The sequence below is a fragment of the Paramormyrops kingsleyae genome, chromosome 2 (genome assembly GCF_048594095.1).
Source record: "Paramormyrops kingsleyae isolate MSU_618 chromosome 2, PKINGS_0.4, whole genome shotgun sequence".
NCBI lineage: Eukaryota > Metazoa > Chordata > Actinopteri > Osteoglossiformes > Mormyridae > Paramormyrops > Paramormyrops kingsleyae.
The window spans coordinates 10,296,240-10,439,548 of NC_132798.1; the positions used below are offsets into that span (position 1 = coordinate 10,296,240).

At 40.1% G+C, this 143,309-nt stretch overlaps 8 protein-coding genes across 19 annotated transcripts in view; 6 read left to right on the forward strand and 2 right to left on the reverse strand.

The window, feature by feature from the left end:
* Positions 1 to 6,221, forward strand: part of tmc1 (transmembrane channel-like 1) — a 14,579-nt gene extending 8,358 nt beyond the window's left edge. Inside the window, exons 10-20 of the mRNA XM_072709230.1 lie at positions 636 to 780; positions 1,036 to 1,230; positions 1,424 to 1,603; positions 2,128 to 2,277; positions 2,558 to 2,686; positions 2,813 to 2,880; positions 3,125 to 3,364; positions 3,807 to 3,932; positions 4,137 to 4,215; positions 4,609 to 4,816; positions 5,525 to 6,221. Of these exons, the coding sequence (XP_072565331.1) occupies positions 636 to 780; positions 1,036 to 1,230; positions 1,424 to 1,603; positions 2,128 to 2,277; positions 2,558 to 2,686; positions 2,813 to 2,880; positions 3,125 to 3,364; positions 3,807 to 3,932; positions 4,137 to 4,215; positions 4,609 to 4,816; positions 5,525 to 5,748 (1,744 nt within the window). The 3' untranslated portion in view covers positions 5,749 to 6,221. The remainder of the gene's footprint in view (positions 1 to 635; positions 781 to 1,035; positions 1,231 to 1,423; positions 1,604 to 2,127; positions 2,278 to 2,557; positions 2,687 to 2,812; positions 2,881 to 3,124; positions 3,365 to 3,806; positions 3,933 to 4,136; positions 4,216 to 4,608; positions 4,817 to 5,524) is intronic.
* A 2,603-nt stretch (positions 6,222 to 8,824) lies between these two features.
* Positions 8,825 to 26,461, forward strand: tmc2b (transmembrane channel-like 2b). Its single transcript, XM_023803207.2, has 20 exons — positions 8,825 to 9,066; positions 9,400 to 9,441; positions 11,954 to 12,311; positions 12,511 to 12,663; positions 15,331 to 15,421; positions 15,501 to 15,582; positions 15,764 to 15,870; positions 16,201 to 16,299; positions 17,236 to 17,378; positions 19,504 to 19,651; positions 19,970 to 20,164; positions 21,377 to 21,556; positions 21,918 to 22,076; positions 22,391 to 22,519; positions 22,633 to 22,700; positions 23,662 to 23,895; positions 24,135 to 24,260; positions 24,723 to 24,801; positions 24,899 to 25,022; positions 25,165 to 26,461. The coding sequence occupies exons 1-20, from the start codon at positions 9,024 to 9,026 to the stop codon at positions 25,359 to 25,361; spliced, it is 2,757 nt and encodes a 918-aa protein (XP_023658975.2). The 5' UTR covers positions 8,825 to 9,023; the 3' UTR covers positions 25,362 to 26,461.
* Positions 26,462 to 26,547: 86 nt separating this feature from the next.
* LOC111839365 (aldehyde dehydrogenase 1A1) lies at positions 26,548 to 43,249 on the reverse strand. 2 transcript variants are annotated; one of them, XM_023803211.2, is made up of 16 exons: positions 43,176 to 43,234; positions 42,905 to 43,081; positions 39,428 to 39,498; positions 37,354 to 37,481; positions 36,432 to 36,536; positions 35,236 to 35,376; positions 34,865 to 34,994; positions 34,631 to 34,692; positions 34,361 to 34,489; positions 33,863 to 33,976; positions 33,437 to 33,539; positions 32,829 to 33,013; positions 32,219 to 32,383; positions 31,755 to 31,912; positions 28,044 to 28,118; positions 26,548 to 27,833 (listed from the first exon to the last, which is right to left on the reverse strand). In XM_023803211.2, the coding sequence occupies exons 2-16, from the start codon at positions 42,916 to 42,918 to the stop codon at positions 27,761 to 27,763; spliced, it is 1,653 nt and encodes a 550-aa protein (XP_023658979.1). In that variant the 5' UTR covers positions 42,919 to 43,081; positions 43,176 to 43,234; the 3' UTR covers positions 26,548 to 27,760. The 2 variants fall into 2 exon arrangements, with proteins under 2 accessions (XP_023658979.1, XP_023658977.1); XM_023803209.2 differs by lacking the exon at positions 42,905 to 43,081 and having other exon boundaries at positions 43,176 to 43,249.
* Positions 43,027 to 45,137, forward strand: cyp1d1 (cytochrome P450, family 1, subfamily D, polypeptide 1). Its single transcript, XM_023803215.2, is given in 4 exon segments — positions 43,027 to 43,320; positions 44,056 to 44,385; positions 44,388 to 44,483; positions 44,486 to 45,137. Coding segments are annotated over 3 exon segments (792 nt in total). The 5' UTR covers positions 43,027 to 43,320; positions 44,056 to 44,142; the 3' UTR covers positions 44,939 to 45,137.
* Positions 44,955 to 77,033, reverse strand: LOC111839362 (uncharacterized). 7 transcript variants are annotated; one of them, XR_002837082.2, is made up of 23 exons: positions 73,358 to 74,932; positions 70,228 to 70,419; positions 68,082 to 68,162; positions 66,202 to 66,299; positions 65,524 to 65,616; positions 65,239 to 65,361; positions 64,498 to 64,590; positions 64,059 to 64,119; positions 63,389 to 63,507; positions 62,888 to 63,112; positions 62,002 to 62,159; positions 61,804 to 61,913; positions 60,469 to 60,524; positions 60,186 to 60,251; positions 59,962 to 60,061; positions 59,429 to 59,621; positions 58,786 to 58,966; positions 58,271 to 58,481; positions 57,802 to 57,962; positions 56,803 to 57,005; positions 56,369 to 56,447; positions 55,455 to 55,552; positions 44,955 to 45,342 (listed from the first exon to the last, which is right to left on the reverse strand). XR_002837082.2 is itself a non-coding variant. In XM_023803201.1 (23 exons), exons 1-23 carry the CDS (start codon positions 76,436 to 76,438, stop codon positions 55,505 to 55,507), a joined length of 2,781 nt encoding a protein of 926 aa, XP_023658969.1. In that variant the 5' UTR covers positions 76,439 to 77,033; the 3' UTR covers positions 55,398 to 55,504. The 7 variants fall into 7 exon arrangements, 5 of the variants coding, with proteins under 5 accessions (XP_023658969.1, XP_023658967.1, XP_023658972.1 ...); XM_023803201.1 differs by lacking the exon at positions 44,955 to 45,342 and adding an exon at positions 76,428 to 77,033 and having other exon boundaries at positions 55,398 to 55,552; positions 73,358 to 73,476; XM_023803199.1 differs by lacking the exon at positions 44,955 to 45,342 and adding an exon at positions 76,428 to 77,033 and having other exon boundaries at positions 55,398 to 55,552; positions 73,358 to 73,479.
* Positions 77,034 to 81,710: 4,677 nt separating this feature from the next.
* anxa1a (annexin A1a) lies at positions 81,711 to 88,511 on the forward strand. 2 transcript variants are annotated; one of them, XM_023803214.2, is made up of 13 exons: positions 81,711 to 81,818; positions 82,469 to 82,539; positions 82,816 to 82,906; positions 83,880 to 83,974; positions 84,503 to 84,616; positions 85,438 to 85,528; positions 85,836 to 85,915; positions 86,004 to 86,060; positions 86,199 to 86,292; positions 86,578 to 86,673; positions 87,006 to 87,064; positions 87,447 to 87,569; positions 87,705 to 88,511. In XM_023803214.2, the coding sequence occupies exons 2-13, from the start codon at positions 82,483 to 82,485 to the stop codon at positions 87,762 to 87,764; spliced, it is 1,017 nt and encodes a 338-aa protein (XP_023658982.1). In that variant the 5' UTR covers positions 81,711 to 81,818; positions 82,469 to 82,482; the 3' UTR covers positions 87,765 to 88,511. The 2 variants fall into 2 exon arrangements, with proteins under 2 accessions (XP_023658982.1, XP_023658981.1); XM_023803213.2 differs by having other exon boundaries at positions 81,738 to 81,887.
* Positions 88,512 to 90,921: 2,410 nt separating this feature from the next.
* Positions 90,922 to 93,447, forward strand: LOC111839413 (serine protease inhibitor A3L-like). The gene is made up of 5 exons (XM_023803307.2): positions 90,922 to 90,933; positions 91,051 to 91,740; positions 91,986 to 92,253; positions 92,350 to 92,494; positions 93,038 to 93,447. Exons 2-5 carry the CDS (start codon positions 91,059 to 91,061, stop codon positions 93,233 to 93,235), a joined length of 1,293 nt encoding a protein of 430 aa, XP_023659075.1. The 5' UTR covers positions 90,922 to 90,933; positions 91,051 to 91,058; the 3' UTR covers positions 93,236 to 93,447.
* Positions 93,448 to 94,980: 1,533 nt separating this feature from the next.
* On the forward strand, positions 94,981 to 111,508 carry mfsd3 (major facilitator superfamily domain containing 3). 4 transcript variants are annotated; one of them, XM_023803313.2, is made up of 6 exons: positions 94,981 to 95,101; positions 96,087 to 96,803; positions 101,522 to 101,669; positions 106,028 to 106,128; positions 108,382 to 108,491; positions 111,151 to 111,508. In XM_023803313.2, exons 2-6 carry the CDS (start codon positions 96,119 to 96,121, stop codon positions 111,340 to 111,342), a joined length of 1,236 nt encoding a protein of 411 aa, XP_023659081.1. In that variant the 5' UTR covers positions 94,981 to 95,101; positions 96,087 to 96,118; the 3' UTR covers positions 111,343 to 111,508. The 4 variants fall into 4 exon arrangements, with proteins under 4 accessions (XP_023659081.1, XP_072561473.1, XP_023659082.1 ...); XM_023803314.2 differs by lacking the exon at positions 94,981 to 95,101 and adding an exon at positions 95,109 to 95,258; XM_023803315.2 differs by lacking the exon at positions 94,981 to 95,101 and adding an exon at positions 95,294 to 95,552.
* Positions 111,509 to 143,309: the final 31,801 nt, after the last annotated feature.

Genomic DNA, 143,309 nt, shown 5'->3' on the forward strand with positions numbered 1-143,309 from the left:
GTTTGCTTTGGATTTCATTCATACATCATTTCTTAATCAGAACATATTCAACAATTATCAATCCATTAAAGTAGTTATAAAGTTGTTTATTTTCCTTTTTGTGGTCTCTGTATGGAAGTGTTAAGTGTCCAAATCCTCACGCAGGCATTTAAATCCATTAACTCTCCATCATCATTTATATTTGATTACAATAGCAATTCAGTTCTATATACCCTTTTACGACTGAGACAAAATACTTATAATGTTGACCTAAGTACTTATGTTAAAAAAAATGCATTAAATTAATATGAATATATATTTTTGGATTTCCTTTTTTTTGGAGTAGTAGCATGTAGCTCAGTGGGCTAAGCCTGTGTGCTTGTAATCCCAAGGTTGCTGGTTCAAACCCAGCCTTAGCACATCTGTGGCTCCTTGAGGAAGGCCCTTAATCCGGGGCACTGCTATGGGTGGCTGCTCTTCACAGACAGCTTGCTTCCAGAAAGCAAGTTGTTGGCAGTGTAAAGACAATTTCCCCATAGGGATTAATGAAGTGATGATGATTATTGACGTTTAATTAAACTTAATTTCTTGACTGTGCAAACACAATGTGCACTTCTGGAACATTCTTTGAAACTGATTTTCTTTTACTCACACAGGATGGCGCGAAATGCCAACCGAGATGGTGGAGGAGATGACACCAGCTTTAACTTCAGTTGGAAGATGTTCACCAGTTGGGATTACCTCATTGGCAACCCAGAAACAGCTGACAACAAGTTTGCATCTATCACCACAAACTTTAAGGTCAAGTAACCACCACATAACGTCAAGTAACAATTGAATATTGGCAAGTCAAGTAACATTGACTTGAGTCTTATGTAAAAATTAGATGTCTTCTTTTGAGGTAAGCAGAGTCAGTGCTCAGATTTTGGAGTGATTAATTTACTTATAAACTGCTCTTTTACGGTGTATCAATCTCTTGGTGTCTCTTCCAAATATGCGTTTGCTTGATGGAAAGTGAATTGTAACAGACCACTTGCAAACACTCTCCCTCCACAGGAGTCTATTGTTGAGGAGCAGGAGAGTCAGAAGGATGACAATATTCATCTGACCCGCTTCCTCCGTGTTCTGGCAAACTTCCTCGTGCTCTGCTGTCTGGCAGGAAGTGGCTATCTCATCTACTTTGTGGTCAGAAGGTCCCAGAAGTTTGCTCTGGATGGTCTGGAGAACCACAGCTGGTGGGAAAGGAATGAAGTGAGTTGCATCTTGAATTTGTTCCAGGGAATTGTCACAAAATGCCTACTTTCTTGGTTTATTTCTGAGTGCGACCCATCTGAACAGGGTTAGTGGAGAATTGACTGTACTTGGGCTAATGTATGTGCATGTACTGTATCTCTAAGGAGAACAATTCAGTGTCTGTGTGAAATGTGCCTCTGTTATCGCCCAGGTCAACATGGTGATGTCGCTGCTTGGTATGTTCTGCCCAATGATGTTTGATGTGATTAGTTCCCTGGAGAACTACCACCCCCGCATTGCCCTCCAGTGGCAACTGGGCCGAATCTTTGCCCTTTTCCTGGGGAACCTCTACACCTTCATCATTGCACTCATGGATGAGATCAACCGCAAAGTAAAGCATAGGAATCCTTGACAGACCTTTTAATTAAATATCAAGACAACTCAAGTCAAAGCAGGAGTTTTATTTACCACGTGCACTACGTGGGTTATGCAGTGAAATACAACTATATGAGCAGACAATACTGTGTAATTAAAAATTACAAAGGGTAAATTTCAAATAAAAAATATGTATATACATATGCACATAAACTTCTGGTACAAAAAATATGAAATGGAAAGATATACAATATAAATATATTTAAATGTATAAGAGCATAAGGCATACAGCACAAACAGCATGCATGCATTATGGAATATACCGTATACTACAAGTACAAAAAGTTTATAGAGTATGATTCCGTAAGTACACAAAATGTATATCTGTACTAAGGCACTAGTGTTATAAGAAATATGTAGAATTCTTAGAGTGAATTTTAAATATATGATGTGCAAGAAACCAGTTCAAGTGCAGGCAGATTGTATTTCTATGCATACTTATGTAACCCCTGCAAATTCCTCTTGGGGACCCTTCTGTAGAGATCAGAGGAAGACGCAGTGAAGTTGAATATGACCGCATGGGAGGCCGGTCTGTACAATGGCACTTCTGTTGGTAATGCTTCAGGTCCTGTACCTGTGCATCCAGCGGATGTCCCCAGAGGACCCTGCTGGGAGACCATGGTGGGCCAGGTACTGCGGTAATGTCCTGCCAATACCAATTACCCCAGAGGGCTTCCAAGATAAAACACCTTTAAATAAAGCCTGTATAAAGGTTCACCATAATAATATATCACATTGCCGTCACCAAGCTTCAATTAAGCAAAGAAATGTAATGAGTTTTCTTGGTGTGTTGCTCTTCGACCTGCTGCACAAGGAGACACACAAATTGGTCTTTGTGCCAATGCAGGAATTTGGTTTTTATTAAAATGATCAAGCAGAAATTATTGTTTTGTGTTTTTTGCGTACATAGGAATTTGTTCGACTCATTATATCGGACACCATGACCACGTATATCACTCTGCTGATTGGTGATTTCCTGCGCGCCCTGTTCGTTAGATTCTTTAACTACTGCTGGTGCTGGGACCTGGAGTATGGCTTTGTAAGTATGGCAGTATAGTTCAATCACCTTGGTGATTTCAAGTATTTGGCATACAAATATAGGTGGCAATGCAGATTTGCAGAATGCTCTAATTTATTCATCCTTATTGTTTTTACTATATGAAAGCCATCATACTCTGAATTTGATGTGAGTGGAAATGTCCTGGGCCTGATATTCAATCAGGGAATGATATGGTAAATATTTTTATTTATTATTAAAATTGCTCTTTAGCTGGGAATTATTTTCTAAATGAGCGAAACATTTTCTATAATGTAAGCTGCCGTTTTCATTAGCTGTGTAAAGCACCCTAATATGTTAATCTGATAAAAGGGTGTGTGCCACCCTTCAGTATGCTGCTATGACGTCATCCCCCTTGGTCAGTCGCTATAGGCACATGGCTGAGTTCTGTCGTGTTCTGTTTTTGTGTCTGTGTGGAAGGATGGGTGCGTTCTATGCCCCCTGCCTGCCGGCGCTCAACGTGCTGCGTCTGCACGTCTCCATGTACCTGCAGTGCTGGGCCGTCATGTGCTGCAACGTCCCCCAGGAGCGAGTCTTCAAGGCCTCTGGCTCCAACAACTTCTACATGGCCATGCTTCTGGTCATCCTCTTTCTGTCCACCCTGCCGGCCATATACACCATCGTCACCATCCCTCCGTCCTTCGATTGTGGGCCTTTCAGGTCAAATCCATCTTTACGCAGACTGATCTTACATCTTACTGGCCATAGCACATGTCTACTAATTGTCCCATATCATTCAAGTGCATCATCCCCCATCATCTTGGTATATGTGTCTACCACTGCTTACACTCTTTAATTAAATACTAGCCTTCAGGGGTTCAGTAAAGGGGGGAGTTAGGACAATTCCAAGGGCCCCTGAGTGACAACAATTTGGAGCATAATTGAATTAGTCTGGGTTGGGGGGCAAAATCTCTAGCGGTACCCCTGCTAGCCTACATAAACATTATTTAAAGATTCATTATTATTATTATTATTATTCATATTATTATTATTATTATTATTATTATTAAAGAAATTGCTTCATAAATGGTCAGCTCATATTATTGCACAAAAGGTGAAATCTCTGCATAAATTCATAACGTCTACCGGCCTTCCGTTTCAGTGGTAAGAACCGCATGTTCGATGTGATTCAGGAAACCCTGGAGACCGATTTCCCTGCCTGGTTCGGAAAAGTGTTCAGCTATGCCTCCAATCCAGGGCTCGTCCTCCCATTCATACTGGTCATGATGTAAGTAAGCAGGTCACAGAGGGACTGTGTTTCATACATACTGGGAAGTCTGAACTGTAAAAAGACCACATGAGATACAATCAGGTAGTAACATCATTATGGTATTTGTAGTAAATTTTTATATTTGTCTGTGTTTATTATGTACACTAATGGAAAAGCTACGGAAAAAAAAATGCTGTTTCCTGTTTTTTTTTATTGTTCCAGTCTAGCCATCTATTATTTGCAGTCTACGTCCAAAACGTATAAGGTTGCCAACCTAGACTTAAAGAAGAAACTGCAAACTGTAAGTCTGATCGCTGCACTGAATTTCGAAATAATTATAAAGGTGTTTATATGCGAATGACATAGCGTGAAATGTAAGGAAACACAAAACTTTCAATAATACAGTATGCATCACTGTATTTCAGTAGATGGCAGTACAAAAACATTATTCCATGGTTGGTATGGAAACGTTTTCTTTTTGTGGGATTACTGTTAGATCACAATAAACACTAGATCAGGTCATTCTTACTCGTAGGTCTTTCCTCAGGGGGATCCTTGGTAATATTGCCCCAATGTCACGGTATGATTACAGCAAAGGCAGTGAGTGTACAGCTTGATGCATGTGCTCTATGTGCTTCTCATAATACTGTTTCATGAGGGCAGTGCATGGATACATCCCTCTGTTTTGAATAAGCAAAATGAGGAGAATAAGAAGAAGAACAAGAAAGCAGCCCTGAAGGCAGCAGCTGAGCTAGAGGAGGCGAAAAATGCTGCCACCTGCAGGCAGGAGACTGAATGCGGCGAGTCTGGGCAGGACAGAGACATCACCACTTCCAGGCAGGACAGAGACATCACCACTTCCAGGCAGGACAGAGATGCCCCGTCACAACAGCTCAGCCGGGGTAAGGCCTCTGTAAATCCTCTCTTTCCTGGGTTATATACGGAAATGCACCTAACTGGTAAGCAAATACGCATTCCCCATATAAAGCGATGTGCGCAGCAATTTCTTGTTGTAGTAAAGCAAATGCATATTTTATGTGCATTTGCGCTGTTATGACATATATTTTCCGTGAATTTAAGGCTTTACATGGCTAATGTGTACTTCATTCGCGGTATAACGGTCACAATACATGGTAATTTCTTGTCATAACTGCACAATGCACATAAAATAAATACATTTGCGCTGCTACGACAAGAAATTGCAACACGTTGCTTTATATGGCGAATGCGTACTAGCGTACCGGCTACGTGCATCCGTGGTTATACACCTCTACACTATTCTGCTGCTCAGTATCATCTGGATGATGCAGCTGGGTGTTGGAAAGGCATATCCCAGCAGCCAGGAACCGAATGGTCGAGGTGGAGGGGCAATATCAAGCAGGAGGGGCAATGTGCGAGGGGCTCACAACTGTTATCATCTGATACCCTAACCTCATCCCTAAGCCTAACCATAAACCCCTCCTACCCCTCGTGATAAACCCCTCCTACTCGACATTAGCCCCTCCCACTCGACAACTGGTATATTTGAGGTGTTTGTGGAAACATGGCTCTTTTTCAGCCTTGCATAAGGACTTGAGAGGAATCTCCTGCTGCTTCTCGCCATGTCACAGGGGAAAGCAGGGAAGGAAGAAGGGAAAGCAAACAGACCTACCAGCATCCCAATAGCCAGTTTTACCCGCTACATGGCAGAGATACACGACAGTCCAGACTCGCTCCCCCTGGTGGATTGGTGAGCAGGCCTCCACCACCTCGGGGCACAGAAATGGGCGGGTATTTACCTGGCAACCCACGACCGCCAGGACCCGGGTCCCAGAGGAGCCTTAACTTTCACTAAGAAAGACTCAGTCACTGATGGAGATCGACATGCTGGCCAGCACATGCTGCGGTGTCTGTTGTTCTCGGGCTTCTATTCCTTTACGTTAAATTTTAAAGGTTAGGATGTATAATTCAGGCATTCATTTTGGGCATTATGTTTGACCTTTTAGAGGTAACGCATGCTTGTTTAAATTATTAAATTAATTGCCTTCTATGAAGGTTTTCTTCTACACAAAATTAAGGCAATATTGAGGCTTTTCAAAAAAAATTAAACCACCTGTTGAAGATATGAGCTGCCTTTAAGAAGTAAATTAGAAGCATATAGTTGTTATTAAATGATTGTACTACAAATAGGTAGAACGACCCAGCCAAGCTGTGAGGACTTTAAAAGGAGGTGCTGTTATTATGAGGGGACATTGACTTCTGTGCTGCCTATTGTCCTTTACTTGATATATGTTGTTAAAGATCAGAGTTGGGTAATTCAGGTCCAGAGAGTGAAAGTCCAAACCAAGATTTTGTTTCAACCAACCAGTTGAGCATAAAGAGTCACAGTCACAGAGTACTCAACTGGTTGGTTGAAACAAAATCCCGGTTTGGATTTTTATTCTCTGGACCTCAATTACCCAACTCTGTTAAAGATATTGTGACAATATCTGCTTTAGTTATATATTTTTATTTGGCGTTATATGCTGTTTAAGATGTTTCAGTCCCCCTCTGTGACCCTGTACTGTATAAGTGGCTGGAAGATGGATCAATGGACGTTCCGTACACCCATGATTCCTGGACACAACAAAAGAACATCTGAGAAACTGGTTCCGTTGTTTATCTATACTTTTCCTTTTAAATAAAAATGTTTCCTTGTTCTCAAGACCTCTGTATGGCGCCAAGAACTCGAGCTGATTTTTGTAAAACCCTTTTTTGTAAAACTCTTTTTCTTTGCCGAATTAAATAAGAGTTAATAGATTAAACATTCATATGCAAGTAGAATATGTGTTCTAACTTGAAAAAGTAGTGTTATTGACACAAGAGTGATTTAAATAGGTTATCTGGGGTGCCGTATCAAAATGCAATTTAATCTTTTGCGATCCAAATACAATGAGATCAGATTAAATTGTTTTGACTAAATCAAATCCTTCTCGCGACCAGAACTCCCTGTGATGGTATCATATTATCGCTGTGCACTCCTGAATCTATGCTGTTTGTTATGGGATCTGATATCTTGGCAGCATTGTCTGTTTTCAGCACCGGTTCGACATTGTTCGAGTTTGTCAGCTGTACCGCGGGTCAGGAGCGGTGAAACATTTCGCCGATATGCATACAGTTAACTGTACAAGTCCTGCACTGGTTCCGTGTAGTAACTAACCATCTTGGAGTAAATTTAGTGAACTAAGTGTTAAACTAACATTGGCAGTTTCCCTGTCTGTCCGCATTGTCATGGGTGATCTTGCAGAAACTTAAAAAAAAATATCTTGCAGTATTTACTCAGTTAATTTAAAGGACAAATATAGCCAGGTGACACTATGACCTTTAATTGTTAATGTTGGCAAATAAGTTACATTAATATTTAAATGCTCATGAAAAGTTCATGTGCTGCAGTCATTAATCATTGAAAATTCTGAAAACTTAAGACAATATATGTCTTATTAGGGACAAATAACCAACCAATAGCAATGCATTTGATTGATTTACTAAAAGGTATGCAAATAGGCATGTTACAATTAGTGTAGGAATTAAGGTTAAACTTTACATTTAACATTTGCGTATTTAGCAGACATTTTTGTCCAAAGTGATGCATAAGTGAGACAAATACTGTAACACATTGCAACATGCTGTCAAGAAGTCAACTAGGCATAAGTGCAGCAGGCTGAGCTTCCAATGAATGACACTTTATTAATGATACAATGTAGCATTTTACTGAGACATTCTTATTTATTTATATGCCACTGTATGTAGGCTCAGTCCCCAGTAGGGTAGCTTCTTTCAACCTGTGTAAATATGGGGCTTCTGATTTTTTAGGAGTATGAGAAATAAAATAACCTTGCTGAAACACCCCCCCAGATAGGGTCTAGAGCCACTATGTGTAAATCTATCACAATTTTTTGTTTTCCGTCATCCCTCCATCTTATAGCTTCCTACACCAGTTCTTGCCATCCCAAGGCTGCAGTCAGTGACCTAAAAATCACTGGTTCAGTACATGTTAGAGGTTTTGTTACTTAACACACTGTATATTGAGCTGTCAAGCTGCAAATTCCAGTATTTTTATCAAAGTTGTTCCAAAAACTTATTAGAAAGAGTTCAAATGCTTCAGCAGATTTGCCCCTGTAATGTTTACCAACACAGTGGTTTTTACCAGGTCATTTAATAATTTTTGTGTGGCTTACAGGTGTTTATCACAAACAGAATTAGCTGACTTTCTGTAATTCTAAGAAGCACAATTTACGGGAAAAGCTTGACAGACTTGAAATGGTATAATGGAGTTGAATTTCTGAAGAACCCATTGTGAATGTTCATATAATTCCAGGAAGTGCAGCATAAGAATAATCGCAGTGTGCACTGGCTTCCTGTTTCTATGCATTATTCATCAGGCCAGCTCTTACAGATTGCTCTATCACTAAACATGTGTTTCTCAGCTTTACAAAACTGAGGGAAAAGTGACTGTAAATCATATGAAATCGGTGCAAATGTGTTCATGTCGTATTAGAGTATTAAATGTTTTTTTGGTAATGTAGTTCACTGGAAATTGATTTAATGGGTTGAGTAGTTTTCAAATGAAACATCAATCATTTAATGAATGCAATTTTAGTAGACATTTTTGTAGTCCCTATTGTCATGTGTGCTGTTCCTCATCACCCTTAATATGTTTTTGCATTTATGTAATGAACTTTGAGTTGAAAAATGAACTTGATTTTCTTTAGTGTTACTATTTTATAATTGTGCGTTTATTTCTATCAGCCATTGTCTGTTATCTGTGATAGTATTAATAGCAAAATAATGCTTTGGGAAATGTTACTTTTCACAGTGAACTTTTACTTTTCTGGTTGGCACATGTTTTTTTTTATTATTTGTGTAGTCACAACTGATTTCTGTACTGCACATTCAGGTGTTTTATATTTGGTTGTACGCTCTCTTTAATGTGCAGTATCATTAGCTGTTGTCATGGAGACTGCCGGTCAGTAGCTACGCAGGTACTCACTTGCACAGGCAGCTGCTTTTATAGAGCAGGTACTGCTCTCCATCACCTCCCATTCGTCATTGGCTAAGGACAGCAGAATCCAGTTGTCCTAACTGCTGAAGATGCATAGCAATAAGAGAGAAATTGTAATTAAGATGGAGGATGGTAAGTACTTTCTCTTTTGTGCTTGGGATTTTATATATATATATATATATATATATATATATATATATATATATATATATATATATATATATATATATATAAAATTTAAATACAAAACCTGTTCATTTAAATATATAGGTATTAATGGGCATGCTTTTTCGACTGCCTCAACAGAGTTAAGGTTCGTAATTAAGTTAAGGGTAAACAAAGGATAAATTTCAGTATTCAGCCTCCAAACCTCACTGTTACCTTTAGGGAAGAATATTTAAGTAACAATGTTTCATAATTAATACAATATGAAAGACTCAGTGTTGATGTTTCCTTCTGGTTCAGTTGGAGTGAAAATGAATGGACTTCTGCATGAGGAACAGGAAGGTAGGTGTGGAGGGTTAGGGTTTGTCTTCTGTTAGAATAGTGCGCTGTGATATGATATCCAGTTCATCTCTATTGTTGGTATTATAAATAAATGTAATTGAAATCAGAGATGATGTATTATTTAATTCAACGCAGGGAATACATGACAGGAAAGCAAAGAAAGAAAGAATTTATAGATGTATATGTTTACACATTTGGCCGTAAAAGAAAAGGAATCATAATTAATTTTATATTTTATGTGTAATTTTAAATAATATCATTATTGTTACATTTGAAAAATGTTAAAAGAAGCTTTGTCAATTTTTTATCACCTGGATATTATGTGTGTTTGTATAGTGGGAGTTGCTGATGTGCTTATATGCATTTGAATGCAAGGCTGTGGGATTGGTGTGTGTGGCAGGTATCTGTCCTTCTGTGTGTGTGTGTGTGTGTGTGTGGATTAAGTTTATATCAGGGCTTGTCCTTTGAAAAATGCAGGCGCACACAAATTTGTGCACCTAAAAAGTGCTAGGTGCACAATTTTTTTTGTGCACCCTAAAAGTGCTAGGTGCACAATTTTACCTTTTTTGTGCGCCTAAAATGTGGTTGGACTTTGGTGCAATGGGTCAAAATGTACTTGTATTTGTACATATTTCTGTTTTTTGTAGTCCTAGTGTTAGTTGAGAATTTTGTCCTAGTTTTAATGCTTTAACATATTTTGTAGAAACCCATTTAAAGTGAATCACTTTTTATTGGTGAATAAAATTTGCAATTCAGAATTCAGTCTTTTTTGCATCAATACTTTGGAGATTGTCCTCAATTTGCAAAACACTTGCTGCAGAAGGCTCAGAGAGGAAGAGCACCATAATATTAAGATTATATGGGCCAAAACTTAGATATGGCATCCAATAATTTGTATGAGCCAAATTCTGTTTCTCCACTGAAATTGCATTTGTTAGCCAGTGTCTTCTCTGAAAACTTCATTCTTGGATGAAGAACACATCAGCAGTCAATCCCAGCAGCAGCCAATCCTTAACATGTATACAGCTAATACTAACTAGTTATGAAGATGCCATCTCTTAAGTGCTTGAGTAGTTTTGAGTAGGTTGCCTTCCAGGATAGAATCTGCAACTAGACCACAGGGTGAGTAATGACAGTAGCCAAGGATATTGCTGTTGGACTAGGACTAGGAGTGGGGATAGCTCAATATTAAGAGTTGGACAATAGGGTTGGGTCGATAGACGATGCCATCGTCCATCGCCGATGGCAGATAGACATCACGATGCTGAGCCGACATCGCGATCCTCCGCCCCACCCCCGCCGCAGCAGCAACCAGCTCACGAAAAACACACACTTAATCACACTATATAGCCAAATTAAATGCATGCTTTCAATTTCCGCATCTTTACTTATTTTATTATTATTATTATGAGGAAATAACAAGGAAGTTGTTAGCGATCACAATACAAATTACAGTGAACTCCAAACGAATTACACGAACTAGTTCGTTTACATTAATAAATGAGGCATACAGAAACAGCAGAAAAAAAATCAAAATAATTTTAATTAAATTAGATTAAATAAACTACACCAAATATGCCTTTTTCATGGTTTTACCATAACGAACAGAACGTCTGTGCATCTTTTGCGCGGATAACTTGACCGCAAATCCTACACACCACTTCAGACGTATCTCGTGGCTGTCCTGTTTCATTCGGTCTAAAGCCAAAGTATTGCCAGAAAGGTGAATTTGCACCTTTTTTACCAACCGTTTGTCGACGCCATTATAACGACACAGATCACTGTGCCTATTCATGCCAGAGTCCCGCGGAAAAAGTGATTGACAGGTGGTAATTTGTGTGTAACTTATCTTTATTTATTTATGGTTTGGTTATGGGTAAAACAAAGACCATGCGGGTCAGGTAGTGGAAACGGTAGGCTACAATTAATTAATTCGTTCCCCAAAAACGTTGCATTCTGACACGGATGACCCTTGCTATCCATGCTTTTTTTCGACGCCATTGTTGTCATGAATAATTCCGTGGAGCGTCGATTGGTCACGTGACAAATTATGAGGCGCGTACAATTTAATTCTTTTTTATTGATAGGCGCGCATTTCTTTGCGCAGCTCTTCACCATTTTAGGCGCGTGATGGCGTGCACGCGCAATTGCGCACCTTAAAGGACAAGCCCTGTTTATATTATATTTTGGGGGACCAAATGTCACCCACAATGTAATGAAAACCTGCTATTTTGATGTTGTGGGGACCATTTTTCAGGTACCCACAAAGATCTGTGAATGCAATCAAAAAAGTAAAATTGTGTCATATTTTGTTTGGTTAAGATTAGGGCTGGGCAGTGCTTAAGGTCGTCATTGCTGGGTCTAGGGTTTTGCCCATAGCAATCAATGGATGGTCCCCACAAAGATATGGGTACTGGTCTGTGTTTGTGTGTATATGTGTATGTGTGTGCATTTTTTCATACTGCTCTAACTCTGAATAAGATATTTGTTTGGTCATTGTTAATCTCCTCAGAGAGCACAAGAGGAAATGGCACGAGGAGCTTGAGAGACCCCAGATCCTTCCCCACATGGAACAGGAGCGGCACAGCTGACCAACGGCCTTTGGCTTGCAACAGCCAGACGGAAGCCATTCGGGGCGAGAGTGAGGAAGACGAGGAGGTGGATCTAAGGGCGAGAAAAAACGCTAAAAGGACGTCTGCTAGGCTCTGCGTCGACGGAGAGGAGAATGAGGAAGCCTGGAAGGAGAAACAGAAGAATGGGACCGTCATCAGGAAGGGAGATCCCAAAGAATGTGAGAAGGGACGTTCCAAGCGCAAAACCAGTGATGTAGGATATGAAGATGATCATAAAAGTCAGATAATGAACTACAGGTGCACTACACAAATCGCCTTCCCTCACTAGACACGAAGAATTGCTCATAGGTTTTCTAAGGCTTCCTTTGGGCATTAATGGATTTACTGATGGGTTTGTGAAAGTGCCAGTTTATCAGGATTTACCCAAATAGCACTGGAAAAGAACTACAGCCTCCCCACAGGTGACCCATCCGTCATCATGGTCCTCTCTTGGCAGAACCTCCACCTCCTCGAGTGAAGAGTCAGATGAGGAGTCGGTGGCAGAAATGGAGGCGGCGAGACTGAAGGAAGAGTTGGAGGAGAAGAAAAAGTTCATCGCCAGCTTGAAGAGCAGGCCGTGGCGCATGAACAGGAAGCTGAAGTGCTTGAAGTAAGAAGAGTGTGTCTTTGACTCAGAGGTGGTACTCAGATGTGATACTCAGAGCTGGTACTCAGAGCTGGTACTCAGCCACTCTGATTTGCATGCCATTCATCTGACAGTCTGATGGCAGATGGAACCTGGTTGCTTCCTAAAGTCAGAGAGGCTTCTAGATATTAATTATTTGTGTATCTCTTTTGCATTCATTTTCATTAAAAATGACTAATTATAAAATTCCTAAGAAATTATGCCTCCACAATTAGCACAAAACATGCCATTGCAACATGCAGGGAAAGATTCTGATCTTAAGGCACAAGACAGTATGTTTAAGGTTTCAAATAAAACTACAAGGTCAGGTAAAAGCACCGGAGACGACAGTTCAAATGAATAAGATTTTGCAATTCAAAACAATGCAAAGTGCAGACGACCCTTGAAATCTGCTAAACGAAACTGAAATTATAGCCTACAAATCCAAAGTGATCTGCACACTTGGTGGGGTGTTTTTCCCATCTCTCCTCCAATACTCCTTAAATTCATCCATCTGACTTCACGGAAAGCAACACTAATCAGGGCCAATATGTTTTCAGTAACTGGGTGACCTTTTGCCTTATCAGTTACTGTGGCACTACAAATGATCCCTCAAACCATCTCTGTGCTATGGTAGTGTCTTTCGCCAAATTATATTCCTCCCCTCTTAGCTTCAGGCCCATCTGTACAACAAGAGGTGTCGCTCCAAAGAATGACCCAGCAGAAGACATAGACAGTCCAAGGCCATATGGGTGTAGGGGAGGCTGAACATTAATTCATTCTGAGGCAGGTTTCCATCCCTGTGGTCCTGAGTGGATCTAAGTTGGTCTCAAGGTCCCATCCAGGCTTGCAGACAGTGCAGATGATGGTGGCAATACCACTCTTGTCTCTGTCATGAAAGAAGTAGGTGGCCATGATGTCACCTTCCCATCGTCTGATAGGCTAGCAGTTGACAATGACAATGAGACAGCTCTTTCATAATCAGGGACAGTTATGATATGATATGAGGTCACCTTTAGTGCTTGGAGCTTGTGTGTTGCCATCTCTGTGGTTGTAAAGTAGCAAGCAAATGATTAGCCATGTCTTCGAAGGGTGATCTGGGGAGCCACCTGGGTCCACTGCCAAATCCTTCTCCTCTTTCTGTGTGGTTCGTTCCGGTTATAAAACATGAAAAGGAAAGGAGATAGAACAGGTGAATGGATCCTTTTTCAACCTCAGGCAGGACCCAGGAGGAAAAGCATAGTGGGTTTCAGACTCACACTCTTTGTCTCTTCTTAACGAAAGATGGAATGAGTTCCGCTCTTTCAAGGTCTTTTGCTGGGATGTGCAGAGGGATGTGGCAGAGGGATGTGCAGAGGGATGTGGCAGAGGAGCAAGAACCACTGTTTCTTTGCCATCGTTGGGTTCCCCTCATTTCCTCCCCTTTTTATTACTGTTCCACTAATCAAAAACAATTCCTTTGATGAAAAAAGGAACTTCTTTTGGGTTCTGCTCAAATTAATCAATGTAAATAAAAGTCTCCCAGCTAGCTGGTGTACAATGCCTCACGTCTTCAGAAACTAACAACATTTTTATGCATAGCTAACACTGAGGCAACTATTTCTTACAGCTAAGGGGTAATTTATATATCTCCAAACAGTTGTTATAAACAGACAGCTCTTCACGCTATTCATCAATGTAGCTTTTCTGTGTGACAACTAATGAATTAGATGAGCAGTTGGGATGGTGTGGACTTCACCGTGATTCATTTTATGAAGTTAAGCATTTCAAGTGCTCAACCACAGCAGTTTGGATATTACTATATTTTTAAGTAATTAACATAACCCTTATATAACGTCCAATATACACTGGCAAATATGAGCGAATTATGAGTTTATAACTTGAAAATGTAATGTGGGTTCTTCTCTGCTATTGGGAGGCAAACCTAAGCCTGGTCCAGCCAGTAACTGGGGAGATGATTGATGATGGTGGTGAGGATAGTGGTCCTTCCAGGAGGCCCAACTTTGGGCAAGGCTGGACATATCTGCTGCTGCTAGTCCTTTCTATGGATGGAGAGGCAGTGTAGAGATGTAGCACCCGCAGCTTGGGTGGAGGCCTCCCAGCTCAGGTTCAGCTTTTCACTGGCCAGAGCGTTTTTCTATACCTTGGCTTTACACATCCCCTTATATACTTTGCCATATAGCAGTGGGCATCCTGGATAGAGGTCAGCTTCCGGGACCTCTGTCCCCTGTCTCTAAATGTATCCTGGATAGAGGTCAGCTTCTGGGACCTCTGTCCCCTGTCTCTAAGCGCATCTTGGATAGAGGTCAGCTTCCGGGACCTCTGTCCCCTGTCTCTAAGTGCATCCTGGATAGAGGTCAGCTTCCGGGACCTCTGTCCCCTGTCTCTAAGCGCATCCTGGATAGAGGTCAGCTTCCGGGACCTCTGTCCCCTGTCTCTAAATGTATCCTGGATAGAGGTCAGCTTCCGGGACCTCTGTCCCCTGTTTTCTCTCAGCAATATTTCCCAGAAGCTACGTAAAAACCTTGCATTTTTTGAGCTTCTCTGGCCTGTTTGCTAATATCTCCATATGTTGAGGAATTAACTAGTAAATCACTGTGATATATGTGTTCATTTATTTTTGTTTCGCTTTGTTTTAAACATTTTTTCCAGAGATGCTCAGCAGTTTGTGGAGAAATTTGAGGGATATTTGGGAAAGGGCAAAGGTCAAACACTATATATCCTCAAAGTAACGATGTCAAAGGTAACGCTTGAGTGCTTTTGCAGAACAGTATATAATTTCCTTACTTCTCTGAATGCTTACAATTTTTTTTTCCTTTCAGAAATGGAATAAATTTAATAGAGCTTTTAAAAATATAATGACTGCTTTTATCCCTTGGGAAAAGAGAATAAAAGAAGTGGAAAGTAAGTATTCAAACATTCATTCATTTTATGAGTACATTTTGGTCAGAAAGCAGGTGTAGTTCTGTCTTTAACAATAGTATTATTTGAGACATATTATTATTTAAGTTACATGCCATGTGGTGCAATTGGAGTAAGTGTGATACTTTGTTACAAATGAATTTTTCTTCTTTTGTTTCCTCAGGTCATTTCGGCGCTTCAGTCGGCTCCTACTTTATATTTCTGAGGTGGCTATATGGGATGAATCTGATGCTTTTTGTTTTAGTGTTTGGACTGGTCGTGCTGCCTGAGGTGATGGCATTTTCATTAGAAACCACTGGGCTAAAATTGTACTCATTTATTTATCTTAATTACCTTATTTGTCTTTAACAAGTTTATCAATAAATACACATTTTTTTGGTTAGCAATCACATACATATGAATACAACCCACTAAATTATTATCTTTGTATTGTGCAAAAACAGATGGTTTAATTTCTTTTGCACACAAAATTGTCCAATAATATCCGGGATTATTTAAAGCAGACATTGCATTACTATATAGTTTTTATATGATATTTCTGGATTCTGCTGTTAACACTTAACTCTCTTCTGGTTTATTTTTTAATGCCGTGTACGATAGGTTCTGTTGGGTGCCCCATATGGGACAATTCCGAGGAAAATCGTGCCCAACTCAGAGAAAGATAAAGCAATGGATGTGGCCATTCTGCTGGAGTTTGAAGTGAGAAAGCCTTATAAATGAATTTACCTTGCTTGTATGTGCTTTGGGGTCAGAGAAATGCTTCATGTTCATGATTCATAAGTAACACTTGTCTTATTCTTGTAATACCATTTGCACAAAGTAAAAGTACCATGTCTTTTTAAATATACCTTACCATTACATTTATTTATTCATTAGACACTTTTGTCCGTAGTGACATACAAGTCAGGGAGATAATGTATCAGAAGCATACAGGCATAGAAGAGCCTTCTTAGATACAAGTGTTGCTAGACTACGTTTGCAATGGGTTACCAGTGACAAATGCAGGATAGTATTAAAGCAAAAGCTATTCAAAACACAGTTGGAACCTAATCTAGGAAATGCTATTTAAATCACACCAGAAGTCAGAATACAACCACTTGCTTAGCATAGAGAGTGAGATGGAATAGAGGTTCTGATGAACAGGCAAATGTTTTAGGACTTGAAGTTGATTTGAGCATCTATTGGCAGGCAATGGAGGGAGATAAGGTGTAACATTATTGCATTTTGTCTGATTTTATACCAGTTGTGCTGCCTCACTTTGAGTCGTCCACAGTGGATTCACAGCATTTGCTGGCAGCCCAGTCAGTAAAGAGATAGTAATCGAGTGATAAGATGACAACTATGGATAAGGAGCTGATTTGCATATTCTGTCAGATGAGGTTTGATCTTCCTGATGTTATACAAAGTAAATCAACATGATTGGGAGCAGTAATAACAAATGATAGCTGGTTATCTGGCATCGTCTTTAGGTTCTTAGCCAACAGTGATAGAGACAAAGGTCACAGATCTTGCAGGATGAGAACCAATGACCTAGTGGCATCTCTTGCAGATTGCAATGCATCCAGCCAGGGGTGCCATTTTTATGGCGTGAATCTGAACTGATAAGCATGATAATGTGCTGTTTTCTTTTTGCAGGGTTATTTCAAGTATTCTCCTCTGTTTTATGGATATTACAATAACCAGAGGACAGTTGGCTTTTTGCACTACAGGCTACCTCTGGCTTACTTTCTGGTTGGAATTGGAACATTTGTTTACAGCCTAATTGCTGTGGTTAGAAGGTATGCAAACAATTGCAAATAGATACAGTTTTGACAAAATAGAGGTATCACCCTATTTGCGAGCCTAATGTATTACAAAATATCAGCTTATAAGGTGAAATCATGGGAAAAAAATGTAAGCACTAGAAAAACTGAGATGAGATCACAGGATCAAGCTGTGGCTTGGCAGCGTGAGCTCTCAGAATTATTATTATTATTACTATTATTATTGTTAACAATAATACTACTTATATTATTATTAATAACAATACTATAATTATATTATTATTTTTATTATTATTATTTGGAACATGACTATGGTTCTTTTTATATATATTTTCATAATTAGGCTGTTGCTGATTAGTATGTCAGACGTTTAATACCATTGAATTGTATGATAGAAGCAATTAAGCAATATATTCTGCATACATGATAGTTTCACTTTCATCGCTTGGGCAGCATGACATATTCCCACTCCTATTACATTTACATTTACATTTACATCATTTGGCAGACGCCCTTAGCCAGAGCGACTTACATAAGTGCTTTAAGACTCCACAATGAATTTTTCCCGATACTAGCTCAGTAAAAACCAAGGCTATGAATACCATCGATCTAATACTCTGTTGGAAAAGTGCTTTTTTTTTTTTTTTTTTTTTTTTTTTTTTTTAAAGTAATGCAAGTATAATGCCAGAAGTGCTAATTCAGGCATTTCTGGAAAAGGTGTGTTTTAAGTCGTCTTTTGAAGACATTCAGTGACTCAGCTGTTCGGACATCTAGGGGGAGTTCATTCCACCAACTTGGTGCCAGAACAGAGAAGAGCCGGGAGGTGTGTCTTCCTTGTGCCTTGAGGGGTGGTGGGACCAGTCGAGCAGTGCTGGAGGATCGGAGAGATCGTGGTGCAGTGCGGGGTGTGATGAGGTCTTTTAGGTAGGATGGAGCCAGATCATTTTTGGCTTTGTATGCGAGCATCAGTGTTTTGAATCTGATGCGGGCAGCCACAGGAAGCCAGTGTAGGGAGCGCAGCAAAGGAGTGGTGTGGGAGAACTTGGGAAGGTTGAAAACAAGTCGAGCAGCTGCATTCTGAATCAGTTGGAGGGGACGAATGACGCTCAGTGGTAAACCCGCTAGGAGCGAGTTGCAGTAGTCAAGGCGGGAGATGACGAGGGACTGAACGAGTATCTGGGTAGCCTGTGTGGAAAGAAATGGACGTATCCTTCTGATATTAAACAGGAGAAACCGACAAGAGCGGGAAACGTTGGCGATATGAGAGGAAAAGGATAGACGATTGTCCATGGTAACCCCAAGGTTGCGAGCAGAAACCGAAGGACGGATCAGGGAGTTGTTGAGGGAGATCGCAAGGTCCAGGAGGGGGGATGAGTCAGCGGGGATGTACAGCAGTTCCGTTTTACTAGGGTTGAGTTTCAGTTGGTGAGCGGTCATCCAAGATGAGATATCAGCTAGACATGCAGACATCTTAGTGGAGACATGAGTGTCTGAAGGAGGGAAGGAGAGGATGAGTTGAGTGTCATCTGCATAGCAGTGGTAAGAGAAGCCATGAGAGGATATGACCTCACCTAGAGATTTGGTATAGAGGGAGAACAGGAGTGGGCCAAGAACCGAGCCCTGAGGGACGCCAGTGAAGAGACTACGTGGGGTAGATGTGAGTCCTTTCCATGTCACTCTGTATGATCGGCCTTCGAGGTAGGATGCAAGCCATTGCCAAGCCAAACCACCAATGCCAAGACTCCTAAGGATGGATAGGAGAGTCTTGTGGTTAACCGTGTCAAATGCTGCTGATAGGTCAAGAAGGATGAGGACAGATGACAGTTTAGCTGACCTAGCAGCATGCAGCTTCTCAGTTACTGCTAAGAGGGCAGTCTCTGTGGAGTGAGCTGCTTTGAAGCCAGACTGATTAGGATCCTGGAGGTTGTAGAGGTAAAGAGAGAGCTGGTTGTAGACTGTGCGTTCGAGGATTTTTGAAAGGAAGGAAAGAAGAGATTATTATATTGCTATTATATATATAGCAACAGAATAGACTAGGAAGAAGAACAGGGATGAATAGTTAGGAAAGATATTATATAATTGTATGTGTATTTTTTTTAATTAATGCTGGTTTCCCTGGCCTGTTTGCCTGCCTGTACAGCATAGCCACGGGCTCCAGTGTTGCAAGTGAAGAAGCAGAGGAAAGAGAGTTTGCATTTTCTTGGATCCTGTTCACTAGCTGGGATTTCCTTATAGGCAACTCTGAAGCGGCTGACAGCAAGTTTGCTGCAATCATCACAAACATTAAGGTAACCATGACAACCCAAGCATCATGAGCGGAAAATGCTTATTGTGTCATTTCAATAGTTCTTCCTTATATTCGGCATCAATACCAAACTGGCGAACAGCAACAAATTTTCTGTCCAACTCCACACAACTAAATTTTTAATGAGTTATAGAGCTTTTCCAGCTAAATGCGGACTCTTCCAAAATGGTCAAAATATTCGGCTCCTTATGAACGCTGAAGGAATGAGTCAGCAGTACTAACATAATCTATTCAAAACATTATGGATGTGGTTTTAATTGCCGTAACACTAACTGTAATATCGGACTGATAATTCTTACAGGAATCCATTGTGGATGAAGAGGATAAAAAACGTTGTGAAAACGTGCATGCAAGAAGGTGTCTTCGCGTTTTGGCCAACCTCATCACTTTTTTGTGTCTTTGTGGGAGTGGCTATCTTATTTACTATGTTGTGAAGAGATCAGTCGTATTTGCTGCCATGGACAAGGATAAAGTAACATGGATGGAGAAAAATGAGGTAATAATATTTATGGTTGTTAGCTCTACAGAACATTGTGATGGTGTTTGTATGGTGGATTCCATGTTGCACATAGATGTATTTAACCTTCCATCAAATTTCCATGACTTTATGTAGTACAGGGTTGTGGAGAAATATATTTAGTTTTTTAAAAAGAATGTTTTATTTTTTAATTGTCTTGTTGATTGTTATTACAAATAACGGAGATAAGAGCAGCATGACTTTCATAGTAACATATGACTTACCTTTAATTTATTTACTTATATAATGTGCATATATACTTATATCTAAAGTGACATGCAGTTTTGAGAAAGCAGGGTCAGATAATCCTTGGAGTAATTAGGATTTATGGCCTTGCTCAGGGACCCAAAAGTGACATCACTGCTGACCCTGGAAACTGAACCGACGACCTTCTGAATGGCCGAACCTGCTGAGCCACACATGAAATAGAATATTTATGTAAAATACCTATAAAAATAATATCACAATTTAATAATTCTAGTTGAAAGACTGTGAACTCCAAATGTAGGTCCTTGTTCAGTCAAAATCACTATTATTACTATTATTAGTATTTTTAGTATTGTGAAAGTAAGGGTTTCTATATCTACGAAATCTGAGTAGTATTAGAGGAATTTATACATGGCAAAACTGAGGCAGGCTATTCATGCAAGATTTCCACTAATCTGCAGCGACTGAGCAAGTTCTGTAAGCAAAAGCAAAAGGCAAATATACTCAAAGAATGTGAAGCATTGACTGATAACAATAGAAAATGTCTGGTTGTTTAAAGATTTGAGATTGAATTAAGCGATTCAGTTATCAAATGCCCATTAATACTAAAAATTAATTGTGCTAGATATTCTTGATCAAATATAAAGTTTTTGAGAGATGGGCAGCATGATGGACAGGTGGAGTTTATTCACCTCCTTCCCAAATAGCACAGGTTTCTTTCTGTAATGAAAATGCTCAATTAAGCAAATGAGCGTCTTCTGAATTGCCTGTAGTAACGGTTTGTCCTGTGATGGGCTGTCCTCCTTCTTGGGTGGTCCTCTGCCCGGTGCGACTTCACGCTTAGTGTGACCCTTTACTAGATAAGTGGATCGGCGATAGATGATTAGAATGTTTGAGATATCATTTTTAATGAAGAGTTCATGTACCACTGTGGCATGTCCCCACAAAGATGTGTGTGATGATTGTTGTTCTTCTGACCGTCAGCTTGAGTTGGTGGTTTCGCTGCTTGGAGTTGCAGTTCCTCCCCTTTTTGAAGGCATCTCTGAAATGGAGGAGTTTCATCCCCGTGTTGCCCTGAAGTGGCAGTTAGGGCGAATACTTGCACTCTTTATTGCAAACTTATACAGCCTTACTTTTGCCCTGTACGATGAAGTGCCCTTAAAGGTAAAATAGTAACTCTCTTTCTGTGTGTTTAATATGTAAATGAACTTTGGAGTATGTGGCTTGCAAGGCACATAAAGCAGACATAGGCATTGTGTTTAAAAATGATGAATGCAGCAAAGCTATGCAGATATACATCTGTATGATATTATATATACTATTAAATGGAAGTCCCTTTACAAAATACTGTTATAGAGCTTTTTCCATAAAGTCATATATTTGGACTTTATTTTACATGTTTGAAATGTTGAAGATGTTGAGGTTCGGCCTAATGACAGCTGAGATACTGGATTTTTGGTAGTATCTCGGACTGGTCACCAATGAGACGGTGTGGAGATGTGAGGCAGCATGTGTTGTCTTCCAGTTTGAAAAGGAGAATGCCATTAAAAATGCCACAATGTGGGCAATGAAGGAGAACTATGGCAACGGCACAATGCTGAGTAACAGCAGCGCCGTCGCCCAGCCTGCCCTCCACCCCGCTGACGTCATGCAGGGACCGTGCTGGGAGACCGGCATCGGGATTGTAAGTCATTTTTCACTTTAACAATGTTAAGATGTCTCCAGGAGTGTCAGAAGCTGGGGCACATGTACCCCCCAATATTTCATTTGGCTTTACCCCCTTCTGTGTAGTTACAAACTACAGTATGCTCACGGACAAATTATTAACAGGCCAGTATGTTTGCCAACGTATATCTGTTTTCTATGAAAATTAAAATCTCCACCAGGAAATAAATTGCAGAGATAAGACTGAAAATTTTGTTTAGAATATGTGAATTCTCAATTTTTTAAGTTACCCTTTTGTGGAATAACCTACAAAAGTCATCAATTTTTTCTCAGGAATTCATGAAACTGACAGTTTCTAACATCGAGCTGGCCTATCTGACCATCTTATTTAGTGATTTTCTCCGAGCCTTGCTTGTTCGCTACCTGAACTATTGCTGGTGCTGGGACCTTGAAGCAGGATTTGTGAGTGTTAAACGCTATCATAGCTATATACTGCGTAAACAACAGAATAAAGTGCATGTTTCTGCATTAATATAAGGAAGATAATTTTGAATTTTTCGTTTGACATATTTTAGCCATCGTATGGAGAGTTCGACATTAGTGGGAATGTTCTGACAATTCTCTTCAGTCAAGCGGTGATTTGGTAAGTGGTAAACAAGAAAGCTTTTGTGTAAACAACAACTAGCAGTCAGGATTTGTTTAGTGATTTTATTTAAAATAAAATGAACCATTTTACAAAAATGTTTCCATGCCATTTAAGAGAAGCCATTATTCATTCATTCATTCATTCATTTTCCAACACCACGATAAATGACTGAATGATGTCAAAATATGGAATAGTTACTTCAGTTATTGCTGTGGCTCTTTCAAAAATTTCTCAAGCATGTGTTGACAAATTAAGCACATTTTTAATTGGCTGCTAAGAATGTTGAAGTTTATAAGGTCTAGGAAGCAGCTGCGTTCAAACGGTAAATACATTTTGTACCAGTTTTTCTAATTGTTCTTGGTTGAAAAAAAAATGTGATTTGTGTTTTATTGCATATTGAGTGCTACTTCTATACTAGGGGTTTTGAACTTGATCCATGGAGAACTGCTGTAGGTCTGGGTTTTTGGGATGACCTCTCAATCAGCCAATAACAGTGGGTCCTCTGGACTGGAGTTGAGAACCGCTGCTTTATTATTGGCTGATTGAGAAGTCATCCCAAAAACCCGTACCTGCCCTGGCTGTCCATGGATCAGGTCTGCCATCCCTGCCCTATACATTCCCATGTTGACGAGTTGTAGACCTTGGTCATGCAGGGCACCTATAGTTTGAACTACAGGAATAGGTTCTATTGGCTCAGCATTGACTCTTCAATCATGTCTCGTAATAACCGTTGATTATAGAATCAGCCAGTAAAACCAGGGGTATTCAAATCAATTGGTGACATAATCCAGACTCACATCTAGGGAGTGAGATGGTCAGGGAATTTTGATTGGTTGCATTATCTGTTGCTGGTGTTTTGTCCCTTTACATTATAGATTGCAAAGAAGCTATTTGTTGATAATGCAATTGCATCATAATCATAATTAAAAAAAGCTAAATATAAACATTTATGTTTCAGGGTAGGAACCTTCTTTTCTCCTGGCCTTTTAGGTGTCAATATGATTCGCCTCGTGACATCCATGTACATTCAGAGTTGGGCAGTGATGTGTTGCAACATACCTCATTCAAAGCCCTTCAGAATCTCCAGTCATTTCTACAAAGTCCTCTTGTTCATCATGCTCTGTGCAAGCATAATCCCTGTGCTCTATGCAATCATGGTTTTTCCACCCTCATTCGACTGTGGCCCCTTCAGGTACCACCCCATAAACTCAATACGAGATGCAGATTTATGAGGTCTGATCACTAAAATTCTTTCAATGACATTGATATTGATTTGTGTTTATATTAATTGCTGTGTTAAATATATTTGTCTTGTGGAAAGTTTGGTTATTTGTAACTATGTATTTGCAAATTTCCTCCACCCAGTGTAGTATATTTCTCATTTATCTGCAGAAGAGCTTGACTTGACTGTAATTCTTACTCCTAAAACAGTGAGAAACAGAAAATGTATGACATCATCACTGAGACAATAGAAAAGGACTTCTCTGCATTTTGGGTTACATTCTTCAGTTACGCGCTCAACCCTGGAGTGGTCGTCCTGGTTGTGATACTGATGGTGTGAGTAGAGACATAGACAAATCTAGAGCAATGAATGTAAGAAAATTTCATAGTTGTGCAATGGATTGTGTAGAGTTAGCATGATGTCACCCACTTGTATGATGTAGACTTCCTGAACTCATTTTGGTATTTAGGGAAGCTACCATCTGCTTCCCAAATAATGTATACTGTTTTTTTTTATTATATATTTTTGCAAAATTAACAGTCATCATGAACAGATTGAGAGCTGGGATTGCTGGTGATATTGGGTCATGCTGATGTACTATTAAGTCAATTTAGCAAATGGATATTTACATATTTAAGTAAGCAGTTAGTAATACTATATGAACACCATTGTTGTAAAAGTTATTGAAAGGTGTAATGATTTTCTTAAATGAATTATGCTTTATTAAAGACAACCGTTGCATTGTATGTGGGCTGAAATGTCAGTGTGCAACTTGTACTGTTTTTCTCTGTCAAAAGGTTGGTTATATACTATCTGAAGATAGTTTCTAAATCATATCAAAAAACAAATGCTGATCTTAGGAAGAAGCTGCGTATGGTGAGTAAGAATAGCCACCAAAACAAAGTAAAAGTAGTAACAATCTATGTGGCATTGTAAAACTGATCTTTTGAGGTGTTTTGACACTTATCCCCAGAGAAGAGAGGAAGAAAAGAACCAGATGAACAATAAAGACAGCAGTAATCACATCATGAAGGATTTAGAGGAACTACTGCCCAAAAAGCCAGTTATCCAGCTGTCTACCAAAGATAGCACTGAAGGTAATGCTTATATGGGTGTTTTAATAAATATATACCATAATTAATTGTCATAAATTTCATATAAATATAGGGTGGTATTGAAAGATGATAGAGCTAAGATGTGTAATCTTTTTTAAAAAAATTATTCTCTTTCATTTCCAAGGCAAGAGAGAGATGGGTGAGTCTCTGAAGTTGTCTCCAAAGAATGGGACTATGGCCAATGGAGCAGACGGAAGATTCCGGAATGCTGTTACACGGCCCCCCGGGCCCCGAATGGTGGGCCATCTCCCTGGAATGCCTCGACTACAGATTGTATCGCCTGGGAGTGCAAGAGGGAGGGGCCAGGTTATCAGGTGGTAGTGGTTCCCCCTCATGCACTACAAACATACCAATCAAATATCCAAATACACTCACACAACTATACACACCAAGTGTGCACTTTAAACAGAATGCCCTAAGTTAATTTTTGAATTGTTTCAATAAAATTTCTAATATTAGAAAAAATATTTCTAATAATATTAGAAGTTAAACTGACGCTGCTTTATGAAGTCAGTTATACGCTACCAACTATCCACTATCTACAAAGAAATGAACAAATCTACAAATATGTCTAAAAAAGAAAACAAAGTGTAACGTAAATTATGAGCATGCCAAATTAAAATGGCCCTTTTTGGGAATTCTCCATAAAGAATAATTCATGTGATTGGAAATGCATGTAAAATTCATGACCACTATGCAAACCGTTAGTAATGCATTCTTCGGGGTTCATTCTAGTGTCACTCGTCATGTAAATGTACATAGTGTGCATTTTTAAATAGAAAACTATGTCATACACCTACTATATACAATTGTTAGCATGCCTTTTGCAAGTTTACAAACAGATTCAACCATTGAACCAACCATAAGTATTCTATCTCTCCTACTCACACACATACAGTACAGACATATATGACTGGAGTCATTGCCACATGTCGTATTTTTGCTGCGAAAATAATCCATTTTTGACCTTGCAAAATATGCCCTCTGAAGCACATCTATGCAATATTAATTATAAGAGAATTATAGAGTACAGCAAATAGTGTTCTTTTTATATACTTCTTATATAGTTGATGAAAAATATTTCAGTTTTATTGAACGTACATGTAAAGTCCATGACTTTCTCTTAATATGAAAATTAAAGGAAACAAGACGTATGTTACCTGCATATGAGCAAGAGCCTTGTTTAATAATATATTTCACTTTGAAAAGATTATGGGTGTGGTTATCACTGTTGATATTTTTGTCGTGTATATATGTTAATATGTAAATTGAAATTTAAAATATCAAAACTGTACAAATTGATGTGTGACATACTCTGATTGATACTGTGTGACAGTTTGCCTTCCAGTTGATGCTGGAAATAGCGGCACTGAAGATTCCTTTAATGTGATAGAGGTTGAATTCTGATTTGGAAAATTCTTTTACGCTACACTAGTAATGTTTTGTCAAATAAATGCATAATAAAACTCAAAAATCATATACTCCTTGGTCATGAAATGCACACTGATAAGCATTAGCAATTTTTATTGTCAGTACCGATACACCGATTCAGCAACAGAATTATAACACATTAGACTTTTATATTCAATTTACCAACTTAGGCTTGTTGAGCAACACTGAAACACCGATTTCAAATGGGTAAAAGAATTATTTATATTTAGGAAGCTAGCCCAAAACACTACCTCTAAACTTAATAAAATAAGAAGGTCATCAGTGAAATAAAAGCAATGAACCGTTGTGCTCTGCCTTCTATGATGTCATTGTACTGAATGTTACTGAGCAACTTTTCCAAACACCATCTGCCATGTTTCTGGGCAGAATGAGACATTTATAGATTTTATTCATTATTTAATCATATATTTGCTTTATTTTAGTAGTAATGCATTAATAATCAAAGATTTAACAACAAATTTAGCCTTGTTTGTACCTATAAAGATAATGTATGAGCAACTGAGGTAATATAGGATCAATCTATGTATTCAGCTAAAAATTCTAATATACTTTATACATTTCCGTGTTACATTGCCATACTGTATTTTACTTCGTCACACCTGTTCTCAATTGGCTAGCATCTGTAATATGATCAGTTATCCACTACTCTTCAAATGTTATACATGGTTTGTTTCACATGTTTAAAGAAAAAAACAATGTAAAAATATCTACAGTTGGCATAATTACCTTTGTGAACCTATCTTGCCCTGAAATGGCCTGGAACCCATGCAGGGTGTAAAGCAGCCTTGTGCTCTGTGCTGCCTGGCCTGGGCTCCAGGCCCTGACCAGGTTCAGTGGTTGGAAGACAGATGAGTCCATAGTAGTACTGTACCTAAAATACTGCTTAATTTTTCAGAAATAACACATAGCAACAACTATTAATGTCTCCATCTTGGCCTAGCCTATATATACCAGGATGCACTGGTATACACAAAATATTGCATGACTTTGAAAATTTAAATAACTTGCTTGGCTGCATCTGTTGTTTTTATAGTAATGATTCGGTTGCATTAAGATTTCTTGGATTTTGTAAATAATTATAACTCATGAATATTGCAAATTTATTTCAGATCTTAAGCAGTTAAGTCATCGTGCTCATTCATACTTAGTAGAGACTGAAACGTTATACTAAATAATGGCGGTTAATAGCAACATTCAAAACAGCTGGAAGAATAACCTACACACAGCACTAAATGTACGTCATATGCAGTCCCACGAGGGATTTTAATTTATGAATTCTTCTGTGGTATTTTGATGGTCACAGTCTTTACTTCTGTGTATTCCTCCAGACCATATTCACCCCTGCATGGAAGACAAAGGAAAGTGCTAAATGAGTAGTTGTTTACCTCAGTGCACTACATTTACTCCGCTTGAGCTTTTCCACAGTGAAATGCAAGTGACCTTTCAAAAAAATAATGATACACTACATAGACTATGAAAATTTTATATTGAAATCATGTCTATAAAAGAAAGAGGTAATCCTATTCATGTGTAATGACGGAAATAACTTACATTTCCCTTCCGTTTCCTGACATCTTATATCCACCAAACGGGCACTGAGAAGACACTGCGCCATAGCAGTTGACCCTAAAAAAAACAAGAAAATGGAAACAGCTTGTAAGTCAGTTTACTGATTAAATGTATTTTCTACAATGTCTCTTGAATGTTAATATGCACCTGCAATGAGAACATGATTATATCATTTTCATATAAATGTCTGCTTAATTGTTTAGATGACCCAAAATTGAACTGTTATCAGTTATCAGCTTTTACACAGTTCAACAATCTGTGCTGTTTTTCAGTCTTTTTAAGGATTAAAGGATTGCAAAAACAAAAGCCCTGCATTCACTAATAAGAGATTGTAGCCTCCAAAATCACACATCATTAAATTGAAACCAAGGCCAATACAATGTATAAGACAGGGATTTTGTGGCCCATACTCTATTTTATGGTTCCATGTATCCATGACAATGAGGCTTCGAAACCCATTGTCAGCAGGATCACTGTGCACTGTAATTCACTCCAGGGTTTAAACCAATAGAACCCAACAAATAACTATTGAGAAACGGGTCAAACCAGTTATTTACAACACATGGTAACTTTATCCGCTTTGGATTTTTAAAGCCTTTTCTATTTATATCAACAAAAAAACTGGATCAACATGGGTTAGGCAAATGACATTTCTTCCTTATTCTTTTTTAAACCTACATTAGCACTGACATCGTCACTCAAATTATTGCTCTGTCACCTGTCGTAAAAGACAGAACCCTTCCGTTTCAGAGAAGAATGTACTTTTGGCAAGAGGAGAAAGGTTAAGTGTATTACAAGGCCCTCGTTTTCAAGCCCTATGATAAAGTGACAGTGAGTTCTGAGAATGAGGAGGAGAGAGTACTTTACAGGAAGTCAGAGGGCCAGAGTGACTGCATGCCCAGAAGCCGCTCTGTCAGTGAGACCCAATGGACGTCTATTTAGATCCGCTCCTCTGCTGTCTTATACCTCCTGCTGCGAGAGGACAGTTGCGGGCTTTCATTTCTTTATTTGATGTATACTACAAGGTTACACCATCTGAGCTCAACCACAAGGTCAGCATTCAATGAACATAAAACAAGCTCTGGCTTCATCGGTAACACTTTACTTGACGGGACACAAATATATTATTAAACCATTACTTATGCATTAATTAATCACAAACTAAGTCTTAGTTACATACTGATCTCATGTTAATTCATCATTAAGGGCTTTGTTCCTAAAAGGATGGCGGATTTTTCTCACTGGAACAGAGGCCCTTGTCCTTAGCTGAAACTGCCCCAGCTCGATAAAAAAAAAAAAATGGGTAACACTTTACTTGAAGGGGCACAAATAACGTTGTAGTACACTCTTACTTAATGTATTAATTAACCAGAAACTAAGTGTTAGTTACATACTGATCTCATGCTTGCTTATCATTAATCCATCATAACGGTTCATGTATTTCATACAGTTACTGTATTTGCTCATAATTTGTACTTGTGTAGTAACTGAGCGAACAATGCTACACGGCAATAACAGCCTCAGCGAACAATGCAACACGGCAATCACAGCTTCAGCGAACAATGCAACACGGCAATCACAGCCTCAGCGAACAATGCTACACGGCAATAACAGCCTCAGCGAACAATGCAACACGGCAATCACAGCTTCAGCGAACAATGCAACACGGCAATCACAGCCTCAGCGAACAATGCTACATGGCAATCACAGCCTCAGCGAACAATGCTACACGGCAATCACAGCCTCAGCGAACAATGCAACACGGCAATCACAGCCTCAGCGAACAATGCAACACGGCAATCACAGCCTCAGCGAACAATGCTACACGGCAATCACAGCCTCAGCGAACAATGCTACACGGCAATCACAGCCTCAGCGAACAATGCAACACGGCAATCACAGCTTCAGCGAACAATGCAACACGGCAATCACAGCCTCAGCGAACAATGCTACATGGCAATCACAGCCTCAGCGAACAATGCTACATAGCAAACAACTTTTTTGTGAGTCACACTCACACTAATTTCTTCAGGTGGTGACATAAACTTCATGCGAACTTGTCCAAACAAACTAGTAACACTTTACCTGACGGGGCACAAATAATATAGTATTACACTAGTACATTACACTAATGCATTAATTAACCACAAACTAAGTCTTACATGTTGACCTTATGTTAATTCATCATTAATGAATCATGACGTATGTTTTACCTCAAGCGATTACTATACAGTGGTACCTCGGTTCTCGAACTTACTAGAACTCAAATTTCTTGAAAGTCGAACAAACCAGTTTTACCTAGAACTCGATCTGAATATCAGAAGTCGAACCGTGAACACTGATCTAATATAAATTGTCCGCACCAGGTGATGAGTCATACTACAATGCAATTCTTACTTGAATGCCTTCTTCACAGACTGGACGATTAACCAAATAAAGCAGCGCAACATTACAGTAACTAACAATAAATAAACCACTAACGTACGTGTACTATTAGAGCATTTATGTCATTTATTTCAACTTCATTTTACCAGGTAAATTAACTGAAAACCAGTTCTCACTGCATAATGTGATATTCGGGAGAAATAGCAGATTACGCATCGGAACTGCCTGGGATACAAACGTCATGCGTGTAACTAAACTCTTCATCCAATAAGGGCAAAGGTGTGTCGTCACGGAGACGGTTCCAGTTTGTGCAGTAGGGTGAGAGGTCACAATGCATCTAACCGTAATGCACTGCGTCAGGATCAGAATGCGTTGCTTTAAGCCAGCGCTGTAAGCAAGTCGAACGCACCCAATGACCGGACTGGGGTAACAAACTGAAACGTGGACTTAATACAGAGGACTAATGACAACAACCAGAAACAGCTGATCACATGGGGATCCCACACGAGGTTAACGAGGGGGCGTGGCACATGGAAGGAGCGGACGATCGGGGAAGGACAGGGGTAATGTTGGGATAAGATCTTTATCGATTTGGAAGCCATTAAGAAAAAAATGCTCTTCTTGTTTTATCCTGTTCATTTTGTGTTTAAATCCTAAAAAAAAAAAACATATTTAGGTGTAATTTTGGGGGACTGGGAACCAATTAATTGGTTTTCCATTATTTAATATGGGAAAAATTCGATCAGAACTCGAACTTTTTAGGATTCGATCCGGAATCCGGAACGGATTAAGTTCGAGAACCGAGGTACCACTGTATTTGTTACTATAGCTGTTAATTCTGTAAACCTTTGTGAACTACTGAAGAGCTACTAAGGAATTACTGAAGGAACAAGTCATGAATACACATGAAATGCCAATGTAACGTTTTCTCATCATTAATGAATCTTAGTGCAACTTTTAGTAACTAAGTAGCAACTATCTTTGTTCTTGATTTAGTCATAATATGTACTTCAGTAGTAACTGAGTTATTACTAAGTATTTGTGCCCTGCCAAGTAGAGTGTTACAGAAACACAGCACCCCCAACCTCAAATACATTCTTGTGCTAATGATGGCTACCAAGTTCCCGGTGTCTTTTCCTCCAAAAGAGATGTTCCACAAAGGCTGCGCAAAACTGGTATCATTCTTCAAAGACCAAGTAATACATTCCAAAAATCTGTTTGATCAAAAGAAAACCACTCGAACCCATGCAACACTGAAATCCTTTAATCTTGCAATTGTCATTGAATTTGAGTAGCCAGTTTTCTTACCAGACTGTACCAGCCTGCAGTGCAGAGGAGATGGTGAGTGCTTTGTTAAGGTCGTTGGTGAAGAGTCCTGCTGCCAATCCGTACTGCGTGTTATTTGCCCTCTTAATCACTTCCTCAGTACTGCTGAACTTCATTATCTGCTGGACTGGTCCAAATATCTAGTACAAAATAACATTCTTGTTCACATTGACATTCTTGATCTCATAAATAACTCACGTATTACAGAGGCTGAGCTAATAGCTTCTTCTTAATTAGCAAAGGTCTTAGCATGAGTGTAGAATGTTCAGTAGAACGAGGTAGCTATGGAGAGGCCTGGCATTGGTCCTCCATGAAAGCTGACCTGCAGATGCCCCCAAAAGGTCTGCCGGAAATGTCAAAGTGGGGGGCAGCTGGGAAACGTTCCGGCTGCCCTTTTTGGGGGGAAGGCTGGGAAGTGTTCCCCGTGTGTCTCACGGAGCGCTCACCTCTTCTTTGGCGATGCGCATGTCATCGGTGACATCTGAGAAGACTGTGGGCTGAATGAAGAGGCCCTTCTGCCCCCAGGCCCTGCCACCGCACTCCAGTTTTGCCCCGTCTCTCTTCCCACTTTCAATGAGCTCCAGGATTTTATCAAACTGTTTCTTATCAATCTGAAAGACCATGTGCGTCACATAAACCAAAGACTTTATCAGTCGCCTGGTGCAAAACATGAATAAATATCAATAAGTTATTCTTATCTAATCCCTGATATAACTCTAAACACTTAATGAAAAGCGCATTGTTTACAAAATATAAAGTGGCTACTCTATGTGACATTGGCTATCGCTTTGCAATGCCTGAAAAACAGTTTTTTTTAAATTTAAGACTAATTTCATACCCGTCGTCAATACTAATTAATACACATGGCTGACTAAGGGGGGCTGACGGGGTCAGTTCCCATCACATTTTCCTCCAGCCCCTCCTAAAAGTGTTCAGACGGTTACAAATGTTTTTTTTTTCCTTTTTTCATTTCAATTCTGATGCCAAACCAGAATCTGACACATTCACAAGCTCGCCCAGTATCAGGCCTGTCAGTTTAGCGCTATAGCCCAATACCTGTGGTCCCTGGTCCACACCAGGTACTAAAGGGTTTCCCAGGACTCGCCTCTTGGCACGCTCCACACTCCTGCGCACAAACTCCTCATAAATGGGCTCTTCCACAAACACCCTGGACCCTGCGATGCAGCACTGGCCCTGGTTGAAGAACAGGCCATGGTGGGCTTGCTCCACGGCATGTTCCACTGCGCCAGTTCGGAGGGGAGACAGGAAAGATCTCAGACAAGACAATTAAACACTGGCAATGCATTTTCTGTTACTCTGAGATATTATGGACAGTGAGAGACCGTTTTATTAATATCGATCAAAAACTCATCCAAATCCTTCACAAACGCTGAAAAATAAAACAGCCATTGAAAAATTTCTAAACATATTTCAATGCAATCTGTAGAGGATCTGAGACTGCTGAGGAGAGTTTATAAAATGCTCTAACGTTCGCATAATTAGTCAGAATCATGGTTCATTTTTAATTAATTTGCAACCAATCGCAATTCGAAAAAGAAGACCCTGTACTGATCATGATTTGCATTCACTGTTAACAAATGTGTTAATATGGAAATGACACGGAAACTAAAGCTGAACTACAAACATAGAAAAATATGACTCACAGTCACAATCTGCAAAAACAATGTTGGGACTCTTTCCTCCAAGTTCCAGAGTGACACGCTTCAGGTTACTGTCCCCAGCTGCCTTTTTAATGAGTTTTCCAACCTGCAATGAAGGCAGAGAAATTAAAAAATGAACCACTGTGCTTCACTATCATCCATATATCATCCAGCGGTGTCAGGCCACCATGCAAATTCCTTAATCAATTTAATAAATCTTTTAAATTATTACAATAAAATTTTAAACATAAAATAAAAAAAAAAAAAATAATAGGCAAATAAATAGCTCCAACATAGCGCTCACAGTACAACGGTCTTTCCCTCTACTTAAAGGTGTCAGATAAATGTAAATAAATAAATGAATATGAGTAGCACAGGGCCAGCTTCTATCTGAGGTGTGAGTGGAGGCTCAGAAAGCACATGACATACGTTCGTGGAGCCGGTGAAGGCCACTTTGTCAATGTCCATGTGATGGGCGATGGCATGGCCTGCTGTGGGCCCGTACCCCGGTACGACATTTACAACACCTGCGGGAAATCCTGCCTGACAAAAGACAAAAGGCCACAAGTCATCACAAATGATGTCACTGCTTCTTAATTTTTTTTTTACAAAGAAAATGTGGTCAAACAAACTAGTCAGGAAATCAATGAAGAATGAACATTGGTGTGACAAATTATGGGGAGAACATGGAGACTCCTCACAACATGGGGAGATCTTCGGAAGAACATGCAGATTCCTTGCAACATGGGGAGAACATGGGGAGAACATGCAGACTCCTCACAGCATGAGGAGAACATGCAGGCTCCTTGTTGCTTGGGGAGAACATGCAGAGTCCTGGTAACATGGTGAGAACATGGGGAGAACATGGGGAGAACATGGGGAGAACATCCAGACTTCTTAGTTTGTGGGACTCTGCTGTAGCCTCACCTCTTTGATGAGTGCTGCCATGTGGAGAGCGGACAGAGGCGTCTGCTCGGCCGGTTTGATGACCACGGTATTTCCGCAGCACAGTGCTGGGGCGATCTTCCATGTAAACATCAGCAACGGAAAGTTCCACTGCGCATGGGTCACAGGGAATACAAAAGAACACGTCAGTATGGAGGCTTACCTGCTGGTGTGCAAATATTCCAGATAAATTTCGTGATGATAGTGTAATCTCTTGGGTAAAGAACAAAGCCCGGTATCTGCACTACTCACCGGTATAATTTGACCACACACCCCTATTGGTTCATGCCGTGTGAATGTGAAATACTCGCCATCTCAAACAAAAAGAAAATCAGCGCAAAATTAATGGATCTCTTATTGCATGCATGACATCATGTTCGTGGTATGTAGGTGAAGGAGCTGATAGCCCACGAAGAGCGGCAATGCTGTGAACCTGAAAGGCCTTGGTAAAGCTATTCACGCAACACAGAAAAGGTACATACTCACCTACTGGGATCGTCTTCCCCTGAATCTTGTCAGCCCAGCCCGCGTAGTAACGCAGTGTTTTAATTGTACCAATCAAATCCGCATAGTAGGCAGTTAGGAATAGCTTCCCCGAGTCAATGGCCTCTAACGTCTGCGTTCAACAGAGAATAGTCGCATGAAACAGGTTTCGCTTATTATTATTATTGTTGTTATTTTTTTTATTATTATTTATTCAATCAGGGATGAGTGAATGATGCTCTGGACAAAATGAGTCTCTCAGGAAACTGAAAACATTTCTTCTTTCTCATAATAAGTATTCCTTTATTTCTAGACAGTGACGTGACAGTAAGAGGTGTGCAGGCAGCGCTCCGTTCGGGTGAGAAGGGCCTTACAGCCAGTATCTGCCGGTCGCGCTCCACCAGGTCAGCTAGCTCGTCCAGCAGACGGCCACGTCCTGAGGCGTCCATCTGACGCCAGGGAGAACCCAGCTGGAAAGCCTGCCGGGCAAATTTCACAGCTTTGTCTATGTCTTCCTGCCAAAACAAAAGAGATCAATAAAAGATGATGTACACATGGTGCTTCTTAACATAAGGCCATATTTAAAGTACTAAAGAGTCAATTCTTCTTTGCATGTCATTTGTCTTTTGCAAAAATTGCAAATCAATATAAGCAGTATTATAGTAAAACTGATACCAAATTTAGTCTGTGCCACCTAAGTTTACATTCTTTTTCTTTATCCTTTATATCCTTGCTGAACAACCAAAGAGATAATACATTACATTGTTCTGAGCTATTTAAAGCTGCAATGAAGCAGAAAAATGTCCGATGTGTAAGAATGTGATCGCAGAGCTCTGGGTCTTAGGTGCTCTCCTAGTTGCCATTGTGAATATGTTTCAGTCACGCTGCCTAAACAGAACACAGTATGTGCTCGCAGCCAGAAAATACGCATTTCCCCTATCCCGTGCTCACAACGAAAACCTCTCTGATTACTAATTCACTTATCCCACCTGCACTGATTAAAACATGTCTTAGGTTACCGTTTAACCCTGTCCTTCTGGGAATGTTTACAGTGCCCCGCCTTTTGTGAAAGGCCAACAGCCATTAGCCTACCGCTTCCTATACACTGATCATATTTGCAGGGTATTGATGATGATCAGCTCCTTTTTTATGTTCCTGTGTCTGCAAATGCACTGAATAAGTTTAGGGAATATAATGAAAACGAAAAAGGAAGATTTCTATGCAAACACACTATGGTATACACTTGTAGTTTTCTATTGCAACCAAATTCCAATCACTGGACATAGAGAAAATAAAACACTGAACATTATTGAATATTAAGATAAAATTTTGTGAGGCTCTGATTATTCTTGCCTGTATTTCATCACTCTTCTGTCCGTGGCATAGCTGGAATTACAGCCTATGGGATTTGGTTCTTGACAAGTTATGGTTGTACATGCAATTACTTAATAGATGTGGATGCAATTTTAATTATTTTCCACTGAGTTTGGTGAGGTGGTTCACTGATGGACTTTGGCGTAGCCAGACAAACTCTCTGGGTGACGGGTAAGTGGCTGTTTGACTCACTCACTTTGTCTCCCTCCTCGACCTCACAGATCAACTCCCCGGTGGCTGGGTTGTACACTGGGATTCTCCTTCCGCAACTGGAATTGTGCCAGTCATTGTTGATAAATATCTGCAAGGGCAAAAACAGGACAAATTCACACAATAAGGATACTAACATTTAGTTCATATTAACCGCTGAAATCTGAACCTTAAACAAAAGAAATCTACATAAATTCCAAAGCAGAAAGTTCATACGAGAAAAAAATATTTCTAACACATAAATATAGTAATTCATGATAAATAACTGTAACAAGGAGTTGAAATTAATTGTTGGATTTCCATTTTAATTTATGCTGAAAATGAATGCAATCAAATAAAAAAGACATTATAAAATTTTCTTAAACATAAAACAAACTGCATGGCTAAATGTAGATAGTATTTAATTGTTGCAATATCTTTCATGTTTGCATGGAAGTTCAGGTTATGTCTGAGTGTAAAAACCTTTCAATTTAAATCAGTGAAAACAGATATAAACACACACACACACACACACACACACACACACACAGATATATATCCACTACATATTTAAATCTTTTTAACTGTCTGCCATGTTGCTATGAGTAGCTATGACAAACACTGATTACATGTTGGAAACAGCCTTTGGTTTCTATTATGCCATAAAGGAATTAATGATTATCTTCTACTGCCAGACTTCAGCCGACTTCTGAAAATCTTTTGAATAGTTTGAAAAGCAGCTAATGCTCTAAGTACTGTTAGAAATGTAACAGAATTGTTGAAAAGAACAAGTTTTTGCATAAGTAATACTGCATAACTTTAAATGCTTAAAAACAAGTTTCAAACTGCGCTCGCAAAAATAAACCAACTCATAATCACATTCCACACCCTAATAATGGCTAATAATTAAAGTGCCCGCTGCCACTGACCTTGGTGTACTCAATCTTAAGGTCACTGACTGGTACAGGCAGTCCTGTGTCCACAGAAGCAGGCGCGCGCTTGTTGCCATTGTACCGGCCATCACTGGATTCCTTGCTCATGGTGTGTTGCTGGTTTTCTGAAACATACAGGTGCAGCTCAATGTGCTGGACTAGATCTGTTAACCCGCAGCATGCATGGGGACAGTCATTGGAGGATAGGTGGGCAAACAGGAATGGTTAATTTGCATAGTTGAACATGATTGGATGGAAATAACACTGCATACAGAACTTTGTACTTCTCTATCAGAACTTATACTTACAAGAGGAAATTTGTGGTTGTACCTGCTCATAAAAGTAGTAGAATATTACAAGAAGTTGTCCTTTTGCTGTGGATGAAACACACAATAGCTGCTACATAATATTAACCTTACGATAATTATTTTTACTGAAAATAATGGGCAATACTAAACCTAGAGACTTAAGATTTATGGTGATTTGTTATTCAATACTCAGAATTGAAAAGGGTGCTACAGAATGAAATATTTCAACATTAGTAAGAAAATAGCTAAAAGCACATTAAATATGTATAATCATAATTGAATATTTTGTATTTTGTACAAATTAGTTACTATTTGAACATTTCCATTGTATGATATAAAACTGGGCCTAAAAATGTTGGGTCATGCGTGTTTGGTTAACAGTTTGATGACAAAGCTGGTAGCCTATTGCTTAACAGGATTCAGTTCAAAGTTATGGATTGGCTATGGTTTTGTCACCTGACCTGAATCTGAGAACGAGTTGAAGTTCAGGTGGTTTATCTACTGTGACTGAAAGATGACATACACTCAGTGCACAATGATGAAAGGGAATTATTTAATAAAATTATTTATTGATATTTAAATACTACATATTATGTTTAATTGTAAAAAAAGAACATCATGCAGGATAATTCTGAACCATGTTTAAATTCTTAGTTTTTGCGTTTTAATTAACATGCAAATTGAGTTACTGTTTAAATAATTAGTTTAATAAAATAATGAGGAGCTGAAACATATCACAGCTAAATTAGCGTTACATTATTTTTATTTTTAAATTTTTATTTGAATTGTATGCCTGGCCTTAAGTATGTAGATACACAAAAGGTTTCCAAGTTTACGATGTACTTTCTATACACATACGACTGTCTGTTAAAAAAAAAAAATCAACATTTATTGATTTTTTTAAAATAATACTTCACTAAATAACCTGAAAGAGTGATCTGTCTTTTGCTTTACTGATTGTGTTTGTTCCTCTTTTAATCTGACATAATTTTCCCTCCAAAAATTAAGACAGTTTATGCATACATAGAGATGCATGCATAGGGAAATGGCCATTAAACAGAGACGTATTGAAATAAAACATGATTTTAAAAAAGTATAGCATTTGTTAAATGAATACATTTTAAGAATACTTAAAGCGTGAGTACCTACAATATGTATTATACTCATTATCACCAGGGTTTAAAGTTACATAGTAGATTATTATAATAGATTATTTTGTGCAAATGTGTTGCATATTAGCAAATGAAAAAAATATAATTTTAATAGGCTCCGGACCCTCTGCGACCCAGAAGGATAAACGATTTGGAGAATGGATGGATGGATGGATATTATTCTAAATTAATAATCACTAAACAATAAAACTTAAATAAGGATTATTGTGAAATTGATACAGAAATTATGTGTATTAGCTTTCTCTGTTGTCTCTCAGCCACTTCAATAATATATAAATTATAGACTTATTGTTTTTAGAATATTTGTTTGCAATACAATTGTTTCTTTTTCTTGGCTTATATTAACAGATGCCATGGCTGCACTAACAATTATGAATATACAACAGATCTGAAAACATGTTATCATTATAAAAAATAAAACGATACATATTTAAATACTTTTCTCCTGTAGTAAATATAGATTTCCAAATAATAAAGAATTACACTGATTCCGGGCAAAAATGAATATGAAACAATTTTGATAACAGGGGATATTTAGAGATAGACTTATCTTAGTGATGACATATGAGAAATCACGGAAATCAACCTTACCTTTGCACAGAGAAAGAGACTCCCCAACAGCCTGCTCGTCAACATCAACCACTGACATCATCCAGTGGAGCCTGCGGAGAGCTCTTAAAACTCAGTCGTGCAAATTCACTCTCTCTATATATATGCTCTTGGGTTAAGAGTCCACTCTATACTGCACCCAAACAGAATTCAGGGAGTCGTGCTCATCTCATTGGGGGTCGATGCTTCAAGCAAACACTTTAATCAGCATTGAATTGGAACCAATTCACATGATTCACTTTAAAATGGAGCGTATTGTAAACTACCCGCGAGCTACTTCTGCTGCCGTTCACTTTCCTGACCATGTAATGCGTATTGTCATTTTGACGTGACGGCCACATCCCTTTCTTCATCACCTCCATGCTGATCCAATCCACTTATTTTTTCCAAAAGGGATTTAAAAAAAAAATTAAAGGAAAGGTTTTTACACCACATCAGAATTTTACATGCCAGTTTAAATACAGTAAAACTTAATAATTGGGAAGATGTTTGCTCTGATAAGAACCCCCCCCCCCACTGGTTCACCGTCTCCTTGAAACAATGAGATCACATGGCTGCGTCTGGTGCCTTCCTATTTTTGGGCTGCACTTACCCAAAACACTGCGAAAATCCTTTGAGAATTATCTGTGGGCTGGGACAACATAACCTTTCTGATTAACCCTAGTTAAAATAATAAAACTGACCACTGAGTGATGTTGCGGAATTCTATGATCTGAAACAAAAGGAAGTCATACCCGTTGGCTATTTTCTGCGTGCATGTGTAACGTGGAATCTCTCTTTGCCGAGGAATGAAGCATTAACTTTCTTGGTGCTGTGGGAATGCAAGCTTCATGTATTTCTTAATGCAATGCTGATCTTGGTCTTTAAAAGGGCAGGTACTGTTATAAATGAATTTGTTCTGTTTTTAAAGAAAAAAATAGGCTGTCGTAGTATTCTAAATTAAAATTTAAATTAATTGCATAAAAAATAAATAAATAAATGTATACATATATATATATATATATATGCATGTATATATATATATATAAACACAGCCATGGTAAGTGTTACTTAGCTACTATTTAACTCATAAAAACACACTGCGACATTTAAAAGGTAAAAGGACTACTTGTCTGGAGACCCAAACCTCAACTATGAACTCATTAACGGTGGCTGACGTTGACCAAATCCAAAATGGCAGTTGTATAGTGGTATATCGATTAACATTCTCTGCACTGGCTCATTTGCGTGTGAGACAGAGAAGATCCTCATCAGGAGCCAGTTTTTTTGGAGTCTCTGCCGACTCGACATGGCCGCCCCGTGATGCTCGGAGACTCCTGGCAGTGCTAATGACATGCGGGAGCAGTCTGTGTGCATGTGTGTGTGTCACTGAGGAAAACGGGCCCCGGTAGGTCAAAGGAGGTGTCATGTCCTGACAGCAGATGGTGATGCCTGATTGAGCCTGAATGGACCCGACGTTCCTCTGGAAGGAATGAGAGAGAGAGCGAAAGAATGAGGGGGGATGAAGGAAACAAAGCGTAAAGAAAGGAAAAGAAAAGCAATCAGCTGGTTGTGAGTATATTGTGGAGCTGAAGACCAAATTAATGCAAGAAACGGAAGGTTAACCTAAAAGAATAGCAATTTTATATTGCACTCAAAGTTACAATTCCTGATACTCATGGGTGGAACTACTCACTCACTACTGAGTGTGACACACTTGTGTGTTACAGATCCGTTACACCACGTTATATAAGTAAGCAACTACCCCTCCCAGGAAATCATATGATTAAGGATTCAAAAACTAATTCATAAAGCATTATAAACATGGCTATAAATATTCATCAAAAGGCATAACACATTATAGCCATGTTTATTATGCATTATGACTGCTATGAAACTCTCATATATAATGTACTATAGACACCTTTATAATTCAGTACCGAGCATCCGTAATGCTTATACTGACCATTATAATGCATTATAAAGATATCTATAGGACATTATAGATGAGAGTTCATAAGGCAGGTATAATGCATAATAAACATGGCTTTTTATATTTATATTTTAATATATTTATAGCCATGTTTATAATGCTTTATGAATGCATTACTATTTGCTGTAAATGTGTTTATAAATTACTAAAAACATGGCCTTAAGTAAAGTTTTGCCACAAATTGCCGTTCCTCTCTGCCTAAAATGATTATTTTTTCCCTCCAGTTTTGTATTTGCAGGATCAATGTCTTCATTTATGTTGGGGTCTCTTCTGATGAATATGTCTGCAGGATTGAACAATGTCAGCTTTGCCGGCATTGAATGAAGCCAGCTGTATGCCCATTCTGGCATACACATAATCAGTTTGTATTCAGCACCATTTTAAATCCTATACAAGTGACCAGGAATCTCTTTACAATATTATTATTATTATTATTATTATTATTATTATGTGCCTCACGCCTCCACATTTGGGGGTCTGAATCTCACCTTTTCTCGCTGTGTACAGTCTGTTCTGCTTGTGTGCTCTGTGTGTTCGATGGACTGTCAGGCTGAAGGGGGTGTACATTTCCATGTGCCTTATCTTGTCTGGGATATCTTCCACCCCCGCATCAATTGGATGTTCACTCCTGGCACCCATATAAAGAGCATTCTTCCAGAAAGTCTCTCCTTCTTTTGCAACCATTATTGTCATTTCCTACACACTGAATCTTCTCGTAATATGACTAAAATAAGATTGCTTTAGTTGGGTCATTTGCGCTTCAGCTGAAAGTTCAGGCTTGATTTGATCCAGAAATCTAGTCATTTGTTTTCCTTGCAGTCCATAGTATTCTTAGAAGTTTTTGCCAGGACTAAATTGCTGGTCAGACCTGACATCAGATCTCACAGATGAACCTGTGCTGGACTTTTACTGATTGCCTTGAAGTAATACTGCGGCAAGAGTAGTGGCTCAAAGAGTAATGAAACAATGACATTACACAAGAGTTTTGCTATTTTGATATTAGTTTAGCAGATCTCTAGATGAAAGCTTTAGAATTTCACTTAAAACATTAATTACTTCTTTTCTGGAAGCGATGGCTTCTGAGCAAAGCAAATGTGCTTGGAGTTTGGTCAGTATATAGCTCATTTAAAGAAATATCTATATCTTCGGGTTGGCGGTGTGGATTAGAATCTGCCAGGAGGGACTGCAGTGTGTGTAAAAAGACTCTGTTCAACCGCACTTCAAAGCGAAGCCGGATCAGTGGGGAACAAAAACGGGCACGACAGAGCGAACTAAGCTCTTTCTATTCACCATCACGCTAAACTGAAATGCGGCCGTCTGAGGAGATGCCTGCCTAGTGTATGGTCAACTACAATTTCGGACAGCTCTAGGCACAATGCTTTTTATCTCCCAATCATTTGGAATGGATTTACAATTGTTCAGGAATGGCCGGCTCTGGGCACTCATATATCTATAATACAAAAAGCTATTATTAAACACTTCCTTACCTCTTCACCAGCATTTCGAATCATGACATAAACTCCATATAAAGCTATAAGCGACCACCAGGGAACGTGAGGCCCTAGACAGTAATTGCCAGTTGGAAACGTTTCCTTCCTGCTGTAAACCGGCCACCCAGGAACGTGCAGGATGTCTGCAAGCTGCCGCCCGCTTCAGAACAAAAACTAAGTCGCAGAAATTTCAGATATACTAACGTGCAAAGAAACAAACAAACAAAAAAATAAATACATAAACAAACGAAAAAGTATATACACATACCCTCGAGCGCTTAGGGGTTTTCCCCTCCCGTCCAGTCTGACTCGGACAGCTGCGCTCATATTACCCTCCTGCTTATGATCCAAAATCCCTTCGCTTTTCCCGTCTCCTTCATAGTTTTCATAAGCGGACTTCGAAGTAACTTTAGGTGAGTGTACTAACCTTCTTTGTAAATAATACCGATAGAACAAATAATAACCAATTTAATAATCAGAATTTCGTGGTTTATCGCTTCTTGAAGACACTGTTTGCAAGTCAATGTATGAAATGTTTTGATATGTATCCAAGCATACGTCTGCGATAAATACATACATGTACATACACATAACGCAACTTTTTAGAGACATATATTTATGCATGCTGACGTAGGCTACTGCTTTATATAACTAACAAAATTATGCAGAAAGCTTGACCAGCGAAGATTGGAATGCATATAATACAAGACCAGTCAAATCCTGTCTATATATAGTAGATGACACTTGTAGAAATTCCGGCATTTTCAACAGGTTTTAAAACTTGGTTTTTGAACTCAACTATAGTACTGTTTCAGTTCACTGAAATAATAACTGTGACGTGCTAATAGTTGTATTAACAGACCTAAAAATGCAGATCCGTTAAGCTTTATAAAAAGCTACATGAAATTAATATGGTCTATTGATTTTTCTTAAATTATTTTTATTAAACGGATTATCTTGTCAGATGTAGTATGAACAATTAGCATAATTGTTTAAAAGTTTCTTGAAAGACATCACATTTTATAACATTATCAATAATCTTCCATCCATCCATTCATCCATACATCCATCTGCCAGCTGCTTATCCTGCTTATGGGGGCTGTATTATTAATATTTATCATATGCATTTATTTTTTAAATTCTGACAGGTTTTCTGGACTAAAAATAACCACCAAGATGTTTTTATCTCAAGACTCATTTTGGCCATTTCCCGCTGAATATTGAGCCTGCTGACAATGAGCCTATTTGCTCTAACTATAATACTTGCCCTGGGAAACAGAACACAGAAGGACAGGCATCTGAGGAGGCCTCCCAGGCCTATGTCCTGGCCATTCATCGGCAACCTGCTGCATGTTGGCGATCAAATACACATCTCTATGACCAACATGAGGGACAAGTATGGCGATGTCTTCCAAATGAGAATGGGCTCAATTGTTGTGGTGGTGCTGAGTGCTTATGAAACCCTAAGGCAGGCCTTGGTACAGTACGTCAAGGAGAGAGCTTCGCAGGGAGACCTGAGCTCTTTTCATTTTCGGCTGTGGCCAATGGGACCAGCATGACATTCAGTGAAAAGTACACGGCGAAGCTTGGATCCTCCATAAGAAGATCTGCAAGAATGCTCTGCGTAACGTCTCCCAGGCCGAGGCAAAGAGTTCCACTTTCTCCTGCCTCCTGGAGGAGCACGTCTGTTGTGAAGCTTCTGAGACGGTGGACAGACTCAAGGAGCATTCAAATTGTGAAAGCGGCTTCGATGCCACCATTGCCTTGATTACTTCTGTTGCTAATGTAGTCTGTGCCTTGTCCTTTGGCAAAAGGTACAGCTACAATGATGAAGAATTCCTCAACATTGTTCAAATAAACAATGAAGTCCTGAGGATTTTTGCAGCTGGAAACCTGGCAGACTTTTTCCCCATTTTTCGTTATTTTCCAAGCCCATCTTTGAAGAAAATGGTACATCACATCCGTAAAATTAATGGCTTCATGGAGCAGAACTTTAAGGATCATCTGAGGACATATGATAAGGTAGACTAATGTCCAAACAAGTCAATTAATTCTATGCATTCATTTATTAAATGGACAGGGAACATTCCTTTGCAGTGACTGGACTCACTGTACACTGTAACAGTTTGCTTATATAGTAAAAGGAAGATTTATTATCGCTGTGGATGCAGAATTTCACTCTGGATGAAACTTTTGATGACTGGTATAAGTTTGTATAAAGAAAAAACTTAATAATAGATCTTTAATCCATTAACATTTTTTGCTAGTATTCAAATAGTTTACATCAATGTAGAAATATATATTTATGAAGTATGCACAGGAAAGAGTTTATATTATGGCAAGCAAATTTATAATGTTGAGAAGTAAATAAAAAATAAACAAAACAGTTGTGCTCGCAGAATTGCATCCGAGATATCACTGATCCTCTCATTGCCCTGTGTGAAGACAGAGAAGATGGGAAGAAATTTACACTCTCCAACACACAGATAGTCCACACCGTCATTGTTATTACGAGAACAAAATGCGTCTTCTAAATTTTCTACTAAATATGAATGGATAAATATGCTGTCATGATCCGTTCCGTCCGCTCCTGATGTGTGCCACGCCCCCTCATTCTCCACGTGTTCTTTCCCGATCGTGCCCAGCTGTTCCTTGTTGTTTCGGCTTGTCTATAGTATTTAGTCCGTGTCTGAGTCAGTCTTCCCCAGATCCGTCATTAATGTTCGTTGATGTTTGTTGGTGCCTTAGTCCTGTCTGCCCGAATAAATCCTCGTTACCTGACGTCTTGGCTGATTCGCCTGCTTCCCTGCTCGCCGCCGTTACCAGACGTAACAGAATGACGGATCTCGCCGACGAACCTCCGCGGATCAAGGACCAACGCCTCGATCTGCTACAAGAGGTTATATACTGGCTGTCCCAACCAGAGATCCAGGAGGATCCTGTGTCCCTGGACTTAGCCAGCCGGAGCGGGACTCTTCTTGAGGAGATCACCCCGCTTACGGAAGCATACGTCATCGCAGACGTCCGCGATAATTTACGGCAGGTGTATGAGAGGATAACGGAGAGGCGGCTCCAGCCGCTCACCCTCTCCGCGACAGCCCTACCTCAACCCTGCCATGGCCGGAGAAAGAAGAGACGTAAGGAGAGGTCCCCGGAAGCCCAACCGGTGATCTACCTGAGGGCATGCTCTTTCTCTCCGGCTCCTCTTTCCGTCGCCCCGGAGGACATCACAGCCACCGCGAAGGAACCTTCGCGGGCAGCTGCCCCCTTCGAGGGTACGCGGCTAGCCCTTAAAGGGGCCCGGGCCGTCTGGGACGCTATTCCCCGGATCCCCGAGGCCCTTAAAGGGGCAGCGCATGCACGCCCGGCGCCGATCCTGGCACCGGTTCCTGTCCTGCCTGACCCGCCTGTCCTGCCTGACCCGCCTGTTCTTGCTGACCCGCCTGCCCTGCCTGTGGTCCCTGCTGCTGCTGCTGCCGTTGCTGCTCTGCCCGCGGCACGACCTGCCGCAGCTGCCGCCGCTCTGCCAGCGGCTACGCCTGACCCGCCTGTCCTGCCTGACCCGCCTGTCCTGCCTGACCCGCCTGTCCTGCCTGACCCGCCTGCCCTGCCTGTGGTCCCTGCTGCTGCTGCTGCCGTTGCTGCTCTGCCCGCGGCACGACCTGCCGCAGCTGCCGCCGCTTTGCCAGCAGCACCGCCGGCTCCGAACTGGCCTGCAGCAACAGCCGCTACTGCCGCCGCTCTGCCCGCGGCACCGCCTGCTGCTGCTGCCGCCGCTCTGCCCGCGGCACCGCCTGCAGCTCTGGCTGCCGCTCAGCCCAAGGCGCCTGCCGGGGCGCCCCCTGCTGGACTCACGCCCCGGGTGTCTGCTGAAGCGGCCCCTGCAGCTCCGGCCGTCGCCACTCTGCCCGGGGTATTCGCTGGGGCGGCCCCTGCTGGTCGCCTGCCCTGCTCGCCTGACCTGCCCGTCCTGCTCTGCTCGCCTGACCTGCCCGTCCTGCTCTGCTCGCCTGACCTGCCCGTCCTGCCCTGCTCGCCTGACCTTCCCGTCCTGTCCTGCTCACCAGCAGCCACGCCCGCAGCTCCCCCTGCTGATGCTGCCGCGCTGCTTACGGCGGCCCCTGCGGACCGCTCGCCGGCCTCGCCCGTCTCATCGGTCCAGCTCGGATCGCCTGTCGGCACTGCAGCCACGCCCGCGACTGCCGTCGCCGCTCTGCCTGCAGCACCGCCTGCAGCTGGCTGCTTACCTGAGGTGCCCACGGAGGCGCCCCCTGCTGGCCGTGTGATGGCGGCGCCCCCTACTGGCCGCGTTATGGCAACACCCTCTGCTGGCTGCTTGCCCGAGGTAGCCACGAAGGCGCCCCATGCCGGCCGCATAATGGCTGCGTCCCCTGCTGGCTGCGTGACGGCGGCGCCCGTTGAGGTGCCTCCTGCTGGCCGAACGCCCAAGACGCCCGCCGAGGCGTCCCCTATTGGCCGAGTGACTGCGGCGCCCCCCGAGGCGGCCCCTACTGGCCAAGGGACTGAGGCGTCCACGGTAGCCGCAGAGGCGCTCCCTCTTGTTCCGCCTGTCCTGCCGGCACCTGAAGTGCCTGTTTCACCTGTCCAGTCGGCACCTGAAGCGTCTGTCCCGCCTGTCCTGCTGGCACCTGAACTGCCTGTCACGCCTGTCCTGCTGGCACCTGAACTGCCTGTCATGCCTGTCCCGCCGGCACCTGAAGTGCCTGTCTCGCCTGTCCCGCCGGCACCTGACGTGCCTGTCTCGCCTGTCCTGCCGACGCCCAAGCCCGGTTCGCCGGTCCAGCCGGCCCAGCCCTGCTCGCCGGTCCAGCCGGCCCAGCCCTGCTCGCCGGCCCAGCCCTGCTCGCCGGCCCAGCCCTGCTCGCCGGTCCAGCCGGCCCAGCCCTGCTCGCCGGTCCAGCCGGCCCAGCCCTGCTCGCCGGTCCAGCCGGCCCAGCCCTGCTCGCCGGTCCAGCCGGCCGCACCCGCGGCTCCGCCCGCTGCCACAGCCAGGCCCGCGGCCCCACCTGAGGCCGCCGCTCTGTCCGCGGCCCCGTCTAAGGCCGTCGCTCTGGCTGCTCCGCCCGCGGCCACGCCCGTGGCTCCGGCTGCCCCGCCTGCGGCCACGCCCGTTGCTCTGGCTGCCCCGCCTGCGGCCACGCCCGCGGCTCTGGCTGCCCCGCCTGCGGCCACGCCCGCGGCTCTGGCTGCCCCGCCTGCGGCCACGCCCGCAGCTTTGGCTGCCCTGCCTGCGGCCACGCCCGCGGCTCTGACTGCCCCTCCTGTTGCCTCTTCGGAGGCTTTGACTTCTGCTCGCCCTACACTGCCCTCCCTCTTGACTCCCTCACCCTTGCCTCAGCAAGGCCGACACACCCCAGGACCGCGCCTGTCTGTTTCCCGTAAGGGACGGGGACACAGACGTCGGTCCCTGGTCCCGCCTACCCTGACTCCTGGCTCGCCCGTGCGCCCCCTTGCCGTGGTTCGGTGGCTGCCTGCGGGTCCTACGGCTCCGGCTCGGCTGTCGCCTCCGGATCCCCCTCCGGTGCCTCGTCACCCTCCTGTGGTCCCTCCGTCGGCGCCTCGTCGGCCGCCTCCGGGCCCTCCCACTTCGGCTGGGCGTCGGAGGGCGACTACCCTGGCTCCGGCTACGCCTCCTCCTGCGCCAGTGTTCCCTCCTGCTCCCTCCTTGTGTCCTTTGTCGGTCCCTACGTCTGTCTCCGTCTCCCCTGTGTGGTCCCTTCCTGCTCCGGTCTCCCTTCCACCTGTGGCCCCTGCGGCTGCCTTCCCTCGCCCGCCTGGGTTCCCTCGAGCTCGCCCTATTCTTTCTCCTCCCTTTGTTCCGTCTCCTCGTCCCTTTGTTCCTCCTGTCTCGGTTCCTCGTCCCTCTGTGCCTCCTCCGTTCCCTTCTGGTCCCTTTGCTCGTCCTGCCTTTTCTCGTCCCTCTGTGCCTCCCGTGTTCACTCCCGGCCCTTTTGTTCCTTCATTTTCTGTCCCCTCTCTGTCTCCTTTCTTGATCTGCCTGTCTGCGTTCCCTGTCTTGTGTCAGGTCATGTCGTTTTTCTGGTCCTTGTTCCTGTTCTGTGCCTCAGTCCTGTTTCCAGTGTCTTGTTGACGTTTTGCTTTTGTCTTCTAGGTCCTGTTCCCCGGTCTCGTCCGTCGCCTCCTCCCAGGCGCGCCCGGTGTGCGCGCCTTTGGGGGGGGGTTCTGTCATGATCCGTTCCGTCCGCTCCTGATGTGTGCCACGCCCCCTCATTCTCCACGTGTTCTTTCCCGATCGTGCCCAGCTGTTCCTTGTTGTTTCGGCTTGTCTATAGTATTTAGTCCGTGTCTGAGTCAGTCTTCCCCAGATCCGTCATTAATGTTCGTTGATGTTTGTTGGTGCCTTAGTCCTGTCTGCCCGAATAAATCCTCGTTACCTGACGTCTTGGCTGATTCGCCTGCTTCCCTGCTCGCCGCCGTTACCAGACGTAACATATGCCTTTCACATAGAAATAAAACATATATCAATGTATGGCACCCTCATGGATCCCATTAAAAATAATAGTTAAATTAATGAGTATTGCAATTATTCACCTTGTATTTGGTTTTATTACTGGTGTATGCTCTGATAGTGTATAAACTTGCATAGTGTATGTATAATCTTTAAACAACTTTTTCTTTGCTCATTATTCTGGCATTTAGAAACTTGCAAGTACTGCATTTGTTCCTCATTTGCTCAAAACAGCATTTTATAATCCAGATGTTTTCCCTGGGATTGTATCAGCGTTGAGAGTTGGATGAGAAATAAGGTGACATTTTTTACATGCATGTTTAACATTTGTAATTCTTCTCAGACTTCTTTGCTACAGCGTTTGCTTTCACTAAATGCATACTGTTATGTTTATAAAGCTCCTTTTATTTTGTGACTGGTTTGTCACACGCAATATATAAAAACCCAGTCATATTATTATTTACATATGCTGTGTTGTTTCTGCATAAAACTCATACATAACATTTATCTATTTAGCATTTTTTTGGTTGGGGAAAAATGTCAAATTCAGTGAAATACTACACAGGAGGGCATTTTTTGGGATCAGCATATAATTTAGATCTGCACTGCAGTTTCAGTGAAGCAGAATTTGCTAGGTCACATGATATCAGATGAAATTATTTTTTATAGTGTGAGTAGGCTGGACAAACGTGTGACTGCACACAGAATTCCAGGTTATAGTTTTTGTTATACCACATTTAAATTGTTGTTGTTTTTTTCAAATGTTTTTTGAATGTTTCATATTATTATCAATGTTATTATCTCATATAGATGTAAGCATATGAGTTTGGTGAATTTTCACCAATAGTCTACAAGTTATACGTTGGTATGTTAATGCATTTAGTCATCTTGTCTTTGTTAATCATACTGATAGTGATATTCTAGTCATTATTAATGTGTTTCTGTCTCTTCAGGTTTTGATACCATTATAGCTGGTTTGCAGTGGAGCCTATTGTACCTTATTAAGTTTCCAGATATACAGTCAAAGATATATAAGGAAATAGGTACTGCATTTTCTGATATTATCAGTCATATCACATTTGCACAAAATTTCACGTTTCCACTTATATTAGGAATAAAACAGAAATATTCACATATCATGCTAATTGATATTATTTTCTTTCTATATTGGTTTTATTTCTTGTAAAAGTATCTAACTGTATGTGAATATTACTACGTAGCAACATAACATGTTATAGTAAATATTACTACCTAGCTGCATACCTAAGAAAATATAGGAAAAGGATATAATTTCATGAAAATTATCTTTAACGAAAAAGCTGCTGCATTTGTGTTGCTTTCGCTGACTTTGTTTTTTGGGATTTTGCAGATAACATTGGTGTCATTGTCAGCCCCTGTGGTCCTACCGTGTCCCTTCCCCGTTTGGCCAGCAGGTGTTGCTGGTCATCCCGTCCATCATGTTGGTCTTTGTGTTTCCCCTGTTCTCTGTTAGCCTCATAGCTCAACACATTCAGCATGCAGTTCTCTGTGAACCCTTCTGTCCTGTGTTAGAATCCCACCTCCTCTGTTTTTGTATTTTGATCCCTAGTGTTTCATTTGAGTTTCTCTAGTTCTTGTGTCTGATTTTGTAGTTGGTTTTTGTTTTGTTCCTTGTGCCCCTGCTTGTGTCTTTACCTGTTTGTAATTCCTTAGTGTTGGTTTCTATTTCCCTGTTTCCTTGGTTAGTTCTTAGGTTCCCTGTTTTGTTCCTTTGACTTTATTAGTTTCACCTGTGGCCTGTTTTCCTGGTCTCTGCTAATTACCAAAACCTTGCAAAATTTGTATCTCAGCACGGCATTAATATTTTTACTTACATATCACATATTCCACTTCTTGCTTATTTTTCCTATATCAATAAATATGAACCCCTTATTAATTATTATTATCATCATCATTATTATTATGTGTAAATGCTACATGTCCCCCTGCATTGGGGTGGTGCCCCCCACCCTGGGTTATCTTGCTCCTGTAGATTCTGGGACAAGCTCTGGTCCCCTGCAGCCCTTGATATGGCTAGTGTATATCGAAAATGGATATGTTTATTATTGTTATTATTATTATAAACAGCATTACATCATTGTTTTTTATCACGTATTATTATTAGCATTAAGATGATAAAATGGTCAAAGGGCATAAACTTGATACGTAAAACGTAAATACGTGTACTGAATTTATGTGATCTTCAAGTTTAGTGTTGAAGGACAATTAAATAATAAAATATCCTTGTTTGATTAATTATTTTAATGTATGATTCTTATTATCATATATTACTCTATATCGTATGTTTGCCCTGTGATGGACTGAAACTGAATTGCTGTCTGTCAGTTGCTTGTAGTTTGTGATTGTGTGTGATTGTGCATGTGTGTGTGTGTGTGTGAATACCCTGTGCTGGATTGGTATCCCCCCCAGGGAGTTCCCTGCCTTCTTCCCTGTAGTACATTACAAGGCTATACTGCTTAAGCACTTATAGAAGATGAATGAATAGATGCCCTAGCAATGTCTATGGGCTACAAATTTGCAGCATAGGAAAAACAGGAATAATATCTACTATGTATGTACTTTTTGACTTCAGTTGAAGTTTCAGCTGAACTTTTTGCAGTTTCAGCAATATAGACATGCTAAATCTTAATTCTAATGTGCATAACTGCATTGAAGCATTAAGGGTGTTTCCTAGATAAGTTATCAAACTTCAGAACATCATGTATCCTTGCCAAGTTCAGCATAAAGTTCCTATATCCAGGCTTACCCCCTTGTTCTTATTGCCAGAATTCAAGAATTTCTTCAAGCATGTCTAAAGCCAATAATTTGCCTTATCTCAGGCTGCTCAGCCAATGCCTTGCTCTGACAGATACATCTTATTTTCTCATTCCCCAGGCATTACAATTAGAGTCTTTGTATTTACAAGTCATTTCACAAGTTCCACGGAACAGATACTCAAAAAGACCTGAGGAGAAATGCAGCAGACTCGCAAATAAATTAATAATTAAAGAGAAATTTCTTTTTAAGGAGATAAGACCAAAGCTAAATACCGTGAAGACGGTTCATTACATTAGACTATTATCTAAATGAGTTCATCAGGAAGGGAGATGGGAAGGAATCTTTCTCTCATGGCGTTACATTGTTTCTGCGCAAACCCAGCAGTGTGAAGTCATTGGTTACGCAAGTGGAAGGTGGAGAGTGCACAGAACACCTCGAACAACCATATAGAAAATCATTACCGTAAAACGGAAAAGTACTTCAATGCCCCAAAGCTGCGCGACTAATCACAGTATATGAGATGTCGATGAATCATACATTTAATGTATATGAAATATTCTAAAGTTTTTCAGCAGAACTATCTGTATCATTTCCAGGGCTGCCAACTATGCCTGTATCTGGTATGACACTCATGCTTTCAGATTCATGCTCACACAAGAAATCTTACTGCAAAACGATATTATTCCATTATAAACTTAAAATTAGCTACATTAAAAGTGTTAAGTTTGCAAGTTAGGGGTAGTTTGCAAACCCTACAGACTAGAAGGTAATAACACTGTTACATACAGTACATGTAAATGTGTGTGCAGACTTGTCTCAAATTGAAAATCTTACGTCAGCTGACCGAAGGAAGTTGGCAGCCCTGCTATTCTGAGAATGTAAATTCCACCTTAAGACAGCTACCTCTACATTCAGTTCTTTATAAAATTCATCCAGTATTTATTACTCACTCGAGTCTCCTCTTCTCTGCCCACTTCAATTTGCCTATTGAATGGTGGTTTTCAAATATGGCTTCACTGAAGCACAGTGTATGATAGCTTTTGTTCCATCTAATTCACCACAATTAGCTTCTTGCGCAAATTAACTACAAATTTCAAATCAAGGTCAATTATTTCAATGAATCATTCTCAGCTCTCGATCCACACAGTGATCCGTCCGTCATTCCATGCTTTACAAGTACTCATGCAATACTGCATGGTGCAGAGACGCGTGTATAGGATCCAATTTGTCATTTCAGTTGAGCATGAAATGAACGGTTAATCCCATTTAAGTTCTATTTCTACCTATTTATATTAATAATTAGTACAGTTTTCTGCACAGCTGTGTGAGGGATAAAGGCGTATTTTGGGCAGTAGAGGGCACAAGGCAGGGGATCACCCTGGATGTGATGCCAGTCCATCACAGGGCATATGCATGCCCACATTGTGGATAATTTAACTGCTTATCTTTGAACTGCTGAAGGCAGCCGGAGCCCCATAAGGAAGCCGCACACTATAGGGATAACATACAAACCGCACCAACCCTAAACCTTGAACTCTGAAAGCGTGAGACGATGTTGCAACTCATTGTGCTGCCTGATGCACAGCTCTGGCAATTTAAGCCCATTAACAGTTTCATAGTTTACACCCAGAGAGTAAAACATTAGCAAAGTATAAGAATTTATTATTTAAGGTATGGAGTTAAAAGCCTGTGTAAGTCAAACGATCCATAGCTCAGTATGTAGTTGTGTCTGTGGGAAAGATGAAGGTTTCTGATGAAGTTTGCTGTGAGAAATTTCCTGTCTTTTTTGTGGGCCTTGCTTTTACTGGCTACTGTCCCGCAAATGGAATCAGCCCAAGACAGAAGAAAATGTGGTATACGGAAAAACTATTTATTCACTCAAATTTTCTAATTCGGTCGGCATGCTTTTAAATGGCCCGTTTCGCGGTCTGCATTGCGGAATGTTTTTTTACTTGGTGGTGCAAGTAAATTATTACCCCTTATTGGGATTTGAACTTACAACATATTGGTTAACAGTCCAGTTCCTTAATTTAATCTAGTATGCTTTAGAAGTTAAAGTTATCCATTCATCTGTCTTCCACCCAGCAGTCAGGGTCATGGGATAAGCAGAATCAGGGCAATAGGCAGGGGTACCCCCTGGATGGGCAATAGGCAGGGGTACCCCCTGGATGGGCAATAGGCATGCAGGAGGAAACACAAGTACTTCGGGGAAACCCATGGGAGATCATACACACCACACATATACAGCAGAGGTGGGATTCAAACCCCCTTCCCTGGAAGTGTGAGGCAACCCAGACTTTGTGTATAGTATGTTCCCAAGAAAACAGGAATGATGCTGCAATATTTAAGTTCAACCACCACATCTGTAGGCATAATCTCCAGCGTCGGACAAATGACCATGGAGGTTATATTGAGCACTGAGAAACGTGACATATTTCACCCTCAATGTACGGAATTTGTGAACCTATTTGACCATATAATGTTTAATCAGTTTATGCAGGAAGTTTTCAATTAACAATTGTTTTTCTTTTGCTTAAATGATAATTGTGATACAATATCAGAGTTAGTAATATGTGGTTCCAAGAGTAGTTGTCAAGTTTTTTTTTTTTTATCAGTCTATTGATATGCATTTTTATAACTTTATTTCTGATTATCAGGCTGTTCACTTGATGTACTTGGTTTGCAGAACCAGACATGCTGAGGATCCAGTGCTTGTATGTTCACAAAGCTATCATTTCTGGCCTAATCTGTTTTCAGATGACTGATATATTGGCCTTTTGTTGATATCATCCATGCTCTGTATGAATAAGAAATTTGAGCTATGAGATGCTGGGGGTTTGGATTGTGCTCAAAGTCAAGTGGAATTTTTCTGTCCCTGTCATCCTTGTCTAATTGCTGCAACTGGATCCTTCTGCTTAACAACAGAACCAATCTCATTTGCCGCATGGCTGTGGCTGTGCCTGCCAAGTGAGGTAATCTCTCATGACGAGTCCCCTCACAATAGCAGCTCAAACTGGTGGTGACTCTCTAATTGTCTTGGGTCTCAGGCTGCCTCTGCTAACACTGTACCCTCACCTCGCACCCCCTCCCCTCCATTTTCCCACTTAACTCATTGCAAAAAGACACCTACGGTCTTTAAAAAACCATTTTTGGGGGCAAAATGATTGTCCTGGATTCCAACTTCATTATAAAAAACCACCTAAAAACACTTGCTATTGTTTATTTAAATATTTCACAGAAAAAGCAGGAGAAGCACCTTACATGTGTTTTTCATGTACGATATTTGTATTTCCGCCACTGAACATATATAATCACACATCGTCATCCACTGGTTGTCCCGATTTTAACTTCAGAATGATCTGAAATGCAAGTAATGTCTTGTTAAGAAGGAGAGGCAAAAATGAACCTCAATACGGCGCTTTGTGCAATATCTTAGTATCAATAAAATATTTAAAAAGGCTGCATTAATGCACTTCGGCACGTTCTCTATGGCTCCACCTATAGGAAGAAATATGAAGAAGCCACTCTCCCTTTTGCAGTAGCATAAAGGGGAATCATCTTACGTTGTTACAAACAAAACTCATTATGACACAACTATAGCATGAATGTTCACAAGTACAACATTTTAACAGTATTTTATTTCCATTTGGTGTCTTTGCTAATTCACTATCAATTTAGTTAAATTTAAATACACATTAATGTCCACAGTAGTGAAAGACTGTTACGGTTTCTAATTATCCCGTTCAAAGCAGCATTTATTGTCATATACAGCTATACATATGTTCTGTTTTTCATTGCAAAAGGCCTGTCAAGGTGTGTTAAATAAATAATACATTTGCAGCGTGTGCACAGATCAAGGTGTCTAATTTCCTAATGAAATATGGGAAGGGTTTGGACTGATTAATAGCTCTCCACGTATTTGCTGATGCAATATGATCTTACAATAGTTCACAGGAGGGATGAGGAAAACTAAGAAAATGCAATAATCGCATATGGAAATGAAACAATATATTTCCTAGTCGGTCTTGTGAAAATGGAGTCTATTAATATGATCCAGGTAAATCCCTTCACGTATGCACTAAACTTTTTAAATCTAGGGGTAAAAATTTGTCCATTTAAAAAACGCATAATTACATTTGAATAGGTAAAAACAATGAGGTATTTGAGTGACATACCTCTTTGAGATGAGCAATCTCTTTGCTCTCAGAATTTTTTTGAGCCGTATTAGTTATTGCTTTGACTCGTGTTGCATAGCTAGAATACAAATGACAATGGGGGTAATCAGAACACAATGTACGTGTATTAAAACAAAAATGGAGATAAGCAAGTAACATTGATAAAGTCCCTTTAAGGTATTGTTTTGGGTGCCTTGGGCATTGCTGTAATTTGCATTGCTTTGGAACAGATTTTTTTTCCTGTGCCCCCAAATGCTATATCTTGGAACTTGTTCACTTGTCACAATCCCTGCCAACATAATGTCTTAAGACTGTGCATTCATGGGCAATCACAGTATGCAATCAAGAGCTTTACATACCATGGGTAATTGCCCATCAGCAGTCTCAACAGCAGTACACAGAGTAATGATAAGACGACAGGCTGCACACCTTACCTTAACGAGGTGAGAGTCTCCTCAGTATTGCAGCTGGCGGGGGAGATGTTGACGAACATGAGTGTTTTGGCATTTCCCCCCAGAGAGTCCTGCATGAACTGGGTTAACTTGTTGTTTCGGTAAGGGACATAAACTTGCTCTGTAGACAGAGCAAATATGACATCACCCAGAGCACTCAGGGATTTATTGATGGAATTCGCCTCCTGCAAAAGATTCATATACGGCTGAAATTCATACACTAATGCAATATAAAGAATAGCTGACAATATCCCATGTGCATTTAAAGAAAATGTGTAAATGATCTTCATGTTGGTGCAAAAATGATGTTATGTATGTCAAAGTGTGTCAGCTTAGCCATTTCAAAACCTCTCCTAAAGTCACCCCAGTATTTGCACTTATCATTTATATTTGTAGTACTCTTAATTTGCATATGTTCTAATGTTGAATTGTGTTTAGTTACTATGCACTTACTACCCAGATAAATAGCTTTAAACATTTTCTTTGACTGCTTAAGACTTTTGCACAGCACTACTTGCATAGTAATTAAAACTGATACTGATACTCTGTGCACTGGAAAAATATCATTTTATTGTGTTTGAAATGTAGACATTTTGCAGTGATATTTGAAGCATTAAGAAGAACTTTGTTATTTGAATGATTACTATAGGTATTCTTCACTATTTCTTACAGTTTCGGTCAGTTATCTGTGTTGAATTTTCTATTTATTTACACCTCAACATATTTCAACTTTAATGTGTAGAATGTCTTCTTAAAAATAACAGTGTTGTTTAAACACTAGATGTAACAGTAGCAATGATGAGTCCAGTGTTTGCTATGAATATCCTTAATGTTAAATTTACATTAATGCATATTCAGGCGCTATACCTGATAGCAATCAAGTTGTTTTGCCTTATTTCTATTAGATTTCACATGACCTGGATGACTGAAAGCCTGCTGACACTTACCCAGGCGCCATGTTCGTCTGCATTCTGCTCTCACCTTAAGCTGCTCATCCTTGGCTCCCGTCTTCGCCACCCGTTCACTTCCTGCCAGGTCGACCAGGCTCAGCTTCCCGTAGCTTACACAGCCATTGGTGTGGTTTCTGCTCTCCATGGTGATTCCAACGATTAGATGAGAGCGGGAACTCTCCATGTTCATTTCTGAGGAAATAAAGCATCACGACTACAGGACACGGACTACAGGACACGGACTACAGGACACGGACTACAGGACCAGCTAAAACCGATTAAAGGTGAAAGAAAACAGACAAATACAGTATGCTAAGTAATTATACAATTGGTAACGTTGAAGTTCTGAATATGAGTTACAACAATAGGATATGAAGGCTACGGAGGCCCACTGGCCAAGCTCAGAGCTCTTTCATTGTGCTGCACTTAGGAAATGTCCCTTAAAACCATTAATCCAAAGCATGTTGCAGGGTCCTTTTGCAGTTTCCTGATGCACGTACTTGTGGCCGCAATGTGTCGATTACAACAGCCCTGTTCAAACAGTGCCAGAAGCTCCTCAGCGCTGGCTGCGTCCTTTGTCTCCGCTCCGTGAGCGATCACAAGTCCCTTCCTGTCCTTCTTAATTTCTATTCTTTTACCGAGTGCATCGACAGGACTGACGAAGAGATCCAGCAGGCGTTCGTTGTACAGTTCCAGCATACACATGGAGACCTGAGGAGCGACACGACACGTTCGGGGGGCAAAGAGTTGTAAAAACATAGGGAAAGCATAGTGGATCTTAATTAAAGGAAATTACATGTGCAAAAAAAAATGTACTTTCAGTTCCAAGCAGAATAGTATTCCTTAAACTACAGTATATAGAGCCATCATTAGCAAATATCTAATGTAGAACAGTTACAGTGTTACTCTTTTCATACGTAGCAGGTAAAATTCAGTTTTTTAACATGCTTTATTTCTACAATGTAAGAAAAGACCCTTTGAACTTGGATATTCTTCAGACAATATTTTTTCTTGCCTTGAAATCAAACTTGGAACTGTTTTCCTGCGTGATGTGAAATATTGTTCTAAACGTGCGCGGCATGATTCCTGGGTTCTTCAGATCTTTGTCGCCGACCATGGTGAAGGTCTTTCCTGAGCCTGTTTGTCCATATGCAAAGATGCAGACATTATACCCATCTATCGCAGACTGAATAAGCCTAAGGAAACAAAAGGAATGTGCGTATATATTTTGAGAATGGATTCAATCAAAAACAGCATAATGAATAAAAAATACAATTCAGAAATATTGTAATGGTAAATTGTAAAGATAACTCAGCTGAACTCTCAGAATCAGATGTGTTAATTTATAACAATGGAATTCAGTCACTATCTGCTTTTCCTAAGCTGCAGCTTTACTTCAAAATGATTGTATCAATTCTGTACTTTAAGTGCATTTCTGCAGAAAAAAAATCTTTACACTTCCACAGAGAGGTCCACGCTAAATGTTACAAAGCTTTTTTAAAGCAATTTGCACAGCTGTCACCGCGGAGACAGCTCTGCAGTCAAAGAAAGTGCAGCGTCTCAATGGGATAGGAAGGCTATGGAGGCCCACCGGCCAGGCACAGAACTCGCCTAATCCAGCAGCTGGAATCTGGCCCAGCTAAGGAGGCGAACCTCACCTGCTTATGTCCTGGAAGACGTCTTCCTGTGAACTTGTGGGGTTGAAAACTCTATCGAACTGGAACTCCTTCAAGCCCCGTGAAGTTTCCACTGTGACTGAGTAATCGTCCAGGCAGTCGACAACAGGGATACTTCCACAGCTTGTCTCAGCCTCGCTCATGGGCCTTATGCGACAAAACACTCTGATTTTCCCTGCATACATACCCACAATCACTGATCTTTTCCATCCAAAAATTTCAGTTATATTTGTTAATATACAAACAAAACATGCGATGTCAAATGCAGTTTCACACCACCCATTACTGGATAAGTGGTGATGGAAGATGGATATATGGCTGTTGAACTCCATCCATTCATTCATCCATACATCCACTCATCTATCCACACAGTACAAGGCAACAAGACCAGGGAATACCCTGAACGGGAAGCCAGGGCAGACCAGATTCACAGGGCATGTTGAAATTTCAGTCGTCAGAATTTTCATTGAACCTTGCAGTCACACATTCATCAATGTGTCATTGAAATGTCTAACCTTTCATGTCTTCCACCATATTAAAATATTTTTTCCTCATTGTTCTTTCGGAGTTGTAATTTTCAGTTATCCGCTTAGTCTCTTCTCTGGCTTGTTTGAACTGTAAGTATAGATATACCACAATGTGCATAGATATTGCAATAGAAGAAAGAAAAAAGCTGCCAACAGAAGGTGTAGATTCCAATAAAAAAAAAAATTACACCAATTGCATTTGTTTTTCTCACCTCAGTTTGTAGCTGTAACAGCTGCTGGCCCAAACTTTTTATTCTGAAATTGTTGTTCTCAAGAACCTAGTTTTATAGAAATTTTGTGAAAGGGAGAGCAGCCTTGGAATTTAACACATAATTACTGTATGTGTCACTGTCCATAAATCGAAGCATTCAACAATTTTAGTGAGCAATAATATAATTTTCAGCATGTCCATTCCATGTTTTGCCAAGGTACGCATTTCACCTGCCATAATTGTCAAATCATTATTTCAAATGTTGAATGATTCCTTGTACTTACCTGACAATGTTCTTCATCCGGCCCGCTGCAGTTGTGTTCAAGCTTCCAAGTACCATCTTATTATAGGGACAGAAAATATAAAATCATTCATCCAGGGACATGAAAGTATTATTTGTTTGGTAAAGAGGAAATGTGACCATCACAGGTGGTGGGATACAAAATGCCATTGGAAGTCAGAGTCACATGGAATAAAAGGACTATTTCATTATAGGGAAAGTACAGTAACCATCAAATATATATATATATATATATATATATATATATATATACAGCTCTGGAAAAAAATAATTGACCACAGCAACATTTTCAGTTTCTGGCTTTACACCTATGTAAAGTATATATATATATTTTTTTTTTGCAAACTCCAGCCTGGCTCATCCCTGCTTCTCACTGATGAAGGACTTAATTCTTCCTGGTTTTATGGGTCTTCAGTCCTGTTTCTAGGAGCCTGTTATGAATTGTCCTAGCAGTGCACTTCACACCTGCACTTAATGTTTCTCATTCCATCTGAAGGTCACTTGATGTCATCCTCCAATTTATGCGGAACTGTCAGATAAGTTAATGGTCATCTCTGGCATTAGAGTCACTTCTGCCCTCTACCTGGCTGGTTTTTGGTCATTCCCAGTGTCTCCTGCTTCACCTTGTTCTTGTGTACTGCCAGGGGCGTTGCTAGAGATTTTGGGCCCCATGACAGCATATCATATTAGGCCCCCCAGTCCAAACCAATCCAGTTATTTTCCTAATTTTTTAGGGCCCCTGTCACTCAGGGGCCCTTGGAATCGTCCTAGCTTTCTTCCCCCTTACGGCGCCCCTGTGTGCTGCTGTCTTACAAACTTTGAGCCTGGAAGCAGCCTGCAGTTTAGCTTTCTGCCAGCAGAACCAGGATTAGACCAGGATTTAAAAATGGAGATTTTTTACAAATATAGAGTGGTTGCTTATTTTTTTCCAGAGCTGTATATGCACTCTCAGAAAAAAAGGGTAAAAATGTATACCTTTGCTTGTCACTGGGGCTGTACCCTCAAGGCTCTGCCAATTGTACCCTTGGCTGTAGGTAATTGTACCTTTTAAGGTACAGAATTAGACTCTGAGGAACATTTCTGTACTATTGATGGTACATTAATGGTGTTTGTACCTTTGGGATGTTCCTCAGAGTCCATTTCTGTACCATAAAAGGTACAGATATAAGGGTACAGCCCCAGAGACATGCAAAGGTACAAATTTTTACCCTTTTTTCTGAGAGTGTGCCGAGATTCCCTGTCAATATGTTTTTTTTTTGCATAAATGACTTTGTATCTATTTGATGTGCAAAATACCCAGTACAGGATATATAAACACCTGAGAGTGAAGGAATTAAACCTTTCTTGATACATTCCAAGGCAATGTGTACGGCTTCAGTTTTCTGTAACGAAGTACATCTTCTATGCTGTTCCTCAGTTAGTCTTTCCCTGAAATTACAAACACATGCACACAGTCACATGCTATTTTTTTTTATTATATTTTGCAATCACATCAATAATCTGAAGAGAGTCTAACCACTCTGGTTCGTCCTCTCCCTGGTGTCTGTGATTTGTTGTAGTCATCTGCTCTTGGTCAGGCACCTCCTTGGCTTGTGCTAATTCCAGACCATTGTCTTCCGCCATATGGTCAACCAGAAGCTGTGCTTCAGCCACGTTCTGGTAGATATCATGGGCCTGTTTCAGAAGTAAGCAGAGCATTTCACTTTAACATTACCTACGCTATATATTGTATTATATCCATCTTTCACCAAGATTATATTATTAGTCTTCAGGCTGGCGTTCCGAAATGCCACACTAATGCCTAAATATCTGCCTTATTCTTCTTCATCTACTTCTTCTTTATCTTCCTCTTTTTCTTCCTCATCTTCTTTTTCTTCTTCTTCCTCTTCTTTTTCTTTTTATTACCATTGATATTTAAGTGCATTTATTACCATTTATTACCTTGATCAATGTCTATTTCTAGCGGAAGGACACGTTTTTAGAATTCTGCTTAGCTAGATATCAGTTTCAATAAACTTAGTAAATTATCCATTGGAATTTGGAATTACTTTACAATTACTATTTTATGATGTTGTTAAAGTGAAGGCAGAAATGAGAATGGTTCCACTTTAATACTTCAAATTCTGTTCGCCGCAAAAGAAGCACATTAGAAACAGGCAAATTGAAGTACTGAAATACAGAGCTTTTCGATTATCAGGGTCTCTACTGTAGTTCTCGCACAAGATTAAATAAAGCAGAATTAGATGTCATGATTGAACAGTAATTATAGAGTGCCACTTAATATTGCTACAAAATATTCAGTGGTGTAATACAGCACAATTCCAGGGCATAGGGGAATTATGAATTAGAGTGATCCCCGCTATATCAGTGTATATCATCGTACAGTTGAGGAATACCATCACCTTTTGTATAATTGTTCTGAGTAAGGCAGTACATGGGATTCGTATTGCTGTAATAAGTGTCTGTTCCCTCTCCATTTCCCTTTCTCCTTGAAGGAGCTCAGTGATCTCCCGCTCTCGTTTGTACAGGTTCTCCTTCAGAGTTTCCAGACGGGCTTGTGCTCCCTCTAGTGTTAACTCGCCGCTACCACCACAACTTTCACTCTCTCCGCCATCTTCTGTCTCTGGCTGGAAAAGCGGAGTAAAGCAATGAGCTCAAACGTTATCTTTAATGTTTCTCAGGTAATGCACACCTTCAATAAATGTATCAAGTTTGCAAGAAATGTGAAAAACATGTACACATGCCTCAGAAATTATAAGAAGCATCTTGGTTTGTGGTACAAACATTAAGGAGATCTTTTTGTGCAGAATATGATTGCTTACATACAGTATGTAAGTCATACTATGTAATGTGTACACTGTAGATCAGTGATCGTTAAGCTCAGCCTTCCACCCCCATCAGACCTGTAATAAATCGGTTCTCATCACGGAGGTCACATTGATCTCCTCATTGGCACATGTGGGCTTCAGCATCACCTGGATACTCCCCAGTTCCTGCCTGGCCATCTGAAGCTCCTGCAATGCTAAAGCAAGACAAAACAGCTTTATACGACACCCAGTGAAAGTCCTCACTTATGGACTGTAAGTCTTATAGTAGCACCTGAGATAGAAGTGAAATAGATTAAGAAGATTCTTGACAAAAAGTTGTCAAACATTTCCGCCATCATCCTATTAATCTGATCTCTGTTTCACATGACTGTCTGGTACAGCAGAGAAAAGCATCAAATGGTTCAGTATTTTGGAACTATATTCCCCATCATGGATTTTTAATTTACGTGCAAAAGATCAGATGGATTGTGAGTTTCAGTTTCTTCAAACTCACTATGAAGTCACACATTTGTTTTTGGTTAAAAAGTACTTGCGATAGTGAAGCAAATCTTACACAACAATATATTCTAAATATACCTGGACATGATTTATCTAAAAAGTAAATATTTTCCTTCTCTTACTCTCCTAATGGTTTTATGAGTATTTAGTACTCATAAAAATCACAGTGAGTGTATCCTTGGATAGAGTACTGAGATTCCATCCTGCATTAATGCACTAATACAGAAAACAGCAGATACAAACTTACTGGATGCCTGGTGCTTGTGGAGCAGGTCTAACCTTGTGGAAAAGAGCTCAAGCATTTCCAGCTAAAAAGAGCACATTCAGTGTTTTGCATTCAATACAGCAATTATGGACTTTTTAATAAATTTTCAACATGTTTATGAGATGTACAGATAAACTTCTCTGCCCTTCTGTTACAGTATATACAAGTAAATTTCTGTACTACTGTGACTTAATTAGTGAATTTCCAAATTTCTGTGCCATTGTACATTTACAAGTGTTTCTGCTGCTAGAAAATAATACACAAAAAGGTGATATTACATTTTCAACACGTATTTACTGTATGTTGTTAGTTTGGAGTATATCAAATCTCAAACATTATAGTGCACTCAATATGTGCATCTTCATGTGTGTTGTGTTGAAGCAAACATGGAATGGAGTTTTAAAAGAAAAGCAATAAAAACCTTTTCTCTTTCCCATTTGGCAGCATCTGCCTGGTTCTTCTCTTGAAGAGCTGTTTTCTCTTCCAGATGTTTTTGGTTGCGGTTTTTTAAGGTCTGGGCCATGGATCAGAGGAAAATTCACTAAAGCTGCTTTTTCGTTAATTAATTTTAGTTGAAGGGCCAAATTAACTGCACCCTCATACCTGTAAAATTGTGGGTTTGTCCTGCCTGTGCCTTTGGGGGTTTTACTTTACCCTCACCGTCCAAAGACATGTGATTAGGGACATTGTTTCTAAAGTATGTGATTGTGCATGTACATATCTGAGCCCTGCACTGCCTGGGACAGGCCCCGCCCCCACTGCTTCTATATACCCGGAACAATTATGGAAAATGGATACAAATTACAGTTTTTTTTGCGTGCAAACTCCCCCCCAAAAACAGCCAGGGACAGGCTTCAATCTCATAACCCTATACAGTACAGTAGGTGTGAGAATGAGGCATTAAAAACAGACACTGTTCCAGCCATGGCTACAGAAAAATGTAATATATCGTACTTGTGTATAGTCCTGAAATTACAAATTAGACTATTTTTTTTAAATGAATGATTTCACTGTTTAATTTTTAGCCAGTTGTTGAAAGTTTTACATTTTCCTTTTGATTTGAGATGATATTCATTGTGTTCATTCTTCATTACACCTTGAACTTTTAAACAAAGAACTATATGTTACAATACATGTCTTACACTAGCATGTCTGTAATTACCTTTATTCTTTCTTCACAGTAAATGTTTTTCTTCTCCGCCATCTCCTGGTATACATCCAACATTCTCCTTAAGGAGATGAGCTTATTTTGATAATGAGCATTGACCTTTTGGATTATTTTTTCCTAAATAAAGACCAAGAAGTTCTCATGAAATACACAAAAGCTGATTGAACAGCAGCTGATTTTCATTTTATACAAATTCTTCAATTTTATTGGTTAAAATGATGCAAGACATGCTTAATCTCTGGGCTGGTTTCAATTGAATTTATTTTAATATGTAAGCACCTGATTGTTTTTTGCTGCATTTATATAGCTCTCTTCAAGCTCGTTGACAATTTCCAAATGTCTTCTTTTCATAAATTCCATGTCTTCTATGATCTGTTAAATAAATAACAATGACAGTAGCACAAAAACAACAATATGGACAATTCCAGGCAGATGTTTAAACTTTTACTTTTTTACATAATATGAATAATACAAAATTGTGAGTATGAGTTTGATATTAAGCAAATTGCATATTTGTTTTCATAGGAAGCTTGTATGAGGTTTGATTGGAGAGACTTAATAAGAAACATATTATCTGACCAGCTACACAGGCATCTCTAGGTTCCTGCCATGTGACGATGTAATAAGTCTTTCTTTGTATGACCCATTATGAACAGAAGGGTGTTTCTCTTCCAATTGTAGCATGTGTGGTGTTAGGTCTTGTCCTTTTCTGAGTTATTTACTGTAATACTTCCAGCAGTTAATAGTGATGGGTTCATATGAAAAAGTACAGCTCTCAGGTTAATTTTCTGCTTAATTGTTGCTGGGTGTGTTTGTGCTGATCCAAATAGTCAGTTCTCATGAAATATATAATTCAATTTTTTTAGCACTGTAATCCAGAAACAACCCTCCTTAAATGTTAACCTACCACACTTGCAATCTGGTCATAACCGATTCGACATGAAGACTCCATCATACCTGAGTGACGCACAACTTGGCTGAATCATAGGGAATAAATATTTTTAAACTAGCATCTTCTTCCTCGCGTTTCTCTCCGGCTCTCATAACATCACGTGCTGCATGTATTTTTAAGAAAAACATGCAAATTACAAATTAGTAGGAGAATCCATTATGCTCATTATAACCACTGACAGACAACATGCACATTTTAGTTGTATTAAATGCTACAGTAGTATATAAAAGCAGCTTATTTAGCAGATGGAAGAAAAATCCAATTTGCTTTTGCAGTTTAAGCACTATGGGCAATTGTTCCATTTTCCTCCCTTGTCAGGGTCTGTACCTTCTTATCCTGCCCTCTGTGACCCTGCTGTAAATTACACCCCCCCGTCTTAGTTCCTAGTCATGTAAACCTGGGGGTCCTGGGTTTCAGACTAGTACATCCCAGTGTCGCCTGTTTGGGATTTTGTTTGCCTTTTGTCCTCCAGTCTTTGTAGTTTTGGTTTTCTTAGTGTTTATTTTCTTTCATAGTTCTCCCATCCGTGCTCCACCCTCCCTGCGTTAGCATTCGGTTTTTTGTTCTTCTCGTATTTTCTATCAGTCTTGTATTTCCAATGTTTGATTAGTGCTTTCTAGTTTAACCTCCCTAGTTCTGTTTCACCTGTTGCTTGTATTGTGTTCTGTTTTGATTGGTTGTTAAGTTAATACTTCTCTCCTGTGTCCTCGTTAGCTCAGTCTGATTTCTGTATTTAAGTTCTTGCCTTAGTTCGATTTGCCAGTTGGTCATTGTCTTAGTTTGTGTCAGAATGTGCATGGTCAGTTACTGTGTGATTTGTACTCCGTTCCTTTGGCTGCTTCTGTTCCCTGTATTGCTCTGGTTCCAATTTCTGTTATCCTACAGTTTCTTGTATTTAGTTCTTGTTTCTCCCCATTTGCTCTTCACCCCTCCTGGTCCGTTATTTTGTGCCTTCCCCAGTGTTCAGTTGCCTAATAAACCCCAGCTGTCTTGTGATCCACCAGTCCATCCTCACCTTCCTTTCCTGTCTGCCATGCCACGCTGATGTGACACTCCCTCCCATTACTTCAACACAAACACTGATGTGGGGTGTTGAATGTGATTATTTTATTTACTGGCAGGGATTTCCTGGTTTGCCCTCCCATCACATTTATAAGAACTGATGCAACTAATATACAGTATGAACTGCATTTCATCATTTTTTTCTTTATACTAAATAATTCTATGCCTATACCTATCCTTACAACCACTTATAGAGGAGGGTCATATAAAATGTTATATTTAATAGCACAGATATAACAAATAATTCTACATGAAATAAATATTTAGTAAATGTAATGAGCAGACTCATCGGACAGATATTGAATTAGTCAGGTATTAAACATTGAACAATAGTGCCTTGAGTGTGTAATTATTATGGTTGATCTTTATATTACTAAAAGCACTGTTTAGCATGCAGCTAATTACAAGAGAGCTGTGGATGATTGCTTATCTTGATAAGACAGCATGCATCTGTCAAATAAAACTCATTGCAATTTCATATACCAATGCAAATGATCTAATTGGACACCACTGGTTGTATTTTTCATAGAATTTTATTTATAAGTACAATATTTGAAACAAGTAATATTTTAGAATTTGGGTGGTCAGTGTTGACAGACCACAGCACACAACAATGAAATGTGTCCTCTGCATTTAATGCATATGTGACATAGCAGGGAGCAGCTAATTCAGCACCCGGTGAGCAGTGCTTGGGAGCAGTATCTTGCTCGTTGGGGATTCAAACCAGCAATCTTTCAATTAGAAGTGCACTTCCCTAACCATTAGGCCACCACAGCCTTCTTAGTTGAGCATGTGAATTGAGGCTTACATCAGTAATATTTACCTTGAAGTCCAATCTTCCTGTCCGCTCTCATCCATTGCTTAAAGACATTCCATCCAACCTTGTTTTTCTTCAACCATGAGTCTTTGTATTTCATGACAGTTTTGAAAAGCAGAAATAAAAATGCAAATAAGAAAAACTCATTTGCACATCAGCTTCTGTACCCATGGCAAGGGTGAATAACTCTATTCACGTTTATCATGTAATTAATTAGAAAATGAATGAATGAATGTTACATTTACATAGTGCATTTAAAGACACCCAACACACTTTACAGAACCAATGGGGAGCCACTTCAGCCACCACCACTGTGTAGCCCCCACCTGGAAGATGGGTCGCGGCCATCCTTGCTCTCACCTACAGAAAGCAAGTTGGGGGAGGCATAAAGAGAATTTCCCTATGGGGATCAGTAATCAAACAGCCATTCTGTACCAGTACTCTCACCACACAGTAGCTAAGGTGGTGAAGAGGCAGGAGAGAATTCACCAGTTTGATATAAGGGGTGATTAGGAGGCCAGATTTGAAAGGGCCACAGTGGGCAATTTTAGCCAGGGAATCGGGGTACCACCCCTACTCTTCTGAAAGATGTGCAGGGATCTTTTACAACCTTAAAGAGTTGGGGCCTTGGTTTTCTGTCTCATCTAAAGGACGGCACCATTTTTACAGCACAGTGTCCCATCACTGAGGTGGGCCATGGGCATCCACACTGACCACAGGATTGAGCCTTTGTTGGGCAATTCATGTTGAATTTTCTGTATTGCAAGGGAGGTATATTTTACTGCAAACAAAATCATCTTAATCATAAACTCTTTCCTCTATATCCTATTGAAATGCAATGTGAAACTTGAACTCTGATAAAAAAAAAAAAATCAAATTTTTCCACAACCTGTCACATAAGTGTCTCGATTGTGCAATGACGGTTGAATGTCCACTAAAAATACTTGACTTGTTATAAGAGTAGCATCAGTCCAAAAGGCTGCCTGCATGTGAAAGTATTCTTACAAACACTAATGTCAATATGATAGTTAGAGGCCTCTGTGGTAGACAGATGGCAGGGGTACATCAGTTGAGAGGGGCTGAATGCAATAAAAGTTGTTGGGGTGACATGGTTAACATTTTTCATTTCTGTAGAAAGCGGGTAAAGTATTTCTTTACTGCCAAACAGGTGTGATGGTCCCTATTTTTGAATTGGGGCACCACATGGTATGCTCCAGTTTTTGGGGATCACACTTCTCAGACTCCCAGGGAAAGTTCACGCCAAGGTACTGGAGGGGAGACTCTGCACGACGGTCAGACCTAGGTTTCAGGAGGAACAATGCTGATTGCAGCCTGGCCATGAATCAGCACAGCAGCTCTTCTCCCTCCCACTCCTGCCCTGTGTGATAGTTCATAGCAGCAGGCTACAGTACTTCATGAACTTGGGGAAGACAGATGACCATGTGACCTGGCACATGCTGTGTGAGGTACTGCTGGGATGTGTAGCACAGGAGCTGCTAATATATGCTATTCAATCCCTGTATGAATGTGGTACGAGTTGTGTCCACATCTTTTGCTCAGAATCAAAACCGTCTATTCTGGCCTCTGTTAAGGGTACAACTTGTCTCCTCTCTTATTTGTGACTTTCAGGGACAGAAAATTAAGACACAGCTGTGATTAGACGGGCCAGTTACCCTGCGCCCATGTTCCCCCTCCCCTGCTCCTCGCGGTCTGTTTCCTTTTGCCTTTTGTATTGTGTTTTTTTTTGGAATAAAACCCCTTTCATTTTCCCCCGACATCTATCTTTGCTTCCATCCTTCCTGAACCGTGACACTTGACAGCTGTATCGCTTTAATATAAAGCAACTCTTTATAAATATGATTTTAAATATTCTGTTTTTACATCACTGATATCATTTGATATGTACGAAACTTGAACTCAAAACTGATGTATTGGTTTCCAGAACTAGAAAAAGTTACAAAGGCGAACCATGCAAAGCAAGAGAGTTTGCGTGAATGATTCAAGGTTATTAAACCCCAACGACGCCCTTTCCTATGACTCAGTAATACTAACCAACAGACTGTAGTAATGGAAACTTAACTTGCATGGGTAGAGACACACCTTTTTTGGAATATAATTACTGATTTGAACAAAGCAGCACTCACAAGATTACCTGATTCAGTGTCTTTGTCTAGGCGTGTGCTGTGAACAGTGCATTGCGATTCTGGCGGCACGTCTTCCCTAAGGTGTGGCACGCTGCCAGGAAGTTCTTCAGGGCCAAAAATCAAATTCTGGGAATGACCAGGCCCAGAGCCTGGCATGGAAGCTTCCAAATTAGAAGGTAGAGCTGTGGTTTCCCAGGTACCTGCGGAGCAACAACATAGGTGAGGATTCCATGATGTATTTATGTTTAACCTGAAAAGCAAAAAAAAGCTGAAATGACCCTGCATCATTCAAACTTATTGGTGGGATTTAACTCAACGCAAAACACCCATATGAAAAAATAGGCATGGGTCATGTAAGGCTATCAAGGATTTTTCTTATTTCAATTAAATATAACAATGCATGATTTTTAATACAGTATGTTTGTTACAAGTCAGTGTCTTTTCATGTATGATTACGGCCACATTCTGTCAGGGTCGGCCTCCCGCTGTGGTCCTTCCCCATTTGACCAGCAGGTGGTGCTGGTCATCCCGTCCATACGTCAGTCCTTGTTTCTCCCCTGTCACTTGTCTGGTCTCGTGGCTCAATGTATTAAGCATGTGCTGTCTGTTTGCCCCTCGGTCCTGAATTCCCTCTTGTTGTGAGTTCGAATCCCGCCTCCTCTGTTTTTGTATTTAGCTCCCTGGTGTTTTCCTTTATGCTTAATTATTCCTGGTGTTTGCTTTGTAATTGGTTTTGGTTTTGTTTCTTGTTCCCCTGCTTATGTTATTGCCTATGTACCTTCCGTGTGTTGATATATGCTTCCTTGGTTAGTGTTTAGTTTCCCTGATTGTTAGTGTCTTTGAGTTAATTGGTTTCACCTGTGTCCTGTTTCCCTTGTCTTTGTTAATCAGCCTCACCTGCCCTGTGTTAGTCATTACCCCCATAGTATATTAGTTCCTGCCTTTGTTCTGTTCCCCGCTGGTTCATCGCCTCGTGTCTCGTGTCTAAACTATTGTCTCTGAGGTCTACGCTCGTTTATGGTTTGTCTAAGTCGTCTATGCCCTTGTCTAGGCTTGTCTCTGGTTTTTCCCTTGATTGTAGTTTACCTTAGTGTCGTGCTAGTTAGTTTTCCTTGTGTGTTATTTAGTCTAGTTAATTCCTCCCTGTTTTAGTTTTGACCCCTCGCGGTCTCTTTGGTTTTCTTGTGTTTTGTTGTCTTTGTTAATAAACCTCTCTATTGTTCCTGGAGCCGCAAGTGGGTCGTCCGCCCCTTATTCGTGCACCATGCCCCGTTCCCGTTCCCGTGCCCGAGCTGCCCGGATCCCTGACACATTCATACCAAAAAACACACTAAACATGTAAGGCACTCAAAGTTAAAGCTTATACTGTAGGAGAAATAAAAACTTTCACATGAACTTTAAATTTTACCATATGTGAATCTGTGATAACATATGGCTTTAGTAGGAAACACATGTTTATTGATCTGTTGTTTCTTAAAAACTTTTACATTATTCTTATGAAAGGCATGTATGATCTCTCCACATTTGTTTGGTTAAATTAGTCACGAGAGAATTCATGTTACAGTGGTACTTCAGAACTCAAATTTAATCCGTTCAGAACTCTGGATCGAATCCTAAAAAGTTCGAGTTGTGATCGAATTTTCCCCATAAGAAATAATGGAAAACCAATTAATTGGTTCCTGGCCCTAAATGTTTTTTTTTAGCATTTAAACACAAAATGAACCGGATAAAACAAGAAGAGCATATACTGTACTAAACACATCTAAGCACATTTATCAAAAAAGTAATTTGTAAAGTAAGAAAATAAATGTATCCAAACAATGTGTCCTGCCCCGATCATCCGCTCCTTCCGTGTGCCACGCCCCCTCGTTAACCCCGTGTGGAATCCCAGTGTGATCAGCTGTTTCTGGTTGTCATTAGTCCTCTGTATTTCGTCCACATTTCAGTTTGTTTCCCCAGTACGGTCATTGTATTGTCAGTCGGCGTTTTGCCTGCCTTACCTGTAATTAAACCCCGTATTCCCCGATACCCTGACGTCTGCGCCTTTGTCTCCATTCCGTACGTCCCACTCGGCACAACAATATTATTGTAATTAAACGTATTAATGGTTTATTATTAATATTAAAATAATGAATAAGAAATCTTTATTTTAAATGTATTTTATTATCTAACAATAATTTTTGTTACTGTCTATCATTGTCTAAATGTATTTTTACTGTCTAAATATATATGTATTCAGCTAGTGTAAACATGCACGGTGCTATCATGGCTAATGCGAGGCTGAGACTGAATCCTTACCCTTTGTTTCAGCTGAGAGACGTACCGCGTGACTCATTTCCCCGCGCGTACAAGTTATCTTAGGTCGGCGTTCACGTTTTGACTTCTGAGATTCAGATCGAGCTCTAGGTAATTTTTTTTCGAACTGGTTGGTTCGACTTTTAAGAAATTTGAGTTATAATGAGTTCAAGAACTGAGGTACCACTGTATTTTCTCAGAACACAACGTGAATGCATCAACTGAAAAGGATGCTGCCTTTTCAAAATATTCATTGTAGTTGTGTGGAAAAACCATAGTTCATTTAATGAATTATGCATAAAAACAAATACCGACCCCTGAAAAAAAGCATTGTACACAACTTATATGTTTGACTAAACATTAATTTAATATTTATTTTACCTGGATGAAGGACATATATGACTATGGACATATGCTTTTACTATAGATTGTACAAGAATGTAGGACTGATATATTCGATGGCACATTAATTCTATATGCATTTTACATCAACAATGGACATATATGTCTAATGACACATTAAGTTAATATGGATTGCAATTTTATTTTGAGTGCCATATAAACAGCTCAACAAAAACAGTCACATGTTGTTATTATTATTATTATTATTATTAATAATAATAATAATCGTAATAATAATAATAATTATTATTAATGATAATATTATTTACATATATATATATAGGTAAAAACAACCAGCAGAACATTTTACAAGTTAGGTACAAGAAACCCCCGCCCCCCATGTTTATCAGAGTAGAGAAAAGTTAATGTCAAAGCTGTTTCAGCATCTGGAAAAATCCTATAGCAAATATTTCAAGCACTCCCTAACAGACTATGACATACTTGGTTTTACAGCTGGGTCAATGCAGCTGTGAATTTTCTTCCCCAGAAATGTCAGTGACAGCGAGACATTATCTCTTCCAGGAGACTTCATGTACATTTTCAAGCGTTGTGGTGTGGGACTGCTTGCAAAGGAATAGGTCAATGATAACAACAACATTCTAAGGATGTATGATTTATTTCTACTATAACTTCAGTTGCAGTTTTTACCAGGGTTGGGGCCATACTTTAATTGAATTAATAATGCATGATAAATTCCAATTCACTTCCTGGAGTTGAAATTGACCTTAGAATATCTCCCTGCTCAGGGAAAACAGAATTGGAATTGAATTGGACTGACAGGTGGCAGAATTGAATTTAATTAAATTCCACGAAATTCAACTTCTAAGAGGTTGTCTTGACATTTTGCTAAACACACACACACACACACACACACACACACACAGTCGGGTAAACATATCTTTATGGGGACCGCTCATTCATTTCTATGGGAAAAATGCTAATGCTAACTATGAGAACCTTAACCCCTACCGAGCCCTAACCATAACCATAAATAACCAAGCAAAATACAAGAGTTTTTGCATTTTTAGTTTTTTCATTGCAGTCACAGATTTTTATTAAATTGAGTTTTCCCTTATGGGGACCAGGATACTGGTATTCATACGGGTATTCATCACGTTGTGGGGACAATGTGTCCCCATAAGGTAAGGTATACCTGCTCACACACACACACACACACTTGACCTTGCTAATGCCTATGGATCTATTCTACATAAACTTGGGTTAGCAGCGTTGTCAAGATTCTAAGTTCCAGAGAGGATCAAAGACATCATAATGGATTATTACAGGAGTTTCAGTTTGAGGTTACCTTCTAGGACAACAGCATCTGTTTGGCATCACCCAGAGAAATGTGCCTTCACTGGTTGTATCATATCAGTGTCCGTGTTGGCTTTGGCAATGAACATAGGGACGTAGGGACCCCCTGTCTAGATCTGGCACTCATCAACCTCCAATCAGAGTGTTCATGGACGACATGACTGTCACAGCAACATCAGTGCCAGGATGCCAACGACTCATCCAAAGGTTGGAAAGGCTGATTACATGAGCCTGAGCAAGAATGAGTTTCAAGCCAGCCAAATCCAGGCCCTTGGTCCTGAGGAAGGGAACAATGTCTGACAAGTGGCGCTTTTCTTTGGGAGGAGGTCAAATTCCACCAGTGATCGAGAATCCTGGGAGTAGCTTGGGGAAGATCATTGACTGCACCCTGAGAGACACTGCGGCAGTCCAGCCAACATGTATGGAGAGGAAAGCATGGCTATCAGCAGTGGACAAGTCAGGACGTTGAGGGAAGTTCAAAGCATGGATTTATCAGCATGGAATCATGCCAGGACTTCTCTGGCAACTGCTGATATATGTTTCATTGATCACTTAGGAGGGCTTTGAGCAGAATGTCACCTTCATACTGTAGGTGGTTGGTTCTACAAAAGAACCTTAAGTAGAAATGCCCTGTATGGGCATACCAGCAAGCTGCAGGTTCCTTCCACCGGCTGGACTTTAAGGTCACCAGAGCCAGAGAGATGTTATGTTTGATGATACAAGACCCAAAACACTCTATGACCCTGGGATCATCACTGACGATGTATCCAAGTTACACCATCTGGTGTTGCAAGAAAATAGGCCCAACTGACATACTGTAGTCTTAGCCATGTGAAATTTGAAAATTGAGGTAAAGATGATTTGATGCAATGAAGGTGAAAATATATTAAGATCATGATCAGAAGATTGCCACTTCAAATCAGATTGTGATCAGAAGATTGACGCTTCAAATCCCAGCAGGGTAATTTCAACTGAACAAGGTTCTGATTCCAGCCTCACCCTTCCCCCCCCGCCCAGGCGTCATGTATTCCAGAAGCAAGCTAGGCACTACACAGTCGTCCCTGGTATAAACAGTATATTCAAATTTATAGCATAACATGGAATGGATTTCTACAGGTGTCTGAATTCTATACTTGTACGGCTTGTACATTAGTTCGACGTCATTCCTTGAAGATTTTTACAAAACAACTATTCATCTATCTGAAAAGTACCTTGAATATTTTATTATATTCATAAACGGAAATATATATCCAGACTTAGAATTTGAACTATATATTTTATATAAGGACACCTACAAAAATGTAATTGCACAGAATGGCATTGAATTCATTTCAACTTTCTGAAACTCCAATTCAATACCAATTCTGCTTCCTGTACAGTTTTTTTTTCACTTCCAACTCTGTCATGTTCCCCGTGAATCAAAACAGTTATCTTTGGCAAGAAGATGATGCAGGTCAAAGACATACACTGATAACAGTCAAGGTTTATTCACACATCCCACAGCAATGCTTCTTCGCCCAGTGCCATTCCCGCTCATTCTCAATACCCCAGTCCAAAAACACATGGCTCCTTACCTTACCAGGTCAACGTTGTTCTTTGGAATTAACACTGTCCGCTTTACCGAAATCCCTCAAATGCACCATAAACTCCAATCCTATTTCCAGATTGAATTTGAATGGATGAATTCATTCATGAATGGCCCACCCCTAGTATTTATATATTAAATTTTATCATTTTATATACATATTGCATATAAATGAATCATGTTACCCAGGGACATTGTCTATATTAAAAGCAAAACCAAACTTAAAAAATGAGACAAAGTTCATTAAAACAGTTTATAGATGTAATATCCATAAAACAATTTTATCACATAAAAATGTAAGAATCTTGCTGTTTTTAACATAAAAATACAACTGTACCCTACTCCCGGGTTATGTACATTAAAATAAAAACATAAAATATCAAAATGTTATTCACATATGAGAATACAGGAGAACATCCTCTAGTCTCTTATAAAATGGAAATTGCTTTAGATTTAAACACTGTATATTGTCCCTGGACCTAAACAGATCCTACAATCAGTTAGAATTTCACAAAAAGCAGGAACCGTTATCAAACCTTCTCAAAAAGAAGGCAATGCAATTCAAAGAAAAAAGCACACAGGAAATTGTAAGAATGGATCTTTGTTTTTTACCTGTGTGGCATGTAAACAGCTGTGGCTCTGATGATGGAGATTCTCCAAGGAACAGGAAAGATGTTTCTTTCACAAAGGAACCAGACCCTCAACACTCTTTAAATATTAAAACAATGGCTGGCGTTGCAGTGGGTATTAGTTTGCTTGCAAGTAGACATCATGTTTCCAATCAGAAGAAGTAGAGATTGTTCCTATATATCCCTTAACTCTTCATTATAGTGCAGTGAGCTGTGTCTGCTACAGCCTGATACCCAAGACCCATGTTTTGCCTTTGTTTTGTTTTGCAGTAAAGCATTGCCGTGTTTCACACTGAATCCCAGTCTTGTCAGACAGTAGTCACATGGCCAGTCAGCCTTGTTCTCTAACTAGCATCTCCAAAAGTCGCCCCCCCCCGGACATCACAAGAAAAGGGAGATTGTTTCAGATCTGGCTTGGGAGTGACTGTGCAATAACTGATCAACATTCCACAGATGAACTATTTGATACCCTTTAGTACTATCCTTTGGCCTTTTAACAATCTATATTTTTGTTTTGATACGATGCCATTCTGTCAAAGTTACAGATAGTACTGTACATTTTATCTATTAATCACTAGAACAGGGGTGCCCATCTCCAGTCCTGGGGGGCCAGAGCCCTGCACATTTTTGGGTTTCCCCTCATTTAACACACCTGATTCAACTCCTTGCGCTAATTACCACACAGCTCTTGAGCTGAACCATTTATGGTGGAACAGGGAAAGAACTAAGCTACACAGGGCTCCGGCCCCCCAGGACTGGAGTTGGGTAGCCCTGCACTTGAAACTGACAATTATCTGTATTGTATATAGAGAATAAAAGTGTAAAAAAAAAAACAATAACTGTACTGAAAAAATCCCTGTAGAACTGTCTCCAGACAGAAATATCTGTGATGAACAAATTTAGGTATCCTGAGGTTTAATTATCAGTTATTGACTCACTCCCACCTCTGATGCATTCAATAAAAACTGGTCTTTCTGCTTTAAAAACACAGCACCACCCTTGGAATAATCTGTACGTTGACTTTTGCAGGCACACACATGCACGGAGAAGTCGCTATGACAATAGTGAGATTGTTTTGTACCAATTCACTTTAAACTTTTCATTTCAGCATGTTGCAAGAGCACTAAAGGCTTTTCCAACAGGAGAATAAAACCCGTGGCCCTCCCGTGGAAGTCATTGAAACACTGAGAAAATTCATACAACATCAATCCATTTTTACAACATTAGTCCTGGAGGAAGACTTGGTTAAGAAAATTAATATTAACATAGTATTTTTAATCACCTATGATGAAGGGCAAACATTTCTTTAAAATACTGTTTTATCCCTAAGAACTAAGATCAGAGTTTTTCAGAATTTTTCAGAATTCCTGCAATGCTTGGATGATAAAGAAGCAGGATGGACATGAAACATGAAAGTTGACACCATTGAGCTTTAGTGCTAATGAAGAATCTTAAGAATGCTGTCGAACAGAAGCAAAACCAGTCATCAGGTTTTCAGTCTAATCCAACCTGAAATTTTACTTGAAAGACAAATAATGAGATATAATGGCATATTATGAAAAGAACCAGAGCACAGGAACAGATCATAATGCTTAAAGATAAAACAGAATTGCACATACTCTGAGGATGTGGGTGCTGGCATGTGAACTGTTTACTGGGAGATGGCCTTACAGTGCATTCATTTCACATCGAAAGAAAAACCGAAAAGAAACCATAGTACTCACTCCAGGAAAGTTGCTGAACATATGTGACACAGGGAAGGGAAGATGTACTGGAGACTTTATTTGGGGAGAAGACTGGAGACGATTTCGACAAAATCAGCTGGATGAAACAAAACCAAGCGGGAGCTGCACTAGCAGGAGTAAAAGCAGATAAATAAAGATGAAAATGAGAAGATGAGCGTAGTCAGGAATCAGGGCCTGAGTGCATTAACTGGGGGTGAGAGGAAACACAACTTATGATCAGCTTAAAAAGAACCTCCTAACAGAACCTCCTAAAGAACCTCCTAACAGAACCTCCTAAAGAACCTCCTAACAGAACCTCCTAACAGAACCTCCTAACAGGTGAAGTGAACGAGCGGCCAGCTTTTGTCCTAGCTGGGGGCCACCAGACTGAAATTAATATTCAGATTCATACAACATTTTGAAGCCTTGGAAATACATGACGAAATGAGTCAGTCAGGAAGCTTCTGACATATGAGAACGCGTCAGAGTAACAGGGAAAGAATGCTTTTCTATGGCAACTAAAAAGATGTCGCTCTGTCTATTGCCTTTATAATACATAAAAGCATTTATTCATCAATCCATGCATCTAGGAACTTCTTATCGAGCATATGATTTTTAGCGTTCACTTTGTGCATTGGTTCTCCTATGCCGATTTATTTGTTTAAAGTTGTCTTTGTACTGTTTTCCTTAAATTTATATAAATAAAATGACTTATATTCCATATTTCATTTTGTGCATATCATTCAGTGAAGTGTTTCTACTTAATGTCTTGTAATTTTGTCCTTGATGTCTGACACTGAACAACAGCCATTCTGCCATGTTTGTATACACTGTTAATAAAGTGCTCTGAGTGCTGTATTAAAAACTTTCACATTAGTTACTTTGTTAACAAGTGAATGATGATGACACTAACATTGCTGGCCCAACAGGATCTCCCAGATTTGCTTAGACACAGAAGAAAAATTGTTAAAAGACTGCAAGTGGCGCCTTGGGACATCCTGGGGCTTGATAAGCCTTGCAGACATGTACTATGCACTGAAAACCTACTAGCATTTAGCTGTTGAAAAAGACAGAAATGCACTTTGGTAATGAACCCACAGCATGTCTGTCTGTAGCACTTCATGCTGCTATATCAGTGTTTCCCAATCCAGCCCTCAGGGTTTGGCCAAAGGGGCTTCATACCAGCTCACAGGTAAAGCAAGGCTGGAAAATCAGCAGGGCTCGGACCTTGAGGACCGTGATTTGAATATCCCTGCTCTAGGCAATGGACAAAACTGCCTGTAATGTGGCGGAGCCATGTTCTGTGACAACCACAATGTCTACAGGGCTACTTCCGTTCAGCTGAAGGAGGATGCACTGCTCACAGGGCAAACAAGCCCTGAAACTTAAGAGGTGAAACCGATCATGACTGAGTTTTAATGGATACCGGACTTAATGTCTTACCCTATTCTCAGATTGTGAGGAAACTCAGGTTTAATGCAATGTTTAATGCAATAAGGTAACGAAAACAAGAGGAAACAAAATGACAAAGACTAAGTGTAACTCCCTAACCAAAACAACAGTAATCACCACGTTCGCAAAAACAACAAGGCAGTCACTCCTTACGCACCTAACAGACATGTACAGAAAACACACAGGCCGAAACACGGTATCCTAAAGGGCGAGGCAAAGAGAGCGGTCAGGAGCTAAGCAAGAGTTCAAACCAGAAGACAAACAAACCGAAGGCAAAGGTACCAATAGGGCAAAGCAGAAAGTCAGAAACCAGGAAACCAAAACAGTCATACACAGAAGTCAATCAGAAACAGCAAACCAACACAGCGATAGCAAAAGACAAAGCTTGAGCAAGAGCTTGAGCTAGATGTGACCAGCAGGCTTTATCCAGAACACAGGGCCAGGGTCAGAGGTCAGAGGGCGGAAGGGGCGTGGCCGGAAACTGGGAGGCGGTGATTGGCGAGTGGAGCTTGGGGCAGAAGACTGAGGTGTCCTGTAGACATATCCAAACACTTACGGCACATAACACCCTCTGGCTAGAGGAGTATTTTGGGGTTTGGTAATGTTTAAAATAACATCAATGGAGTTTTTTAAACAAAACATTTTATTACCTCACGCATTCAATTTCATATGTTCTGCATAAAGAGAACACAGACAGTATGTCAACATGTCCTGCTGTATAGGCCTGTATTAGTGAGGAAATTTCACTTATGCAAGTGATACAATCAGTTTTTCACTGCATTGTTCTGTCACTATTCACTTTTTCTTAAAGCTGTGATAAGAGACGCCATTCTGTCCTTTCCTAACCGGTTTCACAGCATCGCCGACACATTGTAAATTTATATTCTACCAGCTTGTTTCATACAAAAGTCAGGTACTGTAATAGCACTTAGTGCTTTTAAACGGCATGTTTTCAGTCCATCAGTTATCTAGGGCAGGGTCACATTTGGCCTGGATCTGATCCCAGCAGATACAGGGCACAAGGCAGGGACACCAAACCCCCGAGGACACGATGCCAGTCCATTGCTGGGGGCTCACAGCACTAAGAGTAATCTGGGTCCCCAATAATCCATCCATCTGCTTATAATGACCAGGGTCACAGGGCGCCTGGAGCCTATTGCAGGTAAGACAGATGACAGGGCGGATTCAACCTGGATGGGATGACAGTCCCTTGCACACACAAACACACACGCACACACAGGTTTGTAATTATATCTTTGTGGGGACTCTCCATTCACTTCTATGGGGAAAACTCTAATCCCAATATGACGGCCTTAATACTTTTGGCATTTTGACTTTCTTGATTGCATTCACAGATCTTTGTGGGGACCTAAAAAATGGTCCCTACAACGTAAAAAAAAAACACATTTGATCCCCACAATGTAATACAAACCTAATCCACACACACACACACACAATTACAAACAATTTAGTCATCAAACAGTACGTCTTAAAAGTAAAAGTGGGAACAGGAACACAGCAGTAATGACAATCAAACCCTGGACCTGAGAAGTGTGAGGCAACACTGTGCCACCAAACCACCCCTCCCCAAACAACAACCACCATGCTAATAAACAGTGGATGGCATGTGCCCCGGTGGGTAACACTGGTGTTTCACACCTGCAGAACTGGGGGTGAATCCTGCCTCCACTGTGTGTGTTTGCATGTTCTCTCTGCACCCTGTGAGTTTCCTCCAAGCTCTTGCAGAGTCCAATGCAGGCTATGGATCCCATCCAGGGCGCACCCCTCCTTTGTACCCAAACCTGCCTTGGATACACTCCCATTACTCTGGATTGGAAAAGCAAATGAAAGATGGATAGATAATAAGTGTGATAACCTGGTTATAAATAAAGCTAAACACAAAGATATTTCTATTCTGCCTGTGAATCTTGGGAAAAAATCCTACTTCCCACTTGAAAGAACACCATTTGGTTCTGTTTTTCCAACTCAAAATATTTGGTTTGGCAGTTTTTTTTTCCTGCTCTGAGTAACTGGAAAGTTTTCCGTGGTAGCTGTGTGATGGCCAGCGTGGGGGCGGCCGATGGAGCTGTGGTGGGTGGGGGCAGTGCCGTTACTAGGTGTGGTTCCCTTACTATAAATACAGGAAGAAAATGCACTTATGTACGTCACTCTTTTTGACAATCCCTGCAACTGAACTGGTAAGACGATCGCTCTTCTTACCTGTTTCACAAGCTGCAGAAAGTGTTTGGCGCAGTTGATACTTCACGGTGAGTCCAGGAAACGCAGCAGCCACTCTGCAGTTATATAACTTAACTTACACGATTCGTTCCTTCATTTTCACCATACAAAGTGAAATTATTTCCCAAGAATCCGAGGCGGCAGAGCTTCGTTGCTTGTTTCACTTTTCTGTAGATGCTGTGAGTTCAATGGAATATGACTGAGATTCTTTTAGCAGTTTTAAGGTGCTTTTACTGAAACTAAAGTTGCCTTGCATGGGAGGAAATTGGGCGTGGTCGACGCGTCAGGACATTGTGATTTTATTATATAGCGTCTGCATATGTTATTGTCGGTAATAACAATCGAATAATTGCATCAACGACAAACAGTTACCTTCGGGACAGTCCTGTTTCTCTATTAAACAAATTTAATATTGTTACAATATTTTATTACCGTTATTAAAAATGTGACGTTTTTGAACTACATAAAATAACCGATAGTGATGTGCTGAAAACAATCGTGTCCTAAGCCGAACCGACTTTTTAATTATTAAAATACATCCTCGATTAAAAATAATTCTTGTACTTAGAATTATTATGATATAGTTATGACATCTACATAAACTTTACAGACTCGGCACTGAAAATGGCCTTCATCAGGGAATTTCTCCAACAGACCGTTTATCTGGGGCAGGATGATGCAGTAAGTATTGACACTGGTTGTTTAAAAAAAAGTGTTTCCTCTCTATGGAAAAACTTAGTTGTCCGTGCATTTGTTCGGAGGGGAGCGTAAACCTGGTGATTCAGTGAAGCTGGAATGTGAACCACTCCCAGACAGTCGCTGTATCTTGGAGGCAAAAATTACTTTAACAATGCTGGGATTTCTCATAAAAAAATACAAACCTCTTTGCTTCCGGTGGATGGAGTTTTACTACCTCTAATTGTCAGTCAGTTTTCATCTGACACCCTCTTGTTTCAGGCCTTGTCTTTTCAAGGCACAGTGGTGCCCTGTGTACAGTTCAGCCCGAGCAGTGATGTTGCCATTCTGGACAAGGCGATCAAGGCCAAAGGTATGGGGACATCACTCTGATCGTTAAAATCTTATCATCACCTGTCAGAACTTTCCAAAATGATGCTCATACGCAGAGTATAGCATATTTTGTGTGAAAATTAATACTAATAAGCATTGCAGTGTAGAATCACCTTCACATATTAAACTTCACTGAAGCTATGCAGCAGGACATGTCTTCTTACCTGCTGTGTGGGGTTGCCCGATTTTGATTTTTGGGGGGGGGGGTTACAATCTCCCTCCCTCCCCCACCCCCATAATACATGCCCATGCTGCTGTGATTGTCATCCTACACAAATATTTACCAAAGGTCAACAAGTGAAGAATGTGGCATAGCTTTATATTTCAATGGGGAGGGACAAAACGGCGTGCAATTGGTTCAGGATTGCAGAGAGGGACTTTTGTCCAATTTATCCAATGAGAATCATCCATGGTTTTAGGGATTAATGTCCTCATTCTTCTGGTTCCAGGAAATTAAGCTCTCTGACTTTTGTGTAAGTGCTCACCAATGAATAATGCATCCATCTTACACAATCACATGGAATGGGAGATTTTGAGACACCAAATTTCATAACCTCATGTGTCTGGACTGTGGGTGGAAACCCAGAGAGGACCTGCGCAACACAGGCAGAAGACACTGGCATTGGGCTGGAGCTCACAGCCCTGAAGGTGTGGCGTGGCACTGATACCCACAGAGACACTGTGCCACCCTTCAAAGGAAGAATAACCGTTAATACAGCAGATATTTTTAGGTCAGATAGAATCGCAAGTGACAGTGGAACACAACCACATTTATCTGAGACCCTGCCCAGATGGGCTTCAGCAGCTGGATCTTCACTATTTTTGCTATGAAATTTCTATCCAATGAGGATATTTCAAATGCCTGAATACAGTGATAATTTAAGTTCCTCAAATGTGTATGAACGCAAGCTGTTTATTCCCATACCTGTAAATAATCCCGAAATCCATGCCAGGTGTGGATGAGACCACCATCATCGATGTTTTGGTAAAAAGGAGCAACGCTCAGCGCCAGCAGATCAAGGCGGCCTACCAGCAGGCCAGCGGCAAGGTGAGACCCATCGGCCTTTCTACTGGGTCTGTACTCAATGTTCAGTGTGTACTTTCAGCCCCAAGGAACTTTAAATATTGCTGCCTGCTGTCGACTCTCAGGCAGCTCAGAAGCATAATTATAGAAAGCAAGAATAAATGCCAGTTCTTGCAGTGAAATTAACGACTGAAGATGCCAAAATCCCAGCAGAATTCTGTGGAATTACCTAATGATGGGAAATATTTGGTTACACCTTATATCTAAAGGGCATGTAGCACAGAAACATACAACAAATTAGATCATTAAAAGCAGCAGGACATTTTTTGTGCAGCCACTTGGAGAACCTTAGTGTGCATTTTAATACCCCATACACATCTGAAACACTGGGATCCATTAGGCAATGTCTTCTGCTATTTACTGTTGCCATTCTTAAAATGTGTAAATAGGGCCTTATCTCTAGTGTATGTAAGTACTGCATGAAATGAAGTTTTGCCCTGGCCATTGAAGTGTGAAGTGCAGATCCATGTCTGATGTCGTCTGCATGTGCAGCCTCTGGATGCAGCCCTGAAGACGGCCCTCAGTGGGAACCTGGAGGACGTCGTGCTGGCCTTGCTAATGACCCCAGCACAGTTTGACGCCCAGCAGCTCAAACTGGCCACTAAGGTATGTCTGGGAGATTTAAATTCCAGCACCGGGCATCTGAATCAGGACCAGTTTAATAATAATAATAATAAAAAATAGTAATAACCTTACACTCTTAGAAAAAAGGGTAGAAAATTGTGCCTTTGCTTGTCCCTGAGGCTGTAGCCTTTTAATTGTACCTTTTCGTCAGAGTCCATTTCTGTACCTTAAAAGGTACAATTACTTACAGTTAAGGGTACAATTGGCTGAACCTTTAGGCTACAGCCCCAGTGACAAGTCAAGGTACAAATCGGTAGCCTTTTTCCTGAGAGGGTATTGACCACAGGTGTGTAAACAACACTGAAAATTAGCAGTATGTTGTTGAAAAACACCAGAAGAAATAACATTGAAAAATGACATAACAGTACATGGTTAGAAAATCACAGTAACAAACTGGGCAGTTCTTCATGCGCATTGCATGCGTCGTCTGACATGTGACATCAGCACAGACTTTTTCCGCTTTACGCGACACTACCTTCACTGGAATTCATAGCAAAAGTGACAAGATTAGTTTCTTCACTGAATCACAGTGTTGCACAGTGATATTTCACAACCTGATTGCGGAACTGTGGCTTGATGATATTCAGCTGGGAACTAAAGATTCTTTACTGTAGCCCAGCAGCCTCTGTTTTATGGATTTGGCTTCCCTTGTGGCTGAAATTTCGCTGCGCATTATTTAGAAAGTCTACAGTAAATGTCTTCTGTTAAGTGTGCCAATGGTTTACTTTAAGCAGCTCAGGGATACTGGGGATGTATATTAAACCATAAGAGGCTTTGGTGACATCATAGCCCTTCACTTCCAGGGTCTTGGCACAGATGAAGACACCTTGATTGAAATTCTTGCCTCCAGGACCAACAAGGAAATCAAGGAGATAAAGCAGGTGTACAAGGAAGGTGTGTGTTAAATGTGTGTGTGTAATTTCATTGCCAGGGTGATTGTTACAAAAACATTAGGGCATACTCACTCAGATGCATCACAGCGCTTTATAATGCATATATGTGCTATTTGCTGTTTGCTGCTTTGGACAAGAGTTTCTGCAAACAAAAAAAATAAATATAATTCCCAAAAATTTATTTTAACTCTTCCATTTGACCAGATGATGCCTTTATGCCAAAAGCATTGCTACACAGCTAATGAATGTGGCTGATTCCATTGGAGAAGATATCTTTCTTAAAACGTTACTGGTTTGTGTTCCCACAGTTTACAAGAAGGAACTGGAGGATGACATCAAGTCCGACACGAGTGGTGACTTCAGGACAGCCCTGCTTGCTCTGTGCAAGGTTGTGCCTCCTGTGTTTGTGAGTTTTATTTTGAATTCCTTGCCTTCTGTTTGACCAGAGTTTCACCTCTTCCTTTCTGTAATTTCAGGCTGCCCGGAGCGAAGGTCCAACAGTGAACGAGGATCTTGCCGATAAAGATGCAAGAGTAAGAAGCTGACGATTTTTTCGCTTCCTCTTCCTCTTCCTCTTCCTCTTTTTATCGCCCTGCTTCCTTTGTCGCTGCACATACTCGTTGGATGCCTCAGTTCTCTAATAGACCCTGACTGAAGATGTCATTCTCCAGGCCATGTATGAAGCGGGTGAGAAGAGGAAAGGAACTGACTGCTCCGTCTTCATCGACATCCTTACCAGCAGGAGTGCCCCGCAACTGCGCAAAAGTGAGAGCACTGCAAGCTTTTTTTCCCTTTATACCCTAATGGAAGCATTTTTAAGTCAACCTGTGTGTCTTAAAGGATGCAGGCTAATTTACTCTGAGTAGCATACAGAACATGATCACATGGTTATTATTTGCAGTATCTTTTTAAACTGATGTTCACGGCTCTGAAGTAGTCACCTGAATAACTGTTTTGCTCACACTAGATGATCACATTGCATCCTGAGTATGTGCTAAACTTCTGGGTTTTTTTTTATGTAGCACCTATAAAAATTCCTCCTCTCTGCAGCGTTTGAAAGGTACACAAAATACAGCAAGTCAGACGTGGCCAAAGCTATCGACCTGGAGTTGAAGGGCGACATCGAGGCTTGCCTGATTGCCGTTGGTGAGCAGAACCCACAGCAGTGCTACTGTCAGCATGTTCAGATGACCTCTGAACAGCTCCACAGATGTACACAGCTCTCTGTACAGAGTGAAATGTCTTTGAGTCAATTTTATCTAGCTTCTTTTTGTCCTACTATGGTCTCATTCTTGTAAACCATGCAAATTTTTATTGTTTTTTTCTTTTTTTAAAATTGCAACATGCATATTTACTCAACAAAATAAGCAGCACCCCATTCTGTGTATTATATAAGTAAAAATGCCTAATATAGTCACAGTTACAATGTATCCAAGAGAAAAACCAAGATCTTTCATTTTTTTGTTTCCTGTATATAGTGAAATGTATTGGGAACAAGCCTGCATTCTTTGCTGATAAACTCAACCTGTCATTCAAGGTAAAGTATAGTGATGTTTTCCGTCGTTCCCATATCAGTTTTGTTACTCCTTTCAGCTCTGAAGTATGATCACATGAAAAATACTTTTCAGAAATGTCCATAGCTCACTTAGGAGGTTTAGGATGTTGCTGTGCAGGTTTTGAAGCCGCCTTTCATTTTAGAAGTGCCTTAACACCTTAAGTGCATCTGCATATGTGGTCCCATGTGTATGTTGGTACCAGTGAGGTCACCACATTGTTGCAGTGAATTCTGTTTACCATGATATGCATTAATTACCTGCAGCTCCTATATTCTATGTAATTCAATGCAGTGCATCGTTCATGGAGGATGTTCTTCAGTGGTCTTGACCATATCATGATTGTTTCTCGTGTACCGCATTCAGGGATCTGGCACAAAGGCTAAACTCTTGACTAGGATCATGGTCAGTCGCTCCGAGGTGGACCTGAAAAAAATCAAGGAAGAGTACAAAAAGAAATATGGGAAGACCCTCTACCAGGACATTTTGGTAAGATATTCCTTGGATTATTAGACAATATCTTGATTCACACTTAAACGCATCCATTTGAGAAGGAAGAAAATATAAACTTTTGGATGTAGAAACGAAGTGCAGACTTATGTTCTTATGTCTTTTTGTCTATAGGATGACACCCAGGGTGATTATGAGAAGATCCTGCTGGCACTTTGTGGATCTGACAACTGATTTTCTTTTGAGTGGGTTTCTTAATCCTGGTCTTGGTGACTTTGTTCATTTTAAGCTGAATGTCAATTTTAATGTTCAGTGCACAAATTATTCAATTATGGGAGCACAGGCACACTTCAGGAAAATGAAAGAACTCTTGAATTTTCTATTTAAAAAAAAATCAATGATTAAACACTGCAGGCAGATATTCTTTTGAAACTTCTGCAGTGACTGGCATAACTAGCAATAGTTCTACAGCCTATTTAGGGGGGCTACCTGTGTTTTTTGCCTCAGCCCTCTGAAAAATGCTTTCTCTAAAACCATTTAGCAATTTGTCCTGGATTTTCATATACATTTCATACTCCCGGCTCAGCAAATTTAGCATGGGGATCTCCTCCCTCCTCTTGGCAACTTTAATCATGAGGGGGTGACGCCCCATATTTGTTCAGGGAGCTGAACCTCCCCAATAATGAAATCCTAGAATAGCCCCTGGTTACAGGTACTGTTCAACCAGCAAACTTAGCATGAGCAATTTATGAGAGTGAGCCTTCAATTAAAATGTAAGCATTTGAACTGTACCTTTCATTCAGCATGCTCAAACTGAACAGAAACATTATGAACAAATCACAACTGAGAAATCCTGATCAGAATAAGGCTATTTGTATTACTTTTCCTATGCTATGTGTACGCACAACACCCTTATGTATTAGCCAGGATTGATTAATAACTGGGATTCTTGTATGCAAATAAACACAGCTTTAATAGCAATGATGTCTTCCTTTGTTATAAAAGGCTGTATTTTATGCACAGACCTAATGAAATACTGCAACATGAAACACAATTAATGATGTAAGCCTGTTCTATAGAAAAGGTTGGAAAAAAACCACGAAAGCCAAATAATAGGTTTGTGAATAAAACAGGACGTCGATTCACTTGCTATACAAGCTGACACCTAATAATTAAGTGCCATCAAGTTTATTTCTCCAAAATGTCTTGTCTGATAAGTGAATAATGATCAGTAAGTTATGTATTAATGAACTCATTAAAAATGGCTAACACTTCCCAGCTATTAGATAACATAAGTTCTACTATTAGAAATAATGCATTTTCCTACTTGGATAATGTCACTTCAATCTTCTAAAAAAATATCTAGTTCCTACTTGGACTTGTGCAAACCACCAGTCAATTAATCACCAAACACACCAGTCACAGAACATGCATATACCTGCATCGATCCCTACGTTAAAGAATGCCCATTGAGCTCTATAAACTGACCTGCCAAATTATAAGTGCTAATATTAAAAATTGAGAAATGAAAGACAAATCAATATAATCTTTGTTTCACCAGTCTTCCAATGGGTCAAGGATGAATTATTGGATGTAAATAGCATTACATTATAATTATATTTTTTTATTGTTAATATTTTGGAATATTTTGCAATTTTTATAGCTGCAATGTTGAAGAGATTTGATCACAGGTCGTCAGGTTGAAAACTACACATCACCCCTTTTCTGTCAAGGCCACGATTGTGTCAATAGTGAAATTCAAACATTCAAGCAACAGGTCAGAAGTCAAAAGATAGTGAGCTACTAATGATTAATTACATTATAAACACTCAGTTCACAAAAAATATGTATACTAAATATGCTATATACTAAAAAATAGTATACAGTACTGTGCAAAAGTCTTAGGCAGTCCAAAGAAATGTTTAAAGCTGTTTATCTGGGTAGCAAGTGTACTTTGGCTTAGAACAAAAAACACAATTTAACATTAGAACATGCGCAAATTAAAGAGTAACACAACAAAAACTAGTAATAATTTCTTCTGTTTTCTAAAAGGTTACTGACATCTAGTTGGATGGCTAGGTGAACACCGCTTCAGTTCCCAAACTTCTCCTCAGGGGCACCTCAGCCATTCCACGATTTTGTTAAATTTCACCAACAGCTCAATTAAATAAATAAATTGGTTTAAAAAGTCAGTGACAGATTGACTAGCTGTATGAGGTGGGCTAGTGGCCAAGTCAAAAAATACATGGCTGCACTGGACGGTCGCTGCAAATACTGGGGTGATTTTAGCAGAGGTTCTGAAATGGCTACGCTGACACACTTTGACAGGCATAATATCGTAGTTTTACACCAACACGAGGATAATCTAAACATAATTTTCTTTGCCTGCCTAAGCCTTTTGCACAGTACTGTATAACCTTAATTCAGTCATAGTATTTGGTTTATCTGCATGGGTAATTTATACACAGCTATTTTGGTGGCTAGCCAAGGAACTTGTTCCTAGATTGAGGTTGCCCATCTAACCAGCCTGCTGGTACTGCCACCCATAACATACCCAGCTGCAACTTTACTTTCTAATTTGCTTTTATTTCTAATTGCAGTTATTGAACTCATCCGCGGGGTGAATACTTTGAGCACTACGACACAGCTATAAAACAGAAACATCTAACATTGATTTTCAAGCTTTCATACACCTACTGTGATACAAGAATTACCTGGCATTAAATTGCCCAACATGCTTTAAGCGATTTATCAACTGACAGAAATATTATACTCCTGACATATTACTTATACAACAATGACAAATCAGGCAAACAGGGCAGCTTTATCCAAACGTCTTACAGAGCTCTATATACAATATATTGGCAAAAGAACCTCAGTGTGACTCTCCCTTTATTAAAATATGCACGTTTGAGGTACTTTTCAAGTTCTTGTTAGATAGCAAATGCTGCAATGTTTAAAACATGAAAATATGCATGCAAAGTAACAAACTAAAAACAAATCAGAACCAATAGAAACAGTAAACAATCCAATGTCTATGATAAATTAATGTACTTGTAGCTAATGTTTCTAATAGCAGAAAAAAGTCTTCGATTAGATGTTCTACTGTTCATGTAAAAGTTTCCATTTAAATTTATTATATTGATTCACTTTTGGTTGCATCTTGAACTGTGCGGAGGATTGGCATGTTTGCGGTGAGTCAATTGCTTAACTTACAAAGAGCACAAATAAATCAGTGGCTACATAACCTTTGCGCTCAGGATTGATTCAGTGCATAAATGGCAGTTGTCAATAAGATTGGCTGCATATGACTCATCAAATATTGACAACAGATTAAACACTGATGAGTATATAAACTCCGACCATAGAGAACAAATTACCCACCAAACAGTACAGCTGACTGGTAAGTTCCCATTTATTAAGATCATATGTATTTGAGATTTATACATTCGTTTTGATTTTTTCACCAATAATAAATTATCTGGACAATAAGTATTCATTATCCTGTGTTTTTATACAGGTACTGAGATGAGGTTGCTCTTAGGTTTCTGCATCGCTTTGGTGGTGCTTCACTTTCCAGTCCAGGGTGATCACCATGGAGACCATGGCGCTCATGGGAAGGGCCACGGCGGGCATTCACACGAAAAAGGGCACAAGCATGAACATGGACACCATCGCCATGAGAAACATGTCAATGGAAGCCTGAGGATATACCTGCAGAATGGCGGTTTTGCTTTTGACCTGTACAAGCACATGACCGCTCAGCCTGACCTGCAGTCCAAGAACGTGTTCTTCTCGCCCCTGAGCTTGTCGCTGGCCCTGGCTGCTCTATCTGTGGGGGCTGAAGGGGAGACACACCGGCAGCTTTTTGACGGCTTGGGTTTCAATGGGACGGATATCACGCCAGAGGAGGTGAATGACGCCTTCCATGACATCCTGATGAATCTCAACCAAAAGAAAGCTACAGATCTCTCTGTGGGCAGTGCCGTCTTTCTGGACGACGACTTCAAGCCTCGGCCCGAGTTCCTAGAGGCACTGAAGCGTTTTTACCACTCTGAAGGATTTACAACTGATTTTACCAAGAGCGCCGAGGCCAGACAGGCTGTTAATAATTACGTAAAAGACAAAACACATGGAAAAATAGCCGAATTGGTAGACAGTGTGGAACCCAGTACTCTGATGATTCTGATTAGTTACGTGTATTTCAAAGGTAAGTGGTTAAAGTGACTATCCTATATTGACTGTGCTGGTGTATATGCTGTGTTGTGTCTGTGCATGCTGAAATTTCCATCCATCCATCCATCCATCCATCCAGACAACTGCTTATCCTAGGTTGTGGGGGATGCTGAAATACGTTCAAATCATTATTCTGTATTCATTTTTTTGTCATCTCAGTCTGTTGAGGCCCAAAATGTTTGTGATGGTAATCTAAATTTTGTTTGATTGTTTTGACAGGAAAGTGGGACATTCCATTTGATCCTGCTAGTACAGAGGACAGTGTTTTTCATGTAAATGAAACACATGACGTTCCTGTGAAAATGATGACTGAGTCAAACAGCTTTTATATTTACCACGATGAAGAGCATTCCACAAGCGTTCTCCAGCTGCTTTACAATGAATCCATGTCAATGATGCTAATTCTCCCTGAAAAAGGCTTGGAGGCCTTAGAGAAGGTATTCGACGGGAAACTTGTGACAAAATGGCGCCGATCATTGAGAAAGATGTAAGTGTTATTAAATATTTATAGTCTATGTATGCTGTAGCATACGTAAACATTCCTAAATGTTTAAATAATGAAAAATAATCTTCATTTCTGTAGGCCATATAAAGTGTCGATTCCAAAATTTTCTATCAAGACATCATATTCACTGAAAGAAGTCATTGCTGAAATGGGAATCACAGACATATTTAGCCAAACTGCCAACTTTAAAGGAATCTCAGATGATCAACTGTCGGTTTCAAAGGTAAGAGTGAACTGGAAAGCCGAAATGTTTTTAAGGCACTCCAAATTAAATTTTTCTAATTCAGTCCAAATATTCATGCACTTGGAAAAATTGTTTTATGCTAGCTAATCTGCTGTCACATGACGTTTTCTCCCACTTTAACATTTGTTTGTTACTAGAGGTGGATAGCTCAGGTCCATAAAGTAAAAATCCAGACCAAGATTTTTCAGATGAGTATAAAGCCCTCCTATTCAAATCTGGCCCTCGATTCCAAATTTAGGCCTTGTTTTCAGTTCTCCCAGGTAGTTAGTTTAATAATTAATAATTAAATGATTCTGATTGGCCAGAGGCTTCACACCTGACTCACAGGTAAAGGAAGGCTGGAAAATCAGCAGTGCTAGGCCTTTGAGGACCGTGATTTGAATAGCCCCGGTATAAAGAGTCGGGTTGGTTGAAACAAAATCTTGGTCTGGATTTTAACTTTCTGGACCTGAACTATCCACCTCTGTTTGTTACTTAATTATTAATGGTCAATGCCTAACCTGAATGTGAAACTCATTTCAGGTTCTTCAAAAGGCTACTTTAGATGTCGACGAGGAAGGATCCACAGCAACCGCAGCAACATCCGTACATCTTATACGAACCTCAGGACTTGTTCCACCAGATACCCTGAGGTTCGATCGTCCTTTTGTTGTTATAATAGCAAACCGTGATACAAGGAGTATATTATTCATGGGTAAAATTGTAAATCCCACAAAATAAGATGTGTTTTTTTTCTGGGCAGTCCTTTTACATCTTATTCCTTCTTTGCATAAGTTGATTATATGATTTTTACTACATTCTTTGTCAGCAGTTGTATCAGATTTGTCCATCAAAGCCCTTGTCAAACCATTAAATAAATCTTTTGAAATAAAATAATAAAATGTGATTAGTGATTTGTTCTTCTGCTGACGTCTCTAAGGATGACAGATTTTACACTGTGCATTTTTCCATTATTACAAGAGACATTACATTTTAATAAACCCCAAGATAAATAAGGCACAGTCACCAATATATTAGCCTATGTTAGATTTTGAATATTGTTTTGCGTGTCACCATGTAATTTCATACAGGCAAATACATTACCTTTTAATCACTAACAAATAAAACATGACTATGATCTTACAAATGTTTAATAATTTTTGATGCATTACTTGACTCTGAAAACATATTACATACATACATTCAGCATGTATCTGGAAGTCAAAGCCCATGCATTCAAAAGTTTTACTGCAAATAATAATGTTACTTGGTTAAGTGTACAACTCCTTAAACATAATATGTAATTGTAAATACGCTTACATTTCTTAGATGTGGGTTTGCCACAAAACCTTATGAAAGATAATGGAATAGAGTGAATAGACAGGATTCAGGAAACCAATAGCTACTTCATAAAAGCTGTTGGTCTTTCTGTGGAAGAATTGTCAATTTCAGAATGATACAACAATGATTAGCTCTGAAGAAGACTCAGCTTTACAGCAGGTGCCAAGGAAATGCCTACTCGAAGAAGCTCAGTCTGATTTAGCTGATTTTTGGCTGATTTAGATCATGCACAACAACACTCTGGGGATTCGGGAGCAATGTGAAAATTGGAATTTTACAATCAAAATACCACTCTTTAGCCTTAATACTAATTATTACCAATACTAATACCAAACCAGGCACATCACTCCATCCCTGCTGCAGTGCAGCTATATTGGAAGTTGCTTCAATACAATTACTTATCAGAAAACATGGTTAGTCACTGGAGCAATTCCACGGTTAAGGGACTTGTTCAAGTGCCTGATAGTGAAATCACTAAGCCAACCATGAGATTTCAACTGGCGACCTTCCGGTCACAGACATGTCAGAGCCCTTACCCATTCAGCCATAAATTGCTCCCAGAGAAGAAATTTGGCCAATAAAGGAAAGCTGTGCAGAGCCAAATATTGGGACTCCTTGACTGTGGTAAAAGTCATAATCATGATTATTTTGGGCAATATTGAGATCACGATTAATGTGCAGCGCTCCGGTGACCCCACCGGGTCCATGCAGCACATGAAATGAACTACTGTACTAGTCACATCATAGGTACGAAGTACGGTTTGATGTTTGAACAACTTGACACTCGAACTTGTTTTATTATCAGTTACCGACATTTTCTTTTGAAACACTTAAAATGTTTTATACTTGGTGAATTTTGGATGTTTGGGACGGATTAATTAAAATGACGACTTATTATTTCTTATGGGGAAAGTCGAGAGGCTTGTTTTCCTGTTTAACCAACACGTTTTATTGTAATGTTTACTCTGTTAACATACATATGAGAAATAAAATGAAGCTTGAAATTACCCTTGAACCGATCGATCGCGCTCGAAGTTCGACGGTCCACTGTACAGTATGTCGGCGCATTGACTGTAATGCGGCAGCGGGCCGCGGGAGAAGTAATGGCGCTGCAGAAGGCAGCTTTGCGCCGGCGTACAAAACGGCACTGGCTGCTTCCCTTTAAAACTACCGTCGGCGAGTCATGCAGGAAGTACGTATTCAAAACACAGAAGTGAGTCCGATGTGTAGCCGGCAAGGCGGGGAGGATCCGTTAAAAACCAGCGCGTGAGTACCTTAACTTCTTAGCTTGTAGTTTAAATATTACCGTGTCCATTTTTAGACCGAAAGTGAACCATTGGCTATGTGAAGAATCCATAAATCAGACGTTTTTAAGACATAAATGCGTACAAACTACGTGACAGCTAGGCGTGACTGCACTACGGTAAAGAAGATACTGTATATAAACGCTACAAGTAACCCAAAGAATAGTTAATAAAAACTTAACGGTATTATTTTATGGTAAACTTGTTTCCTTATCTAGACATGACGGGCCGTAGCGTTTTCCATAACAACGCAAATTTAAAGTCGTTTATGTAACATTAATTTATGCGTTTAGGTAGTTTAATACAAAGATTATAGTGAAATTAATGTTTTTTTTTTTGGCTTAATGAAGGACGGATGTTACGTGGTTTTAAAAAGTAGCCAGTGCCTATGGTTAGAGATAAAAGACGATGCGGTAAGCAGACCTATTTGCAGGTGCATTGAACGCAGCCTGGAAAGGTGTCATCTACTGTGTGGAAAACCACTGTATTGAGATAATACAAGCTTTTTATAGTACGCGGCAATATTTGTGTTACTTATGTATGTATGTATGTATGTATGTATGTTAGGGTGACCAGATAATCCATGTCAGGGAGGACACTTTGAGCTACTTCAGGTTTTACAAACTACTTTCAAATTGAAAGGCTCCTGTGCTCGGCTAAATAGTTCAGCTCTTCTTGTGCTTTGACTGGTTTGTTTCGTTGACTGAAAGACTCATCCAGCTGTTTCACATTAGCATTAGTGACACATGCATGATTATAGGAGACTGACCAATCAGCACAAAGCAAGAGCTCAGTGCTCAAGTGAAATTCGGGTCCTTTTAATTGAAATGGTAATTTACAATTCCTGTCCTAGCTCAGAGTGTCCTCCCTGACATGGATTATCTGGTCACCCTAATGTATGTATGTAATTTTTATAATTTGATTTATCATTTTCTCTTTCCCAAAAGCGACATGAGATTTGGTGCTCGCCTCAAACACCATGAACTTCAAACTCCTCTTCTTGTGGCTCCTGTACTTCGTCCAAGGTCTGCCGCATGGCTTGCAGTCCTCGCTCCTGCCTATCTACCTAAGATCTTCTGGCCTTTCTTTAACCAGAATCAGCCTAACTAAAGCTCTTTACTTCCCATGGATACTCAAAGTACTGTGGGCGCCCCTTGTTGACCAGGTGGGCACTAAGAAGAGGTGGCTGATGGGTAGTACGTCGGGCCTGGCCTTGGTGTGTCTGGCCAGCTCTGCCCTGTCTCCCGACAGCCACTTTCCCATGGTCATCATGGTGCTGCTGGCCATGAACTTTCTGGCGTCCGTGCAGGACATTGCCGTCGACAGCGTGGCGGTGCAGCTCCTCCAGCGACAGGAGGAGGTGGGTTATGGCAACATGGTGCAAGTCGTGGGATACAAGATGGGTTCGGTGCTGGCCGGCGGGGGTTTGCTGGCTGTCATGGACATCGTGGGCTGGAGTGCCATTTTCCAGGTGCTTAGCTGCATGTACTGTGCGGTCGTCTTGTACATTGTGAGGACTCCATTTCTGAACAAATATCAAATGAACCCACATGATGAGAAGAGGTGTCCAATTGGAGGACTCAACCCCTGGAAAGTATGGAAGGAACTGATGACTGTGCCTGGGACCCTGTGGACTGTCATTTATGTCCTCATTTACAAACTAGGTAAGTCTATGAACTTACATTTTGCCATTTTAATTGCCATGAAATGTAAAGTGTGGCAATGTAATTTTAACAGTAATTTATGGTTTGTTCCTCAGAGTACCTTTCAGATCTTTTAATTCTCATTTTCACCACAAGGTGTAGCTGTTGCCATGCCTCAGTTTTTCCTTACACAGAGGAAGTTGCCTGAATGAAAACTAACTAAAGGGCATGGTCTACCAGTTCTGAATTTGCTACTCTGGGTCAGTTGACTCGTAGTTTCACTTGTTTCAAAGGGACATTATTTCTCAATCCTTTTTAAAAAAAAAAAAAAAAAAAAAAAAATCTGAGTCTGTGTGAACAGCTGTTTATAATCTGCGTTGTATAAACTCATAGCAGATCGTAGTGAATACTTGAATTAATATTAACATTTTCTGGTTGGCAGCAGAAGGGGATTATGTAAGGATTACAGTTTCTTTGTGTCTGCCGCGTTTATAGAGATGAGAGTACACAAGTGCAGGTTTCTACAGTAGCGTTATTGTGTGTAATCGGATGAACCACAGACACTGACAGAACTAGAAGCGACGTTTCAAATAGGAGACATTTCCAATCTGTCCGGAGGTTCCTAATGGTTCATCAGCATCAATCATATCTGAATATTTTGAATTTTAAATCAGTCATCTGCTGTTTTTTGTTAAAAATATATAATGTAGTCCATACTGAAGCTTGACTTAGGTTGATGTATTGGATACTCCAGGCTTAGGGTAAGGAAAGTAATTGTGATTTTACAGATCGCCGAGCTGGATTGGACCAATGGTGTAGGCCTGTAGGGTTTTTTTTTTTTTTTTTTTTTTTTTTTTTTTTTTTGAAATAGCCAAATAGCTCATTCCTTCCACTTGCCCCTGCCATAATCACAGATCTGATTCTTGAGTTTAATTAAAATACCCAGCCAGTAGTCATACGTATTAAACGATCTGGGACACCCATGCCGCTGACCCCCCCCCCCCACATGATTGGAGGCTGGAGTGATGTGATGCCTGGCCTGGGTCGTCTGAGGCAACGTGGGAGCACGACGGGCAGGAGGAACTTTTCCCTGAGAAGGGTCCAGGTGGATGGGTTGTGGGAGTGGAGAGGGTTTGGAACGAAGGCGTTTGCCCCTCTACTGCAGACCCCATGGGGATGTGAAGCAAATATTTTCTAGAGGGAATGAAGAGAACCATGGGGAAACCAAGGGAATGAATTAATTACTAAGCGCCACATGGCAGCATGTGTGCCTCCTGCTGTATGGGCCTCATGCTGGCGAATGAGAGACACCCGGGGGCTGCTGTGGGCATCTCAGAGCAGCAGATAGCCGTCAGGTAGCATGACCGTTGCACACGGTGTGTGTAATCTCCTCGTCCAGCTTTATATATGTCTGTGTGGCTACAATTGTAAATAATGTTAATAAGCACGTGTAATTGGTGACACCTGTCGTCTGCCCTGTGTTTCTGTGGCTACAGTCTTGCCCTGAACCTGTCCTGTATTAGCAGTTATAGATGGGTGCATGGATGGATGTGCGTTTTATACAGTACATCCAACGTGTTCTGTTGTGACATTCCACTGTCTTCAGCTTGTCTGACCAACGGTTAGGATATGTCAGCCTCGTTTTTGATGGCCTAATCAGAAACTGTATGTGAAGCCATTAATCTGTTAAGCAGATGAGATCACAATGCGAAGTTTAAAAAAATAATTCTGTCACAGAATCAGAGGTGCATATGTAGTTGATTTTGTACATAAGTTTATTTGGCAATATATATACCATCTATATTTGGTGTCTTGGATTTACAACTACTGTTCAGAGAAGGCACATAGTGTTCTAAGTGCCTAATGAAAAATAACAAAATAAAACTTTTAATACTATAGTGCAATAAGACAGGACATTCAATACATTTTGAAAGAATGTGGATTGGCATTTCTTTTAAGGCAGTCTGGTTTCACTTTTAAAAATTTGCCCGATATGCATGCTGTGAATGTTATTTTGGCAGTTGTCTTCTGTTACCTCCCATTGTGCATGAAATTCAGTGCTTTCATCCAGTTTAAACACCAGCGTATATGACAAAGTGCAACTAACATATGCTACATGTAGTATTTGTAGTATTAAGTTTTGTTCCAAAATACGTTGTTGCTTTGCTACACATATTATTCATCTGGAAAAATGTAGCAAATCTCAGTTTCTTATTTAGTGTTTCATCTAACAGGTGTATCTTTAAAGAGTTTATTGAATCAGTCCTTTGCATCTGGTCAGCTGCAGATTTGGTACTTTTTTTTTTTTTTGCAAAATTCTGTTGTTCTTTCTTACAGCTCAGGAAAGATGCAGCCCAAAGTATGTCTTTTTCAGGCATGGCAGTGGGTTGGGCTGCAATTGTTTATGGTTTAAAATCTTTGCTCCTCTTGCCCTGTGACCCTCACAGGCCCCCATTACTCCCATTACATTAGGCCCTTTCTCCTCTGTCTGTTTCCTCTTGTTTTCTTCTCCAAAGAACCCCCCCCCGGAATCCAATAAATACAATTATTTTGTGTAGCAAACCTTTTCTGCAGTAACTGGTTTAAAGACTAAAGTAGCAAACGAGCCTTAGTCCCTTGGTTCTGCCTCCAAAGCCCAGGCTACTGACTCCCCACCTCCACAAACTGCTTCTGTTGCTTGGGACTGGGGCCACAAGGCACAGTTTGATAATGCTGGTCCTGGGGCCACAACCACTGCACATGCTGATTTTCGTTCCAGCACTGATGTTCATTAATTGCGTTTTGATGTGAGGTGGTGCTTAAATTCTGAGTATGACACATCACAGTGTTTTCTGCTAGTTTTAGAGGTTTGTTTATATTGTATACACCTCACAATTAAGAGATTTAAGGTAGGTATTAAGCAAACTAATGAATAGTTAAATAAATTATTTGTCTCTGGCTGCCTAATTGTTCACAATCCTTTGAATGAGGGTATAACAAGGTTTAAGGTATTTTAGTTCGGATCTATACTCATTTCTACTGTTGTATCTGAGTAGCTCAGATTCATCAAATACGCAATATTCCACTTTTGTCCTCACTTTTCCTGAATTTTTTTTTTTTTATATATTTTTTTTTTTTACTTTTTAAATACTTGCTTTTAAGATATCCTGTGTTTGTCGAATGTGTTGTATAGAAAGATGTGTTATATTGAGTGATCCAGACAACGTAAGGAATGAGAAGTTTTTATATATATCTGCAAACCATCAGTTCATCATAGTACAGTGGATTCGGTTAGCTTTCACACATAAAGGAACTCTGTAAGTGGTTTTTAATCTTTGTGAATACGCGCAGTCCTTCAGTATGAAAAACATCTTCTGTGCTCCATTCACGCCCCGCCGAGGCAGTTTGGGTGAGCTGAGTTAATGAGTGTGGCGAAGGTCGCGGTACTTTTCGTTACATCCTGGATCGACTTTAATATGCGCTCCTCCTCTGCTGTTGTCATGCTGAGAAGGTTGGTTTGGGATTTTTCAGGCTTTGTCAAAAACAAAACAGTCTGATGTATCATCTTGACTTTTGTCTTTTTGTACAAGTGAAGCTTTCCGGGACAGTCTGTGTCTTGTCGTGTTCCGGCAGGGGTCTCTGAGCTGTCGCTCAGACGGCGGGAAGATCTTAAGTCGCGCTTTCTGAAGGTAGTTTCCTTAAATAATTATAACCCTTCTAAATATTTCAAAGTTTATGTGGTGAAAACAATGATCAGTAGACTTGAGACGGCACAAGTGTGCCATCACTTTGCCAATCCTACAGTTTGAGCCGAGTTTGATGACTCTTTCATGCACTGTTTCTAAACTTTTTTTTTTTTTGTAATTAGATATTTTCATTATTTATTGTTTGTCCATGTGTAAGCAGAAATGCAGAAACGGCACTGTCACATGACCACATTCTTGCAGTGGAGGGAATTTGACAGAAGTTGGCAAGAATAGTTGTTCTGTTTTCAAATCTGTACTTGAATAAAAAATGAATTTCCTTGCGTTACATCAATATACCACAATAATGCAATTTTGCAGTATTCTGTGTATTTTATGCATACATACATGTAATATAAACTAAATATATATTTTGCCTGCTTTCCCAGGATAATCTTATTCTGAGAGCTCAAAGATGTCAAAAGAATCTGTTTTGGGTCTACATGAAAATCTGATTCTCTATATCCGAGTCAGGTTCATGAACAGTTATGAACAGATTTCTTGCTGTATTATTGCAGCTGTGTTTTTAGGTTGACTGCTGGATAATGGTGAACAATTGGCAATTCATAGTTTAATTTTCTTCCCATTTCACTTAATAAATGCAGAGAATTTAAGTAAAATAAGCAGCAGTAGGCAATAGTCTAACACTGTCCCCTTAGAAACTTGGGGAAAATTTCGAGGAATGCATGGAAGTTGTTGAATCAAGCAGTGATGTTTCAAGTGATCATTTGTGTCTGTATCTGCTGCTTTCCATCCATAATCCAAAGATAGGCAGTTCTGCTAGTTGGCTTTTATAAATCGCTCATAGTGCACGTGATTTTCTTTGCATGTATGTGTTTCATGGTGGGTTGTATCCCGTCCAGGTTGTCCCCCTGCTTTCAACCCTCTGCTGCCTTGGATAGACTCCAGACTTACTGCCAGCCTGAACTGAATGGGAGGTTGGATGATGGATGATGAATGAATGGATGGGGCATTGGACTGAATGACTGATAGGCCCTCTGTGTCTTCTCCTTGCAGGTGAACAAGGTGCTGTGACCATGTTTCCCCTCTTCCTTCTGGACCATTACATGAGTGCCCGGGAGCTGGGCATCTGGAACGGAATGGTGGCCATGGGTTTTTCGGTGTGCGGCTCCTCTGTTGCCGGGATACTTCTGGCCCGGCACAGGTAGTGCTCACCTACGCTTTCTGTTTTGACGGTCATCAGTTTGTTACATTCCTACCACCAACACTGGAAAGAGAAACCACATCCAGGAGTGTATAATAAAATGGCATTAATAACCGTCTGAGGTGGCACAGTGGCTCAGTGGGTAACGCATTCGCCTCACACCTCCTGGGATGGCAGTTTGAATCCCTCTCCTACTGTGTGTGGATTGAGTTCCCAATATGTTTGGGTGTCAGATTCCTCATTCAGTCCAAACTTAGTTTCTCCACATTACCTCTCTACCCCATCCTATCCTTAAATTCAGCTCTAACTATTGTTCTTTTCAGTTAATTAAGTTTGCAGAGTAACTTTAAAACAAAGCCCTAAAGTTCTTTACTAACAATTACTTATCACCGCATCAATGTAATAAACATTTGAGCTATACAAGAGAATCATAGTCTACTGTGTTCATGCTGTACTTGGGTACCCTGATACATTAGTCTTGTATAAAGTTTTTTTTTTTCTTTATTCCAAAGCAGGTCATGTTATAGTATGACTCCGTGTACCTGATGTTTGGTATATTTTCTCATATAAATTCTGCATTCTATCATTATTACGTTTCAAGTCATTTAAGTTTCAAGTTTGTTTTTTATCACATGCAGTCATATATTGTACTACAGTGTAGTGAGATGCTTTAATTGTCATGAGAGAACCCTGTGACTTAAGACTTAAGCCTGCGATTTACACCCCTATTATCTCCCAGAATAGCTGTACATAAACCTTACAGTAATGGGTAAGTGTGTAAAGGCTGCATCACCATATTGGCTCATATAAGCCAGGGTTTTGCAGTCAGTGTAATCCATGGAGTGCTGCTTGTACCCTGTGTGTGCGTGCACCTATATTCATTAGCACAGCTCAGTACTTTGTACTGGATGTCGTAATTTAATGTGAACGCGATAGCCTTAGTTAGACAAGTGGCTGTCGAGTGTGGGGGACAGGACTGGAGGAAAGCATTCGCTTTGTCAAAGGCTCCAGTGATAGTAGTCCCTAACAAGACTGTCGAGAGGCGAAAGGTATTCAATTCACCTCCCATCTCTGCGGCTCTAGTTTCAGTTAATTAGATCTGTGTGACTGCATTGCATCTCTGTACCTCCAAAGCTGCATGTGTGCAGTGGTGATAAGTAGCCTCGCAAATAGAATAGCGCTTCAGATTCAGCCTGTTGTGGGATCGTCAATAGAAAGAGCCACAGACCAGACCCACCCCATCCCCCCCCCCCCCCGCCCCAAACACAACACCAGAGTCCATAGCCACAGCAAAGTAAAAGTCCCTCTGGGACAGCTTTTCAAATTAAAGTAAACACAAGCCTCTCTCAGAGCTGAAAATCTTGTTGTGCAAGGTGTAAGGGCGAAAGTATTGATTTCTTTCACACGCTGAGCTGAAGGAAAAAAGCGTCCTTGGGACCTGTTTGCTTTTATACAGAGCTGTTGTAGGAAGGGGGATTCTCAAATACACTCGCAAGAGGAAAAATCTATATCAACTTTTTTGTGAGTGCACAATTTGAGGGAAAAAGAAGTCTTTGTACCTATGAAAAGGAAACTTCATTTTTTTTTTTTATTGTAATGTTGAACTCAGATTCTTTTTTATCCCAAGATGCTTGTATCACTTTAATACGGCTTTTAATACTGAGATTTGCTCTATTTTAAATGGGTAATAAGAGCTATAATGCTATACATACTGCCTTGGCTGTTACCTGCGTAAAAATGCTGATATGCTTGCATGCTGCCTGCTGTTTGGGCTGCATTACACCAAACAAAGCCGCCAATTTCTAAACAGTTAGCCTTACGGCATTTATCATGTAGCATCTGGGACCTCTGAGAAACAGCCGTGTGTCTTGTTTTATCCCCCTTTTCATTTAGTTTGGACAAATACAGATTGCTAACCGTTCAGGTCTTTTGGTGACTAAAAAATGTACTTTGAAAATGACTTAACAGCAGAATGTGATGAGTGGTGGAATGCTAAATTTCACACGCACTGCCGCTTTTACCTGATAGCATGTGCATTCAGCCCAACTTCCTTGTCCGTGAGATAGAATTTCCTATTCATTCCCTCATTTGCTTCAGTTTCAGCCTGCTAAAAGCTAATTTGGACAGTTATACTGCCCAATCTGAGACCAGCCAAAAACTGACCCTCCACCGCCCTCCAAACAGATCGCAGCATCTGTAACTCTATAGTATCGATCTTATCTAGATCAAGTACATGTGATACGTCAGCGAGAGTTTGTATATGAATATCACTTTGTTAGCCAGAGGGAAATATGAATAGGTGAAGATGGGGAGGGGGGTGGTCTGGTTAGATAAATAAGACTGGTGAGTTGATTCCCTTTCCGGTTTTAACAGATTAAAGAAATTGCTTGCATTCTTCTGTGCATCGATCATTGGAAAATAAATAAAATGTTACTGTAATGACCTCTCATTTCCCTCATTCTACACGTTCTCATATCTGTAAAATATGTAGCTTGAGAATGTATTTCCAGCTCTCATGATGGCTGTATAGATATGTGCTTGTTCTTTAATGTTTACAGGAATGAAACAGGTTGTCAAAATGGCTTTTGTACACTCACTGGCTACTTTTATTAGGTATACCTGTTCAACTGCTCATTGAAACAAATATCTGGCCAGGCAATTATACATCAGCAGCACAATGTATAAAATCATACTAATACATGTTAGGAGCCTCACTTAATGTTCACATCAAACACCATAATGGGGAAGAAAGGTGATTTATGTAACTTTGAACGTGGCATGGTTGTTGGCTGGTATGAGTATTTCAGAAATTGCTGATATACTGGGATTTTCACACACAACCATCTCTAGGGTTTACAGAGAATGGGCCAAAAAGAAAAAAGAAACATCCAGTGAGTGACTGTTCTCCTTCGTCTAATTTGCCTTGTTGACGGCAGACATCAAAGAAGATTGGCCAGACTGGTTCAAGTTGATAGAAGGCCAACAGTAACTCAAATAGGTACTCATTACAACCAAGGTATGCAGAAGAACATCTCTGAACACGCAATACATCGAACCTTGAAGGAGATGGGTTGCAGCATTAGAAGACACCAGGTGAAGAAGGCGAAGAATGGGATAGATTTCTTTTGCAACATTCGTATTTTAGGGTTAGAGTTTGGTGTAAACAACATGAAGGTATGGATCCATCCTGCCTTTTATCATCAATTCAGGCTGGTGGTAATGGTGTGGGGGATATTTTCTTGCCAAACTTTGGGCTTCTCAGTACCAGTTGCACATCATTTAAGTGCCACAGCCTACCTGAGTATTGTTGCTGATCATGTCCATCCCTTTATGACCACAGTGTACCCAGCCTATAATGATCACTTCCAGCAGGACAGTGCACCATGTCACAAAGCTCATATGACCTCAGACTGGTTTCTTGGACATGACAGTGAGCTCACTGTACTCAAATGGCCTCCACAGTCACCAGATCTCAATCCAGTTGAACACCTATGGGATGTGGAGGAGCAGGAGAATTGTATCATGAAGGTGCAGCTGACAAATCTGCAGCAACTGCATGATGCTGTCATGTGAGCATGGACCAAAGTCTCAGAAATGTTTCAAGCACCTTGTCGAATCTATGCCACGAAGAGTAAAAGCAGGTCTGAAGGCGTCCAACCTAGTATTAGCATACCTAATAAACTGGCAAGTGAGTGTATGCAAGTGTGTCTAAGGTCATTTAAGGTTTCTGTAATCTGCCTGTTTTGTTCATTTTTGGATGCATCCTAAGGGTCATTTATTTCTTTATTTTGCATTTGTGTAAGTTTAAGTATTCTGTTGTGAAACCCGGGTAACTATTAATCCGCAACGCAAACTTTTTTTTGTTTTTTTTGCCCGAGTGGTATCTTTCCGCTCCCTCCTTTGACTGACAGCGTCCAACTGGCATTTGATTGTCACTGGGGTAAATCGAGCGCTGGGGCAGATAACGACTGACTGACTGACTGTGAACGCGGTGTCTGATGGTCACTAATTGCCCCCGAGCTTAATCAGCCTGTCGTGGTGGGTCTTGTCGGGATATTGATTACTTGCAAACTCAACCCACCGGGGGATTTGCTGCTTTAGCTACTTGTGGGGAATCAATTAAACCGGCGGTGATTGCTGGGAGAGCTCACGTGTGGGTTTTTGTTAAGGGGGCCTGATGTCAGGCTCATTAGCAGGCAGCCTTTGAGTGGGGGTTTAGCTAAAGTGGGGTTTTTCTTTATGGGAGAGAGGTAGCAGCATGGGTGTAAACGAGGCTAAAGCCCCCTGGTTTTGCTCCGTGATGTGCGCACCCTCTGAATCGGATCGCATAAACCACAGTGGCCCTGCTTTCTCCGCAGCATGGGCTACCTGATGAGGAGTGCCTTCATGCTGAGGATGTGTAGCATGGCCTTCCAGACCGTCCTCTTACTCCTCTACAGCCAAGCTTCCCTGATGAAAGGTAAGGCAGGGCCTCTGCATTTCTCCATACCCGGGAGTGGTTACGTCAGTGCTGAGCCACTCACGAAGGATAAAAAAACCCCAAAAAATAGGTGAACTACCCACAATAACCACTTCCATAGCTGTGTAGTCATAGAGTCAATTAGCCATTCTGCAGTGGCTGCAGTCTGCAAAGATGTCACCCACTTGTACTTGTGATTGGTCCTGAGTAATGACACAAAATCCCACCTTTATCTCTGTAGATGATTCTAGATGTTATGTTCCCTTTTCAGTCCCCCGCCCCCCCGGGCATCTGTTTTACTCTAAGTGGCAAGCTGTGGAAGGAAGATTAGTGAAAACAAAATATGCCTGTATCAATAGTTCTCACATTTCCAGGCCTTCTCTTAATTATATATTCGTCTTCAGATCACTTCTGCATTCACTGAATAAGGACCGTAGTACCATTTTCCCAACAACTGGTGCATAAGACAGTAGTTAGAACAGCAGAAATATATATTGAAATAAAATATGTAATCTCATTATCCTAGTGTTTGTGCCTGCAAGGTGGAGATATGTTGTGATACTTCCCTCCCTCGCACAGGAAAGCCTGTTTGTCAGCCACTCCCCCATCACTTTTAAGCATGTGGGAACGTGTGAATCCAGCACGCTAGCCTATAGGCAGTGCCGCATGCCACCCGCATTACATTCCCGCTTACTTAAGGCACTTTCTAAAATGCGCTCTCAGCCAGGGAAGATCGCATTAAAGCAGCGGGTGTTAAATTTGTTCTGAAAGTTCTGCTACATCTTGTAGAAATTAGTTTTTTCGATTTCCATGCAACGCTCTCGTTAGTCTCTTTGAACCCGCCCCCCCTCCTTCCCCTGCCGCGTGTCTCCGGCACCTCGGTAGTTGCCGTTAACTGAAAGAGAGCGCCGTTCACTTATTGGTGCTTTGAATGTTTATTTTATGAAAAGGATTGACGCTGAGTTGTTTGACTTTGTTTTCACACCTCCCTGAAGCCTTTCCGGCTCTCTCTTATCGTGGGGGTGCGTGTGCGGGGGCCGTCACTGCTCCTGCCCGACTCACACGCACCCGAGAACAAAGGGGCCCCTGGTTTCTTCTGCTATTTAAATATTATATGAGGCATCCAGCCTCAGATGAGACGGGTTCCATATAGCTCATTTCTGGATAAGTAATGGAGAAGTCTTGTTAGGCAAAACTAAACATCGGCGCTGAATTATTCAGGGAACGCTGAAAGTCAAAGGCAGTGGCGCTTTAGAGGGAATACATGTTTGGCTGAATAGGACGAGACGGCACTCATTTGCGGCCCTCTGCTTTCTTCCCGGCTTCTTCTCCCAGCCGTGGATCCATGCTTTCGTTGCCTTTGTTGCCTGTTTTCACATGCCATTAAGGTTGCCTCACCTGCCAAAGAAAACTAGTCTAAAAGCTTGCTGAAGCACTGGGTAAGGATTTTAAAATGGGAACACGCAGCTTTCTGGCCCCGGCCGACAGAAATCAGAAATGTGTTCGTTTACTCTCTGTGATTCGCTGAGCCCTGAGACGACCATGATCTGGGTTTTGCTTGTTTCAGCACATCTGCTGGCCAGTTTAAGCATTTCCAGCTGCCGTGACTGGAGTGTTTTTAACAAACTGTTGCTGAATCCCGGATAGTGACTGCAAGCCCCCCCTCCCACCCCCTGCATTAATGAGATTGTTCCTCTAATGTCACGTTACTGGAGTATCTTGTTACACTCCACCTGATTGAAACCTTAAAATTCAGAACTATATTGACAAGGTTAATTCAAGGTTGTAAATTCCTAACCAGATTTAAATATGAACATTTTAGCATTTGGATGTTTTGAACAATGTTAAGATTTCCATATTCAGCATATTTTCTTGGGTAATATGAAACTAGTGAAGGAAAGTCTGTTGCTTCAGGGCTTGCATCTCCCTGAACCTAAAGCACGGTTTGCCAGTTCCTGTCCTGGAGGGCCAGTGCACAACACCGTTTGCAGATTTTCCTGCTCAGACACACCTACTAATTCTGGTAATTAGCTGAGTAAGATTTGTTTGAGCAGGGAAATCTGCAAACTGTGCTGGATTCTGGCCCTCCAGGACTGGAGCTGAGGAGCCCCGACCTAAAACCTTTCCCTCCCTGTCATCAATGTGTTAAAAGGTGTTTTTTTTTTTTTTTTTTTTCCCCCCAGCATAAATTAACAAAGCTCTCTAATTTTGATTTTGTCTTGTAGCAACTGAGTGTGTCTCTTCCTCTCTCAGGTGCTGCCATACTGAGTTTGTGTGTTCAGCATTTTCTGGGTGGACTCATCACCACTCTCACGTTTACCGCCATGATGAACTGCACGCAGAAAGCGGAGGAAAGCATACAGGTATGGCTGTGAACCTGGGACACAGACGACGTGCAGGAACACCCCCGTAAGACAGAGGGTAGTGGATGTGGGATAGATCCTAACACCCCTGTAAACCAGAGCACACCAGGTGGGGGATAGGTTCAATCCCTCAAGCATTTTAAACTGAATTTATTTCTGGAATGAACTGAAGCTTTCAGTCCGTTCCTGTGATTAATAAGTCAGTTCGGTGTTCTTGGTATCAGTTGAATTTTATATCGCGTTCTCAATTCAGAGCTTCTTCACAGCGAGATATTACAGGAGATCACTTTGCTGGGTCGTCTGGTAAGTCCCTGCCTTGCTGAAATAGCACAGTAGCATTTTAGATATTCAGAAGTAGTATTCAAAAGCCTTCAGTCAGTGACTTTTAGAAGTGTTTTAAGTTAAAGATGGCAGAGAACACTTCATGTGCTTTTTTACACGTTTTAATGGGGGGAGAGAGCAATTATTGCCAGAATAAACTACAGTTTAATCATAACACAGATGCATTTAACAAAATATTTCACAGGTTGTGCCCAGTGATAGTAAGCCAATACTCTGTCCAGTCAGGGTCCTGCTAAATACTTTAAATTAGCCAGTGTACTCATACCAACGGGACTGGACTCTGACAGCTGAAACAGTATACAGAGCAACTGGTCGCTTTTTATATATTTCCAGATTTGTGTGTTTGTAAATAGTCCCTCGCCAACTATGTTGCAGCGCGTCATTCCTTGAGAAATGTCACACTACCTCTCCACGCTGAACTTTCGGACTGGCCGGCTGTCTTTGTCCATGTTGAGCATAATCGATCGTGCTTGTGATAGTTCTTAGGTGTCTTTTTCTTTCCTTTTCGTCGTGACGGCTCCTGGGTTGTTATGGGAGCTTTGCCACAACATCTAGGGCAGCCGTACAAGATTATGAAACAGTTCTAATTCATACCTCCACTAACACTTTCCCTGACTTTCTTTGCTAAGCTCCCCCTTTCCTCTCAGCTATAACTACTGACAACCTGCCCTCTGATTCCCACTAATGGGCTTCCAGATGTTCCCACGCATGAGAACTTGTTTTCAAATGGTTTGTCTTATCATTGAAGGGGTTCATTTCAAAGTTGTGCCCAGAAAGACTTCTCTCCTCTCATCATGTTTCGCCAGCTCTCAGCTGGATAATCAGTTATGGCTTTTCAAAGCTTGTTTCTTTAGAGGTCTTGTAGGCTTCACACGCTGTCTTTGGACCAGTTGCATTTGATTCTTTTCCCTCTCTGTAGAGCAGGAGATCGGGCAAATTCCAACAAATAACCAAACAAATCTGACCGACCTCTTTGAAGTGTCTTTAGCTTGGTTCTGTCCATTTCTTTTCTTTTGTTTTTGTCTTCATCCTTTATTTCCCCATTTCCAATTAGTTTTTAGCTTCCGTTCTTGCACATTTTTAGCATGGATGAGGGATATACGGATACCTTTTATCTGAAATGATTAGGGATGGTATTCACCGATTCCCATCAGTCTACTGGCTTAAGCTCACAATGCATCGGGATGCATCGTTTGTAACATCTTTGCATCAGTAAAATCTGATTTATTAATATATAATGCTTAATGATTTGCAGTACTTGAGACAGAAATGTGAAGTAAAAATGGAACTTTTTAAATTTATGATTTGCTGTCTGCTTAAGAAAAACCAGATAAATTCAAACTATCTGTACCACATTGAATTGAATAGCATCATATTGTTTTGCATTGCATCATATCATATGGAGTTTAAGTCAAGGGAGGTAATGCTAAGATTATACAATTCCTTGGTGAGACCTCACCTAGAATATTGTGTGCAGGTTTGGTCACCATATCTTAAAAAGGACATTGCGGCCTTAAAGGTGCAGCGTAGGGCCACAAGAATGATTCCTGGTCTTGGAGGAATGTCATACGAGGAAAGGTTATTTGAGCTAAATCTGTTCAGCCTCAAGCAAAGGAGACTGATCCAGGATCCAGGTCTATAAGATTCTAACAGGTTTGGATGCTGTTCAACCAAATAGTTACTTCAGCATTAGTTCAAATACAAGAACTCGTGGCCATAGGTGGAAATTAACGGGAGAACATTTCAAACTGGATTTAAGGAAGCACTTCTTTACACAGCGTGTAGTCAGAGTATGGAATAGTCTTCCTGATAACATAGTGCAAGCTGAATCTTTGGGTTCCTTTAAATCAGAGCTAGATAAGATTTTAACAACTCTGAGCTATTAGTTAAGTTCTCCCCAAGCGAGCTCGATGGGCCGAATGGCCTCCTCTCGTTTGTATAGTTCTTATGTTCTTATATTGGATTACATTATGATGAATCGAATCATGTCAAGTCACACTGCATCGCAATAGGGGTGAGTCACAACATTTCCCATTTGCAGTTACTTCATATATACCTTTAACATATCGGATCGTTGGCAATCTATTGAGATATGTATCACACCAGCCTCAGTGAGGGAGATACTCATCGCTAAAAATGATGTATATAGGCTGCATTTTTCATATTTTGCCACATCCTTAGTTTACTAATAGTTTCCTAATAACTCCTTTCCCCCTTGTTGTTCCTCCCACCCTTCTTTGAGTAGTGATATCAAAGATGGATGCCAGATGACACATTTGTACATGTAACTTCCTGATTTTTCCTTCTTAATTTCCAGGCCACTCACTACAGCTTTCTGGCAGCACTGGAGGTGATGGGGAAGCTGACCTTCAGTGCCCTGGCGGGATGGGTGGTGGACTGGCTGGGATTCCCAGTCAGCTTCCTTATCTTCCTGCTTCTGTCTGCTGCCGCAACGCTCCACGTCTGCAAAGCCACGGAGGGGGGGCAGCTGAAGCACCAGACTAGCTAACACACTGATTGGGGTGTGGTTGGACTGGTTGGAGGGGTGGAGTTTTCTGCTGAAGCTCTTCCTATAGGTGGCCTTCAATATGCTTCTGATGCATTAGGAACATCCTGATTTTTATATTATTTTAATCTAAGCTGCACATGCAATGAATAAAACTCTTTGGAGAGTTTTCTGTATTGTGGTTTGTGACAGACGGTTGGATTAGAGACTTAGAAGGCAGTTTGAGAATTATTACGTCTGTTTTCTAGAAGAACGAGAGCGAGGACAGCTCTCCCTTGCATGCTGTGTGTGTGTGTGTGTTACAGAAGGGATGCCAGCTTCCCAGTCTGGCCTGCTGCTCCCCCGGGCCACATTGGCCCTGAGGGGGGGGCTTCTCTGACAGCCTGTGGGTGAGACACCACATGGTTTGCCCCTCTGACAGCACTGAGCCCCCGGCCCCAAAGTTGGGAAGCTGCTAGGCTCCTGAAGTACTGCAACTTTGAAATTTAGTTTGAGGACCCATACATGTTCAGCACTGCCTCGTTCCGAATCCACTCTAACTGGCACTGCTTAATTCACTGGTTCTGATAATCCTGTGATTAAGGTGATGGCTCATCAATTTTAAAGCATGTTCTCAAGCTGCAGATAACCAATTAGTGAAGCGGGTAGCTGAGCAGTGCACCCACTGACTCCCACTCGTTATTTTTGCATTTTCACGCTCCATATCCCTGCTAATTCAAATGTTTTTTGCTTGCTGTTGGCAGACTGTTAATCTCAATTTAACAACAACCAACCATAAACAGGTAGTTTTAATTCGGACGGCTAATATTGTTGAACTGTTTAGAAGTCAAGCTGTTTTAGTGCACGGTATTTTTGATGCAGTAGGCATTTAATTATGCTCGGATGGTGCATGTGCAATTTCAGTTCGTAAAATTGCTAACCAGCTCTTCCCCAGTAAAGTATTGTTGGAAATTCCAAACCAAATTAATAATTGTTAAGTTTCTTTTCCTAGATGTTATTTATTAATAATTTAATATAACATTAAAGATTTTGCTTTGAAGGGTGGAATGCTCTTTAACTCGTTTTGCCTTTTTTCCCTGAAAGGTTTTGCTCATCGCATAAGCAAAATAACTTTTGAAGGACATAGACAACTGTGGTTAATTAAGGGGCAGCTGTGTCCATTTTCATGGCTCCCAACCACCAGCAGTTGAATATAACTGACTGACACATATCATTGTCGTTTGCACATTTACAGTTTTCAATCTCTGTTTCAGTTCCTTAGTCAGATTTCTTGTCACAAGATAATATACATCTTTATTCCCAGGATGTGACATTTTCATGCATGCCTCCACCTGTTCATTTCCTATAACTGCTTCTACATAAATAGGACGCACTATGGAGAACTGTCTTCAAATTGAACTGATGCCTTTAGACCAAGGGAGAAAATCCCATGCAGTTGGGGCTCTCTGCCTTTGAAGAAGCCGCTAGGACTGCATTCTGACCTGCAACCCTCAAAGCACTAGGATACCTGCAGAGGTTCTTTCCCAGTTCTCTAACATTTACTTTATATAGGCTTTTCTTTCTATAGTTTGTTTTCATTTATTAAAATTCTGTATTAACTTTGTAGTTTTGTATCATCTTGTACTATATAATTCTTATGCTAAGTGATATCACAAAGGCAGCTTTTCACAGTAACTGGCTGTCCATTCATTTGGATCAAATGTAGGGCTTGTTAGGGTGGTTAGTCCGACAGGAGCTGGGAAATGGTCAAATGGTCATAGTGTTTATGTTATATTTACTATGTACTTTTTAAAAACCATGTACACCTGAGTAGTTTAAGTCAGTCTGAACCGAAAAGTGAATCAGATGCTGGCAAAGCTGCAGTTCCTACCCTTCCATGACAAACCTCATCATGCTGTCCTCAAATATAAATGCCATAGGACTAGATCTGTATTGTATGAGAATATTCTTCAGTATTGACCAAGCCCAGTGATTTTTTTTCCATAAGTTCCCCGAGGTGGTACTATATGGCTGCTGGTCATGTACAGAATAGGGAACAAGACACCTTCCATAACCGCTAATCTGAAATGGTATTGCAGTTGAGCCTGGAGCCTTGTAACACACAGGACACCAAGCAGGGACTGCCAGTTTACACACAATGGGCACTTTAGAGACAATGATTTAGAATCAGGATAGTTTTATTATCCCGGAGGAAATTGTCTAAATTGATTCTATTTACCACAGGATGCAATGCAGCGTGAAGTTACAATGCTACCTACTGAACCTCCGCACTGCCCGTGTGCTTATTATTAAAACAGATGTGTGTTGCATTTCAAGTGTCAATATTCTGCGTCCAGTTATCAGTTATTGGAAATCGGCTAATGTAATTTGCATAGTTCTACTTTTTTGCAAGCATTGCTGAATTTGCAAATGTATGTTGGCCAATTTAATATGGAAAGATGTATCATTCTTTTATAATGTATAAAATTTTGCAGGATTTTGGCGTCTCTGAAAGATAACAATGGAAGATTCCGTTTCTGATTATTTTATGCATGACAGACTTGGAGAACAAAGTGATTCGAACACGGAATACTGCATACAGTTAAAAGTGGTAATGTAAAACTTGTTGCTTTGTTCCATGGATTGACATGAATCATTATTTGAATGATGTCACTAGGGAATTTCACAGTTGCTGCCAGTTTTGTTCTGGATATTTGTCTGGTGAGTGTTATTACGTAATTTTATTTATGTAAGGTTTTCGTTGTCGTGTACGGACTGACAGGATGTTCTCCGTGCATTTTTAGCTCCCAGATCTCTTCTGTCTCACATTGGCTTCATGGCTAAAATGCGAGCCTGCACAGAAGCAGTCAGTAATCTAATGCAAGCCATTTTGAGCCTTGCTGCAATGGGAAGGGTCCTTAATTCAAGATATTGCCAGGAGATTTAATACTGCGGTCACGAGACCCACAACACTGAATGCTATAACAGGAAGGAGCAAAGAAAAAAACAAAACGCCAAGCTTCTATCTGATAAACGGATTAACGGATATGGTAAAATGGCTCTCTTTGCCGAATCCTTGCCTTGTACTGTATTTGGTTTCTATTGTGGAAATGCGGGGATTGCAACATGTTTCTAACCATGCAAACAAAAGTGTTTTGTCAGCGCCTGAAGGAAAAGGTGTCGGTTTTTAAGTTGGCTTTGTGTTGAGGCCTGCAGAATGGGCTGCTGGACCCTTTGTCTTTATGGGAAACTCTCGGCGACGGTGCAGGGTGACTGCAGTACCTAGGCATTGGGTGTCTGCGCTTCCTCTCCTGATATTCAGACCTTTGTCAGTGCACAGAAAAAGAAATATCGGCATGTTTCCAGATCAGATCTATTTTCAAGTTCTGCTCTTCCCATCTCCTCCTCTTTTCTTCTCCACTGCCCCCCCTCCCTCTTTATTTGTTTTTGTTAAACTTTCCAGGACAGACCGTGTTCGTGATACTATTTAAAAACATTAAAAGTCACTCCACACTCTGCGGCTTGGCACTGGGTACATTGTGCAAGCTTTGAGGAAGCACACAGGCTGTATCACTGCAGCGCGTCATGTTGTGCAGGATTTCAGGATTTTGAGGATCAGATTGTTGTTTTTTTTTTTTTATTATTTTCTAGTGATAGAATAACTTGAACAAAAACACCTTTTCCTTCCCTTAAAAGTAGGTGCACTCAAAAAAAAAATGTCTTATTCTGCCTGACTGTGTCTGGAGAAAACATTTGAAGAGAGCATACTTTAATGTAGCAGAAGACATGAAAAATCCATGTATTTTATATTTGTGTCTGTTCACAGTATCAGTTTCACAGGCTATTTACAGAATATGACAGCTTTGTTCTAAACTCCACCCAGACAGCAGAAATTACTATGGCAAACAGTAGATTCATCTTACCCACCTGCTTACTGTATAAAAGGCTTTAATTGAAGTTCTTTATTCTATGTGTGTAGGTCAAATTCAAGCAATACTGTATTGCTTATAAAAAGAAACCCTGAACCAGCTCCCAAAATATTTTCAATCTGTTCAGCATGTTATAGTAAAATGCCATGATTGTTATTTTGACATTTTATGACAGTTGGGGACGAAGATGTTCGTAAATCTTAAAAGTCATCGGTCTGAGTTTTAAGGTTTTGAATAAATAGTAATTTGGGGAACCAAAGTAACCAGAACATGATAAAAATAGCAGAAAGTAAAGTGGCTCAGCAGTAGTGGGTTGGGAGGAAGCACTGGCTTAGCTGCAAAGCACTCACACTGACCCTCAAGCGACAGAGATGTGACATGGACCTAAGGTGCACTCTACCTGGGCCGCCAGTGTACAAATGCCAGAACTGCCTGTCTTTCCGCAGTGTTAGGAAACCTTGGAAAACCTGCAAAGCCAGCAATCTATCATCTAATCCATATCAGTTTGTTCGAACAAACTATCTAGCTCAGGAGGTGATTTTTTTTTGTAAATTGTAAGTAGAATTGCATAAAGGAATATTTTAAAAACATATTTGAAAGAGCATATATCTGAAAGACTTAGACTGTAATTTAAAATAAATGAGTCTATACTGCAGTTTCTCTGTAATGTTTCTTTATATGCCATATGTGATAATGATGATTCGACTTAAGCATTACTGACAGCCTTTTCAAAAATTATGTTACCCGAGCTGTGATTTTACACTCTGTCAGACAAACTGTGACTTGTAGCCAGTTTCAATTCTGTCACAGAAATATATAGCAGCGTCCAAAGTTCTTATGGGAGATTGAATGAAGTCATCTGTCTTCCTGACCACAAAACATTGTACTACGATTTTTTTAAATGTTACCCTTGTCACTGTGTATTTCAAGAATGTTTAGATCAGCGCCATACATCTTAGATGAAGGGTTTTGGGATAAGTAGACAGTACAGTATATCCTTTTGCACCAAAATCTCAATTTAATTAATTGTTGACACATGCACTTAAATTCTGTTACTACTTGTTTTCTTTTAACAAATACTTTTGGAGGAATGAAAATGATATCACAAAGGAGGATAGGGCAAAAACTACTTTACATTATTTTACTGTACTACAAAATACATAATATTAGTGAATGGTAAACCAAGCCCTTTAAAACTTAAAAATGAAATGAAACACAAATGGAAAGAAGAGTTGAATCATTATGGGTAGTGCAACATAATCCATACATCCAACAAAAAAGAGAGAATTGACCTTGCATACCACTGACTTGGAATTTTATGTGTTGGTTGAATTTTTAGGGCAGCTTTTTGATAACGCCCTACTCGCAATATCAGGCATCGCATACATCAATTTTAAGTTTAAGTATTGTTTTATTTCAATTAAATATCTTCTTAACATTTTACCTTTTCTCAATTGTTTTTGTCTATTTCTCTTACAAACCATGAAGCATTGGTCTGCAAATACTATGTTAGTATGAGTAGACTCATAAATTAAATATGCTAGTTGATCTTTTATATGAATTGGGGGGGAAAGGTTTAATCATGGCAGATGTGTTTTTTCCTGCAGTTCGTTCCTCTTGTGGAGGTTTGTTGACTGTCTACCAACTTCTCATTAGTGCCTGGGGTTCACCAGTGACACATCCGCTGAGTAACTGGGCACATAATGTGACTAGTGTTTGTACCCTAAAGCAATGCCTCACTCAACTTTTTTCTTGCCGTGATCCCCGCTTTCATATGTTTTTATTAATTTTCGTAAACAACATATCTGCAATGAGTTAACAAGTTAATTAGATGAAGAAAGCAAGGAATATTTCCTGATTATATACAGGAATATTTGATATATTTCCTGATTATAACCTGATTTGTTTGTTAATTGTGAGGACGGATAATGACAACTTTGATTTTATTGTTGCTGCTAGGGGGTGGTGCAGTGGTTCGCATTCCTGCCTCACACCTCTAGGACCTGGGTTTGAGTCTCTGGCAGGGTTCTATGTGTGGAGTTTGCATGTTCTCCCCATGTCGTTGTGGGGTTTCTTCTGGGTACTCTGTTTTCCCCCCGCAGTCCATAAAAAAAAATATTGAGGTAATTGGAGTTACCAAATTGCCTGTAGGTGTGTGACCTGTGATGGGTTGGTGGCCCATCCTGGGTTGTTCCCTGCCTTGTGCCCATGGGCTCTGTACCACATCCCCCTGCCCCCCCGTGACCGTGAATAGGGTAAGTGGTTTCAGAAGATGGATGGATGTTGATGATAGTGATGCTTTAGACATGCGGAGCCATTGTGATTTGTCTTCTGGCTGATAGTGAGGTATGGTTTGATGCAAAGTGTGAGGAAAAGCAAGTCCACTCAGGCCAGCCACTGACACAAGGCAATGTGACAAGCTGCCAAGTCATATGCTCTGCTTAGTGAATCACTGCTTCCATGGCTCTCCAATGGGTTTCCATTGGGCTGCTTGGGTCTGTCTAGCTGTGGTAAAATGCCACCCCAGGTCTGCATGTTCTTTGATACTGTGGATATCATCAGGTTCATGTGAGATGCTGAAGGTAAGTACCCAGCATGTACCGGGCTACAGTGCACGTTATAATTCTGTGTGTCCTACGAGATACTTGCTTTGTCTTGTTTTTGATGGCATTCAGTCTTCAGCATCGTATTTGTTCTTCTCCGAGGTCAAGAGGGAATCATCACTCACTTGTACCCGTGCCAGTGATATATGGATGTGCTCAAAAGTTTATTTATTTAAATCCCAGAAGCTTTAAAACTGATTAGACATTAGGCTCAAATGATGTGGGTATGTTGCTTGGCAGGGAAGAGGTCACTGCATGCTAGAGAAACACAGATAGGGAAGTGTAAGCATATCTTCTGCGCACATTGAGCCGCTCTGATACAATAACACAGTAATTTATGTCCATGCATGTATACACATTATTATCCCATATATAAAAAAGAAGCTTGTTGTTCTTTGCAATCCTATTAAATGAATAATTCAGTTATGAATGTGTGGTGATAATGTATTCGAAGCATCTGCCATCTCCATATTACTAATGCAAATGAGAACAAACAAAAAATGAACGACGCTTTCATACAGGAAATGACAAATGCATAGCGTTAGCACTGTTAGCTTTTGAGTCTCTCGTGTCCATGCTTCTGTAGGAGCCCTATCCCCCGTTTAAAGAGGTGCTCATTCCACATTTTCCCATGGAGGTCATTGCATCGACTCATCCATGTTCAGGTACATAACCACAAAGCAGTGCCACCTTCCCAAGCATGATCAACCACATCAATCCTTCGACTCCTGTCATATCGCAGAGCTCAACCCAGGTGAGACATACATTTACATACGGCTACATTTATTTTTATAAACAAAAAACAATTACTAACAATCTATATTGTATCTCTACTGCCATGTAACGTACAAAGCACAAATGGAGAATTTTTCATTTTATGAACCTATGACTGGATCATTATTAAACTGACTGTTTAAATAAGTGAACACAACACAGTCTAACCAGGTGAAAAACCTACAGCCATCTATTTAGGTTCAAACATAATTAGGTTCTCATCTGTTGTGGTTTATGGTGATGAAAAGCAGCCAGTATGCTAAATTGGTAAATTCCATCTGGTTATACTAATAATGTTCTTCAGAGTCAAAAGATGAACACGGACTGACCAAAAGAACTGTTATTTAATGACATTTCTCAAAGAAATGTGTGGAAAAATCATTCTGCTGAACTTTCAAATGTGCTTGCAGGTTTTTAAGGTGCAAAACTAAAAAAGAAAAATCACAAATTTCAAATAACAGATCATTATTCAGGGACCAATCTAGTCTCTTTCAAATAAAACAATAACAATTTGTTACTTAAGTACAGATGAATAGAACTTTCATCATATCAGTTTCTACATTGTAGAAATGATTTTTTGCAACAATTAAACAGTATCATGGATGTTTAGCATGCGTATCAGTTTTAGGAATGACAAAATACATTAATCTTATGTAAAATGTTCTGCTTGCATGTGCCTGTTGATTGTGACAGGTTTTCTTATTTAATGGGCACTTCTTCAGTTTTTCTTAATATTGCACCCCAAAAACAAAGCTGTTTTATTCTGTTCTGCTTCATCTACAATTAGGTCCTGGGTGGCTGTTTTTGCCCAATCTGCCCAAGCATAGGCACAATTATACTTAAGAAAAAGGTCTAAGACTTCCTCCCTAACAACTCTTCCTGCTTCCAGCCTGAAGTACCTCATCCAAATAGTACAAGTATTGTTTACGTAGATGAAAACCACGAGGATCCTCAGAGAGAAGGAACAAGGCTTCCGTTGACTGCTTCTCTACCTGGCTGCAAGAAGCCGAGGCTTGTGATTTACACAATGGCCTTTCAATGCTGGACGCTGGTTTCAGACCAGTCTGCTTGTCATTGTCTCTGTTGACATGCAGCCAAACTGCTAATCTGAGATCAGATAGGCCTCCCCACAGACCAGGGGCGGTTCTGCTGTTCATTGAGACTGAAGGTGGGAAATTGGATTTGGGGAAATCAATGGCGCGACAGGTGACCGCGCTCACAGCGGCCTGACACCGCCAAAGAGAAAGGAAAGTGATGACGGAGGGGAATCTGAGCGGGAAGGATTACCTTACAAACATGCTGCAATCTTAGTAAGTGCTGTTGTGCAATCGTGGATGCGCTAACCCTGGGGTTTTTATTCCCAGTAATACAACAGCAGTGTTTAAACTTCTGCCTTTGACATGCCTTGTGTGATGTAATATGAGGACTTACCTCCTTCCACATGCAAAGCTTCTAGATCAAATCAATAAAGCTGAGATAAGGAAAGAAGGCAAAGCCTTTTGCAGATGTCCCTCCTGTGTGTATGTACATTTAGGGTGTAATTCATACATATGTATTGGCGATTTTTTTTTTCACATAATGTATTATACATGCAGAAAGACAATGCTCAAAGAAAGTCTGGGGCCTCTTGCTTAATTCAGTAAAAACATTTACTTTTTGTTAGAAAAATAAAGATTTTGTTGTTTGCTAAAAATATTTACCGCATTAAAAACAATCAGTAATTTTAAGAACAACGTTCATTTTGAGTACTAATTAACTGAAAACGAAATGATGGTTCTAAAAGCTATTATGAATAACAAAGTTCATTAATAAGCAGCCTCATTAGGTACTTTTTAATTAATAACACCTTTGCAATAACAAAAAATGCCAAACATTTCTGTAGTATCCCTTTGGGAGCTGGAGACTACAACTGCAAATTCATAGCAAAAATGGCAAGAACAGAACTGAATGAGTCAGTCAATAAAAAAGAACAATAAAAAGAAATTCTGTGCAAAAGATGCAGATATGTTAAACATTGCATTGTGAGCATTGTGTGTGTGTTTGTGTTTGTCCGTTTTACATTAACTTGTCTTGTTACAAAGGAAACAATGAGGAACGTTGCTCAGAGTGTAGCAGGCAAAAGGTGTTTCTTTTTTGCTTCCCTCCTTAAAAGGAAAATGGGTTTGCAGATTGTATTACAGATAGCGCTTACAGCTTGGGCAGGTACAAATTATGTACTTAGGAATTTAAATGGAGCAGATTGAGGCAGAGCTATGGAGTTCTGACTGGAAACTTCCACTGGCATTACATATTGCATTGACTCCTTAAAAAAAATCCACCCTTTCTTTTTCCTTCACTTTTCTTTTGGAAATATGCATGGGTGGTGCAGTCAACACAATTTATGTCAGTCACTGAATTGCCGCTGCCGGAAATCTTATTAACGGTGAAGCATTTTAATGCAGGTCTCCAGTCTGATACAGTGAGTGAGAGACATTCGTATCAGAGACTGTAGACTTTGCACACACTTCAGTCACGTTGAGCCCTCCAGCCCCCATTTTGTGGTGCCCTTTCCTGGGAAACACACACTCACAGCACAAACGTTGATATGGGGGGGCGAGGGGGTTGGGTTCCCCAATTTTGGTCCTGGAGGGGCGGTCGGCAGGACAGGTCTCCCTGCTCAGACACACCTAATAAACCTGGTAATTTTCCGAGTAAGATGTGTTTGCGCAGGGAAATCTGCAAACTATGTTAGATTCTGCCCCCCCGGGCCGGAACTGTGGAAACCCTGTTGTAGACCTTGGAGAGATAACCCGGATCCTCTGCCAGTCATTTCCTTTCTGATGATTATTGATCAAACTACAGTATCCAGATTCAAAAGTATTTGCAAAAATCAACATAACATATTGTGCCAAAAATAAATGCATCCAAATGATTGTCTCTAAACAGATGTGCTATGTCTGCCTTAACTAAGTAGGTACAGCCTGTTTAGCAGAGCTGTAAAATGTGTTATACAAATGCTAATGTTCCTGAAGGACGGGGTTCATGTAATATGTAAGGCTATTTACAGCCAATGATTATAATATAGGAGGTCCAAGGCAATGTTTCTGTGGTCATCAGCCATGACCCTACAGGGCTCACCCAGATATTAAAGACCAAGCAGAGCCCTTGATGAATTACACAAATTGTGAAGCTTCATTAAAAGCCAGCTGGATGGTTTGGGAGTGGAGCATTGCAGGAGAAATGCTGGAAGCCAGAGTCCTTCTCTCTATATGTAGGCCTTAGAGTTTGTTTACTTGTGTCTTGTCCCCACTTTGTTTTGTTTAGCAGAACATAAACACCCTGCACCTTCTTCCTGCCCCAAGTCAGCACGTTTCCCAATAACCACAGGACTCATTTATTCAAATGTCATGTGACTTCGAGATACACTACCAGTCCAAAGTTTTTTGCACACAATGAGATTTTCTACATTTGCATGCTACTCATGTAACATTTACTAAATATATACTCAATATTCTTTGCTAACAAATACATTTACAGTTTGTTCAGCATTTGAGTGCCTTTACTAGCAAGAAGTGTCATATCTTTGATTCAAAGTAACCTCTAGCAGTTATAACAGCAGAGAAAAATCGAGGCATTCTTTCTACAAGGGAAATTAAATACTGCTGTTTCATGAAATGAAACAGTTAACTAGTGCATTTAAAGTTAAAGAACATCCTAGAATTTGACTATGCACTCACAACACAATCAGTTAATGGGATATCAGACATGCACTATTACTGTACATACTCTTTCCAAGTTATAATGGAAACTTGTTTTTATTTGACTTATATTTTCATTTATACTTCTTCACTCAACTTTCCAATGCCTAACGAGAATAAAAAATCTGTAGTTTGTAAAATAAATGGCAAAGTGGTAAAAACCTGTGGTGTACAAACACCTTTGACTGGTAGTGTACCCATTGGCTGGTAGTGTACCTATTGGCTGGTAGTGTACCTATTACACAATCCTCTGAAATCTTGGTGATGCGCAATTATCGACAAGGTAGTCAAGGATCATTTGGGGAGGAAATCCCTATATTTTTGCTCTCATGGATGAATGCAGAAAAGGGAATAAGTTGTCTCTTGGATGTTAATGTTGTGATAGATTAGACATATTAAATAGACATTAATAATGAGCATAATATCTCATTATCATCAGTGTTCCTGCATGCTACTAAATAAACTCTTTTGCACAGTGTACTGGCCGTGATGGAAGGGCTGTTTAATTAATGTAATCATATAGTTTTAAGACCAGCTTGGAAAAGTGAATCATTGTACAGTATGTGGTCAGATAGACATTTATGGGCGTCATATTTACAGATCTCATAAAGTGTGTGTAGGCCTATACTATATATTGTATGCATTTTGCCATTTAATAATGCCATTTAAAAAATTATATATTTGTTTTTCTATGAAACAATGCTTTTCTCCTCTACGACAGTGTGAAATCACCATCATCTTTTTAATGTATTTCATTTGGCTTACAATCCCATTTTGTGATCTCAGTGTTTTCAGCTACAATTGCATCATGTATGGGCAAGTCTTATTTATGGATTTATTGTTTTAAAGAACCAAAATTTTGTCACTGCCAATTGGCCACAATAGTTCCACTATATTCTATAAATACTGAATATGTTGGAAAATAAAAAAAGACTAATGAAATAAAAAATGAAAGATGTTGTTGCAGAGTGAAAAAATAATTAACAACTTCATCCAGTTTGTGGGCATAATTCTGATCTTAATTATTCATTAAAATCGGAAGGAAAATACTTAAATTTACAGTAAAATATTAAAATTTTCACATAACAAAGCATTATTTTATTAAAGTTAGCAGTGTGCCAAATGTTCTCAATTTATGACTCATTAGCTATAATATTCGTGGTTTAAAGTAAAGCCCTCTTTGGATGCCTTTATTTCTTATCCCAAAGAGTCATATCCTGTCTGCAGGGCCGAATCTAGCATAAAATGCTGTTGTAGCAATCTTATCTGTAAATATGAAAAAAAAAAAGCTGCCTGGTTTGATTAAACATACACTCCTGCACCCCAACTTTATTCCCAAATCAGCCTTTTCAGCTGATAAGATCTTCTGTGATTTGATCTTGGGAGCCTTTACATCAGCGTACATAATCATTTTAATAGGATTCACTTGTTTCCATTGTGCCGTTGTTTTTACATTAACTGGAATGACTGTCATTTGCTTTCAGCTGACGTCACCGGGCTGGATGTTCATCTCTGGTAGAATAGGCTATTTTCTAGCAGGACCTTCTATGATTATGGTTGGTTACTATTGAAATTTTTTTTTCTTCCAAAGGATGTCCTAGAAGGCTAAGCATACAAATATTTGAACAGTAGGTTAATTACTTGGTCTCTTTTAGATTCTTCTCCATAAAAAGACAAAGGGTTTGGCCATTCCTAAACGTAAATTGAAGATGTTCACCCTAACATTAGGTCAATGTGTATTGTTTGTGGAAAACAAAGGGATAAATGTGATGTCATGTCTAGACTAAATGCAAATGAATGTGGAGGATATCTTGAAAGCAGGCACGTATTCCATGGGCTGGGGGGGGGAAAAAAAAGAAATAAATCTCCACAAAATAAAAATTAATCTGAATCAGCTCTAATCCGCAATTATTCATCTGATTACCCATGGCTGTCGCTAACTGCAGGAGCCCGGGCGTCCATCTGCGAACGATGCAGTTCGGCTTGATATAACCCCATCGCTGGGCCCGGAGCTGAGTAATGTAGCACACAGCTGTCATGGATATGTCTGTAAGCACCCCCGCCCTGCCCTGCCACGCTTCAGGGCACCTCGGGAGTAGAAAGCATACATTAGTGCCAGTTTACTGTAACATGCCGAAAAACTTTCACGCGGGCGAAGTTAAAACAAATATTATGCGAGGAGTTGTGGTCATAGCCAACATGCACCCGATTATTCCATTTGTACAATTAAGATAAATAGCAGCAAAATCAGGTGCAGAAAACATGGACATCTCAGCCTCTGTATTATACTGTAATAAAATGTAATTAAATAGCAGACAATGTTAAATCTGTGATTAAGGGTTACATAATAATAAGCATTGATAATAAGATGTCTAAGTATTTTTCATTCATTCTGCTATGTGACCTTGTCAGCTGTTTATTGACTTGTCATAAGGGAAATGGCATATCAGAAAATTTCTCAGGGTTCACAAGTGAAATACATACAACCTCAGAGGAGTTTAGTAATATGGAGTTTGTGCTTGATATTTTGGAATCATACGAGAAAATGTGAGGCTGATATGGATGTGAGGGCAGAATTATTGACTCGTACGCAAAGTGTAGCATGAAATATTCTTGGATCCACCCAAAAGTAAAAACACCCAACAGCAAAACTGTGATGGAATCTTGGCCAAGTGCCCAAAAAGTTTCCATAAATGTTGTAAACGCTGTCCTGACTCAACCTCATCAGTCTTATATTTGAAAGAAAAAAAACCCTCTCTACAATTTGCCCTGTGCATTGTTTCATGACTTTGACGCCTCATGATAATCCCAGAAATAGTTTCCTTTTCTCATGCTACTTGGGGGAGTTTCAGGCTGACCACCCGCCAAATCTCGCGGAGATACAGTACATTCCCAAGGGCCCTATCATAATAAAAGTCTCTCTTCACAAACTGGTTAGAGACTTACGTGTCTAGCTAGCCGGTTCATGTCCCATGAAATGTACATAATGAACTCAATGTCTTTATTGGCTTCCATACCACAATCATTGATAACAATGATTCTACTTCAAAAAATTAAGTAAACTACTTTCATCATTAATAATGTTACTAATGACTTTAATAATAATGACTTTTCTTTGCCGTTCTTTCCCTTTTGAATATCATTGGCATTCTAGATTCTGTAGGTCACTGGAGGTTTATTCCACTGACACATTTATTTTGGAATTTATACATACTTTGACATAATTACTTTGAAAATTGATGGTGATTTAAAAAAACAAACTTTTTCCAGATGTTAGAAATCTGGAATGGTCCCATGTTTTCCAACTGATCAAATATCGCCCCCAAAAGAAACAACTTTGAGTACAGATAAAACAGAACCAATTTTAGAGCATATGGCATGTTACTTTTTTGGGATGGAAAAGATGCTTGTTTTTTGTCCTGAAAGGTTGCTTATGTTATAGGTAAAGTTGCTTCATATTTGAAAAGCCAATGAGTCATTCAGTAGCTCTGTCCATTCATCATCCAATCACTGATCATTTTGGGGCTACAACATTTCTGGAACCACAAAAAAGGAACAGGAGGGGATTCAAACCCTGTGATTTAGTAGGAATGAGGCGATAGTTCTTCCTACTGAGCCACGGTGGAGTCCGTGGAGCCAACTTTTAAATTAAACTTTAATGGTCAGGTTTGTGCTCTTCATGTGTATTGGTGACTTCTTCCTAAATTAATGTATATTTCCTTGCCAATATCTTTCTGTTATTGTGAATGCGTGACCGTACACACATCCCTTACTCTGTGACTGCATGCTGGTAACTCCAGCTCTATACCTTACATTACCCAAGATTTGCTCACAATTCAACATGATTCTAACTGGATGATGGTGTATGAATAGATAGATGGATGGATGGTTGAATTACTCTTTCATTTAAGTTAAAAATGGAGTGTTAAAGAAAAGTGTTTACATTCATAGGTGGGATAGTAAAGTTTTATGGGATTTTATGTAAAGTTTAGAAAAAATATGGATAGATTCACCAACTAAGATCACACCTGATAATTTTGTCCTTTCAAAATGCATATTTAGTTTTTTCTTGCAAAGTTTGTGTAGATATGTCAGGTGAAATGCTGAAATGTGAAGTTGCTTAGGTGGCAGGAAATGCTTCTGAATTCCATGATTTTGTTGGTAAAGTGAAGCGCAGATGTTTGTCATCATTTCAGATCTGCTTGCACATAAGATCAAGAATCAAACATGCAAAGCATATGTCCTGGGCAGCTGGAATCATCATGTGTAACAAATGAGTGCAATTTAACTGAGTATATCGCTTGCTCAGCTGATTATAGAAGTACTACAAATCGTACACGTCAGGCAATAAATGTGAGTATAAAGAACTGATTTTCACTGATATTTTCAACTGCTACAACTTGAGCATCTATCATCATACACTGTGCTCTCAGAAAATGTTCAACAGGGTCATTTCTCAGAAGAGTAAAAATAATCTGAATGGGCTAAATTATGCTATATGCTAAAAGATACTGTTAACTGAAAGTCCAGTGACTACCTCCCAGAAGCAGATTCTGACTTCAGACTTTCATACTCTAGCTCTGTATTTCCTTAAGATTTACCTTCCCAGTTATGCTGTTTTTAATATTACTGGAGATATATTTCGAGTTGTTTGTACAGCAAACTCGCAAACCGTATTGACATCATTGTTACTTTTTCTAGATTTGTTCAATATATATATTTAGTTCCATGTAAATACAGATATTTTAAAACCTATACAAAAAAAACATATTTCTATGCAAGTTCTCTTTTTCACGGGAGAGGAAGAGAAGCTGGTTAGATGAATCAGAGTTTGCCGGGGTGTGGCAGAGTCTGTCTGTCTGCCTGCCTGTCACTCTGGTGTTGGCTTATATGAGGGTAATATGAGGATGGCAGGGAAGCCTATTCACAGTCCTATCAGTGCATTATCGCTAGCGGGGTTAGGCCGAATTCGAGCGCTGGATTATCTTCAATTGAAACGTTTTAATAAGGCGGAGGAATGGAGGCAGGCAAAAGAAGAAGCAAAAACAGAGTATTCTTCACAGTGCACCCCCTCACCACCTCCCCGCAGCTCCCCGTCCTCCTCATCATCGCACTCATACGGGAGACTGCTGTCATTGCTGTGGCCCATCCTCTCTCTGAAGCCCCTAACTGTTTGTGACAGCCAGCAGCTCATTAAGAGACAGTCATTTTGTTTCCATGTCCGTCAGCTCCCAGGGACCCATGCGGCATGAATGGTCCGAAACAATACTTCCATTTGATAGGACATGGTCTCTCCTCTGTACCCGACGAGACAGTCAAGCCTCGCTACATTCATTGACACAAAGACATAATTAGTCAAATGGGCAAATGGCACAAGAAATTGCTTCTTGTACATTTTGTGATGGTTGGAGGTTTCCATAGAAACTAAATTTCATTTTTTTGTTTGTCATTATGGCTAAAGTAGTGTAGACTAGAGATGATGCCCCCAAGCTCACTTACCCAGAGACAGTTTAAATACTCATATCAGACTTGCATGTATTTTAATACAATGAAATTATCAATGAAAATAAATTAATTCAAACACGCATAGGCACAGTTCAAAAGGACCTAACATTTCACTTAGCACGTTTCCAATTTAAACATTTAAAAACTCTCTCAAAGCGAAGTGCGGGTAGCAACCAGAATCTCATTTGGTCATATGCATTCTAAACACTAAAGGAACAATGACATTAAGTTAGGGATTCAGACCTAATCATGAAATAATGGATTATTATTGTAAAATTTCATTTGTGGTCTTTATGTTAATTTACAACTCATGGTACAAATTAAATGACTAATGTTCAATAGAAATGTTAGTACCTTAGCTAAATGAAGTACTTTAAATAGAGTAATTGGAAACATAGGATTGAAAGGATTGAATGTTTTTTTTAACAAGGGCTCAAGCTTAAAACTATCCATTTGGTGGTGGTTCATGGTGGAAGAATCTCAATACAGATCTTGAAGCAAGAAGAAACACTTTATAAGGGAAAGGTGAAGTTTAACTGAGTTTTATTAAACAAAATAACATATTTATGTAAGTGAGACAAAGACAAGAATGCACTAACATCTCTGTGTGTCCTACAAAACACAACAAAATCTCTTATACCAAAACAGGTTGGTGCTTCTTGATTTGTATACTAATTATTTGTAGAACTAATTAAGCATGGCTTTTTACAATGGCAAGAACCTGGGGAGCTCTGGGAAATGAAGTACTAGGTGACTTGGCAGCCATTTTTTTTCTTAGCTGCTTAGTTGCCTTGCCAAAGAATGTCAATCAGCATCATGGGGTAGCTGAGCTTAAAATTAGCTCTCACACATTATCTGAAACTCATTTTTTTCCTCCAAAATGCTTTCACCTACATAACCATCGATTCAGTCATAAGACCACGAAAACTATAAAATTATGTTGCCATATTTTGGGTAAAAAGAATTAGCAGAAAGAAGCATTGTTCAAACAAACACTAGCATATGTTTGGCAGCCTAAGACAGTTCTGCATATATGTATAGAGCATTATGCTGAAATGTATGATCTACTTAGATTTAAAAGTTTTGGAGTTTCTGGACTGTAGACTGGTTTGTCTCATTAATAATCAACTTCTGAAAAAAAGAAAAACTAATTATTAATGCAAGTAGATCGAAACACATAAACTCAGAATATGTAGTGCATAGATGCATTGAGAAAATTATATTTATGTCTTCTGTGTAATACTTCTACACTTTCATCTATTTAAAAGTTATTAGCAAAAAAAAAAATTTAAAATCAACCAGCACATGGTGGGGTTATGAGGACATTAAGTAATATAGTTTGCATGTTTTCTGTCTAATTCATAACCCAGCTCCTATGTGAGTTCAGTTCCCCAAACACCGTGAAAGTGCGATGGTAGACCTGACAGAAAACAGACTTCCTCTCTGGCGGATACACTATAGCCAAAACAGCAGCATATAAACAGCTTGAGATTTTCAATTGAAAAAAATGTCCTATTTTAGTGTCTTTGAATTTTGACATATTTGGCACATTAAGTATCGGACATTAATAAATTAAATGTAATGAACTAACATGAAAGAGAAAGTCAATCAGTACAATGCAAGTAAAAAAAAAGAAAAAAAACTTCTTTAAACTCCAATTAGTTATTACGTTTTATATTCACTAGAGGGGTGTTTTTCTTTTTCATTTATTGAAATAAATATTGAATTATTGAAAAGAAAATAACGGTTACAAATAAATGAGAACTAAAAATTTTTGCCAATACATTTCTGAACTTAAAAAGATGCGTCTTTAAAAACATTTTATTGGTCATTTAATTTGACTCATCCACAGGGTATTTTTGTAGCATTGAAATAATCCCAGCAGAGGCCCCTTAGAACGCAATAAGTTGCTCCTTAATTTAGCTGGAATATTTTACATGTATTAAAATAACGATGTGCATGACTTCAACGAAAGCAACATCAAGTGTATTATAGCCCAATGTCTGAGACGTGATACCCCAACTCCACGTTCCCCGACTGGACAAAATTCCATCAGAGGAGTTACTAACCTTATCCTGGCCTGAGTGCTAGATGCACCGCCCCTTTGGACCTCACACATGTCCAGTATTAGCAAGGAACATTGAAGCGGCATTTATTCTATTTATTTGTTCTTCTTCGCACATAATTTATTATTGCGATGCTGTGTATAGCCTTATTAAATGCATACCTCCTTTTGCACTGTTCCTTTTATTTGTTCCACTTTGTCGTTGCTGCCTTGGACTTGCACACAGGTTTTTCACTCACCAGTACTTACCAAGTGTCGAATGATGTGAAAAATAAAACAATTTGATTTGACAATGAAACACATTTAGTCAAAAAAGGAAACAAGTGATAAAGATTTCTTATGTGTATAACAATCCTTAATGCCACTCAAATTTAGGTTTAAGTGTTGCATATGCAGAGTTTATTCCTACAGTGATTCTCCACTAGGTTTTCTGAATTCCTTTAAATTTTGTTTCTGTACGAGCAGGTCAATTACTGAGTAGCAGTAAGCTGTCCTTTGGTGATTCATACGCCCTGCTCCATGCTCTGTGCTTCCTATATGTGAGTGAAATTGCAGTTATTTTATATTAAATATATGAATGTGTATATGTAAATGTATACATATAATTTGTTTGTTTGTATGCAGTATGTATGCATAAGTATACTCTGAGTCTGATCAAGGTATCTTAATATAGGTCTTCTCACTTTAGCGAATAACTATAGTACGTTCCAATGAAAGGTCAGGTCAGTTTGAGGAGGTGCACCCCCCACATGACTAAATACCTCAGGATCCCGGTTGGCACCCCCCCAAGGGGACACGCGTTGCAGTCCCACCCTCTGGAAATGACCATCTATCTGCCGCGGCCAGGTGTTGTGTAGGAGTCCCCTTGGCCTGGTCCAGCCGCTCGGGTCTTCCGATGAAAAATGTGATGAAATATATCTCCTTTGTTCATTCATCTGACAACCACTTACTGAAAACAGGGAAAATACCTTAAGAACACCTATATAATGAGCTGAAAAAAAAAAAAATATATATATATATATATATATATATATAGAGAGAGAGAGAGAGAGAGAGAGACACACACACACACACACACAAATAATATTATTATAATAATATTATTTAATAATATGTTCATTTTAGGGGCATCATGGTGGTACAGTGGTTAACACTGTTGTCTCACACCCCCTGGGACCAGGGATCGAGTCTCTGCCTGGGTTCTATGTGTGTGGAGTTTGCATGTTCTCCCCATGTCATCGTGGGGTTTCCTTCAGGTACTCTGGTTTCCCCTTACCATCTGAGATTTTGCTGAGATTAATTGAAGTTACCACATTGTGTGTGCGTGTGCCCTGCGATTGGTTGGCACCCCATCCTGAGTTGCTCTCTGCCTTGCACCCATAGGCTCCAGACCCCCCATGACCCTGAATTGGATAACTGGTTACCAAAGATGGATGGACATTCATTTTAAAAATAATAAATTCTGGCTTTTCTTCAGTTAGCTATGCAGTACCGTGACGTTAATGACAATCGTGTTGTTGCTGTCAAAGTTAAAGCGAACTTTATTGTCATCTTTCCACATACAAGTATACAGAAAGACGAGATGGAGAAGTTCTAGTTTCTGTATTTCTGTCCTGTGGTTGCTCAAAATGTCTCCGGTACCTTTTATATTTGATAAGGACAAATGTTTTTTTACCTCAAGAACTTGTGTTGAAGGTCAAGAATACCAATACTGTGCTCCATCAGTCTTTGTCACTGTGGACCCACCGTGAAATGATTGGCTGGCACCACAGTGAAGAAGGGCTGGTCTCGGCCAATGAATAACAAGGAGGGAGGAGAGACTGACCTGAAACCAGAAGGGAACCAGCAGTACTGCAAATACTTCAATGGAAAGAAACAAACAAGAAAAAAAAGCAAAGAAACAAAGTAGCGCCCAAGGTCTTCTTTCTAATTAACTGTACTTGTATTTATTTATAAGCTCTAATGAGTATTTTTCAATATTTTGTTTTTTCATTATATGAATATTTCCTTTGTTGTTTTAAACTAACTGTCTTGTTGCCCTTTAGATACTGTTGTCTGCTTGGGAAAGATAACTGATTGCACAAGAATATTGCATAATTTGAGGGATTGCTGCTAATTATTTGTGCAAAAGAAATATTACTGAAGGTAGAGACTGAAGGAAAAAAATTTTCCCCAAGTAATATCAGGTGAATTTTATTAATCACCAGATAATGCCTTACTTGTTTAAAGTTAATTGGTTTATATATGCAGTGAACACAGAACTGGTCCCTGTGCTTTTTGAAAATGTCCCTTGCCGACACCTTGAGGAGATATTCTGGTTTGTGTCGAACATGTTCAAAGAATCAAAAATTATGCACTGTGGATACTGTTTTATCTTAATGGTGAGTGTACTGTATATATATATATATATATATAAACCATTCAATTACTTGCAAAAAACACATAAGAATTATGTGGCATTGATTTTTAGACTATCAGGAGCAGTATATAAAATTTTATATTAAATCTCAGTCGAATTTGCCTTTTAAATTGATCATTGTCAGACTGAGCGCTGCAACTATTTCAATAATTCATGCATCCAAGGTAAGTACCATTGTTATGTTATAGAAGGTTCCTCCGCTCAGCTGCTGTCGTTATCCACCTTTGAGTGTCTGCAGTTCTTCCCACTTGTCCATGGTTTCTGCAGCACCCTCTGGTTTCAAGCCATGGACGCGGAGTCTGGTGAACAGGTCACATTAAATTGCCCTGTGATGGACTTACGCCAAGCTCAGGATCCCGTGTTCCTCAGAATATCAGAATTTTAATGAACAATCAGCCTTTCATACCTGATCCTTGCAGTCGAATATGAATACAACCCAAATGCATTATGTACATTCTTAATTACACTTTACATTGTATCATTTCATGAACACATATCAGGGATATTTCCAGCATACATCAGTACACCATCCATTTGTGTTATTTTGAGGCAGATTTCTTACAGAATAAACCTCTGATTAATATGGCGAAACTTCAGAGGAAATCTGATGCATGTACTGTCAACTGAGTGTTACAAAACAGAAAGGCATATTGCTGTGTTTATTTCCTGTTTTGTTTGCACCACTGTGACAACTACTGCTATTCAGACTTTCATGCGGAGGATCTTCCCACTGCCTGAGATTTACTCTAGCCTGGTGTCGCTGCGATTATACAACCTCTTAGCCCTCAGGGAAACTAAAGGGGATTCTCTTTAGGATGGAGGTATACACAATCCCCTTTTCCCTTTCTCAAGAGGCCTTCGCAAAAAGAAATTGTACAACGCTACAGTATTTCATTAGCGCAAAATCAAACCCCTGCCTTGGTCTGACATTGCTATCTGTTTTGTCTCATAAAATTGTTGTCCCACATATAAAATAAACCATGATACCCATAAGCATTATTTAAGCTTCAATTTTGTAATTCTACATGACGTGGAAAATGTTTTTTTTCTACAAGATAAATCATTTTTGGTTGATTCATTGCAATCTAGGTAAGGAAAAAAAAAACGTCGAAAGACAACTAAAATAATATTATGTAAAAAGAAAAATCTGTGCTTTTACTTGTTTTAAATCACATATTAATAGCTAAATAACAAACATAATCGCATGTAGTGTATTTTAACAATATATTGTAAGCCTGTTCTTCGGGATCTTTCCTTATCCAACATTAAGACAGTATGGGTTCAATACTAGGTCATAGTACTTGCCGCAAGGAAGAGTAGCAGCAAAACAAACTCATTCAAAAACACAGTAAAAGTGAGACAGAGAGTGTATCTTACAGGAAAAGCTGCATGAAATCGCAGTGAGGTTTGTGTTCTTTACATGTTTTCTCTTCCTTGCAGTTCCTAATTAATGCATGGGATCGTCAATGAATTGCATAAACTGTCGAGCTGGAGTATGCGCATAATATGTGAAAGACGTAAGTTTTATATTTTTATCATGGTGGATTAGAAATTTTCCCCTAGATTACGTTTGATGAGATGGGAAGATATCTGCTTGAGGTTTCTCATTATTTGAAAGCTACTTACTCAGCTTAGGGTCATAAGACGGCATTCTGGGCATTGAAGTGGCGATGGTACGGTGACTCCGCCCTCTGGGCAAATCTGTTTCTCTCCACATGCCTAGCTGGAAAGAAAATGAGCAATGAATTGATCCACGCAATGTGTAGGTCATCAGGATTAATGCGGGAAACTCAAAATGTGTTAACAAATATATCAATATATCATGTCGATATTTCCTCCTCTGAGAACTAACCATCACATGTATTTGGGAAGGTGCGCATTCGCATGCGTGTGCATATAGTAAAAGCAATTAGATAAGAAAATACGGTGAATGCACACAGAGTTTAAGGGATGTAAGCCAAACAAGTACGACCCTTTGTTTGAGGCTCAGTTGTGCAATAATTAATTTCTCGATGAGAGAAGGCATGATGATAACCATAATCTCGTCTTTTCCATTATTGCGTTGTTTGTAATTAGCTTCCACAGCCTATGACGCTCATTGGCTTCTCCTCTTTGGCTCCAGATATGATCTAAAATGCAACCAACCCCCCCCCCCCCCCCCTTTGAATTCTAAGAAGATTTGTTGGGGGCTGCGAGGGGAGAAGGATCATCATATTTTGGATTACCACCCAATCTATTTCGGACAGAAGAGGTGCAGACGTAACCACTTCACGAGATGCAAAAGTAAACTCCCCTACATGAGAGTACGGGTCCCAGGTCCTAACCGGCAGAGGTCCACACAGCGCCATATGTTTGTGCCTGCACTCGGTTCCACAATGGTGATGTAATCGCTTTTGACTGCTACATGCATGTGTGAGGGCGAGAAAAAGAGAGAGAGAGAGCGAGAGAAAGCAAAGGCTGCTGGGAGATGAGGGAAGTGCACTTTAACTGCAAGGGATGTCGGTTGGTCTGTGCTCGGCTGAAGATGATGGGTTCTGACAGGTGTTGTAGGCACTTGTGGTAATGGATGTCTCTGCTGCAGTGATGAGGAGGAGGTGAAAAGGATTTAATTCCCTCAGAAAGAAGGAAACATGGACCATTATTTAATTACTGTCTAATTTGACCCCCCTTCCTACCCCCCCCCCCCCCCCCCAAGCATCCACAGCCTCTGATGATCTTACAAGCCAGTCTCTTCCTTTGTTTATTAATGAACAATCAAGAGCTTTTAAAATCCATGGGGGCTTACCATACCACCCCCCCCCCCCAACACATACAGTCCTGTATTAAGGGGGAAAGCATTCATCAACTATGTCCTATTAAGGATGTCTGATTCCTCCACAAATTTGTTATTTAATATACGTTTACAGTCATAATGGAACATGTCACAATAGATACATCTTGTACCATCCCGGACTGGTGGGAGATCTCAATTACTGGAGAAAGTGCTGTTCATGGGCCTTTATCCTGCATTTTAGTTTTACCTTGAAAAACTCTAAATATGCACTATGATTTTTTTTAAGTACCAGAATATAAAAGTGAGAAGCTGCTACCATGGTGTTTTGGGACTTATGACCTGAAGTTTTCTAGTTAAATCTCTATGAGAGACCCTGCTTTTACACTCTCAGACAAGACAAATGATGGAGCATATTAATGGGATGAACTGGGGGATACTGTAGACAGAAAAACAACTGATTACAACAATAATGGCGGCTTCCAAGATGTGTTGTAGCTTTTCTTACCTGGACTAAGTTACCCGCGTCCAAATGATCAATTATATCATTACTTGTTGTTTGATGTGAATATTTTGTCATTGTTTCCGCTACATGAAGTGGCATCATCTTTGGTCCCCTACTCTCCCCCCAGGAGGGAAAGGCGTTTGGGCGGCATGTGTGTGGACACTGGCAGCGCCCAAAGCTAGCGAATAGCTCCTCACCGATTCTCGCGAGCCGCGGTACGGCCACAATTGGGTCCACCCCCATCCTCAGCCTTGCCGGTGGGCCTGGGTGACTCTTATCTGCACTGGAATACTGCTAGATGCTGGGGGCATCATCAGTGCAGAGCTTCATTCTAGTATCTCGGCACCGTTCCTTAAATAGGGGCGCTTACGTTAATGCAGGACTCCTCACGCGATCATTGGTTTTAACTGGCTTCTACGGAAAACCGGCTCAGTAATGGGTAGGAGGTAAATAAGGGATGCAGATATTAAGTTTGACAAGCAATTGTTCCTGCTGCATAATCCATTAAGTAGCTGTTATAAGCAAAAGCAATTAAATGTACATTCATTCTTAATATTAATTTTAATTTAATTAGAACATTTTATGTCTATTGACCCTTTATGGGTAGGATCAGCTGAATAACATCCACACAATGAATTAAAGGTGTTCTCACATGGCTGATTAACGACAGGAGATAAAAAGTAACAGTTTTTCGGGAACAGGATTTGATTAAAATGGAGAAAAGAAAATCTCTGCTTTGTTTATGTATTTTCTTTAACATTTAATAATAATTATATTTGCAATCATAGTGTTTTGAAGTTAATCCTGCAGTATATGGACTTTTTTTTAATTACAAAAATTTAAATGAAAAAAAGAAAAAATGTAATAATTATGAGTGAGAATATAGTTGTGGTGCAGCTTATATTCTTAAAAAAACATACCTTGAATTCAAAGTATGACTGTATTAAGACACCATTAAATTTTTTTGTGTGCAATTTTTATAAGAGGTGCATTTCTGGAACCTCTGTCCTTGATTTAATTGGCTTTCGGTGCAAAAAAAAAAGGAAGAACAAATGAACAAAATAAGCAGATGAATACATGAATCCAAAAACAGTGAATGACGAAGGGAATATGGAAATGAGGAGCATGGGAATGTAACGGGTCAGTGCGCAGCCTCGTCAGGGGAGGTGATGGGAGCGGGGGGGGGGGTCGCACGCCGAACACAATGGGAAGCTGATGGCCTGAAATCCTGCTCAGTGACAGACAGACCCAAACACTGTACCTTAAATGACTGTCACATCGCACTACAGAGAGCTCCTGCAGCCCCACCTGTGCACGGGACATCGTTCCTTCACTCTTCTTTTCGTTAAAACAAGCACATACACATTATGGCTGAAATGAAGCATGGCAGTAGAAATTATATTTTCCCTTAAGGTGCTCTGGGACTTTGAATTAATTTTGATGTCCTTTAAAATAGTAAATGTTAATGTCTTTGGTTTAATAATTACAAATGTTAAACATGCCCGCAGTCAACGGTCATCAACAAACACCACAGTTCTGACATTTCCTCAAGAAGATTCTTGACTGGATGTTTACTGAAGAATACACCCATTCGTAGAATTTTAAACCAAACCTTAATTTCAATATTTATACAATCTTAAAAACAACGCTTAAATTATGAGTTCTTACACATTACGCACAAAGTTTAGGGGTTATCTGGCACAAGCAGAAACAGAGAAATTTGTTGAGTGTTCAAGAGAAACAGTAATTGGACACAACAAAAAAGTATAAAACAAAGTGCAACAGGACACACACCTCTGCTAGTTGCACGTCCATTATTAGTCATACATAGATTCTTTAGATGTCGTAAAAATGTTACAATCAGCTAGAACAATAGGAGCACATTAATAGGCATTCTCTTTTCTTGTCTGCTGGAGCAATCAGATGGTAACTGAAACACTAGAAGAACATCTTCTCAATCAGCATTTGTAATGCTTTTTTTTCCTTAGGTCCAGCCTCCCTGAGAATTTGTCATCCATCAGTCTCCCTTGTATACTTCTTTAAATTCAGCCTCCTTTTCTTCATAGTCTGCATACGGATAATGTTACCGAATTGACCCTCCATTTTTTTCGTATCAGTTTGACTACAATGAGAATCAAAAGGATATGTTATCATCGGCAAGTATCACTTTCAAGAGGAGAACAAAAGCAACATTAGCAAAGAAGCACTCATTTAGCTAATATTGGGGGCCCTTAAAAAAACTGTGTATTTGTATTTAGTCTTTGAGGAACAATTCTTTTGCAACAGTACAATCACATTCAGTAATCAAAATTGGAGCACCTGGTACATTGTGACAATGTCCGACATTGTCCCTCTGCCATTTTTTCCGCCGACCACTACTGCAGTACATTACCCCATACAGGTGTTGTCACTGAGCTCACGCCTCAGACCCTCGCAAAACACTGTTCCCACCTTGTGTGTACCAGGCAGGCCAGATAGCTTCAATACACATTAATATCTACTTTATCAGAACAGAAACTATGAAGAAATCCCACATATTACAGATAAGAACTAATTTAAATCTTAGTATTATAAAGATATAATTAATATTACAACAAAATATCAAACAAACCATAGTTCATATCTTTCAGCAGTGATTGTTATCCTTCTAAGCACACAAACAAGTAAGTTAAAAAATCATTTTTGTTATAAGGCTTGTTAATAAAACCTAATATGAAAAATATATCTATTTTGATATTGGGCCTACAGTATAAAAGTTGATTTTTTTGGCTAACAGAAATAGAGCTAAAATGTAAATGTTAATTGTACATACAATTCATGTATATTCTTTTTATATATACTGTATTTCCACAGTATCGCTCCCAAGTAGCATGATTCATGATTAATGACACATTTTCATTTTCTTAAAATAGTCATAAATGGGCTTCTAGCAAAAAGAAATATATTTGATTAATCTGAACACCACATTCAATGATAATATATAATTAAAAAATCATTTTACTTCTGGAAAATTATTAACCGTTGAATTGCTTTTGCTGCAATGTAAGGACAGCAGTAAAGAGTTCATTTCTGGTGCACAAAGAGGAGAGATTTGCTAGATTTTGTCTTTGGGCTAAGTTGGAAAAAAAAAAAGATACAGGCTTTTAAGTGTGTCAAGACAGCAATACAAAAGGCCATGCAGACCGCCGGGAGCGTCCTGCCTGAGCGGGACGTGACCACTTTACCTGCTGAGGAACACATCTCCCTTCCACCCACCCATTTAACACTGCCGTTCACGTGATCCGTCAGACACCTCCCCCCCCAGGGCACACTCCATCCCACCAGGAGGAGGCGCCGAATCACTCATGTCTCATGTAGCCTTTTTAAGAGAACAAAATGTAATTTCTGACCAAATTGAATACTTGCAAATGTATTGCAGCGATTTATTTATTTTTGTTTGTACTCACAGAGATGGTCTGCAGTTGAAATCGCTTTTGACCATCTGTTCAATTCAACAGACTTCATTGCAGATTCATTTTCCATTACATCATCTAGAGTATGTTAAATTTCTTGTTAATAAATTAGTTGTTTTATTAAATATAGTATATAAAATAAAAATGTTGCATATTTTGTATTATTTTTTTTGGATTAGGAAACATTCTCTTTTAAAATACAGTGTCCTTGAGACAATAGGGTATAATTCATCACTGTTCATATCTATTTACAGATTTTTTTGCTCAGTTATTCTACATCTTTTCTCTACTGTATATCAACATTTTGTTTCCTCGTGGTTCTGTACCTCTTTGACCCTTAGTTACACTGAAAAGTCTGTCAAAAGAAGTTGGGATTGTATGACTCCCAGCATCCATTATTGATGATGTCCTGATGAGATTAATCAAGCCCGAGAAAATGTGTTGTTTTTTCATGTTCAAACCAATAATTACATTGTAACATACTAATCATTGTGTTATGAATATTATAATCAAATGAAACTGTAAGCTCCATATTCATGACCGCTATGTTTTGCCATTTTATTTCATTTTTAATTTATGCATATCATGAAATCACGATGGAGATATTGCATTACTGTAAGATTACCATGATTTTGATATTCCACTGAATATTGGTCCTTTATTATCATTATTATTATTGTTATTTTATACATTCAAAACTAGTTCCACACCACTTTCACAGAGCAAGAAAATGATTATTTACTCATTTCATTGTATTACATTGTGATAAAACTATTTACACAGCTCCACTAATCTAACTGAGATATAGAGACCGAGTTCTAGAATACAACATCATGCTCCCCATTCAGGGTAGATACCCATGCTAAGCTATTCTAGGACTATGAAATTGGCAGTGAGGTTAAACATTCAACCAATATTCTATTCTGGAGCGCTCGGCACACTAAATGTAAAAAACAAGGTATGCAAAGGAATCCACCCATCCATCCATCTTCTATCCTGGTCAGTATTATATATGAAAATGTATAAACGGTATATAATTCAGTATAGCAAACTGGTTGAATATGAAGTCTTTAAACTGAGTAAATTGATAATATAAGCAAACACAAGGGATTGCATCCTCCTGATGAACTTGTACACAACTCTCACGTATGCCAGCAGAGTATGGCTTCTTCACTCAACTTCATTAATGACCACAGCAGTCCGTGGAAAAACAAGATTGTGGAAATCCCTGTGGAAGGAATTTTTTTCTTCTAGGATTATATTTTATGACTCGCCAAATTAGTCAGCAGTTCAGCCATTTTTATACGCATCTTGTATGGATATAGCCTTGACAGTCTTCCCCTGTGTATCTAATGAAGTCTATAAACAGGGCAATGGCATGTGATCCACTTGTTTGCCTGTCTTAATTAAAGCTTATAAGATACAGCCTGGGAGCACAGATGAAGCTGTAAAGGGTCTCTGTTGCAGGCTTGAAAGGGCTCAATGGCTACTGGACTCCAAAGAAGGTCACTTAACGTAGATAAGGAAGTGCAGAAGAGCCTACACAATCCCTGCAATTTAATTATGGATAGTGTGCTACAATTACCAGGCTGATCTTGTCTCCAAACCTGATATTCTTCAATCATTCAAAGGCTTCCCCTTCTACACTTACCCATTATGAGGGTACACTGTGCTGGAAATAGCATGTACTGCACGTGAATCTCTACTGCATTTGTTAAGTTTGTCATTTTTAAAATTAGTTTCTGGTGGGCATGAAACGTAGATAGTTGGGAAGTGAACAGCAAAAGTTTATATCAATTTCTAAAATATTTGTACAACTTTGTCTCTAAATTTAATGGTTGTTTTTATGCAATCCCCCAAAACTCAAACGTCATAAATTCCACACCTGTGAAATATGTTGATCTATTTTGATATGCATTACAGTTATGACCTGTGCTGTTTTTAATCATTTGTTTATTAAGATATCCTCATATTACATCACATTCCTGATTTATATATATAATTTGTGTTGTCTGAACTTCAGTCAGATTAAAATAATATATGTAAAATTATAATGTCATGGCTTTAGGGACAAAGGATTTGATGGCAGATGTGGTTTGTTTCTTTAGTTTTAATTCAATAAAACAGACTGGTAATAAACTGAACTGCGAGGGATCCAAACAAGAGGACTACAACAAGGAAGGACACAGGCTGACAAGAGAAGCAACGTTAATGAAATGCCTGGGGACCACAGGACTGGTAAGCACACATATACAAGAGTAACGAAGGAACAAACAAGAGGCAGCCAGGAATGATCAACACAAAAGCTAGGAACGAGGGGTAAGACAAACGAGTAACAGCCATGGCTTGTTAGGACCAGCCTAAGGAGGAGAAAGGAGAATCGGATGGGTATGGCAGGTAGGACATGATGTCCCCCGAATCAACGAACAAGGGAGGGGGACTAAGGGGGCCAAACTCTATGCCAGAGACACGGGGCAGGGGACAGATACGGCACTGGACAGGACAGGGCATGGCAGGACAAATGGCATAATATGGGGCATGGAACAGACATGGGTCGAACCATGAACCAACAGAACAACAGGAGAGACCAACGGATAAACCCACACAGACAAAACGGACCAGACATGGGACATGACCAGGTATCAGAGATAAGCACTAGACATCAACGGGGACCTGGGAGCAGAACAGAGACAAGGACAGACAGAACCTGCCATATCACAACTGGGTGGACAAGTAGAGAGGCAACAGAGACAGGAGCAGGAACAGAACAGGGACTGTACTAGGCTCTGGAGAAACGGCATGCAGCGGGACTGTACTAGGCTCTGGAGAAACGGCATGCAGCGGGACTGTACTAGGCTCTGGAGAAACGGCATGCAGTGGGACTGTACTAGGCTCTGGAGAAACGGCATGTAGCGGGACTGTACTAGGCTCTGGAGAAACGGCATGTAGCGGGACTGTACTAGGCTCTGGAGAAACGGTGTGTAGCGGGACCACAGTGGGCTCTGGAGAAGCGGCAGACCCACCAGCTTCAGGCGGTGAAATGGTGGCAGGCTGAGCGGTCTCACGCTCAACTATTCCCCACACTTCCACTAGCAAGCGCTGGACCTTCTCTGCCTCCTCAGATCCATGTGTGGGGTTAGTCTCGTTAACAGCTCCCTCACAGACCGGAAGAGAGCTACAACCTTGGGGATCCTCCAAACAGCGGGATTACTCATCCACTCCTGATGGGCCTTCAGGAAGGAGATGAAGTCCTCCGCTTGAAGGCGAGGTGATCCCGGTGGTGTGGGCAACCCCTTCGGTCCCAGGCACCTGGGGTATCCAGTCCAGGTACAGGGAGATATGGAAGCCGGAGCAGCGGTGGAGGCTGCCGGGATTTTTGGGAGTCCAAAAATAAGCAAAAAGAGAATAGAAATAAACCGGACCATGAGGGATCAAAACGAGAGAACTACTATGAGAAAGAACACGGGTTGACAGGCGGAGTGATGTTAATGACTGGACTGGGGAGCACAGGACTGTGAAGCAAATATATATGCGACTCACGAGGGAGCTAACGGGAGGCAGCTGGAAGTGATCAATATGAGGGTTAGGGATGAGAGGTAAGACAAACAAGTAACAGGCGTGGCTGGGTAGGGTCATGCTAGGGAGGAGACAGAAGGGACTGGTGAATATGGCAGGTGGACACCTGAACTCTGTGGGCAAGGTAGTGTAGCCTTTTCCCCAACTACATGTCTAGGACGTATGAGACAGCAGTGCTACCAAACCAAATGCTGGGTTGCCCCAACATACAGTAACATCGCCAAGCTCGGTATTATTGTGCAAAATATCACAAGATGTGAAATTCCCAATTAACTTTGAAACTGGGTACATATCAATTAAATATATTTATGTGTTTATGTATGTTTATTTTTTTACAGAGCACTTTTAAACATCCAGAGTTGAACCCAAAGTGCCGTGCACGATATACCATTAAAACCAACATGACAAAACAATTTAACGAAAGGAATTTAAAAGACAATAAAAGAAACAACTGAATAAGCAAAAACAATGAGACTTAGAAACAGTGACAACTGATAATCAAACAACTTAAACTGGATTTAAAGCTAAGGAATAAAAGTGTGTTTTTAGGCGAGATTTAAAAACATTTAGGGGAAAGTCGTTCCACAGTTTAGGGCCCAGGACAGAAAAGGCCCAGTCACCTCTCTGTTTTAGCCTAGACTTTCTGGCAGTCAACA

What these genes read in the sequence shown, in the direction of transcription:
- tmc2b (XM_023803207.2), top strand. Translation starts at nt 9,024, where the DNA reads ATGCATAGCAATAAGAGAGAAATTGTAATTAAGATGGAGGATG. An exon ending in AGGAAGCTGAAGTGCTTGAA is followed by an intron (nt 12,664 to 15,330) that starts GTAAGAAGAGTG and finishes CATTTTTTCCAG; the next exon opens with AGATGCTCAGCAGTTTGTGG. An exon ending in CATGGATGGAGAAAAATGAG is followed by an intron (nt 20,165 to 21,376) that starts GTAATAATATTT and finishes TCTGACCGTCAG; the next exon opens with CTTGAGTTGGTGGTTTCGCT.
- LOC111839365 (XM_023803209.2), bottom strand. Translation starts at nt 43,234, where the DNA reads ATGAGCGCAGCTGTCCGAGTCAGACTGGACGGGAGGGGAAAACCCCTA. An exon ending in CCTTCACCGGCTCCACGAAC is followed by an intron (nt 33,540 to 33,862) that starts GTATGTCATGTG and finishes CCTTCATTGCAG; the next exon opens with GTTGGAAAACTCATTAAAAA. An exon ending in CTGCAGGCTGGTACAGTCTG is followed by an intron (nt 28,119 to 31,754) that starts GTAAGAAAACTG and finishes TGTTTTTTTTAG; the next exon opens with GGTCAACTGCTATGGCGCAG.
- LOC111839362 (XM_023803198.2), bottom strand. Translation starts at nt 73,514, where the DNA reads ATGTTGTTGTTATCATTGACCTATTCCTTTGCAAGCAGTCCCACACCA. An exon ending in AGACAAAGACACTGAATCAG is followed by an intron (nt 68,163 to 70,227) that starts GTAATCTTGTGA and finishes TGAAATACAAAG; the next exon opens with ACTCATGGTTGAAGAAAAAC. An exon ending in AGATTGCTCATCTCAAAGAG is followed by an intron (nt 55,553 to 56,368) that starts GTATGTCACTCA and finishes CTTGCATTTCAG; the next exon opens with ATCATTCTGAAGTTAAAATC.
- anxa1a (XM_023803214.2), top strand. Translation starts at nt 82,483, where the DNA reads ATGGCCTTCATCAGGGAATTTCTCCAACAGACCGTTTATCTGGGGCAG. An exon ending in CCCTGCTTGCTCTGTGCAAG is followed by an intron (nt 85,916 to 86,003) that starts GTTGTGCCTCCT and finishes CTGTAATTTCAG; the next exon opens with GCTGCCCGGAGCGAAGGTCC. An exon ending in TGCCCCGCAACTGCGCAAAA is followed by an intron (nt 86,293 to 86,577) that starts GTGAGAGCACTG and finishes TCCTCTCTGCAG; the next exon opens with CGTTTGAAAGGTACACAAAA.
- LOC111839413 (XM_023803307.2), top strand. Translation starts at nt 91,059, where the DNA reads ATGAGGTTGCTCTTAGGTTTCTGCATCGCTTTGGTGGTGCTTCACTTT. An exon ending in CGCCGATCATTGAGAAAGAT is followed by an intron (nt 92,254 to 92,349) that starts GTAAGTGTTATT and finishes TCATTTCTGTAG; the next exon opens with GCCATATAAAGTGTCGATTC. An exon ending in ATCAACTGTCGGTTTCAAAG is followed by an intron (nt 92,495 to 93,037) that starts GTAAGAGTGAAC and finishes AACTCATTTCAG; the next exon opens with GTTCTTCAAAAGGCTACTTT.
- mfsd3 (XM_023803313.2), top strand. Translation starts at nt 96,119, where the DNA reads ATGAACTTCAAACTCCTCTTCTTGTGGCTCCTGTACTTCGTCCAAGGT. An exon ending in TGTCCTCATTTACAAACTAG is followed by an intron (nt 96,804 to 101,521) that starts GTAAGTCTATGA and finishes TTCTCCTTGCAG; the next exon opens with GTGAACAAGGTGCTGTGACC. An exon ending in CCAAGCTTCCCTGATGAAAG is followed by an intron (nt 106,129 to 108,381) that starts GTAAGGCAGGGC and finishes TTCCTCTCTCAG; the next exon opens with GTGCTGCCATACTGAGTTTG.